Source organism: Chlorocebus sabaeus, chromosome 6, assembly GCF_047675955.1.
Source record: "Chlorocebus sabaeus isolate Y175 chromosome 6, mChlSab1.0.hap1, whole genome shotgun sequence".
Taxonomy (NCBI): domain Eukaryota; kingdom Metazoa; phylum Chordata; class Mammalia; order Primates; family Cercopithecidae; genus Chlorocebus; species Chlorocebus sabaeus.
The window spans coordinates 39,437,075-39,581,253 of NC_132909.1; the positions used below are offsets into that span (position 1 = coordinate 39,437,075).

Genomic DNA, 144,179 nt, shown 5'->3' on the forward strand with positions numbered 1-144,179 from the left:
TAAAATAGGTAATGGTCAGAATGATTTTCATGGCCTTGTATAATTCTCACGCTAAGACAGGACAGTGCATAAAAACTCACAGTTACCTAAATCACCATTCTAAGAGGAAACAGGAAAATGTGGCACCATTGCAAGTTCTCTTTCTCCCCCTAGGACCACTGCACAACGCTAGAAGTGATGTCTGCCTCCTATGATAGAGTGAGCACCTCTCTGATGGGGCTGGGCATGGCATGGGGCTGCACATCAGCACGGAGGTCTGGGCTCCCTTTGTACTGGCAAAACGCCCGAGCTTCACTTGGATTCAGGGACCATCCCTAACCTGTCACCATGTGGGAGGTACCACATGGAAGACACAGAGATATAGAAAATACAGTCTCCACCCTCAGGATTTCTAGCTAATCTGAGCTTCTTCTAGTTACTCAATGCTCCTCCTTTTTCTTGTTTACTTCTAAACTTTGCACATGCTGTGGCCTCGCCTGAAATGCTCTCTTTGTTGCCCTGTTACTAGGACTGCTGTGTACAGCTGTGGAAATGTCATGCTGCATAATTCTAGGCCTATTTACATAAATGTATATGATGCCCTCAGAAATGTGCAGTGTACAACTTATACAACTGCACAGCATGGCTCCAACTGCCACCTCCACCCCATCTGGGTGTAGCTCATACTCATCTCAGTTTTCAGCTTGGTCATTACATTCCCTTTCCTTCTGACCATCTTCCTATCTTCCTTCTCTCCCTCTTTCTTCCTGTCTCTCATGTTTATTGACCACCTACTTTGTGCCAGAACCTGTGCTAGGAGCTGGGTATACATCTGTAACAAAACAGAGTCTCTGCTCTTGTGAAACATTTATATTGTTCTTCCTCCAGGAAGCCTTCCCTGACTGCACCGTAATTGTATCAGGTGCCTGTTGACTGACCAATGAACAACTCTCACCTGGGGACCTTGGGCCCTAGAATATAGGGCCTCTGGTGTGAAGGAAATCTGAGGGTAGGAGGGGCTGCAGAAGACTGAGCTGGAGCTCCATTCCTTCGTTTTCTGTCCTCAGGAGTGCCCTGGGGCATTTATGAAGCTCATTAGTAAAGCAGCAATTAATGTGGGACCCAGAGCATGGCTTCTTCCTGCCAGGGAGACCACAAAGTTCCAGAACATCCCAGGGAGGAATGGGGCACAACCCAGGCCTGCCTCCTGGGGCTGCAAAACAATCCCTGATGAGTCCTCTCCAGCGGACGGTGCAGTCACCTGCAAGGAGGCAGCTGAGCTGAAGGTGTTCTCCAGGAGGCTTAAAATTGCCGGGCTCCTTCCACAAATGCCTTCCCAACACTGTTTAGGGTGGTGAATGCCAGGAAACTAATGAATCTGAGCTTAGTGAATTAATTGTTGATGAAATAATGTAAATAGTGTGCTTCCTGTTTGTCAGTTTCTACAGAAATTAATCAACCCCACTTGGCAGCAAACAGGATTGAGTTTTAAACTTAATTTACGAATTTGGCGAAACTATCTATGGGAAGTCTTGCCTGGAGGACCTTCCATGGCTGCTTCATGTCCCAACAGGCCTTGCCTTTCATAGAAGACATGATTGCTTTAAGAGAGTCCCAACCAGAGAAAGGGACGATGGAGGAGGAAAGAGGGGAAGGTAGGACTGAACACAGGCTTTGATTGTGAGGCTCCAGCCAGACCCATGCTTCCTCCTGCCTTCCTGCCTCAACCCTCCCCGGTGGACCCCTCACCAGATGAAGGTCTGTTAGCTGAGCTGGGGGATGATGGCTCAGAGCAACGGGGCTGACTTTCAGGCAAGGCCTGAATTTGGTTTTAATTATGCTGTGCTGTGTGCATGAACTAAAATTGCAGGATGATGTGAAAGAAAAATACATCTAATAAGAAGTGTATTTTTTGGACTTTTTTTTAGTTCAATGTGATTTTATTTAAATATGTGTATAGCTGAAGGAGGGATGTGATCTTTTTGTTAAATGAAACCAATTTTCACAGTATATATTTGGCCATTTTAGCTTTGTAGTGAATAATAACAGAAAACGAAGTCTCTGTTCAAGATCCTCACCCCAGCACTCAGCCAGGTGCCTGGCAAGATGACACATTTCCTGGTCTGAGGCTCACAGCCAATCCTCTCACCCAAGTGGAACACCAATTCTCCTCCAGGCATACGCGCGCGGACACACACACACACACACACACACACACACACACATCTTATTTTCCCTACTCTACACAGGGGCCTGAGAATCCTTAATTTTAAAGTTGGGCAAAACATGAAAGGATTCGTTAACTTATTGTCTGCAACATATCCAACTACCTTTTAACTCTTAACAACTGCAAGTATAAAATACTTGAAATTTACAAGATGCTCCATTTAATGGAACAACTCAAATGCTAAAAAATTAGATCAAGTAACATGCTTTAATATTTTTAAATGTTATTTAAAATTTATTGAGACAAGACAGCAGCACATTCTTGGTATTATAAACTCCTACTGATGACTGCTACTGGATGGACAAAAACATTTAAAACAGAGAAGAAACCATACTGGATACAACAATGTCTGCAGGGAAAGTCACGTTTTATATTTTGTTAACTGAAATTAAACCTGACAAAAAACCAAAGATCTACAAACCGACACCCATGTCATTTTAAATGATGAGGTAGATTGTTTCCTATGCAGTAAAGTGAAGATAACAAAAAAAAAATTCCATACAACTTCCAAATCCTCTTTAAAAAAAAGTTTGAGTTATAGTCACTTTCCCAAACAAGACATTCATAAACTATAAGGTGGAGAGCTCATACTCAGGCAGGTTCTGTACTTGATGTGCTACTTGGAGATTCAATAATCAGTCTTGGGTCAACCAACTCTCTCCAAAATACAGTGATCTTGCTCTCCTGTGTCACAGTGTACTCCACTACCTCGGTTCCATTTTCATTGTGATAAACCAAATCAAATTTCCCAGGTTCTCTCAAGGCAGGTAAGGATGAAAGAATTTGTATATCTACTTGATAGGTCTCTGGATTGTGAGTTAATATTCTTCCTTCCTTGTAATTGAGACATCAGGAGGGTAACTGGATGTTAGTTCCAAAAGCTTAAATGCAATCTTTTCTCCAACTTGAGGGGCAGCTGCTAACAGTGGTAACAGACTACAGTCCTTCTTGTGTGTCTCTACCAGATTCTGGATAATAGTAGATGAATTTGTTACTATGTCATTTAATTGCTGTCACTTCTGGTTGCCAGTGCTTCTATTTACAACACAGAAAACAGGATGCCCTCATCCTCAACCTCTCCCCAGCATGCCCGTCCCTTAGCTCTCTTCCAAGAAAAAAGGTTCTCTCCTCTACCCCATCCTCTTCCTAACCTAGTGGGGAGAGACACACTGGGAGAAGGACCAGGAGCCTGTCCACCACCATTTGAGCCAGAAGGCTTCCATCCAGGAGCACCTGCAGTCTGTGATGACAGCCCTGGGACTGGACAACCTCTTCCTGCAAAAAGGCCTACTGTCTTTAAGAAATCCACAGCACACTCTGGGGTGCTTGATGACATCAAGCATTGGTCATCTGACTCTGAACTAGAGTCTGAACTAGAAGATGTTATTCCAGAGGTCTTGCCCTTGCTGGGGGTATGGCTAAAGCCAGGGTCTTTTTGTTTGTTTGTTTGTTTGTTTTTGAGACGGAGTCTCCCTCTGTCACCCAGGTTGGAGTGCAGTGGCGCTATCTCGGCTCACTGCAACCTCCGCCTCCCAGGCTCACGCCATTCTCCTGCCTCAGCCTCCTGAGCAGCTGGGACTACAGGCGCCCGCCAACACGCCTGGCTAATTTTTTTTTGTATTTTTAGTAGAGACGGGGTTTCACCGTGTTCGCCAGGATGGTCTCGGTCTCCTGACCTCATGATCCACCCGCCTCGGCCTCCCAAAGCGCTGGGATTACAGGCGTGAGCCACTACGCCCGGCCTAATGCCAGGTTTTATACCAGTTTGTCTGCAGTTGTATTTTTGGTAGAGGGTCCTTCTTTTGATAACTCAGTTGGTAATTTCTCGGAGGAATTTCTGGCCTCCAAAGTGACTTTGCTGGGACCATCACTATAGATTCATCACAAGACTCAGACTCCGAGGGGGAACTGGGACTCTCTTTTGGGCAAATGCTTACAATACCTTTCCTTTTGGCTTTAACAAGGCTGTTTCTAGCAGAACTTTTAGAAGAACTACATCTCTGATTGGCCCAGTCTTTTACTGCCTGTATTTTAGGAGACTTGGGATTCTTGGCCTTTTTTTTATATTCACATTTCTCCTTTTTCTTTGGGGATTTTCTTTTGGTCTCTTCGTTATCATCACCCACGGTGCCACAGGTTGTTTTCTTTTTTCCTTCTTCTTCTTCTTTCTTTCTTTATTTTTTTTGCTGACAGTCTGATCTGTGACAGCTTCTGGTTCCAGATCCAAGACCTTCTCATTATTGTTATTGTTCTCTTGCCTCTTCCAATGCTTCTTTGAATATTTGTAATCTGGTTCAGTTTCTTCATCCTCCTCTAACTGAAATGTCCCTTCTTTGCTTTTGTAAGAGATAAATTAGTGTCCCATTACTGATGACTGCAGGATTCTCAGCGGCTCCTCTCTCTTCTAATTTAACTCTGAGGCAGTCGTTGTCTCTCACCAGGCGCGCGCTCTCGGTGGCGAGCAGGAGGCCCCCCCTCCAGGTAGAGGCTTAGGAGGGCCCCAGAACTGAAGCGGAAGCGCTGGTGGATGAGACTAATGAGATCTGTGATGACTCGGCATCTGTCCAAGTCGAGCAGAAGCCAGAAGGCCGTACAGTGCGGGGTAACTGTCAGTGGATAATCAGATTGAAACCGTAGCCTAACGATCTCAGAAGCTGCCATCTTGCTTGGTGCTCAGCAGAAGTCGAGAGATATTTTGGACTATTTTTAAATTGAGTTTGGGGGCCGGGGGGCATCTTCTTGAGTCTGGAGAGACTAATGTGAGGAATCGGCTCCTATGGGGCATGAATTAGAGCATTGATCCTATATGCCCCTGAGTGGAACCCAGAACAGCTGCTGGCTCTCGCGAGTGAGCAGTAAGCCCTTGTCACCATGCAGGTCAGGCTCTCTGATTGGAGCTAGTATGTTCAGGAATCCCAATCAGACATCCCTGCTGGGCAGTCAAAAAGCCTGTGTAGGCCGGGTGCGGTGGCTCATGCCTGTAATCCCAGCACTTTGGGAGGCTGAGGCGGGTGGATTGCCTGAGGTCAGGGGTTCAAGACCAGCCTGGCCAACGTGGTGAAACCCCATCTCTACTGAAAATATAAAAATTAGCCAGGCGTGGTGGCAGGTGCCTGTAATCCCAGCTACTCAGGGGGGCCGAGGCAGGAGAATTGCTTGAACCCAGGAGGCGGAGGTTACAGTGAGTTGAGATTGTGCCATCACACTCCAGCTTGGGGAACAAGAATGAGACTTTGTCTCAAAAAAAAAAAAAAAAAAAAAAAATCCTGTGTAGACCACCACTAAGCAGTGACTCCAACCTCTCCAGTCTTGGCTTATGTGACAGAGTGTGTGAATGCCTGTCTGTGTGGTGTACATGCTTTTTTTACAGCCCCTCAGTCTAGGCCGACCCCACTCCACTCGTCGGCACATTCTCAGGCCTCCCTGGAGGCCACTGGGGAACTGTCCAACCTCCTCCCCACCCCAGTGAGTCATGAGTGACCTCCACTCTCATCCCCACTTGGGAAATTTTCTAAATTGCCTCCTCTCTCAGCTCTCATCACACATTAGTTTTTCTTCCTTCTCAAAGCTTCTCTGAAAGCAGTTTTCACCTCCTGTCTCATTTTCCTTTTCCTGACCAGCATTGGTATGTTCTGTGCCCCCAGCCCCAACTCCAAGAGGATTGTCCAGCCCAACTGTGGTCTGTGGCGGGGGCCGGGGTTCAGCCCTGATGTCCTGCCCCATCCCCCTGGCTCCCCACCCAGTTTGGGGGCCCCCTGATCCCCCTCTCCACTGTTCCTCCCCCAGGGCACTAAGGCACAGTACCTGGCAGCCAAGGCCCTAAAGAAGCAGTCGTGGCGATTCCACACCAAGTTCATGATGTGGAGCCAGAGGCACGAGGAGCCCAAGACCATCACTGACCAGTTCGAGCAGATGAGGGCCCCGCCCCCTCTCTTCCCGCTGCTAGGGTTGGGGTAGAGTCCCCAGGCTCCAGGCAGCCCCTGCTGGCCTCTGCGCCCTCGCCTCCACCTTTCAGCCGGTGCACTCCCTCAGCCTGACCATGTTCTCCTCCCTCGGGCTGTCTGCTCAGCCTGGAACACTGCCCTCTCATCCTCCACTTGGCCAGCTCCTAGGCCTCCTGTGGGTCTTAGTGCAAATGTCCCTTCCTCAAAGACACCTTCCTGGCGCCACCCAGCCTGGTGTCTCCCCCTTGCAGTGCTGGGCACACTCGCTTGGGTGTGGGATTTTCCCGGGATGTCTCCCTGTACCAGGCTGTGGGCTCTGCTGCCCAGGGACCCTGATGGTCCCCCTTTCACCTCCAGGTCCCAGCACCCAGCAGGGCAGGGGTTCAGTGGGGAAGCTATTTTTTTTTAATGGGCTTCTCAAGTTGTAATACTGGAAAATTCCTGCTTCTTGCAAACACTCTGGAGCCAGCCTACCTGGGTTTGAGCCCAGTCTAGCTGGGTGACTCTGGGCAAGTCACTCGAACCTCTGTGTCTCAATTTCCTTATCTGTAAAAATGGGGGGAAGAAGACCTACCTAATGCAGTTGTTATGAAGATTAAATGAGTTAATAACGTGTAAGTACTTAATGGTGACTGCTACGTAGTCAGTGTCATGGATTTTTTTTTTTTTTTTCCAAATTACTTTCAGTTGGTGTGTTCTACAGTGACTTTTTTTTCCCACCAAATACTTCCCTGAAGCCCAGCCCCTTCACGGGGATGAAGTATTACAAGGTCCTTGTCCTCAGAGAACTCAGTCCCCTCTCCTAGTTCTCCCAGGTTGCCATCTTTGAAGCATTTAAGACATTCATTCAGAACCTAGCTCCTCTCCCACTGTGTCCTCAGACATTAACTACAGACTTCCTGTCCTTTCCTGGTTTGGCCCAAAACCATCCTCCAAGTCAGTACATTTCAGGCCATCCAGCCATTCAGAAATTCCCACACCACTGCCGTCACCAACAAAATGTCCCTGCAGAGTGCTTGGATTTAGACTCTGAGTCTGTTCCATTCTGTAGAACAAGGGTGACAGCACCCGCTGCCTGGAGGTCTTTGTGAAGATTAAATGCTAGGCTGTGCATCCTGTACTCACACGTGAGAGGTGCTCAAAAGCCGCAGCCCTCGAGAAAACGAAGGCTGTGCACTCACACCTGGGGCTGGGGCTGGGGCTGGGGCCCCACTCCGGCAGCTGGCTTCGGTGGAACCTCCGTTTCCTCCTCGCTGAAGTGGCATGATAACATTTCCTACCCAAGAAGAACCTTGTGAGGGTGGAATGAGAGTGTGCGTGCAGGGCAGTTGGCCTGGTGCCTGACACACCTACAGCCCTAAGAATTGTCCCCTTTGTCGGTCCGGCCCAGATCCCAGACCACCTCCTCGTCCACTCGCTGACCGCCTTCTCCCCCGGCCAGGGCACCTACATCTACTTTGACTACGAGAAGTGGGACCAGCGGAAGAAGGAAGGTTTCACCTTTGAGTACCGCTCCCTGGAGGACCGCGACCTCCAGTGACACCGGCCCCTCCCTCTACCCACCCCCTTCCCCCGCATGCTGATCCCCCTGCCCAGGTGAGGGCCCTGCCCTGGAAGACTGGAGGGAGGCCCCAGGCCACGGGGCATCCCCCTCTCCCAGGAAGCAGGGAGGGGGCCGGGAGGTTTTCCTCTCAGCCCCACCCTGGGGGCCTGGGGGCGAGGGCTGCCTCCTCCTTCCCTCCCCAGTGAGGGACATTTTTTGGTAAACCTATTTTCATTTTGGAAAATATTTGTGAATAAATAGTTTTACATGACGGCTGGCAGCAGCGGCCTCTCCTGTAGCCCCTCAGGAGTCGATGAGCAAAGTGAGGGTCCTGCTGGCGGGGGCGCCGGGCCAGCTGGGGGTTGAACTGGGAGTTGTACCGCCGCCTCCGGTTATCTGTCTCTTCTTCCGGCTGACCCTCCTGTAGTGCCCGGCCTTGGACCCGGGCCAGCAGGGCCTCTGCCCGAGCCCTCTCAGCCGCTTCCCTCCGAAGACGTTCAGCTCGAAGCTGGTCCAGGGATGGAGGCCTGTGGGGAGAGGAGTGAGGTCAGAAAGCTGGTAGCTCCTAGGAGGCCATTCCCCCAACCTCTCTCATAGAGGGAGCTGCCGCCTGGAAGCCCTGCTGCATCCAGTACGCCCCAGCCTCAGCTCTCAGGCCTTCTGGAAGAAGCCACTTGGTGCTGGGACACCATGGGCACATCTCTGGCCTTCCCTTCTGTGGACTTTCGTCCTCCCCAGTCTTTAAAATCTGATGCTCCTCCAGGTCAAGAAAGCACAATGAGCAGCCCCCTGGCCCTCTCTGGGCCTCAGTTTCCCTTTCTAGAGAAAAGAGTACAGGCAGTGCACCCCCTCTAGACCAGGGGTACAGCATCCTGGAGGCAAGCCTGCTTCTACTGTCTTAACCCAGCAGCTCTCAAACTGTTTGGTCTCAGGACCCCTTTATACTCTTTAAAACTGAGGACCCTAAGAGCTTTTGTTTAAATAGATTCTATCTGTTAACATACTGCAAATCAGAAGTGAAAACTAAGAAAGTTTGGACACAAGCATCTGTGCCATTAGCCATCAGAACGAGGGTGTCTTCTCATCACACAGCCTCTGGAAACCTGCACTATGTGCCTGAGAATGCGAGTGAAAAAGGCCAACAGTGTTAGGAAAATAGGCTTGATACCACAGCACCCCGGGAAAGGGTGGCAGGACCCCTAGGGCTTCCTGGACCACATGCTCAGAACCACTTCACCCAGCCAGCCCTTCACCGAGTCCCTGGCTGTCCTGACCAGAGACCCTGCAGTGCCCATGCTGGGCTGCTGCCAAGCCCTGAAAGTCTGGGCCCTGGTCTGCTGAGGAGGGGGTCTTCCTTCTTACTCTTCGGGTCGTTGCTTCTCAGACCCCTCCTTCTTTTCCTTTCTGCTGCAATTGCCTTCACCGCTGTGCTGTCTCTTCTTCCCCAGATGCTTCTGCATCTCCCGCAGAGGGTCCAGACGGCTCTTGATCTTCTCATCTGGGGCTGGGCCAGGCGGGGGACCCCCTCGCTCTGGGGGTAGCTGGTACCAAGGGGGTTGAGTCTGTGCCTCCGCTGCACTCTGGCCCAGGTATGTCAGGATGCCCAGAGCTTTCTCTTGCCTCTCCTGAGGGGGCCAGGAAATACAAGAGATGAGATATAATCTTTCAAGGTGTCAGGTGTGTCTCCCTGACATAGGAATCTAAGCAAACAGGTACCTAAGGTTTGTCATGAACCAGTTGTACCAGGTGCTGGGGATGGAAGACACCAACAGAGGCCAAGTTCCCCCTGGGGGGACAGTGGCAGGTACAGTAACAGCAGGGGAAGGAGGGGACAAGTGAAGCCACTTGAGTGTTCAAAGGCAGGCATCTTTGCAGAGAGACTTGAAGAGAAACCTGAAGGGATCAAGCAAAGCAGAGGAGCCATGGGTGGGGTCAGCAAGTCCAGAGACAGCAGGTGAGTGACAAGAGCTCATGTACCTGTGTTTTTTGAGATGCAGTCTCGCTCTGTTGTCCAGGCTCGAGTGCAGTGGCACCATCTCAGCTCACTGCAACCTCTTCCTCCCAGGTTCAAGCAATCCTCCTGCCTCAGCCCCCCTAGTAGCTGGGATTACAGGCACGCACCACCATGCCCGGCTAATTTTTGTATTTTTAATAGAGATGGGGTTTTGCTATGTTTGGCCAGGCTGGTCTTGAACTCCTGACCTCAGGTGATCCATCCACCTTGGCCTCGCAGTGTTCTGGGATTACTGGTGTGAGCCACCGTGCACGACCACTGACGTACTTTTTACGCTTGATCTTAGCCAAAAGGCAACAGGGGACTGATTCGCTTTTTTTTTTTTTTTTTTTTTTTGAGATGGGCTCTCGTTCTGTCACCCAGGCTAGAGTGCAGTGGCGCAATCTCAGCTCACTGCAACTTCCACCTCCCGGGTCAAGCGATTCTCCTGCTTCAGCCTCCAGGTAGCTGGGATTACAGGCGTGCACCACCACACTTGGCTTATTTTTTTGTATTTTTAGAGATACCATGTTGACCAGGCTGGTCTTGAACTGCTGACCTCATGTGATCCACCTGCCTCAGCCTCCCAAAGTGCTGGGATTACAGGCATGAGCCACAGCTGGCTGATTTACATTTTTAAAAGCCCATCAGGTTTCAGACCCCTCCAGTTTGGAGAACTGAGCAGTTTGTCTAGCAGCTGGGGACCTCTAGCATCTACCTCCAAGCCCTGTGGGTGCCCAGATGGCAACACTTCTTAAATGTCATGCTTTGGTATGGTTCTAAATTCTGTGTGTTCATTCTCGTTTGACCTTGATCACAAGCAGTGGCTAAAGTGCCCTCTCCCCGCAACTCGATTCATGGCTCCTCTAATGAAGTGGGTGAGGCCAGCTTACTTTCTCCTGTCGCTTTTCTTCCTCATACTCTTAATTGCCTCTGATCACTCCTTTCCCTTCCTCCAGCAGCTCCCGAAACAGGTTCACAGGGCCAGAACTTGGGGCTCCCGCCTCTGCTGCTTCAAGCTCAGGCAGTGAGTTCTGATGTCTGGCTTTCTTTCATAGGAATTCTGTATGGGCCTGGGGAGAAAGTTATAGGCAGGGCATTCAGAACCTAGAGGTAATTCAAGAACTGTGAGTCTGGTGCCCACCACAGAAAATGGCAGTCCAGGGTGCTGGGTTTATAAAAAAGGGAGCACTAGACGCCTAAAAGAGACACCTGTCCTAGCTGGGGGTGAGGGTAGGCAGATGAGGCAACGCCTGGGTTTTGTAAACTGCCTTTCAAATAGTAAACCACAGGTCATCAAGGATGGCTGGGAGGAGGTCCCTGGCCTAAACCAAAGGGGTTCCTAACCTCAAATGAGACAATTAAAACAGCCATAAAGGTAGACCAAACTGCATTAGGCCAGACGATCTGAATTCTAGCCATGGCTCCAAGTCACTACCCCAAGTCGACTGCTGAAGCCCTGTCCCCCGCCTTCAGGACGCGGATTTCAAACAGTGCTCAGCAGCCTATTGAGATTCTAAAAACCCAGACTACCTCCCATCCACTGTGGAGGATCAGACTAGCTAAGGAACTGAAAGTTGGGTGTACACCAAACAGATTTAAGGAGCCATACAGAAAGCCCGTGTTTGTGTGTATGTGTCTAGGGAGCGGTGCAGGAAAGGGCTCGCCTGATGGCGTGGAGCCTGGCTGTCCCCTTCTCCTTAAATGTGCCTTCCCCTCACTGAAGCCATCTCACTTCGTGCAATGGCGATGACAGTGCCCCTCTAAGAAGGAACAGTGCCTATTGGGGATTCCACAAGTCAGGCGCTCTGCATGTAGTTAGCACACAATAGGTGCTCAATAAATAGGCTGTGCAGGCAAACTAAAAAGTGATCCGAATTTCCTTGAACTGTCCAAGCGTTCATGTATTCATTAAACGTTTTTAAGCTTCTCTTTTGTGCTAGACACTGTTCCAGCCATGTGAAATACATCAGTGGGGGGAAACTAAGACGAAGGCGAGATCAAGGGAGGTTTCGTGGAAGTGGGCACAAGGTTTGCAGGGCAACGTCCTCGAAAACGGGATTGGTGCCTGGTCCCGAATTTCACACGGGGCACACTGAGCCTGCGCAACGCCTCCGCTTTCGGCCCCCAACCGCGGCGCGTGCGTGCTGGGCTCCAGAGGGCCACCCGGGCCGGCCTCCGAGCTTGCCTCTTGCTGAGCGAGCAGCACCCTCCGCTCACGCTCCTTCTCCTCCTCCTGGACCTGGGCCTCGTCCGCACGCGGGCGACATGTCCTTGTTCTGGACGTGCCAGCTCTTCTTGGGCAAGATATTCATGGCGTCGTAGCTGTCCAGGGACTGGCACACCCGCCTCTTTGCACTTCCGATAGGCTAGAGGATGCCCCCCTTCCTCTTGTCCCTTCTTCGACCACAGATTGGTTCCGAATTAGTTGGTACGACCACCTGGCCTGTAACGACAGGTGATTGGCTGAGACGTCCTTTTCACAGGGAATGTCAGGCGTTCGGCTCGTGGTGTCCCCTAGCAACCGCCTCTTATCACAGATCTGAACCAATCATAAGTTGGCCCGCCCCTGATGCCACCAGATGCGGCCGTGGATTGGTCGACATGACAGTCAAGTCTCCTTGCGGAAGAGCGCTGCACTCCGACAAACATGCCCATACATTTGATTGGCTCCTGCCCTGCGGTAGCCCTGCCTCCACCTTCAGGACACAGATTTCAAAGCGCGCTCAGCAACCTGGGCTGTATTTATTGATACAAGAAAGATCACCCAAGAGTCAGGGACGTGGCGGCGAGGGGTCCTGGGAATCTCCAGATACCAAAGCCGGAAGGGCGTGGAGTCTTCTCCAGTTCTCCTAGTTTACAGATGTTGTGATCTAGGCTTACAATGGGCCTGGGGTCTGAAAGTGGGACGTGAGTTGCGGGGGTCAAAGAGCCGGTTTGGTGGAGGTCAGCGCCACAGCGCGCCGTGCCAGGAAGACTTTATTCTGCGCCTCCTGGGGCAAAGAGAGGTGGAGGTGTGACAGCCCTCTTCCCCAACCCCTTTGCGTGTTCCCCAGGGGCCCTCTCAGGGACCCGCCTGGCTCACCGTCTCTCTCTGACGTTTGAGCTCAGAGATGAGGCGTCCGTAGGAGTTAGCCCGAGCCACAGTGTACGCCATCAGGATGCTAGAGGAAACAGGAACGGAAGCCACTCCTGACACGCTCTTCGAAGACAGGGATGTGGACCCCTAAGCCCCTCCTCGACCAGGCCCAAGGAGTTCAGTCTCCCAGCACCTCCGCCTTCAGATCCAGGAGTCCTAAATCCTGCCCACCTCCTCCTTCGGACCCAGCAGTCCAGGAGCCTAGGCCTCCTCCCTCAGACTCAGTACATTGCCTGCTCCCACTCCCAAGCCTTTCCTCTCTTGGACGCAGGTGGTGGTCCCCAGATCACACGCACTGAAACCCAGACCCAGAAGTCTGACCCACCTCACCTGGAGATCAGCAGAAGGGGCGCAGCAAACGCCTGGGTCCCCAGGAAGAAGAGGAAGTTCTGGGTGGTCTCAGGGAGGCTGGAAATAGTCTCAGGGATCTGGGCCCAGATGGACGACTGCTCCCGGAATGGACCACACAGCTTAGAAGGCAGGATCCTGAAGTCAAGACAGGCTGGGCTCACGTAGAGCCAGGAGTCTGAACACTGACTGTGGGGAGAGGGAGGGAGAGAGGCGGGAACCTCTCGCACTTACAGGAAGATGCTGTAAAGCAGGGGAACGCTGGAGATGGCCAGACCCAGGAGAAGAACCAAGGGGAAAAAGAAATTCGCCGTGGAGGCCCAGAAGGTGCGGACAGCCGGAGAACAGGTGGAGAAAAGGGTAAGCTGGTGGGGGCAAGGCACGGAGAAAGGGGATCTGAAACACAAGAGTATGTGCCTCTTTTTTTTTTTTTTTTTTTTGAGACAGTGTCGCTCTGCCGCCCCAGGCGGGAGTGCAGTGGTGCTCACTGCCGCCTCCCCTCCCGGGTTCAAGCTATTCTCGTGTCTCAGCCTCCCAAGTAGCTGGGATTACAGGTGTGCACCACCACTCCCGGGTAATTTGTTTCGCTGTTGTTTTTTGTTTTCTGTTTTTGAGACGGAGTCTCACTCTGTCGCCCAGGCTGGAGTACAGTGGCGCGATCTAGGCTCACTGCGACCTTCACCTCCCTGGTTCAAGCAATTCCCCTGCCTCAGCCTCCCAAGTAGCTGGGATTACAGGCGCTCGCCACCAAGCCCGGCTAAATTTTTTTTTGTATTTTTAGTAGAGACGGGGTTTTGCCATGTTAGCCAGGCTGGTCTCAAACTCCTGACCTCAGGTGATAAACCCGCCTCAGTCTCCCAAAGTACTGGGATTACAGGCGTGAGCCGCCGCGCCCGGCCTACTTGCCTCTCCTTTTTCCCGAACCAGGAGTCTGAGCCCCTTCCTCATCTAGGACCCCATAGTCTAAGTCCCCGGATCCTCAGACATAGAAGTCAGAATGCCCTAGACTCCTCCTTCTCTCAGATCCAGGAGTCTGTCCTCCAACCCCCTCCTTTCTTAGGACCTAGTGATCCAGGCCCCCAGGATCTTCCTTGCCCAGGACCCAGGAATGCGGACCCCAATACCTCCTGCCTCAGACCCAAGAGTCCCCCCCTACCCCTTACCTTCTTCAGGTAGAAAAGCAGCAGGAACTTGACCATGTTAAGCAGGGGCAGCAAAGGGCAGAAAAAACTCCCCACCCAGACCACCGTCTGCGCGTAGATGAGCCCCAGCACCTCGTCGGGCACCTGGAACTCCTGGGTCTGCGCCAGACGACCCACCGCCCCAGGACAGAGGCCACAGAGGAGCCTGAAGGGCGGGGCGGGGCCGGGCCCGAGTCAGGGGCGCGGCGACTTGGAGTTTCCCCGCCCCACCGCCCTGCCCGCCAATAGGAAGCAAGCGTATCTAGGAGGGGCGGGACTTTCAAGACTCCACATGGAGAAGGTGTGTCCAGAGTACTAGGCTGAACCCAGGTGTCGCGGCGGTAGGGGCGGGGCCCCAGGGAAGTAACCCACTAAAACAAGGGCGGGGAGTGGGGGAGATCTGCGGACCTAGGGCAAGCAAAGGGAGCCGGCAGAGGCGGGAACAGTAAAAAGGTGCGCGGTGAAAAGAACAGCGCGATGGGGCAGGGCCTGGTCCTAGAGGGGCGGGGCCACAGCGAGGGGCGGGGCTCTCACTTTCTAGGAAACTGGATGAGCAGCGCGACTGCCAAGGCAGTCAGCAGATCAAAGAGCAGAAGTTTGTACATTTCCTGGCCCAGGACAGTCTCCCAGCACTGAAGAAGGAAGAAATAGGTCAGAAAGACCTCAGGACCCGAGCACCTGGAGGACCACGCGTCCGAGTCTCCACATCGCAAGCCTATGAGACCCTATCAATATTTTCTCTGGGGGTCTTCCTTTTTCAAACATTCATACCCATGGGAGAGTGTTCCAGCATCCCGAGCTCCCCTCTCCACCCAAACCAAGAGTCTGGACCCACCCAGCTCCAACTTTCCTTCAGGGACCCAGGAGTCCCAGGCAGACCCCATGCCGTTCTCACCAGAAGTTCTTTGTAATTGCAGCCACAGGTTTTGCAGTCCTTAGCCTCGGAGTCGCCCCAACAAGTGATCTATTTCCAGAGAGAGAAGAGCAGTACCAGCAGGGAGGCCAGGCGAAGAAACACGGTCCTGGCGGGGGGAAGGCAGAGAATGGGCCCTGATCCGGTACTCACCACTTGGCAGTCCCCTTCTCAGTGGAACGCGCTCGCATTCAAGCCCTCTCACAGATGAAGAAGCTGAGGCCCAGCGACAGAGTCAGGATTTCTTTCTTTCTTTCTTTCTTTCTTTCTTTCTTTCTTTCTTTCTTTCTTTCTTTCTTTTCTTTTCTTTTCTTTTCTTTTCTTTTCTTTTTTTTTGTTTTTGACACAAGGTCTCACTTGTCCTACAGACTGGAGTGCAGTGGCGCGATCTCAGCTCACTGCATCCTCTACCTCCCAGACTCAAGCGATTCTCCTGCCTCAGCCTCCCGAGTAGCTGGGACTACAGAAGCCACGATTGCCGGGCTAACTTTTGTATTTTTACTAGAGACAGTGTTTCACCATGTTTGTCAGGCTGGTGTCAAACTCCTGATCTCAGCCTCGGCCTCTCAAAGTGCTGGGATTACAGGTGTGAGCCACCGCGCCTGGCCAGCGGAGTCAGGATTTGAATCCCTGGATCCGATATCAGCAGGATTTCCGTGTCTTACTTGTCAGTACCAACATCCCTCTGACTGCCCCGACCCTCCATCATTCCCAGTCATCCCCATGAGGCTGGAACCTGAGCTGGATAAAAACGATCTGGCGACTTCTAGTGTAGCCTTCCAGTGGAGCAATGAGCTTGAACACGGGCGGCAGCACAAAGTTGACCCCAGCGATGAAGAAGGACGGAAGGTAATTCACCCCAAACTTCAGCAGTGGCAACTCCTGAACAAGGGGTGGCTCCTGGGAGAGGGAGTGGACCATGAGTAGAGGCTTGGGGTCCTGGAGGAGCCAAGCTTAAGGTCCTCCCCCAGATCTGTTCTTTGTTGTTTGTTTTTGTTTTGTTTGTTTCTTTGTTTGTTTTGAGATAGAGTCTGGCTCTGTCGCCCAGGCTGGAGTGCAGTGGTGCGATCTTGGCTCACTGCAACCTCCGCCTCCCGGGTTCAAGTGATTCTTCTGCCTCAGTCTCCTGAGTAGCTGGGATTACAGGTGTGCACCACCACGCCCGTCTAATTTTTGTATTTTTAGTAGAGACGGATTTTCGTCATGTTGGTCAGGCTGGTCTCGAACTCCTGACCTCATGATCCCCCCACCTCAGCCTCCCAAAGTGCTGGGATTAGAGGCGTGAGCTACCGCGCCCAGTCTCTCTTCTTCCTTTAAAACCCCGAAGTCCAGGGTCCAAACATACCCTCTCCCATACTTCCTGTGTAAGACCTCTGGCATCCCAAACTTCCATTCCCTCCCTCCATCGTTGGAAATATAGGTTCCAGGACCCCCTGGCTTCCTCTTCCAAGACCCTCCGCACCTGCAGCGCCACGATGCTCTCTGTAGCTCAGTAGACGCCATAGAAGGCTCCCCCAAGGAGTGCGATCACCAGCAGGTTGAGCAGCACCTGCACCAACCAAACCCTGGCTTCCTGGCCCAGAGTCCGCACAGCAGCCTGGCGCCGCACCAGTCACCTCCAGCTCCACCTGAAGGCAGGAGATGCCACCTTGGACTCCATTTCCCAAGGCGCTGGCCTCTGGTTTCCCCAGGCCTGGCTCTCCAGAGATCCTCCTCAACGTGAACTGATGCAGCCGTCTCCCCACCAGCCAACAACCTCTGCAGTCCCAGTTCCACCCGCTCCGGGGCGCTCTAAGAAACCAGTGGCCTTTTACAGCCCCGTCCCTCCGCGGCCGGATCCAGTAATCCAAGCCCCCATCCCTGCGCGGCCAATCTCAGCACGCCGGGCCCCGCCCCTGAAGCTCCGCCCAACACCCCCAAGATCCGCCCCTGGTCAGCCCTGCCCATCAGAGGCTCCGCCCCCAGGAGGCCCTGCGCTTAATGCCTGGCCTGAAGTTCCAGTTCATCTATATCAAGACGCCCCGCTGGCCGCTCCCATCACTTAACTTTGAACCAAATTGCCTTAAAGCCCCGCCCGCTTCTTGTGCTTGCTTTTTTTGGTAGAGAGGGAGCCTCCCTATGTTGCCCAGGCTGGTCTTGAACTCCTAGACTCAAGCGATCCACCTGCCTCGGTCTCCCAAAGTGCTGGGGTTACAAGCATGAGCCACCGATCCCAGCCTTGGCGCATCCTTTTCCTACACCCTTGGATCTCGGGTAGCCCTATCGCGGCCTCCTCTCAACCCTCTCATTCCCCAGGACCTGCCTTTCTCGGAGAACGAGCTGCCTAGCGTCTCTCCGGAGGCCCCATCACCGGGTTAGGCCCCGTGCGTTATGTCAGCCCAGTCCAGTCTGGTCCCTACCCCGTTACAGACCCCGCCCCCTAGTCGCACCTAGTCCCCATCACCAAGTTAGTCCCTGTGCCTTATCTCAGCCCAGTCCGGTCTGGTCCCTACCCCGTTGCATAACCCGCCCCCTAATCGCACCTGTAATTCGTACAAGATGATGCCCTGGCGCAGCCGCACGTGGACGTCCCCGCAGAGGCCGAAGTCCCAGGCAGAGAACACCCGGTGGCTGTAGCTCGTCAGATCCCCGGACTCCACCAGCAGTGTCTGCTTCAGCCCGGACACCGAGCTGAGAGGGGAGACGGGATGTGAAAGGACAGCCAGGAACGGGGGTTATGGGGGGATCCCTCATATTGGGACCAATGGGGGAGACGAACCCTAAGGCCTTGGGTACTAGCGGAGCTGCCATCAGATGGGGAAAGAGTCAAAGAGGCGGAGACACCTACAGCCATTGAAGGCAAAGTCCAAGGGAGATTCAGAGACAGACCTGGGGCACAGGCACCCCACAGAGAGAGGCAGAAACCTAGGAGACAGGGACAGAGCCCCAGAGCGAAGCGGGCAGAAACCCAGAGTGAAAGGGACAGAGGCCCTGAGAAAGGCAGAGATGTGGAGGAGGGACAGAGGTCCCAGAGGGAGATTCGGAAAAAGGGAGACAAAGACAGTGACAAAGGAGAAACTAAATCTACAAAAGATGGGGGTCAAAGACCCATAAGAAGTACAGGCACCCAGAGAAGGGGGCTGGGCGGGAAGACCCGAGAAGAAGACAGAGACCCAGAGAAGATGGCAGGTAAAGACTCAAGAGACAGGGCACACCAGGCGCCATGGCTCACGCCTGTAATCCCAGCACTTTGGGAGGCCGAGACGGGCGGATCACAAGGTCAGGAGATCGAGACCATCCTGGTTAACAGGGTGAAACCCTGTCTCTACTAAAAATAAAAAAAATTAGTCGGTTGAGGTGGTGGGCGCCTGTAGTCCCAGCTACTCCGGAGTCTGAGGCAGGAGAATGGCGTGAACCCGGGAGGCAGAGCTTGCAGCAAGCCGAGATCTCACCCCTGCACTCCAGCCTGGGCGACAGAGCGAGACTCTATCTCCCAAAAAAAAAAAAAATTGAGACTTCTTCCTAGCATAACCTGCCAGGGCCTACCTGATCTGACCCTTCCCTACTTCTCGAAGCCTAAATCTTTGTCTTTTTTTTTTTTTTTTTTTTTTTTTTCACACGGTCTTGCTCTGTTGTTCAGGCTGGAGTGCAGTGGTGCGATCTTGGCTCACTGCAACTTCTGCCTCCCAGGTTCAACTGATTCTCCTGCCTCAGCTTCCCAAGTAGCTGGGACCACAGGCATATGCCGCCATGCTCAGCTACTTTTCATATTTTTAATAGAGATGGGGTTTCATCATGTTGGCCAGGCTGGTCTCAAACTCCTGACCTCAGGTGATCCGCCCGCCTCAGCCTCTCAAAAAGCTGAAATTACAGGCATGAGCCACCGCGACTGGCCCTGCCCCTTCTTCTCATACGGGCCTTTTATTTCTCAGAACACCTCAAACCTCTTTCCTACCACATGGCCTTTGCACTTGCAGCTCCCTCTGCCTGGAATGCTGGTGGCTTGGCTGTTCACCTGCCTGGCTCCTTCTCTTCTTTCTCTTCATCTGCAGGTCCCTTACTCCAAATAGAAAGGCTTTTACCACTCCATCTAATGAGGGTCCCTACCCATTATTCTGTATCACAGGGGTTGGCAAACAAGACTTCATGGGCCAAATCTGGGCCAACCACTGCTTTTGTAAATAAAGTTTTATTGGAACACAGCCACACCCACTCATTTATGTACTGTGTGTGGCTGCTTTTGCACTACAGTGGCAGAGTTTGGTTGAGTCCCAGACTGCAAGGCCTTCAAAGATGAAAATATTTACTTCCTGGCCCTTCACAGAAAAAGTTTGCTGATTTTTGCTCTCTATCCTCACATCCCATTCGTTTTCTCTATAGTATTGCTCCCAAACTCAAATAATTGATTTGCTTGTTTATTTTATTACTATTATTATTATTGAGACGGAGTTTGCTCTTGTTGCCCAGGCTGGAGTGCAATGGCCCGATCTCAGCTCACTGCAACCTCCACCTCCTGAGTTCAAGCAATTTTTCTGCCTCAGCCTCCTGAGTAGCTGGGATTACAGGCATGCACCACCATGCCTGGCTAATTTTGTATTTTTAGTAGAGATGGAGTTTCTCCATGTTTGTCAGGCGGTCTCAAACTCTCAACCTCAGGTGATCCACATGCCTCGTCCTCCCAAAGTGCTGACATTACAGGCGTGAGCCACTGGGCCCAGCCTGCTTGTCTATTTAACAGTCTGTCCCACAGTGTATCTCCCCTACTAAATGGTAAGCTGTACATATGTTTGGGGACTCCCAAATGGTTCTCCATGTCCTAGTACAGTGCCTGGGCTAAGGAGACACTACACTGCAATATATATATATTTTGAAGAGTAAAATTGAGCCAGGCGCGGTGGCTCATGCCTGTAATCCCAGCACTTTTGGAGGCCGAGGCGGGCAGATCACCTGAAGTTGGGAGTTCGAGTCCACCCTGACCAACATGGAGAAACCCCATCTCTACTAAAAATACAAAATTAGCTGGGTGTGGTGGCACAGGCCTGTAATCCCAGCTGCTTGGGAGGCTGAGGCAGGAGAATTGCTTGAACCTAGGAGGCGGAGGTTGTGGTGAGCTGGAGATCGCACCATTGCACTCCAGCCTGGGCAACAAGAGCGAAACTCCTTCTCAGAAAAAAAAAAAAAAAAAAAGAGTAAAATTGACTGGGCACGGTGGTTCACGCCTCTAATCCCAGCACTTTGGGAGGCCAAGGTGGGTGGATCACTTGAAATCAGGAGTTCGAGACCAGCCTGACCAACATGGTGAAACCCCATCTTTGCTAACAATACAAAATTAGCCAGGTGTGGTGTCACACGCCTGCAATCTCAGCTACTTGGGGGGTTGAGGCAGGAAAATGGCTTAACCCGGGAGGCAGAGGTGTTAGTGAGCTGAGATCGCACCACTGCACTCCAGCCTGGATAACAGACTGAGACTCCGTCTCAAAAAAAAAAAAAAAGTTGACTTTTGGCCAGGCACATTGGCTCATGCCTGTAATTCCAGCACCTTGGGAGGCTGAGATGAGCAGATCTCTTGAGTCCAGGAGTTTGGGCACCGCCTGGGCAACATAGCAAGACCCTGCCTCTATAACATTAAAAAAAAAAATTTAGCAGGGCATGATGGTGTATCCCTGTGGTCCTAGCTGCTCCAGAGGCTGAGGTGGGAGGATCAGTTGAGTTCCAGAGGCCCAGACTTCAGGTGAGCTATGATTGCACCACTGCACTCTACCCGGGTGACAGAGTGAGACCCTGTCTCAAAACATAAAACAGGGTGGGCACAGTGGCTCACACCTGTAATCCCAGCACTTTGGGAGGCCGAGGCAGGTGTATCACCTGAAGTCAGGAGTTTGAGACCAGCCTGATCAACATGGCAAAACCCTGTCTCTACTAAAAATACAAAAAAATTAGCTGGGCGTGGTGGCAGGAACCTGTAAACCCAGCTACTTGGGAAGCCAAGGCAGTAGAATCGCTTGAACCCGGGAGGTGTAGGTTGCAGTGAGCCAAGACCATGCACTCCAGCCTGGGCGACAGAGTAAGACTCTGTCTCAAAAAGAAACAAACAAAAACAAATGAAAAAAAAATCCCAAAACTGTTATTTATTTTATTTTATTTTATTTTATTATTTTATTTTATTTCGAGACAGAGCTTTGCTCTGTCGCCCAGGCTGGAGTGCAGTAGCCTGATCTCGGCTCACTGCAAGCTCTGCCTCCTGGGTTCACACCATTCTCCTGGCTCAGCCTCTGGAGTAGCCGGGACTACAGGCGCCCGCCACCACACCCGACTAATTTTTTGTATTTTTAGTAGAGACGGGGTTTCACCGTGTTAACCAGGATGGTCTGGATCTCCTGACCTCGTGATCCGCCGGCCTCGGTCTCCCAAAGTGTTGGGATTACAGGCGTGACCCACCGCGTCCGCCCGGCACAAAACCTTGATTTTAACTCACACGGAAGAAAGGGTTACACGGCAAGACTGAGGATTCTTGCGGAGGGAGTTTCTGCCACCACCACTTGCTTGCCTACCCCAACCCGTCCCGTCACGGGGTCAGGGGTGCAGGTGCCACTGACCGATGCAGGATGAGCAAGAGGCAGATGAGGCCAACTGCAAAGGCCCAGCACAGGTAGGTGACCGCCAGGGTGGGCGGGGCGGGTAGAAGCCATAGAAGAGAGGGGACCATTCCAGGTAACCCTGTGGGGGAAGGCGGCGCGGGGGCCACTGTGGGAGGAGGCGGGGCTCCTGGAGCTGCACAGTCAGGGTCTGGGGTCAGGGTTTGATGTTCGTGTCATTGAAGGCACTGGGCTCACAGGTGGGCGGGGGAAACTCCCAGGGCCCCAGCCACCTACTTCTCCTGAGAGCAAGTTGAAGAGCTGCGTGGCAAAGGTGACCAGGCCCTGGGAGTGGGGGTTATAGGAGCCACAGGGCGAGGAGGTGTTGGAGCCGGGAGGGCCTGGGGGAGCGCCTCCCAGCCAGGTGGGCAGCAGCATCATGCAGGCCATAAGCACAGAGGCCAGCACGTTGAGGAGGAGTAGGAAGCGCAGCAGGGAGAAGTAGGACTCCGTGCCGGCGCCAAACTGGCCTGCAGGGGGCAGCAGAGAGAGGCTCAGGTTCCTTCCCGGGAGCAGGACCAGCTCCTCCCATCCCGGCACTAGGGGCCCAGCCGTGCCTTGCTTTCTTTCTATTATTATTATTATTACTATTATTATTATTATTATCATCATCATCATCATCATTATCATTATTGTTGTTATTATTATTTTTGAGACGGAGTCTCTCTTTGCCGCCCAGGCGGGAGTGCAGTGGCACGATCTCGGCTCACTGCAACCTTCGCCTCCTGGGTTCAAGCAATTCACCTATCTCAGCCTCCCGAGTAGCTGGGATTACAGGCACGCGCCACCATGCTCAGTTAGTTTTTGTATTTTTAGTAGAGACGGGGTTTCACCATATTGGTCAGGCTGGTCTTGAACTCCTGATCTCAGGTGATCCACCCACCTCGGTCTCTCAAACTGTTGGGATTACAGGCGTGAGCCACCGCGCCCGGCCCAGCCGTGCCTTTCTTAGACCCAAGAGTCCAGGCCCCCAGCTCCTTCTCCCTCAGACCCAGATCCCAGTCCCTTCTCCCTCAGATCCAGATCCCAGCCCCTCCTCCCTCAGATCCGGGAGTCCAGACCCCAGCCCCTCCTCCCTCAGACCCCAAAATCCAGGCCCAAGCCCCTCCTCCCTCACACCCAGGTGTCCAGGCCCTGACCCCAGGACATCACCTGAACCCCACCGCACCCCCGATCCTCTTTGTGTCCATGACCAGGGCTGCAGGCTTCGCAAACCTTCCTTTGTTTTCTCCTTGGACCTCTGAAGTAGCCGCGCCCATTGGTCCCTCCTAGTTCCAGAGCCATAGACCACCTGGTCCCTGGCATTTCTTTGCCTGGGAGGGAAACAGGCAGAAAATGAGGGGTTTTGAAGCCCCAGACTGGAAACCATCCAAATGTAGAAACAACCCAAAAGTAGAACGGAGAAGTAAATTGTGGCCTATACATAAGATAGAATACTCTGTGGCAATAAAAAAGAAACCAATTGGGTGCGGTGGCTCACGCCTGTAATCCCAGCACTTTGGGAGGCCAAGGTGGGTGGATCATCTGAGGTCAGAGGTTCGAGACTAGCCTGACCAACATGGTGAAATCCTGCCTCTACTAAAAATACAAAAAAAAAAAAAAAATTAGTTGGGCCTAGTGGTGGGCGCCTATAATCCCAGCTCCTCGGGAGACTGAGGCAGGAGAATCACTTGAACCTGGGAGACAGAGGTTGCAGTGAGCTGAGATGGCACCATTGCACTTCAGCCTGGGTGACAGAGTGAGATTCCTTCTCAGAAAAAAGAAAGAAAGAAGGAAACCTAATGCTAGGCAGAAGAAAACAGCACCGAAGACTGAAGACTGCATGATTCTATTTGTTCAAAGTTGCAGAGCACAGAGCTGGCAAAGCTATACAGAAAAGCGGGAGGCTGGAGTGGGAGAATTGCTTGAGCCCAGGTGTCAGAGGCTGCAGTGAGCTGAGGTCACACCACTGCACTCCAGCCTGGGCATCACAGCGAGACTCTGTCTCAAAAAAAAAAAAAAAAAAAAAAAAAAGATTGGCGGAGAAGGTTACCATCTCCTCGTGAGGAGAAAGGGGGTGTCAGGGGAGGGACGCACAGGGTGCTGTCATGCTGTGTCGCTTTCCCTAGCTGGAGTTTATCTGGGCTCTCACTTTATATATACAATCGTCCCTCAGTATCCATGGGGGTTGGTTCAAGGACTCCCCAAGGATACCGAAATCTGTAGATGCCCAAATTCGGTATATAAAATGGCATAGTATTTGCATACAGGCTACACATATCCTCCTGTGGTTTTTTTAAATTTTATTTTATTTTTTATCTGATTTTTCAGAGACAGCGTCTCGTTTTGTTGTCCAGGCTGGAGTGCAGTGGTGCAATCATAGCTCAATGCAGCGTCAAATTTCCAGGCTCCAGCCTCAAAATTCCAGGCTCCACACCTGTGCTGGGGCTACAGGTGTGGGCCACTACACCCAGCCCTCCAATGCACTTTAAATCACCTCTAGATTACTTACAATACTTCATACAAGGTAAATGTTATATAGATAGCTGTTCTTTTAATTTGTATTTTTTTTTGTTATATTGTTACTTTATTACTTTTTTTCTTTTTTTCTTTTTTTTTTTTTTTTTTTTTGAGACAGAGTCTTGCTCTGTCACCCAGGCTGGAGTGCAGTGGCGCGATCTCAGCTTACTGCAAGCTCCGCTTCCCGGGTTCACGCCATTCTCCTGCTTCAGCCTCCCGAGTAGCTGGGACTACAGGCGCTCGCCACCATGCCCAGCTAACTTTTTTGTATTTTTTAGTAGAGATGGGGTTTCACTGTGTTAGCCAGGATGGTCTCGACTCCTGACCTTGCGATCCACCCGTCTCGGCCTCCCAAAGTGCTGGGATTACAGGCATGAGCCACCGCACCCGGCCTGATTTTTACTTTTAAAAGATACAGATGGAGTCTCGATATGTTGTACAGGCTGGAGTATAGTGGTTATATTCACAGGCACGATCCCGCCACTGATCAGCAGGGGAGTGGTGATATATTGTTGTTTTTTATTGTTTTTTCCACATATATACTATATATATATATATTTATATTTGAGATGGAGTCCCACTCTATCACCTAGGCTAGAGTGCAATGGCACGATCTTGGCTCACTGCAACCTGTATCTCCGTAGTTCAAGCAATTCTCCTGCCTCAGCCTCCCGAGTGGCTGGGATTACAGGCACATGCCACCACACCCAGCTAATTTTTGTATTTTTAGTAGAGTTGGGGTTTCGCCATGTTGGCCAGGCTGGTCTCGAACTCCTGACCTCAGGTGATCCACTCGCCTCGGTCTCCCAAAGTGCTGGGATTACAGGTGTGAGCCACCGCGCCGGGCCCACAATCATTTTTGAAGGAGGGCACCTGCATTTTCATTGTTCACCGGGCCCTGCGAATTGTACTGTGAGAATGGGAAAAGAAAGAAGTTAAAGAGAGGGAGGATTCGAAGAGGAGGCAAAGATGAAGGAAGGCATAAAGCAGAGAGAAATAAATATTAAGAGATTTTGGACACACACAGAGAAAAACTGAGAGGCAGAGACAGGATTGGAGGAGACCAGGGAGACGGCGAATCCCAGAGACAGAGAAGAGATCCCAGAGCCACAGAATGGCAGCACTCACCTGGAGTCCGAAGGAGAGATAAAGACAGGGGAAAAAAGAAACCAAGAGAGGCAGCTCTGAGCGAAGCAGAGAGAGGCCCCAGAAGCCAGGAGCGGCAGAGGACAGAGGGAGGAGACCGAGTCCAAGGTATGGGAGAAGGGCCCGGTCCAAGCTGTGCGGGTCCCAGCTGGAGGTGGGGCCTCACCTGTGTGCCCGTCTGGCCTGCACGGGCCAGGGCAGTTCCCGGGAAGGGTGAGGGTCCTGCAACTCCATCTGGGTGACTTCTGTGAAGGCCTTTCTGCTCCTTTCTCCAGCCTCCTCCTCCTCCTCCGGCAACCCCCAAGGCAGCGCCCCAGGGCCTCGGTACCGAAGGGTGGCAGCACTGGGCAGCTCGTTCAGCACAGAGGACAGCGATGGGCCTGGGGAGGGGCAGGGGGCTGGGAAGATCCAGGAGTCTGGGCCCAAATTCCTCCTCCCTCAGACCAGGAAACCAGGCCTCAGTCCCCTCTTCCCTCAGACCCAGGAGTCCAGGCCCCCAGCCCCTCCTCCCTCAGACCCAGGAGTCCAGGCCCTCAGCCCCTCCTCCCTCAGACCCAGGAGTCCAGGCCCCCAGCTCCTCCTCCCTCAGACCAGGAAACCAGGTCCCCAGCCCCTCCTCCCTCAGACCAGGAAACCAGGTCCCCAGCCCCTCCTCCCTCAGGCCCAGGAGTCCAGGTGCCAGTCTCTACTTTCCCTGGACCCAGGAGTCCAGGCCCCCAGCCCCTCCTCCCTCAGACCAGGAAACCAGGTCCCCAGCCCCTCCTCCCTCAGGCCCAGGAGTCCAGGTGCCAGTCTCTACTTTCCCTGGACCCAGGGGCCCACAGTCGTCAACTCCATCCCCAGGCGCGGACCCCTCCTACTCCAGGGCAGAGGAGTCCAGTCCTCAACTTCCTTTCCCTTCTAGCTCAGAAGTGTGGGAACCCAGCCTCTCCTATTCCCAAAACACCCAAACTCCCAGCCCTTAGCCCTCCCCTCCTTCCAGACTAGCCTGGTTCTCTAGGCTTCTCCTCCTCAGACCCCGGAGTTTCAGCCTTCAGTTTCTTTCTCACCCATAATGTCAGGAAGTGGAACCTTCTCTTTAGCTCTCAGACTCAGGAGGCCAGGCCTCCCCTTTCCTCCAGCAGGACTCCCACCTAGCCTGAAGGTCGGATGGATCTGAGCTTCTCCTGGCATCCCTACCTCCTCTGGTCTCCTGGGGGGCCGGCCACCCCCTGGAGGAGCCCCAGGCTTCTGATTCCAAGGTTGGGTTTTTTTCCATGGCCCCAGGCTGGGCTGTTTCTAGTGGCCACCAGGCAAACACTGCCCCAGGTAAGGGAGGGGCCAGGGGCAGGTGTGTACCTGGCCAGTAGGTGGCCCAGAGGGAGTAAGGTACACTTCCTGTAGTTTCTCAGGGCCGCTGATGTGAAAGGTCTCCTGGGAGCTGAAGTCCCTCTGGTGCCCCAGGCCTGACAGTTTGGTTCCTGGGCTGGGCAGCTGTACCTCACCCCGGGACTTCGTGGCCTAAGTCCTTCCTGCCGTTTATCACCCAGATGCCTGCACGGACACAATGCCTTTGTGCAACACTTTATTGGGAAAGATTTACACATGGTGACCTGCCATAGGCCAAGGGATGAGAAGAGGGTGCCAGGAGCGTTGGGGCCCTGAGGTGGCTCAGATGGAAGCTATGGGACGGCCGTCCCCAGGCCCACACATCTGCACCTCAGTTTCCCCTTTGTGAAATGGGAAGCTTATGCTTCCTTCCAAGTCTGCAATATGGGTGCAATGAGCTAAAAGTGGAGCGAAAGACACAAGGAAGAGGCTTCCCACTCCCAGGACCTGCCCCCAAGCTCTGACCCCACATTGTGGATGCAAAGAAAGGGAACTTGTCCAAAACCCACTGCCCAGGGACCCCTTCCATTCTGGGGAAGTGCAGTGCTCTCTGGATACCCAGAAGCTGGAGCAGGGGCCCATGAGACTCTTCTCTGGACAAAACTTTGATTTTGTAGGAGTGGAGGTGGTCCCTGGGCTGAGGGCAGGGAGGACACCCCCAGGCCTGCTTCAGTTGCAGGCAGAGTATTTAGCTGGGGAAAAGGAAATTCTCTCCAGGACCCTCTCCAAGGTAAGGACTCTTTCTGGGGAGGAGACAGCGGCCTGGTTCACGGAATTCCCGGGACCAGCTGGCAGAGGGCGCATCAGGGAGCTTACTCCTCCCGGAGCTTCTCCGGGGCAAGGCTGGTGGGCTGGGATGCTGCCTTCCGCCGGCTGGGGCTGTCCCCACCCAAAGCCAGCCCCAGCCCCAGGGCTGCCAGGGCCAGGAAGTGGATACAGAAGTAGATGGAGGCCCAGTACCAAAGTGTGTCGGCCAAGGACAGCAGCACGAAGCCCATGCACATGTAGTCATAGGCACGCATCTTCAGGAACCAGTGCACCCAGTCCCAGGCCTTCTGGCCCACTGGGCTTAGCTGCCCCCGCAAGGCTGACTCCAGCCGGCCCTCAGCAGCCAGGCACAGAGGGATGGTCAGGAAGCTCAGGTAGTAGCCCGGGTGGAGGCCCTACCAGTAGGCGCTCAGCAGCATGGTCCAGGCACTCCTGAGGAGGAGGCTGGGAGTCAGGACCTGTGAGTCCAGGTCCCCAGTGCCCACTGACTCCAGATCCAGGAGTCCGGGGCTCCAGCCTCTCCTCCCTCAGACCCAGGAGTCCAGGCCCCTAGCCCCTCCTCCCTCAGACCAGGAGTCCAGGCCCTACCCCTTCCTTCCTCAGACCCAGGAGTCCAGGCCCCTGCCCCTTCTCCCTCAGACCCAGGAGTCCAGACCCCACCTCCCTCTTCCCTCAGATCCAGGAGACCAGGCCCCAGGCCCTCCCTGCTCAGAACCATGCCCCTAGCTCCGGAAGGGGGAGGAGGCTATAGGTCTCCTTCAGGGATCCAGGAGCTCGCAGCCTCCCATACACACTCACAGTCCTATGAAGACCCTCTCCTCCTTTAAAGATTTAACATTTTTATGTTCCACTGCCCTTCCTCTCCCAGGACCAACAAGTCTAATTCTTCAGCCCAATGGGTTTTTGTTTTGTTTTGTTTTGTTTTTTTGAGACAGAGTCTCGCTCTGTCACCCAGGCTGGAGTGCAGTGGCCCGATCTCGGCTCACTGCAAGCTCTGCCTCCCAGGTTCAAGCGATTCTCATGCCTCAGCCTCCCAAGTAGCTGGGATTACAGGCAAGCACAACCAAACCCAGCTAATTTTTGTATTTTTTTGTTGTTGTTCAGACTGAGTCTCGCTCTGTCACCCAGGCTGGAGTACAGTGGCGCAATCTCGGCTCACTGCAACCTCCACCTCCTGGGTTCAAGTGATTCTCCTGCCTCAGCCTCCCGAGCAGCTGGGACTACGGGTGTGTGCCACCACACCAGGCTAATTTTTTTCCCCATGTTGGCCAGGATGGTCTCAATCTCTTGACCTTGTGATCCACCTGCCTCGGCCTCCCAAAGTGCTGGAATTACAGGCGTGAGCCACCGTGCCCGGCCATTTTTGTATTTTTAGTGGAGATGGGGTTTCACCACATTGGCCAGGATGGTCTTGATCTCCTCACCTTGTGATCCATCCGCCTTGGCCTCCCAAAGTGTGGGATTACAGGGGTGGGCCATTGCACCCAGCCTTTTTTTTTTTCCTTGTAGAGATGGAGTCTTGCTGTGTTGTCCAGGCTGGTCTCGAACTCCCAAGCTTAAGTGATCCTCTCACCTTGGCCTCCCAAAATACTGGAATTACATTGCACCTGGCCAAGTCCTGTTTTCTTGAGAAGGGAGGACCACTGGTTTTCTGGTTCTTCAAGAGTGTGGAGGCAGGGGGCAACGGCTGGCGCCTGTAATTGCAGCACTTTGGGAGGCTGAAGTGGGAGGGCTGCTTGACGCCAGGAGTTCAAGACCAGCCTGGGCAACATAGTGAAACTCCATCTCTATTTAAAAAAAGAAAAAAGGGCCAGGCGCGGTGGCTCACACCTGTAATCCCAGCTATCTGGGAGGCCGAGGTGGGCAGATCATGATGTCAGGAGATCGAGACTATCCTGGCTAACACGATGAAACCCCGTCTCTACTAAAAATACAAAAGATTAGCTGGGCATGGTAGTGTGTGCCTGTAATCCCAGCTACTCAGGAGGCTGAGGCAGGAGAATCACTTGAAACTGGGAGGTGGAGGTTGCAGTGAGCTGAGATCGCACCACTGCACTCCAACCTGGGTGACAGAGTGAGACTCAGTCTTAAAAAAAAAAAGGGCAGGAGTTCGATTCGAGACCAGCCTGGCCAACATGGTGAAATCCTGTCGCTACTAAGAATACAAAAATTAGCCTGATGTGGTGGCAGGCGCCTGTAATCTCTGCTACTTGGGAGCCTAAGGCAGAGGAGAATCACTTGAACCCGGGAGGCAGAGGTTGCAGTGAACTGAGATTGTGCCACTGCACACCAACCTGGGCAACGAGAGTGAAACTCCACCTCAAAAAAAAAAAAAAAAAAGAAAAGAAAAGAAACCAGGAGCCCCCAGCCTCCCATTCCTCTATACAGCCCAGGTCCCCTCTTCCTTCAGGAACTCAGGATTTTGGAAGCCTGTCCCCCTTCCTCCCTCAGGGCCCCAGGAGTCTCTACTCCTTTCTTTTTAGGGGCCCAGTTCATCCCCTCCCACCCAGAATCCCTCCCGTCCTTTCCCTCAGGACCCAGGATTCGGAGTCCCAGTCTCTTCTTCCTTCAGGGATTCAAGAATATAATTCCTGCCTCTTGAAGACTCAGAAATCTCCAGCCTCGGTCGCCTCCTCTTTTGGGACCCAGAGTTTTGGTCCCCTCTCCTCATATACCCGTAACTTTCATTCCCTAACCCTTGAAGACCTACAGAGTCAGCCTCTCACCCCACCTTTATCAACGACAGAGAAATCGCTGTCCATCTCACTCCCCATCTGTGTATCTATCAGTGAGCTTTGCCACAGACGGTGACCTGAGGGAGGTCTTTCCTGTCGTGGTCACTGACTTGTCCCTCAGACACATCTGAGTGCTAGAAGCACAAAAGTAACCCAATGATTAAAAAAAAAAAAAACCTCTGGCCGGTGCAGTGGCTCACACCTGTAATCCCAGCACTTTGGGAGGCCGAGGCAGGTGGATCACCCGAGGTCAGGAATTCAAGACCAGCCTGGTCAATATGGCAAAACCTGGTCTCTACTAAAAATACAAAGATTAGCCTGGCATGGTAGCACGTGCCTGTAATCTCAGGTACTAGGGGGGCTGAGGCAAGAGGATCGCTTGAATCCGGGAGGGGGAGGTTACAGTGAGCCGAGATCATGCCACTTCACTTCAGCTGTAAAATAAACAAAAAGGATGAATCCTGTGCATTTTAAGGTGTTTAGGAGCATCCCTGGCCTCTACCCATTACATCCCACTAGCACCTTGCAGTTAAAACAAAATGTCTCCAGGGATTGCCATGTGTCTCCTGGGGGTGCAGCAGCAGCACAACTGCCCCCAGTTGAGAAGCACTTGTGTAAACACTGGGGTGCTCTAGGCTTTGACCTGGCCTCAGCCCCAGAGCTTTAAGTATCATCTATATACCTGGCCAGATGCAGTGGCTCACACTTGTAATCCCAGCACTTTGGGAGGCTGAGATGGGAGGACTGCTTGGGGCAGGAGTTTGAGAACAGCCTGGTTAACACAGCAAGACCTCATCTCTCTATATTTTTTAAAAAGTAAAAAAAATAATAATAATAATTAAAAAATTTTGGCCAGGCATGATGATTCACGCCTGTAATCCCAGCACTTTGGGAGGCCGAGGCAGGTGGATCACTTGAGGCCAAGAGTTCGAGACTAGCCTGGCCAACATGGCGAAACCCTGCGTCTACTCTTGGCATGAGAATCACTTGAACCCAGGAGATGGAGGTTGCAGTGAGATGAGATCACACCACTGCACTTCACCCTGGGTGACAGAGCATCGAAAAAATAATAACAATAAATAATAATAATAAAAATTTGTAAAGGTATAATTTACACCTGATGCCACTCAAGCGTCCCCTTTTAAGAGCAACTTTTCCCTTAAGCGTCAGAATCACATAATTACCTGTCCAATAACCTCACTGGAAATCTAATAGTCACCTCAAAGTCAATCAGATTAAAACCCAAGCCCTGTTTCCTCATCCTTCTTACTCCCAAAACTTACTCCTGCTGGGTCTTCCCCTTCCACGTTTAATTTAATTTAATTGATTAATTAATTTTTGCTTTTTTACTTTTTTATTTTTTTGAGATAGAGTCTTTTCTGTTGCCCAGGCTGGAGTGCAGTGGCGCAATCTCGGCTCCCTGCAAGCTCCGCCTCCCGGGTTCATGCTGTTCTCCTGCCTCAGCCCCCCGAGTAGCTGGGACTACAGGCGCCCGCCACCACGTCCGGCTAATTTTTTGTATTTTTAGTAGAGACAGGGTTTCACCATGTTAGCCAGGATGGTCTTGATCTCCTGACCTTGTGATCCGCCCACCTCTGCCTCCCAAAGTGCTGGGATTACAGACGTGAGCCACCGTGCCCGGCCTGTTTTATTTTATTTTGAGATGAAGTTTTGCTCTGTTGCCCAGGTGACCTCGGCTCACTGCAACCTCTGCCTCTTGGGTTCAAGTGATTCTCTTGCCTCAGCCTCCCGAGTAACTGGGATTACAGGCACCTGCCACCAAGCCCGGCTAATTTTCTGTATTTTTAGTAGAGAAGGGGTTTCACCATATTGCCCAGGCTGGTCTTCACCATATTGCCCTGACCTCAAAGTGATCCACCTGCCTGGGCCTCCCAAACTGCTGGGATTACAGGTGTGAGCCACCGCACCTGGCTATGAGTTTCTACTTCTTTTTCTTTTTTTTCAGACGGAGTCTCGCTCTGTTGCCCAGGCTGGAGTGCAGTGGCGAGATTCCAGCTCCCTGCAACCTCCACCTCCTGGGTTCAAGCCATTCTCCTGCCTCAGCCTCCCGAGTAGCTGGGACTACAGGTGCACACCACCACGCCCAGGTAATTTTTTGTACTTTTAGTAGAGATGTGGTTGCACCATGTTAACAAAGATGGTCTCAATCTCCTGACCTCGTGATCCACCCGCCTCGGCTTCCCAAAGTGTTGAGATTACAGGCATGAACCACCACGCCCTGCCTTTTTCTTTTGAGACAAAGTCTCGCTCTGTCGCTCAGGGTGGAGTGCAGTGGCATGATCTCGGGTCATTGCAACCTCTGCCTCCTGGGTTCAAGCGATTCTCCTGCCTCAGCCTCCCAAGTAGCTGGGATTACAGGTGCGCACCACACGTCTGGCTAATTTTTGCATTTTTAGTAGAGACAGGGTTTCACCATGTTGGTTAGGCTGGTCTTGAACTCCTGACCTCATGATCCACCCACTTGAGCCTCCCAAAGTGCTGGGATTCCAGGCACGAGCTGCGGTGCCTGGCCTGAGTTTCTGCTTCTAAAGGCTGCACAGATAACAATATCAAGCACAGAGTCTCCACTCAAGAAATACTGGAAAAATGAAAAACAATAAAAACGAATACATAGCACGCACTTATCTGTCAGGCCTCACATTAAATACATTTCACATTTTATCACATTTAGTCCTTCTATCTACCTATGAAACCAGTAATAAATAGCATTAACTCCATTTAACACTTGAGGCAACTAAGAGGTCAACTAACTTCAAGGTTTCTCCATAACCTGGATGGCCAAGATTCCAGGAAGGCTGGCTGTTGAGTCCAGAGGACTCAGTACCTTGCTTCTGTCAAGTGAGGCTGACTTTACAGAAGTAGAAACTGAGGTCCAGAGAGGGGGAATGGTTTTACACCAGCATGCTGCCACTAATCAGAGGCAGGGCAAAACCAGGCTAAACAAACTACAACTCCCATGAGACTCCGGGGCAGAAGCCCAGCCAGGGAAGCTGCAGGCTACCCTGGGGCTTGCTGGGTGATGTAGTTCTGCAGTGTCACCTGAGGCTGGTGGGACTCACTCACCGCAGGACATAGGAACCGGCAGGTGCGCTCTTGTAGATATACTGCGCCAGCCACCACTACACCGTCATGTTCCAGTACCGCATGCCATCGCGCACCTGCACACAGAAATCTGTGCCGTAGCAGTCGATGTTGCGGATGGTCTCATAGTCATACTCCAGGGAAGCCACCTTCTCCGGACTGGGGGGTGGAGGATGAGGGTGGGGGACAGACATGTAGCTCAGCCAGGTCCCCTCCCGACGCCTGCTAGTGTCCCAGCCCTGGATGCTAAGGAAGGGATCCTGGCCAGGCAATGGCCCTCTGGCTGTCAGACTTGCTAGGGCAACAAGGGAGGGTGGCCCAGAGGGTGCCTGTAGGGGAGGACGATGGGTGGGTCGGGTGGTACAGTTCACTGACAATGGGCTTCTTCTTCTTTTGGTACCTAATGGGGCCTGCCACAGCCATGAAAAGCCTTGAAGGGCTATGGTTGCTAAGCTATGAGTCCTTTAAGCAACCAAGCTCAGTATATTCAGAGAAGCCTCCAAGGATGGTCCCTTCTAAATCGTCGGACACTGCAGTTGCTAGGGAAGTTGTGATTATCATCCCTCACAACAAGGTGCTTCATGGTTGCTAGGGAGATGTTCCAGGCACCAGTGGGGTCCCCATGATCTTTGTTGCTAAGGAAAAGGCATTCCTTAGCAACAAGGCCTAGGATGTTTAGAAAGGCTTTTAGAAAGGGGCTTTTTCCTGGTCGCAGTGATTGTTGGAGAAGTGTCACCTCTAACAATACAGTGGTTCCCTCGTCACTCGTGCCAACAGCCCCAGCAGTGGGAAACGTTGGCCCATATGAAGCCTTGGTGGCCTCTGATGATGGGAGGGGAGCCATCCTTTAGGGGTGGGGACCGAGCAGATTTAGAAAAACCTTCAATTCCTGCTTGGATTCACTGGGGGGACATCGTCTCTCTAGCAGCTGGAGGTCAGAGCATGGTTATTAGGACAGTGGTAATAAATTCACGTGGGGGTGTCACTACCCCCACAAAAGAATGGCAATTGATGACGACTAGGGGACAACCCTAGCAGGGAGCAGTTCATCATTTACATTGACAGGCTGTTCCCCCAGCTGCAGTCCAAGCCCCTGGGGGAAGGCTGACTGCACCTGCGAGGAACACAAGGGCAGTCTACTCCTGGTTGCCGGGGGTGCCATTTCCCCAGCAACACGGGGGCAATACTTCCTCAGCCACGAGAGAGTCCACAGCTATGGCTGTGCTACTTGCCTAGCAATACCGGTGCTGGGGGGTGGGGGATGGAGCCTCTCTGGCAACAAGGGTCAACCTATAGTTACCAGGGGGAGGTTTGACTTCCTTAGCAACAGTGTAACCGTAGTTGGTAGGAATGGCATGCCCTCTGCTGGGGAACAGCACTGGTCAGGGATTGGAAATTGCCATTTCCTTGCAAACAGAGGGCAGCTGAGGGCTGCTATGTGAGGATATCCCACGGGATGGAGCAGTGCTAGCTCCTAGCAACAAAGGTGCAGTGCAGGGGGAGCCATATCTGCAGCAACAGAGCAAAACTTCTGGCAAAAAGGAGGTGAACTACTGTTGCTAGGGATCCTGCTTCCCTAGCAAATGGCAGTGTTCCGTTGCTAGGGAACCGTTTCCCTAGCAACAGAGGGTGACCCACCACTACCAAAGGATGGCATCCCCAGCAAGCAGGAACAACCTGGTTCTGGGGGGTGACACTTCCGTGGCCACAGAGGGGTGGCACAGGGTTGCTAAGTTACCACCTTTTCCTAGCGACAGGGGGCAGTTCACCATACTGCGGGGTGACAAGCGCTAGCAACAAGGGGCATCTGTCAGTACCAGCGGTCTTTTCCCTACCGATAGGGGCTGGCAGGCCGTGGTTGCCAAAGGGGCGACACTCAGCTAACAAAAAGATGGTGGCCCTGGCCCCTTGCTCCCCACTCTCCTCCCTGCTAGGGGCAGAGCCAGCCCTTGGAGGTGGGGGCTGCTGGGTCTTGGGAAGCCTCCCTCGCGCCGCCTGACCTGCTGGAGGGTGGACATTGGAGGGTGGGGCCGCCCCTGGCCCGGGCTTTGGTGGCCACGGGGTAGGCCCCGAAGCCGTCAGCAATCCAGGCCACGTAGAAGCGCATGCGGAAGGCGAAGAAGACGGGCATCATGTAGAAGAGGCGGGCGGCCAGCGGGCGGGCAGCGGGCCGGCGTAGAAGGCGTCCTCGCGCACGGCCTCCAGCGGGAAGAGGTGGGAGGAGAGCAGGAACAGCAGGCCGAAGAGCGGGGCCGGCCAGGCTCGGCGCAGCAGGGGCCGCAGGCTGGGCATGGCCCCCGGGAAGGGCTGCTCCAGTCAGTCCAGGTAGGTGCGGTAGCGGAAGAACAAGCCTGTGGGGCAGGGAGGGAGGGCCGCCGTCAGACAGGCAGGTGGGCAGAGCTCAAGTCTGCAGGAGGAGGAGAGGGAGCTTGGAGGGAAGAGGGGAAGAGGGAGAGAGAGGGGCAGAGACTGGGCGCCGGGGAGACCACAAGGGTAGGGACAGAGACCCAGGGAAATGGGGATAAGGAAGGAGAGACGGGGGGGTGGGGGGGGGACAAGAAACTCAGAGAGATAGAGACAGTGACAGAAAATTAGAAAGAGGGGCCGGCGCGGTGGCTCACACCTGGAATCCCAGCACTTTGGGAGGCCTAGCTGGGAGGACTGCTTGAGCCCAAGAGTTCGAGACCAGCCTGGGCAAAACGGCAAGACCCCATCACTACAAAAAAAAATTAGCCAGGTGTGGTGGAGGGCACCTGTAATCCCAGCTACTGGGAGGGCTGAGGTGGGAGGATCGTTTGAGCCCAGGCTGCAGTGAGCAGTGACTGTGCTACTGCGTTGCAGCCAGGGAGGGAAGGAAGGAAGGAAGGAGGGAAGGAGGGAAGGAGGGAGGGAGGGAGGAAGGAAAGAAACTAGGAGATAGCTGTGGAACTTTAGCTACAACATGATGGTGATCTGGCCTAGGGAGGAAGCAGTGTGATTCACAGAAGGGACCCGGGTTAAAATTTTTGTATGTTCACAAAAGACCATATGTTTAGGTCAATGTAGCATGGGAAGTTAAAAATAAAAATAAAAAAAGAAATTAAAAAAAAAAAAACAAATTAAAATAAATAAGACCACATGTGTGATTCCATTTATAAGTACAATGTCCGGAACAGGCAAATCTTTACAAATAGAAAGTCAATTACTGGTTTCCAGGGATGGATGGAGGTTTGGGGGATGATGGATATGGGGTTTCTTTGCAGGGTATGAAATTGTTCTGAAAATAACTACACAGTGGTCATGTTTGCACAACTCTGTGGATATACTAAAAATCAGGGAGTTGTATGTTGGTTTTTCTTTTCTTTTCTTTTTTTTTTTTCAGGAAATCAAAGCCAAGAGTTGTATGTTTTAAGTGGATGAATATGTGAATTAGAGTTCCCTAAAGCTGTTATTGGAAAAAAAAACTTTGATGAGGTAAACATTAATGAAAAATCTTTTTTTTTAAATTTCACACACATATATATACACATGCACACACACACACACACACACACATATATATATATATATATGTACACACACACATTTTTTTGAGACGGAGTCTCGCTCTGTCATCCAGGCTGGAGTGCAGTGGTGCAATATTGGCTCACTGCAAGCTCTGCCTCCCAGGTTCACGCCATTCTCCTGCCTCAGCCTCCTGGGTAGCTGGGACTACAGGTGCCCGCTACCACGCCCAGCTAATTTTTTGTATTTTTAGTAGAGACAGGATTTCACTGTGTTAGCCAGGATGGTCTCGATCTCCTGACCTTGTAATCCACCAACCTCGGCCTCCCAAAGTGCTGGGATTACAGACCACCACGCCTGGCCGACATACATATATATTTTTTGAGACGGAGTCTTGCTCTGTTGTCCAGGCTGGAGTGCAGTGGTGCAATCTCGGCTCACTGCAACCTCCACCTCTGGGGTTCAAGCGATTCTCCCATCTCAGCCTCCCAAGTAGCTGGGATTACAGGGGCACACCACCATGCCCGGCTAATTTCTGTATTTTTAGTAGAGACGGGGTTTCACCATGTTAGCTAGGCTGGTCTCAAACTCCTGACCTCAGGAGATCTGCCCGTCTTGGCCTCCCAAAGTGCTGGGATTACAGGCGTGAGTCACTGCGCCCAGCCCTTTTAATTTTATATTTATTTATTTTTTAAAATAAAGGGACGGGATCTTGCTACATTGGCCAAGTGGATCTTGAACTCTTGGCCTCAAGCAATCCTCTGGCCTCAGCCTCCCACAGTGCTGAGATTATAGGCGTCCGTCCCCACGCCCAGATGAAAAATATTTCCTTAAACTGAAAGTGGACCCTAAGCTGTGAATATTTGTTATCTGCGCAGCAAAAACCTCAGGTTAACATAGATCTTTACCTCCTTTCTCTCTTCTCTGTGCTCCCGATAAGCTACAGGAGAAGAGAAGAGCAAGGAATCACTTAGGCTGAGAACAGCCAGCTTCTACCCCGAAGCAGCTCTGGTCCAGCGGAGGCGTGAGACGTAGACCCAGACACATGCTCACCCTCACAGCAGCAGATGCTAGGATGGAGGTTGCCCTGGGCAGGGCAGGAACACAGAACAGGCACTCAGGGCGGCGGAGAGACAGAGCTGTTGGGCAGGCCCACTCACCTGTCATGATTCCCACATAGCAGTAACTGTAGCTGAGCGTCTCCATCAAGGAGGGCACGTCAGGCAGCAGCCTCAGGGTGGGCCCCTTGTTGAAACCCGAGGTCATTTCCTTCCTCTGGGCCAGGTGCAGGTCCTGGACTTCACTGGCCAGACTCACCAGCTGGGCGGAAGGGGGTGAGCAAGGGGCCAGGTCAGACTTTGGGCCCTTCCCCACACCCATCTCCCTTGTGCTGCTGCCCTCTGCAGCCAAGGGGTGCTGCATGCTCGCAGCTCTGCATATCTAGGTTGTGTGTAAGGCCTGTAGCTGGGCAGTGTTCCCCAGGGATCAGTCCCAGGCCCTCCTCCCCGCCTTCCCTGTTCTGTCCTTACCTGCTCTCAGGCAGTCACAGTGGTTTCGATACTATCCACACACTGATGATGCTCAAACGCTACCCCAGCCCCAGACCTATCCATCAAGTGGCTTATTGGCATTTAGACTCGGATGTCTCCAGGCACCCCCAAAACGCGCTGGAAACAGAAGACGATGTTACCCGCCCCACAAAGTAGATCCTCTTCTAGTGTCTCCCCTCAAACAATAGGCCACCAAATTGTTCAAGCCCAAAACCTCCCTCACTTCCTCACTCCCCAAATCCAATCTCTTTTTTTTTTTTTGAGACAAGTTTTGCTCTGTCACCCAGGCTGGAGTAGAGTGGCACGATGTCGGCTCACTGCAACCTCCGCCTCCTGGGGACTCAAGCAATTCTCATGCCTCAGCTGGCCAGGCTGGTCTCGAACTTCTGGCCTCAAGTAATCTGCCTGCCTTGAAATCCCTTAAGTTTGACTCTGTTGCCTCTTTTCATCTCCACTACTGAGCTGAATATGTTGTACTCTCCACCCTTTCCCACCAGTCCCAAGGTCCACCCTATATCAATAGATCTCGTTCTTCCAGCTTGTGGCTGGGTTGTCCATAGAAATCCCTGGCTGGAGTCGGACAAAGCCAGGAGAGGGAGGGCAGGGCTTTTATTCCCTTGTGAGATGGCCTTGGGCTGGCCATCACCCTTGATAGATCATTTCAAGGTGGGTAACTCTACTCACCCTTTAAAAAAAATAATGTTGCCCCGGCGTGGTGGCTCGCGCCTGTAATCCCAGCACTTTGGGAGGTGGGCGGATCACCTGAGGTTGGGAGTTTGAGACCAGCCTGACCAACAAGGAGAAACCCCGTCTCTACTAAAAATACAAAAAATTAGCCGGGCATGGTGATGCATGCCTGTAATTCCAGCTACTCAGGAAGCCGAGGCAGAATTGCTTGAAGCCAGGAGGTGGAGGTTGTGGTGAGCCAAGATCGTGCTATTGCACTCCAGCCTGGGCAACAAGAGCGAAACTCCATGTCGAAAAAAAAAAAAAATAGGGCCTGGTGTGATGTGGTGGCTCACGCCTGTAATCCCAGCACTTTGGTTGGCCTAGGCAGGCAGATCACTTGATGTCAGGGGTTTGAGACCAGCCCAACCAAGATAGTGAGACCCTATCTCTACTAAAAATATAAAAATTAGCCAGGTGTAATGGTGGGCGCCTGTAGTCCCAGCTACTCGAGAGGCTGAAGCGGGAGAATCGCTGGAACCTGGGAGGCAGAGGTTGCAGTGACATCACACCACTGCACTCCAGCCTAGGTGACAAAGCAAGATTCTGTCTTAAAAAAAAAAAAAAAAATTTTTTTTTTTTGTAGAGACAGTCTCACTATATTGCCCAGGCTGGTCTTAAACTCCTGGCCTCCAGCAATCCTCCCACTATGACCTCCCAAAGCGCTGGGATTATACAAGTATGAGTCACTGCACCAGCCCTACACAACCCTTTTTCCATTGAGGTACCACAACCTGACCCACTTCCCCTGGGCCTTGAGTTGGGAACGGCTCCTGCTGCTGGTCTGGGGTTCAGGCACCACCCCTTTTTTTTTGAGGCAGTCTTGCTCTGTCACCCAGGATGGAGTGTAGTGGCACTATCTTGGCTCACTGCAAGCTCCGCCTCCCGGGTTCACCCATTCTGCTGCCTCAGCCTCCCCAGTAGCTGGGATTACAGGCGCCCGCCACCACGCCCGGCTAACTTTTTGTATTTTTAGTAGAGACGTTTCACCATGTTAGCCAGGATGGTCTCGATCTCCCAACCTCGTGATCCGCCCACCTCGGCCTCCCAAAGTGCTGGGATTACAGGCGTGAGCCACCCCACCCAGCCGGCACCATCCCTTTTCGCTCCTCTACATCCTGCCCACACGGTGGCCACTCCTTCAATCATCCTAAATGCGCATTTCCTGCTGCAGCTCAGACCTACCCACAGCCAACAGCCTATATCAAGGCACCACAGTCTGTCGCCTGGACTTGGATAAAGGGATCCTTTTTATTTGGATCCCTTTATATAGGATAAAGGAGGATCCCTTTATCCGAGTCCATTCCATCTTGCCCTGTTCCACTTCAATTCTCCTTCAGCATCCAGAATGAGTATTTTTTTATTTTTATTTTTTGAGACGGAGTCTCGCCTGGGGAGGCCCAGACGGGAGTGCGATGGTGGGATCTTGGCTCACTGCAACCTCCACCTTCCAGGTTCAAGCAATTCTCCTGCCTTAACCTCCCAAGTAGCTGGGATTACAGGTGTGAGCCACCACACTGGCTCATTTTTGTATTTTTAGTAGAGATGGAGTTTTACCATGTTGGCCAGACTGGTCTCAAACTCCTGACCTCAGGTAATCCACCCGCATCAGCCTCCCAAAGTGCTGGGATTAAAGGCGTGAGCCACCGCACCTGGCCTAGAACGAGTATTTCTATTTATTTATTTTTGAGACGGAGTTTTGCTCTTGTCGCCCAGGCTGGAGTGCAATGGCGCAATCTCAGCTCACCACAACCTCTGCCTCCTGGGTTCAAGCAATTCTCCTGCCTCAGCTTCCCGAGTAGCTGGGATTACAGGCGTGTGCCACCACGCCCGGCTAATTTTTTGTATTTTTAGTAGAGACAGGGTTTCTCCATTTTGGTCAGGCTGGTCTCAAACTCCCCACCTCAGGTGATCCGCCTGCCTCAGCCTCCCAAAGTGCTGGGATTACAGGCGTAAGCCACAGTGCCCGGCCAGAACAAGTATTTTTAAACATTAGAAACTGGTCACATTGCCTCTTCTGGCAGCAAACCAAAAATCCCCTCTTCCAGCAGATCTCAGTCCTCCATGGGAAGAAGTCCAAAGTCCTCACGGTCGCCAGCCAGACCTAGCATGGTGTCAGCCCTGCTGCCCATTCCCTTTTGCTCTTCCCAGAAAGCGGATGTGGCTGGTGCAGCAGGTGAACCCATCCTGCTCCCCTCCACACACGTCATCCCTACGGCCTGAAATGCTCCTCCTCTAACTCCTCTCTCATCCAACCTACTCCTGCCACTGCTGAGCTCCCGTGGGGCACGCTGAATGCTGTGGAGGCCGCTCCCTACCTAGCATGACCGCTGTGTTCACAGATAAGCCTCCAGTAGGAAACTGTGACTCTGGGTCTGGGGTGGGCCCTGGGAGTCTGTTTTCACCCATCTTCCCAGGTGACCAGGAGCCAGACCTGGATGCCCTAGTTTTGTGCCCTTCAACAAGTACCTTCTCCCCAGAGCTGGTTTTTCTCCTTTGCAAAATAGCTAGCTACAGAGATTCAAGGACAGCATGTTGGTAAACCACCCAACTGGGCCTCTGGCTCACAGCAAGCACCCAATGGCACCTACTGTTACCCCACATGGGTTATTTCCTCACCCCAGGAGGAGCTGGGAGGTGAAGACCTGCCCAACAGCATGTGAATGGGGAACCCTATGCCCAGGGCAGCAGTGTGGTGGCGGCCCACCTCCAGGGTGTGCAGGAGGTAAAATCCGGGAGCGGCTGGAGGGGGAGGTAAAGTGGGGAGGTGAAGGGGCCACAGGGAGGCTGCAGGGGAGTGGCAAGCCCCGAGTCTGATCTTCAGCATCAGTAGCAGCTGGACGGCGTTGGTGAAGGGCGTGGGAGTGGGCAGGCCCAGCAGGCTGAGGGCTCGGAAGAACAGGAGATAGGAGAAGGTCCAGGCCAGAGCCAGGGCGTGGCAGGAGCTGGGCAAAAGCAGGAGGTGCATTGTGTTGGGCACAGAAGTCTCAGCCTTGGCCACCCACTCCCCGAGTCCAGCCACCAGTCCTCCCGCAACTCTCCCCATTCATTCAGAGACAAAAACACAGAAGGGCAGAGAGAGAGGACTGGAGGGTGGATGTAGGGATGGAATGAGTATGATTGAAATGGGGAGAAGAGGCTCAGCCACACAGAAACACACAGCAACAGAGAAGAATGAGGTTCAGAGAAGCTTCAGGTGAAGACCCTGCAATCCTCCGCTTTTTCTTTATTTCCAAGGTCAAGGGCTCAAGAAGAGTGGGGTGGATATGAATGAATATGAACAGTGGCAGGGCCAGCAGACACACCACCCACGTATCTCCATGACATGGGTGTAGTGGACTGGGACAAACACACAGGGACCAGATGCAGAAGGCGGGGGAGGAAGAAAAGCAGATGAAGAGGCTGGATACGGTGGCTCACGCCCGTAATTCCAGCACTTTGGGAGGCTGAGGCAGGCAGATCACAAGGTCAGGAGTTCGAAACCAGCCTGACCAACATGGAGAAACCCCATCTCTACTAAAAATACAAAATTAGCCAGGCATGGTGGTACATGCCTGTAATCCCAGCTACTCGGGAGGCTGGGGCAAGAGAATCGCTTGAACCCGGGAGGTGGAGGTTGCAGTGAGCTGAGATCGCACCATTGAACTCCAGCCTGGGCAATAAGAGCGAAACTCCATCTCAAAAAAGAAAGAAAGAAAAAAAACCATGAAACAGAGAAAGGAGCTGATCAACAAGAGACAGCCAGACAGCCAGAGATGAGGCTGAAGCTGAGAAAGACTCAAAGAGGAAACAGGTTACTTCCTCCTCTGCCCTCCTCTCCCTCTCCTCCCTTCACCAAATTCTCACCAGGGCTGGGCCTGAGTGAGGACCTAGGTCCCAAGGATGATGATCAGAGAATGCAAAGTGTGGGGGCCACAGGTGAACAGGGTGAGCCCCAGGCCCACAGCAGCTGCCTCCCATCTCTTCAGCCCAGGACCTGCAGGGGGAAGGGACAGCATAAGCCTGGAACCTTCCAGAGGGTCTCCCCCTTTATTTTCCACTGCGGAGGGAGCCTGACTCACCGGCTTTCTTAAAGAGGAAGCCGATGGGGATGGAGATAAGAAGAACCACTAGATACGTCCATTCTTCAGGCGACATGGTCTGGGGGAGGGGCAGAGATTCACAGTGAGAACCCAGGAATCCAGGCCCCCTGCCTCCTCCCTCTTCGAGGATCCAGGAACCCAGCCCTCTAGACCCCAGTTTTTGAGGATGATGGAGTCCGAGACTCAGCTCCTTTCCTTTGAGAACCTAGGAACCCGGACTCCAACCCCTTCCTCCTTGGAGACAGGAATCCACCCCCAGCCCCTCTCCTATGAGCGCACAGGCCTCCAGCTCTTCTCTCCTTTGAGAACCCAGGAAAGCGTGGGGATCTCCCAGCACCCCGGCGCCTCCTTTGCGAAGGCAGAAATCAAAGTTACTCCCCGCACCCATACTGGGGACCCAGATTTGAAGACGCCCCTCTTTTAAAAACCCAGAAACAGCACCCCTCCCAGACCCTTCCTCTTCCACAGCCCAGGAATCTAGACCTCTGAGACCCCTCTTCCAGCGAGGATCCAGGAACCCAGATCCCCTCTTTGGATCCCCCATCCCCCGGCCCTTGTGAAACCAGATATCCGGACCCCCCAGCCCTTCTCCTTCGCGAGCACCCAGAGGAGCCCAGGCCTCCAGCCTCCACCTCCTTCGGTGCTCCAGACCCCTCTCCTACGGAGAACCCGGGGATCGGACACCCTTCCCTCCCCAGGCCCAGGCCCAGCCCCAACCCGTCCCGCGCACCGCGTGGGTCAGATCCAATCCCCGGCAGATCCACAGGCGGTTGCGCCAGCCCGGAGCTCTAACGCGCCTCGGGGCCGCCCCGCACCCACCAGCCTGCAGAGACACTGCCGCCGTGTAACCCCTCGCCTTGCCACTGGGCGCCGCCACCCCGGCCCACCTGAGCTGCTCGCCGGGCAGGAGGCGGCCGATTAGTCCCAGCCCGCGGGCAGCTGCAGCTCCGGCCATGCCTCCCCAGCCCAGCGCGCCCCCGCGCCGACTGCTCCTTCTGGGCGCCCGCTGGGCCGCGCGGATCGGGGCGGGGATGAGACCATGGTCAGGGTCCCGGGCGGGCAGGGAAGGAGCCCCAGAGCAGGCGACCGGAGCTCGAGTCAGCAACGGGCCAGGAGATCAAGACCATCCTGGCCTATATGTTGAAATCCCGTCTCTACTACAAATACAAAAATTAGCTGGGCTTGGTGGCACGTGCCTATAATCGAGCTACTCAGGAGGCTGAGGCAGGAGAATCACTTGAACCTGGAGACGGAGGTTACAGTGAGCCAAGATGACTCCACTGCAATCCAGCCTGGCAACAAAGTGAGACTCTATCTCAAAAAAAATAAAAAAGGAGAATGTAGAAATGATGCTGGGGAAGTAAATACGTTTCATCTCACAAACACAAACAATCCATGAATTGTGATGCCTGGGACTCAGGTTGCGAAGCCTTTAAGGCCATATTGCGGTTCAACTGTAAAGTCCTCAAGATCAACTGGTAATTTCTGCCATGGACGCAGGAAGGGACAATGGGGATGACACATGCAGTATAGTAGTCATGGGGAAAAAAACAAGAATTAAGAATGATGAACGTTTACTTTTAGGGTGAAAGATGCAGTGCTGATTCCTTTTATTTGTTTTTATTTTTTATTTTTTTGGGTCAGGGTCTCACTCTATTGCCCAGGCTGGAGTGCAATGGCGTGATCTTGGCTCACTGAAGCTTCTGCCTCCCAGGTTCAAGCCATTCTCCTGCCTCAGCCTCCCAAGTAGCTGGGATTACAAGTGTGCACAACCACACCCAGATAATTTTTGTATTTTTACTAGAGACAATATTTTACCATGTTAGTCAAGCTGGCCTCAAACTCCTGGCCTCAGGTGATCCACCTGCCTCTGCCTCCCAAAGTGCTGGGATTACAGGCGTGAGCCACCATGCCCAGCCTGATTCCTTTTAAATTTTGCTCCATAAAGAACAAATAAATAATATTCTGATATCATAACTCAAGAGTTCAGAACTGTAACTGAGAGTAATCAATGACTTCTCTGTGCTCCACATCTAAGGTAATGATGTAATGCTGAGATCTCAGTTCTTGAAACAGTCACATGCAATTTGAGAACGCTGATCTGAGTTCATATTTAACTTCAGTTCTCTTAATAAAAAGGTATTCAGAAGTTCTCATTAACTGGCTGATGAAAATGTTCATGGTTCTCTGTGCCAATTTAAACAATAAATATTTATTTTTACTGAGTCCAAATTGCAAAAGAAAGAAAAAAATGCAGTGCGCGGGGACCCAGCTCGGCGCAGAACGCGCTGGCCATTGGGCGACTTGGTAGCGGCCCCGGGCCCTGGCCACCCTCCTCAACGCTGCATCCCTGAAAGGTTATAATGAGGAGGAAAGACTGTTTTCCTGCTCAGCGGATTTGTCCTCCCTCTCTCCTTACTGGTTAGGAGGTAGAACACGAGCCCAGATCCGGGGCAGCAGTTCACACTCCATTACAAAACTCTACACAGCTTCCGAGCTAGCAACAGCACACATTGGGGGAACGTTGGAGGGACTTTCTTCTCCTTTTGTGGGTGGTAATGTTAGTCGTTGTGGAGAGAGAGAGAAGGGTGAATAAAAAGTGTAACTATTTGGTAGGTTGAAAAACCTGTTTGGGATTTTCATTAATAAAAAGTTGAACCCTCATTCTTGTTTGTGAGTTTAGATTTAAGTTTAGCCCTTTCAAAGTCAATGGAAACAGTTTTCCTGTTAGGTAAGAAAGCTGAAAATAGTGAGACACTTCTGTCTGGACGAAACAAAAATGATCTCTGCAAAGGCAAGATTGCCAGTGCATCCCCATATATTTGAGAGTTTTTTCCTTTTTTAGAAATGTAGTGGTCTCTGAACCTATGCACAATGATGCTGAAGTATATTTAATAGAAGTGGAAGGTGAGAAAAAGTGAATTGCAAAAAGAAGAATGTGATTTTGCTTTCATTTTTTTACACCCATGAAAAGCATTCTGTAGATTTGATGCTTTTTCAAGTAGGCAGGTATCGTTTCTAAACTATATTTTAATCAGGGAGTCTGTTAGAGACCAAAGTCTTGGCTAAAATCTCTTTGGAAACACACACAAAAGAACGCTTAGTTCTGTGCTGCCTTCAAGAGTCCCAGAACTTCTGCAGGAATGGGTATGAATTCCTTCAAAAAGAACTTGTGCTCCATTTCAGGTAAACGAAGCTGCACTGTCTTATCAGTCTGAAAAATATTTCTGGCCGAGCACGGTGGCTCTAGCCTGTAATCCCAGCACTTTGGGAAGCTGAGGTGGGCGGATCATGAGGTCAGGAAATCAAGACCATCTTGAGTAACACGGTGAAACCCCGTCTCTACTAAAAAATGAAGAAGAAGAAAAGAAGAAGGAGAAGGAGAAGGAGGAGACCCAGGGGGCGGAGCTTGCAGTGAGCGGAGTTTGCGCCACTGCACTCCAGCCTGGATGAGAGAGAGTCTGTCTCAAAAACAAAAAAAAAAAAAAAAAAAAAAAGAAAAGAAAAGAAAAGAAGGAAAACTGCTAAAATGGCTGTATATTAGGATATCTTGTTTTAAAAGGATTTGCTGGATGTATGAAACTTTTAAGAAATGAAATGCTACTGTTGCTTATGGATATATGGACTATCATTCTCTGGGGTTTTCTACATGCCGCTCTATTTCTCATCAGAAATTCAGACTCTAAGCCCTTAGTGTGGCAAACACGTGTTTGTTATGTGATGGTAAACATTCATCTCACTAAGTTGGTAAAGGTGGTACATTCATACCTAACTTGTTACACCATCCAAGTGATTGTTTGATGAATGGGTTTTCTATTTTATGTTACTTCAGGCAGACTCCGGAGGTCTTAATTGCATCTGACACAAGTACAGCATGTTAAAGAAGAAAAAAAACAAACTTCACCTTATTAGTCCTGCATTAGATCAAAAGCTGTTTATTGGCTACCTGGTGTATGCCAGAACTGTACAACATAGGTGTCCTGGTAATAAATGTAGTTGCCATCCGGGCATGGTAGCTCACACCTGTAATCCCAGCATTTTAGGAGACTGAGGCGAGCAAATCCGCTGAGGCCAGTCCATGTCATCACCAGCCCCAGGTATGCCTGACCATTGAGGTCCAGGAAGTTAACTGTCTCCTGGACACTGGTGTGGCCTTCTCAGTCTTACTCTCCTGTTCTGGACAACTGTCCTCCAGATCTGTCGCTATCCAAGGGGTCATAGGACAGGCAGTCACTAGATACTTCTCCCAGCCACTAAGTTGTGACTGGGGAACTTTACTCTTTTCACACACCTTTCTAATTATGCCTGAAAGACCCACTCGTTTGTGAGAGAGAGACATCCTAGCAAAAGCAGGAGCCACGATACACTAGAATTAGAATGAAAAAGGATAAATATATATACAAACTCTAAGTATGTTTACCTAGACCTCCATGCCCCCACAGCAATATGGAGAGAAAGGGAATTCCTAACTTCCGAGGGAACACCTATCAAACATCAGGAAGCCATTAGGCCCCAAAATTCTCCTTACCTCTGAGCCTACATCCTCCGATCCCTGCCTAAAGATAATTTTATAGGGAAGGGGATTTGCTTGTGTCTCTCTAAGTGACAATCAGATGCCTATGTGGGTGCCCACCAAGCATCTGAAGATCTATCGTGAACCACAGCATCTAGTGGACCCACCTGTACAGTGCGAATTGAAGGTTTGAAAAGCCTCCATTTGCTTTCTCTATACCTTCTGTTAATCAGAAAAGGTCTGTTTCTCATTATCAGTGGCCTCCCGGCTACAACGACAAAAGTTTTTGCTTCTGTTTCAGTAGACTTACTAAAGTAGGGGTGAGGGTATGCTTTTGCTTTTGCAGGAGATGAACAAACCATGTGGACGCCCTCAAGATGTGTATGACCATTGAATGGGAGACTGGAGGGACACATGGATCCCAACCATGGACCGGATTTCCCCAATATGAGCCATGAAACAATTGAATCTGAATGTGAAGATGGAATGAGGACCGACTGGAGTCATGATGATTAATGGACCAATGCTTTCTGACTCAGCTCCTCTCTGCCTTGAATACAAGAAATGCCGATAGTTAGGCAGGAATATCATCACCCCTATACAGCACGAAGAAGTTACAGAAGATGGACCTTCATCCTTCTGCAACGCCTAGGATTAAGGGTCCTCTTGTAAAAGGGAAAGGGGAGATTTATAGGAAGCATTCAAACCAGAGCGACTCCAGTTTGGATAAGGGCTAAGAAAAATAAAGCTGGATCACCAACCATCAATTAAGGGCTGCAAAAACCTGCAATCACCTTGCTCAATTAAAGGTGGCCACCTTTTATGCTGGTAATGATAGCTAGTAATAATGATAGTAATAATAATACCTTCTTTTACAAAAACAGAAGGGGAGCATGTTGGGAAAAAGCTGAGTGTTGGGAGGGAAGCTGAGGCAGGGCTTGCATAATGTCCTCTGGAATGTGTCTAGACTTGCTGGCTCCTTCTGGCCTTCCTAGGCTCCTATTCCCATTATCTCAAGTAGCAGAACATATTCTATATAAATATTAAACCGTCGCAGCTATAGATCATGTACCTGATCTTTTGACCTCCACATTCTCACCACCTATTTCTTTGATGGATTAGCAATAAACACCATGGGCTAAACAGAGCTCAGGGCCTTCGCAGCCTCCACGATAGCGATGGCCCCCTGGTGTCCCACTTTTTTCTGTTTTTTTCTCAATCCTTTGACTCAGCCAAACTTTGTCACCCCCAAGATGTAGTGTTGGGTCTGATCACCCCAACATAAAGTTTGGCCTTTTTGTATGGGAGAGGAATGGAGGATACCAGGAAGAAGGTGACCCGTGGAAGTGACATTTGAGCTAGTGTCTGAAGAATAGGTGACAGGAGGAAAAAGAATGCTTCAGAGAACAGCGTGGATGTTGGTGCCTCAGTGAGATTGGAATGCTGGAATAAGCATTGTATATGAACAGGGAATGTTTCCTACTCTTTAAAGAGTTATGTATGTGTTTTCCATGATTTTAGCTATTTCTCTACTTGTAATGTGTTTTAGTTGGTTAAAAATTATGGCACAGATGAAGCAAGAAAAGTACTTATGTAACTGAGAAACCAATGTTATATTTTTAACTATGAAAATAATTAAATGCCTTTCTCTTATTCTTTTCCTTCTTTTCTTTTATTGATACTAAAAGGCAAAGATTTCTTGTAGATAACCTGAGCTTTTGAATGGTTTTCAGATGAGAGGTACAGCTACGTGTTAAGAGTGTTGAAGTTTGTGTTTGATCTAGGGATGCTTTATCTATTTGACCTGTAAGCATAGGATTCATGAGAAGATACTTCAGGTAGGAACCAAGCTAGGACTGTCACGATGGCTTAAGCACATCAGAACAGTTCTGATGCTACTTAGAAGGATTAAAACTCCTTCTGTAGCCAGATTTTTCAACTCATTTCGTAGCTGAAACCCCATAAAGAACATGAGTGGTCTTGTGACACCCTTCATGTCTTAGAGATATATCAATATTTTGCTTCACCAGTAATCTGTGAAAATAAAGTTTATTTAGTAAACAGAAGTTGCTGTTTATTTACTGTATGCTAGGATATTCACTAGATATGTCAGTGCCCAAGAAAAAGATTTATTTTACTCCTTTCACAAAGAGTGAAACTTATTCCCACAGAGTATGTGTCTAGTCAGTATTTAAATACTACTGATGACAGACTTACTCCCTACCCCTAGGTAGTTCTTGGGTTTCTACTATATTCACTTTTTTTCATAGCAAAGTATTTTTGAAACAAAACAGACAGTGATGTGTTTTCTGCTGAGTTGGTGCACACTAGAAGCTGTAAGGCAGTATGCTGTTCTGTGCTTTATGCACCTCAGGGAGATAGAGTGCAGTCTGACCCCCAGAGAGTTCCATCAGGGCATGCTTCGACTTCTCAGTGAGTGGCCATCTCCTACTTTGAGATTTCTGCTCCTGAGAAAAAAATACCTGTCTCATTTGGCTGCACAGTCATCTTCTTCTGTGTGAGTTGGGCCACCATCTTCTAAGACAATCTCACATGAAAATCTTACTGGGATGCTCATTTTGGGTAACGCCTGTCTCTGATGTCATCCATATGGGTCACCAAAATCTCAGGTGAGCCACACTGTTCTCCAAAGATGGTTCTCGTGTACAGTATCAATTCTGACAGATGTAACCTGAACATCTCTTTGGGCCCCAGGTAGCACTGGTTTCTCTGTTTTGGGGAGATCATAACTTTTCATCTCTTGCTTGGAAGCATAGATATTTCTGTATCACCACAACCATAAATATCATTAGACAGACACCACACTTTATTCCATTGTTGTATGGGATAAGATAAACTGAATAGAAAGAAATAAAACTTTAAAAAGCCCTCCCTACTCCTCACTTTTTAAAATTGAAATAGCTTGGTGGGGGGTGCAAGCAAGATGGCCGAATAGGAAGAGCTCCAGCCTCCAGCTCCCAGCGCAAGCAACACAGAAGACGGGTGATTTCTGCATTTTCAACTGAGGTACTGGGTTCATCTCACTGGGGAGCGCAGGACAATCAGTGCTGGTCAGCTGCTGCAGCCCGACCAGCCAGAGCTGAAGCAGGGCGAGGCATCGCCTCACCTGGGAAACGCAAGGGGGAAGGGAATCCCTTTTCCTAGCCAGGGGAACTGAGACACACAACACCTGGAAAATCGGGTAACTCCCACCCTAATACTGAGCTTTACCAAGAGTCTTAGCTAACGGCACAGCAGGAGATTATATCCCACACCTGGCCAGGAGGGTCCCACACCCACAGAGCCTCCCTCATTGCTAGCACAGTAGTCTGAGATATAATTGCAAGCCAGCAGCGAGGCTGGAGGAGGTGTGCCCGCCATTGCTGAGACTTAAGTAGGTAATCAAAGCCTCCGGGAAGCTCGAACTGGGTGGAGCCCACCACAGCTCAAGGAGGCCTGCCTGTCTCTGTAGACTCCACCTCTGGGGACAGGGCATAGCAAAAAAAAAAAAAAAAAGGCAGCAGAAACCTCTGCAGATGATAATGACCCTGTCTGACAGCTTTGAAGAGAGCAGTGGATCTCCCAACATGGAGGTTGAGATCTGAGAACGGACAGTCTGCCTGCTCAAGTGGGTCCCTGACCCATGAGTAGCCTAAATGGGGGACATCCCCCACTAGGTGCAGACCAACACTTCACACCTCACACGGCGGGGTACACCCCTGAGACAAAGCTTCCAGAGCAAGAATCAGACAGCAGCACTCGCTGTTCAGCAATATTCTATCTTCTGCAGCCTCCGCAGCTGATACCCAGGCAAACAGGGTCTGGAATGGACCTCAAGCAATCTCCAACAGACCTACAGCTGAGGGTCCTGACTCTTAGAAGGAAAACTAACAAACAGAAAGGACACCCATACCAAAACCCCATCAGTACGTCACCATCATCAAAGACCAGAGGCAGATAAAACCACAAAGATGGGGAAAAAGCAGGGCAGAAAAGCTGGAAATTCAAAAAATAAGAGCGCATCTCCCCCTCCAAAGGAATGCAGCTCATCACCAGCAACAGATCAAAGCTGGACGGATAATGACTTTGACAAGTTGAGAGAAGAAGGCTTCAGTCAATCAAACTTCTCAGAGCTAAAGGAGGAACTACACACCCAGCGCAAAGACACTAAAACTCTTGAAAAAAGAATGGAAGAATGGATAACTAGAATAATCAATGCAGAGAAGGCCATAAACAAACTGACAGAGATAAAAACTATGACACGAGAAATACGTGCAAATGCACAAGCTTCAGTAACTGACTTGATCAACTGGAAGAAAGAGTATCAATGATTGAAGATCAAATGAATGAAATGAAGCGAGAAGAGAAGTCTAGAGAAAAAAAAGGAAAAAGAAATGAACAAAGCGTCCAAGAAATATGGAATTATGTGAAAAGGCCAAATCTATGTCTGATTGGTGTGCCTGAAAGTGATGGGAAAATGGAACCAAGTTGGAAAACACTCTTTAGGATATCATCAGGGAGAACTTCCCCAACCCAGTAAGGCAGGCCAACATTCAAATTCAGGAAATACAAAGAATGCCACAAAAATATTACTCAAGAAGAGCAACTCCAAGACACATAATTGTCAGATTCACCAAAGTTGAAATGAAGGAAAAAATGTTAAGGGCAGCCAGAGAGAAATGTCGGGTTACCCACAAAGGGAAGCCCATCAGACTAACAGCAGATCTCTTGGCAGAAACTCTACAAGCCAGAAGAGAGTGGGGGCCAATATTCAACATTCTTAAAGAAAAGAATTTCAACCCAGAATTTCATATCCAGCCAAACTAAGTTTCATCAGTGAAGGAGAAATAAAATCCTTTACAGACAAGCAAATGCTTAGAGATTTTGTCACCACCAGGCCTGCCCTACAAGAGATCCTGAAGAAAGCACTAAACATGGAAAGGAACAACCGGTACCAGCCATGGCAAAAACATGCCAAAATGTAAAGACCATTGATGCTAGGAAGAAATTGCATCAACTAACGAGCAAATAACCAGCTAATATGAAAATGACAGGATCAAGTTCACACATAACAATATTAACCTTAAATGTAAATGGACTAAATGCTCCAATTAAAAGACACAGACTGGCAAATTGGATAAAGAGTCAAAACACATCAGTTTGCTGTATTCAGGAGACCCATCTCACGTGCAGAGACACACATAGGCTCAAAATAAAGGGATAGAGGAAGATCTACCAAGCAAATGGAGAACAAAAAAAAAGCAGGGGTTGCAAGCCTAGTCTCTGATAAAACAGACTTTAAACCATCAAAGATCAAAAGAGACAAAGAAGGCCATTACATAATGGTAAAGGGATCAATTCAACAGGAAGAGCTAACTATCCTAAATATATATGCACCCAATACAGGAGCACCCACATTCATAAAGCAAGTCCTTAGAGACTTACAAAGAGACTTAGACTCCCATACAATAATAATGGGAGACTTCAACACCCCACTGTCAACATAAGCAGATCAATGAGAGAGAAAGTTAACAAGGATATCCAGAAATTGAACTCAACTGCAGCAAGCAGACCTAATAGACATCTATAGAACTCTCCACCCCAAATCAACAGAATATACATTCTTCTCATCACCACATCACACTTATTCCAAAATTGACCACATAGTTGGAAGTAAAGCACTCCTCAGCAAATGTACAAGAACAGAAATTATAACAAACTGTCTCTCAGACCACAGTGCAATCAAACTAGAACTCAGGACTAAGAAAATCAATCAAAACCGCTCAACTGCATGGAAACTGAACAAACCGCTCCTGAATGACTACTGGGTACATCACGAAATGAAGGCAGAAATAAAGATGTTCTTTGAAACCAATGAGAACAAAGATACAACATACCAGAATCTCTGGGACACATTTAAGGCAGTGTGTAGAGGGAAATTTATAGCACTAAATGCCCACAAGAGAAAGCAGGAACGATCTAAAATTAACACCCTAACATCACAATTGAAAGAACCAGAGAAGCAAGAGCAAACACATCCAAAAGCTAGCAGAAGGCAAGAAATAACTAAGATCAGAGCAGAACTGAAGGAGATAGAGACACAAAAAACCCTCCAAAAAATCAATGAATCCAGGAGTTAGTTTTTTGAAAAGATCAACAAAATTGACAGACCGCTAGCAAGACTAATAAAGAAGAAAAGAGAGAAGAATCAAATAGATGCAATAAAAAATGATAAAGGGGATATCACCACCGATCCCACAGAAATACAAACTACCATCAGAGAATACTATAAACACTTCTATGCAAATAAACTAGAAAATCTAGAAGAAATGGATACTTTCCTGGACACTTACACTCTTCCAAGACTAAACCAGGAAGAAGTTGAATCCCTGAATAGACCAATAGCAGGCTCTGAAATTGAGGCAATAATTAATAGCCTACCAACCAAAAAAAGTCCAGGACCAGATGGATTCACAGCTGAATTCTACCAGAGGTACAAGGAGGAGCTGGTACCATTCCTTCTGAAACTATTCCAATCAATAGAAAAAGAAGGAATCCTCCCTAACTCATTTTATGATGCCAACATCATTCTGATACCAAAGCCTGGCAGAGACACAACTAAAAAAGAATTTTAGACCAATATCCCTGATGAACATCGATGCAAAAATCCTCAATAAAATACTGGCAACCCGGATTCAGAAGCACATCAAAAAGCTTATCCACCATGATCAAGTAGGCTTCATCCCTGGGATGCAAGGCTGGATCAACATATGCAAATCAATAAACGTAACCCAGCATATAAACAGAACCAAAGACAAAAACCACATGATTATCTCGATAGATGCAGAAAAGGCCTTTGACAAAATTCAACAGCCCTTCATGCTAAACACTCTCAATAAATTCGGTATTGATGGAACGTATCTCAAAATAATAAGAGCTATTTATGACAAACCCACAGCCAATATCATACTGAATAGGCAAAAACTGGAAGCATTTTCTTTGAAAACTTGCACAAGACAGGGATGCCCTCTCTCACCACTCCTATTCAACATAGTGTTGGAAGTTCTGGCTAGGGCAATCAGGCAAGAGAAAGAAATAAAGGGTATTCAGTTAGAAAAAGAAGTCAAATTGTCCCTGTTTGCAGATGACATGATTGTATGTTTAGAAAACCCCACTATCTCAGCCCAAAATCTCCTTAAGCTGATAAGCAACTTTGGCAGTCTCAGGATACAAAATTAATGTGCAAAAATCACAAGCATTCTTATACACCAGTAACAAACAGAGAGCCAAATCATGAATGAACTCTAATTCACAATTGCTTCAAAGAGAATAAAATACCTAGGAATCCAACTTACAAGGGATGTAAAGGACCTCTTCAAGTAGAACTACAAACCACTGCTCAGTGAAATAAAAGAGGACACAAACAAATGGAAGAACATACCATGCTCATGGATAGGAAGAATCAATATTGTGAAAATGGCCATACTGCCCAAGGTAATTTATAGATTCAATGCCATCCCCATTAAGCTACCAATGACTTTATTCACAGAATTGGAAAAAACTACTTTAAAGTTCATATGGAACCAAAAAAGAGCCCACATCTCCAAGACAATCCTAAGTCAAAAGAACAAAGCTGGAGGCATCATGCTACCTGACTTCAAACTATACTACAAGGCTACAGTAACCAAAACAGCATGGTACTGGTACCAAAACAGACATATAGACCAATGGAACAGAACAGAGCCCTCAGAAATAATACCACACATCTACAACCATTTGATCTTTGACAAACCTGACAAAAACAAGAAATGGGGAAAGAATTCCCTATTTAATAAATGGTGCTGGGAAAACTGGCTAGCCATATGTAAAAAGCTGAAACTGGATCCCTTCCTTACACCTTATACAAAAATTAATTCAAGATGGATTAGAGACTTAAATGTTAGACCTAATACCATAAAAACCCTAGAAGAAAACCTAGGCAATACCATTCAGGACATAGGCATGGGCAAGGACTTCATGTCTAAAACACCAAAAGCAACGGCAACAAAAGCCATAATTGACAAATGGGATCTAATTAAACTAAAGAGCTTCAGCACAGCAAAAGAAACTACTATCAGAGTGAACAGGCAACCTACAGAATGGGAGAAAATTTTTTCAATCTACTTATCTGACAAAGGGCTAATATTCAGAACCTACAAAGAACTCAAACAAATTTACAAGAAAAAAACAAACAACCCCATCAAAAAGTGGGCAAAGGGTGTGAACAGACACTTCTCAAAAGAAGATATTTATACAGCCAACAGACCCATGAAAAAAATGCTCATTATCACCAGCCATCGGAGAAATGTAAATCAAAACCACAATGAGATTCCATCTCACACCAGTTAGAATGGCAATCATTAAAAAGTCAGGTAACAACAGATGCTGGAGAGGATGTGGAGAAATAGGAACACTTTTACACTGTTAGTGGGACTGTAAACTAGTTCAATCATTGTGGAAGACAGTGTGGCAATTCCTCAAGGATCTAGAACTAGAAATACCATTTGACCCAGAAATACCATATACCCAGTCATCCCATTACTGAGTATATGCCCAAAGGATTATAAATCATGCTGCTATATACACCATGGAATGCTATGCAGCCATAAAAAGGGATGAGTTTGTGTCCTTTGTAGGGACATGGATGCAGCTGGAAACCATTATTCTCAGCAAACTATCGCAAGAAGAGAAAACCAAACACCGCATGTTCTCACTCATAGGTGGGAATTGAACAATGAGATCACTTGGACACAGAAAGGGGAACATCACACACTGATGCCTATTGTGGGGAGGGGGTGGGGGGGATAGCATTAGGAGATATACCTAATGTAAATGACGAGTTAACGGGTGCAGCACACCAACATGGCACATATATACATATGTAACAAAACTGCACATTGTGCACATGTACCCTAGAACTTAAGGTATAACAAAAATGAATCAATCAATCAATCAATCATGCTGCTATAAATACACATGCACACATATGTTTATTGCGGCACTATTCACAATTACAAAGACTTGGAACCAACCCAAATGTCCATCAATGACAGACCGGATTAAGAAAATGTGGCAAATATACACCATGGAATACTATGCAGCCATAAAAAAGGATTAGTTCTTGTCCTTTGTAGGGACATGAATGCAGCTGGAAGCCATCATTCTCATCAAACTATCACAAGAACAGAAAACCAAACACCACATGTTCTCACTCATAGGTGGGAATTGAACAATGAGATCACTTGGATACAGGAAGGGGAATATCACACACCGGGGCCTATTGTGGGGAACGGGGAGGGGGGAAGGATAGCATTAGGAGATATACCTAATGTAAATGATGAGTTAATGGGTGCAGCACACCAACATGGCACAAGTATACATATGTAACAAACCTGCAGGATATACCCTAGAACATAAAGTATAATTTAAAAAAAAAAAGTTACCAAGACTACAAAAAAAAAAAAAACAAACAAAAAAAAACCTTGCCCAGGGTCAAGTGCCATACCCTCTTGGAGGTATCATTTCTTTGTTGTTTTGTTTTTTAAGCAGGAGAAGCCATATGTACTGGAGGACAGTGATAGGAAGACCTTCTGTCTCCTTTGAGCATGTTTGAGATGGGGTCACCAGTGTGTCTAGTTTTCTTTATGAGGGTGCCTAAGCAAGTTATGAAATTGGCAGGTCTTGCATTGTGATAGGCACTTGAGTGTCTGTTTCCTGTTTCTTCCAATCTGGGGATAAGAAATATTTTGAAACTAGTAATAAATAGAGAATTGAAGTCACGCATGCTACCAGCTCATTTTTAACTGACTTATCTTCTGTATTTACTACTAGTATTATTATTATCATTGTTATTTTTCTCATGACTTTGGGAAAGTTTCAGCAAAACAATAGTGGAAAGAAATCTGGATTAGTACACCAGCATTGTGGCTCCTTTCTTGCCTCGTCTATTGAAGATCACTATCAGCAAGCTTGCATTGGGAACCATTTCTTGACACCTACACCTGGTACCAGGCTCTAGAACTGCAAAGATGGACATAATATGATTCCAGTTCTAAAATTCACCAGTGCTTCACAACCAGCAAGAACAAGTGGAGAACTGGCCAGTGAGAAGTTGCAGTGGAGAGTAAAGGTGATACTCACAAATGTGCAGGTTTTCCATGTGGAGGAGAATAATGTGGGAAAAGAAAAATGTACATCTAGGCAAAAAAAGCAGTTTAAGTACAGGACTTGAAGTATAAAAATATGAGGCTTATTTGAGGACAGGGTAGGACAAGAAGTGCAGTTTGACAAGAGAATATACTTTGGGAGAGTTGTGTAGATTTGGGATGATAAGAGATGTTGGCCTTAGAAACATGGATGAGGGCTCAGCTTTGTAGGCTGTTACGAACCACTGAATGTTTTAGAGCAGGGCTGCAATGTGAGCAGCTCTGTGTTTCACAGAGAACACTGCAACATTTTAGAAAGTTTACGCTTGAAAAAATACAATGTGTTCAGCAAAGTGCAGGGCAAACTTGGAATTTGGTACCCTCTTGATAGAATACATTTTCCCTTTTTAAAAAGAGACTTTTCACCCCAGAATGCATGGGCTGCTTTCTTACACATGGCTAAATAATGTTAGAAAGATGAGAACATTTATTTTCCCCAAATCAAATTAAATTAGAAAATGTTTAAACTTTCCTAATTGTGTATTACTAATTGGTACATATTTAAAGTAAGAGTAGACATCTTTAGAAGGGAGGAACTCCTTTTCTGTCAAAAACATTGAAGATAGACACTGGGAGCTGAATGAAGATAAATGTAAAATAATTTTTGACAAATGATTACTATAATGGGGATACCAAAAGCTTATATAAATCAGTAAAAAGTCAAATAATTTAATAGCAAAATAAGCAGAAGGCATGACTAGGCAATTCAAAAAGTAGTACACTAAATATATATAATAACAAGCTACCTAATAGTTACTAAAATTCATATCAAAATAATGAGATGCTGCCGAGCACAGTGGCTCATGCCTGTAGTCCCAGTACTTTGGGAGGCCAAGGTGGGTGGATTACCTGAGGTCAGGAGTTTGAGACCAGCCTGGCCAATATGATGAAAACCTGTCTTTACTACAAATACAAAAATTGGCCGGGCATGGTGGCACACACCTATAATCCCAGCAACTCGGGACGCTGAGACAGGAGAATTGCTTAAGCCCAGGAAGACAGAGGTTTCACTGAGCCGAGATCATGCCACTGCACTCCAGCCTGGCCAACAGAGCAAGACTCTGTCTCAAAAATAAATAAATAAATAATAATGAGATGCCATTTTTTCATATACCAAAGTGGAAAATATTTTTAAAAATAATATATTCCTTTAAACTATTAATAAATAGTAAGTATAGGGAAACAAGAGCTTTCCTAACACTGTTACTGGAAGTATAATTTCATGTCATATTCATATGTGGCAGTTCTTGCACTGTGCATCAGTGGCCTTTAAAATGTGCTATATTTTGCCAGGCGTGGTGGCTCATGCCTGCAATCCCAGCATTTTGGGAGGTCAAGTTGGGCGGATTATAAGGTCAGGAGATCCAGATCATCCTGGCTAACATGATGAAACCCTGTCTCTACTAAAAATACAAAACATTGGTTGTGGTGGAAACACAGAAAAGCAAGGTTCATGACACTTTCAAAGGAATACGATAATTCTCCAATACTCTAAGAAAAAAAATCATTGAAATGACTTTAAAAGACTTTAAAAAGGCTTCAAAATATAGATTTTAAAGAAGTTCAAAGAGAAGCAAAAGAAATCTAAAACCAATACAAAAATAAATAAATAAATTTATAGTATGAATGGGAAATGTGCCAAGGAGACAAATATCTTTTGAAAGAAACCAAAACAAAATTATGGAACTGAAATATTCACTGAAGGAAAAAGAAAATACATTCAATGATTCAATAACAGACTGAAAAGGCATAAAAAGAATTTTCAGACTTTTAAATGGATCTTTTAAAATAATCTACTTAGACAAAACTAAGGAGAAAAGAATTTTAAAAAATGAACAAAGACTTTGAGATGTTTCCGACTACATAAAGTGACTAAACATAAAAATTATCAGTGTTTCTGAGAGAGACAAAAATCAAAAGGTTTAGAAAATCTATTTAAGAAAATAAATGATGAAAACTTTCCAAGTCTAGCAATAGAGTTAGACATACATATACAGGAAGCTCAGCAATCACCAGCAAAATACATTGCAAAACAGACTTCATCATGGCACATGATAATCAGAATTTCTAGAGTCAAAGTGAAATAAGTAATTCTAAAATCAGCAAAAGAAAAGCATCCAGTCATTTATAAATAAAACCACATCAAACTAAAGGCAGACTTCTCAACAGAAACTTTACTGACCAGAAGATAATGGAATGGCACTGTTAGAGTGTTGAAAGAAATGAAAAGTGCCAGCCAAAAATTTTGCATCAAGCTAAATTAACTTTCACAAATGAAGAAGAAATAGTCTTACCCTGAAAAATAAATGCTGGGGAAACTAATTACCACTAGACTGGGCCTATAAAAGATGTTCAAGGGATTTCTTTCTCTCTCTTTTTTTTTTTTTTTTTTTTTGAGACAGAGTTTTGCTCTTATTACACAGGCTGGAGTGCAATGGCACGATATCAGCTCACTGCAACCTCTGTCTTCTGGGTTCAAGTGATTCTCCTGCCTCAGCCCCCCAAGTAGCTGGAACTACAGGCATTCGCCACCTCACCCAGCTAATTTTTGTATTTTTAGTAGAGACGGGGTTTTATCATGTTGGCTAGACTTGTCTCAAACTCCTGACCTCAGGTGATCCACCCACCTCAGTCTTCCAAAGTGCTGAGATTACAGGCATGAGCCATTGTGCCAGGCCGGTATTTCTAATAGAAAAACAAAAGATTGGCCGGGTGCGGTGGCTCAAGCCTGTAATCCCAGCACTTTGGGAGGCCGAGACGGGTGGATCACGAGGTCAGGAGATCGAGACCAGCCTGGCTAACACGGTAAAACCCCGTCTCTACCAAAAAAATACAAAAAACCAGCCGGGCGAGGTGGCTGGCGCCTGTAGTCCCAGCTACTCGGGAGCCTGAGGCAGGAGAATGGCGTAAACCCGGGAGGTGGAGCTTGCAGTGAGCTGAGATCCGGCCACTCTACTCCAGCCTGGGTGATAGAGTGAGACTCCGTCTCAAAAAAAAAAAAAAAAAAAAAAGAAAAACAAAAGATTGATATTCACCATCATTAAAACATACGAAAGTATAAAATTAACAGGTCTTATAAAACAAAAGAGAAAAAGAAATAAATCAAATCACAACATGACAGAATTTTATTAAACCAGACACATGAAAAAAAGAAAACAAAATAATTATCATTATGACACTAACAAAACCTACATATTATATTAATATTAACCTTGGCCGGGTGAGGTGGCTCATGCCTTTTGGAGGCCAAGGTGGGTGGATTACCTGAGATCAGGAGTTCGAGGCCAGGCTGGCCAACATTGTGAAACCCCCATCGCTAGTAAAAATACAAAAAATTAGCTGGGCATGGTGGTGGGTACCTGTAATCACAGCTACTCAATAGGCTGAGACAGGAGAATCGCTTGAACTTGGGAGGCAGAGCTTCTTGAAGTGAGCCAAGATCACGCCATTGCACTCCAACCTGAACAAAAAGAATGAGACTCCATCTCAAAAAAAAGAAAAAGAAAATAAAAGAAAAAATTAACCTTGAATATAAATTAAATCCTTCATGGAAATGTATAGATTTGTGATATGAATAAGAAAAAATGGTCCAACTCTATGTTGCCTACAAGAATCTCACCTTACTTGTAAGACACATATAGATTAAAAATAAAGGAAGGAAGATATTAACACAAACAGAAACCAAAAGCAAACAGGAGTATCTATATGTATAGCAAATAAAACACTTTAAATAAAAAGTGGCAACAGAAAGGATAAAGGTAATCATCCAAGAATAAAGAAATCATTTCAGCAAAAAGATATAATAATTCTAAATATCTATGCACCCAACATCAAAGCACCCAGATTTTAAAAAGAAATATTATTAAACCTATAGAAAGAGACAGTAACAAAATGATAGTGGAGAAATTCAACATTCTACTCACAGCATTAGAGAGACCGTTGAGATAGGAAATTGGCAAATCAACAAAGTACCCCCATAAATCACTATTATATCAACTACCTACTTAGATCACAGTAGAATAAAACTACAAATCAATATTTCAAGATAAATTTCAGAAACTATAAATTTACAAAGAATTTAAACAACATACTCCTAAACAGTCACTGTGTAAATGAAGTAATTAAAATGGCCGGCCAGGGGTGGTGGCTCACAACGGTAATCCCAGGACTTTGGGAGGCTGAGGGAGGTGGATCACCTGAGGTCAGGAGTTTGAGACTAGCCTGGGCAACATGACAAACCCCATCTCTACAAAAAATATATTTAAAAAAAGCTAGATGTGGTGGTGCACACCTATAGTCCTAGCTACTCGGGAGGCTGAAATAAAAAGATCACTTGGGCCTGGAAGGCAGAGGTTGCAGTGAGCCAAGATTGTGCCACTACACTCCAGCCTAGGTGACACAGTAAAACCCATGTCAAAAAGAAAATTAAAATGAAAATTAAAAAATTGTCGGAAAAAGATGGAAATAGAAACACAATATAATAAAACCTGTGAGATACAGCAAATATAGCACAAAGACAGCAGTTTATAGCCTAAATGCCTGCATCAAAAAAGTAGACACCTTACATGTTAAAGACCTGACATAACACTTCAAGGAACTAGAAAATTAATAAGAAACCAAATTCCAACTTACAAGAAAAAAAATAAAAATCAGAACAGAACCAAATGAAATAAAGACCAAAAACAATAAAAATTATCAACAGCATAGTTAATGTTTCAAAAAGACAAAATTGATAAATTGCTAGCTAGATTAACCAAAAACAGAAGAGAGATCTAAATAAACAATCAGAAGTGAAATAACAGACATTTCAATGGATACAACAGTAAGACAAACCAATAATGAGTAGCATGATTGAGGCAGTAATAAAAAAAAGTCTTGAAAAAGAAAAGCCTGGGAGTAGATAAATGCACAGCCAAATTCTACCAAATGTACTAAGAATAATAATCCTCCTGAAACTCTTCCCAAATATTCAGGATAATGAAATTCTTTCTAAGTCACTCTGAGGTCAGTATCACCTTGATACCAAAATTATTCAGGAACACAAAAACAAAAAAACTATTATTATGTTATTAATATAAAAAACAGATAAATGGGATTCAAACTAAAATGTTTATACAGGAAGAAAAATAATCAACAGGGTAAATAGGCAACCTACAGAATAAAAGAACATATTTGCAAACTATGTGCCAACATGGAACTAATATTCAGAATTTACAAATAATTCAAACAACTCAAAAATATCATAATAAACAAACGATTCCATTGAAAATGGGTAAATAACATTACTAAGAATGAAGAAATACAAATAGCCAACATGCATATGAAAAAAAAATGCTCAATCTCAACTAAAAATAGAACTACCATTTGATTCAGAGATCTCATTATTGGGTATCTACCCAAAGAAAAATCTTTTATTATATGAAAATGATATCTGGACCAGGCACAGTGGCTCATGCCTGTAATCCCAGCACTTTGGGAGGCCGAGGCAAGAGGATCACGAGGTCAGGAGATCGAGACCATCGTGGCCAACACGGTGAAACCCCATCTCTACTAAAAATACAAAACATTAGCCAGGTGTGGTGGCAGGGGTCTGTAGTCCCAGCTACTCGGGAGGCTGAGGCAGGAGAATGGCGTGAACCTGGGAGGCGGAGCTTGCAGCGAGCCGAGATCGAGCCCCTGCACTCCAGTCTGGGCGACAGAGCAAGACTCCAACTCAAAAAAAAAAAAAAAACAAAAAACTATATTTCATGTTTACTGCAGCATGCTCACAATAGCAAACCATATATACAAGAAAATTTTAATATTAAAAATATATAGGAGATTCAAAGTAAAGGCAAGTATAATTATTATAATCCACCTGAAAAATAGTAAAAAGACTGAAAAAATATTTTGTCAACAAATATATACAAATGACCAATAGATATATAAAACAGTGCTCACTATCACCTACCAACAGGCAACTGTAAATGAAAACAATGATGAGCTATCACTTCAAATCTGTCAGGATTGCTAATATCAAAATGAAAAAATAGAGAAATAACAAGAAACATCTGTCATTAATGTTCCTGAGATTTCCGAAACAAATCTTAATATCACCACTGCTCTCACACATTTCAGACATGAAGGGAAAACTTATGAAATAATCTTATATGCAGCTCCTCAAAAATACTCGAGATATTCTTATATTCCCCCAAAGCAATGGAACAATAGGAATAACATGTGATACCTTATAAGCCATAAAGAGGACTTTAGCTCTCACAACACCCTCAAAGGAAAAATCACTAAATAGGAAGTAGAGTCCTTAGAGAATTTAAGGATATGGGACAAAAGATGCTCCTATTTGACAGCTAGAGAAAAAGAAAAAAAAAAAATGACTTTCTAGGAAACACCTCCATTGAAGCAGAGCATCCTAATATGACATTTTAAGGTCTGGAATTCTTTGACCTTTGTACCTCTTGTCTGTGTTATCTGCTTCATTCATGCTTAGCTATCTGAGTATTTGACTACTGTCTCATGTCTCTTCACATTCCAGGGCTCTTTTATTTGCTCAAGGCAGGAGATCAGATCAGGGTTAGGGACATCAAGGCCTGTTTTGTTAGAAAAAAAGTAATATGACTCTCTGGGATTCTCCAGTTACCAACCTAGTACTCTGTTCAGTAGAGAGGAGAGACTAGTATGAAGGATTCTAGAAATTTAATTCCAAAATACTATTTTCTGACAGAATCTTTAGAATATTTAGGTTAAAATTTAGGTTACATTTCTGGATCCTTAGCTCTACTATTCAATATTATTGAATTTAAAATTGGTGATGAATACTGGATTTTAATACTTGAGGAACAATATGCCACTGAATTTCTAGAATTATCATTAGAGTGAAAGATACAGTATCGTTCAAGAAGGGGGAAGGTTCCTCTTAAGATAAAACATCTTGAAAATTTTCTTCTCTGTTCCAATAAACTTCAAGCTTTCCTTAAATGTATTGATCTAAAAATAATTTACGCAGAGCAAAAACTCCCAAAATCATTCTACAGAGGGAGAAAATAGAAGCCTTAAGGTATATCAGGAAATCTGGGGAAAATTTATTCTCACCTAGAGAGACCAGGTTTCTGTAGTTCTCTAACACTGCATCTCTATACAAATTTCACTGAGCAGGATTCAGACATACCCACTCCTCCTGAGAGAATTCTATGGCCACAGCCTTGAAAGTTAACATTTTCTAAAAACCCACAAACACCCACACATAATTATCAAGTGGCCATGGGCAGAATTGTTAATTTTACTCTAGGTGTTTGAGAGTTAAGAGAACTGGCTCTGTTTTACATGAGACTGAAATTATCCAGGAAAATATTATTTAACAGAGAAAGGTTCTCTAATGTATTCCATCATTCTGAGGAAAGAGAAGAAAATAAGATCCACAAAACCAGGGTAGGTATTATAGTTTTCTGATGATACAGCATAAAATTTATGGCATAAACACAAGCATATACAGTTTTGAGTGCCATATTTACATTATACAGAGTAAGTTGTGTACAGTTCTCATATGGAGAAGTCACAGGAAGTTAGGAGGTACCTCTCAAATTTTTCATGTATACATCAATAAACTGGAGATTTTTAAAAAATATGTATTCTAACTCAAGAGATCTGGGATGAGACCTGAGTTACTGCATTGCTAACAAACTCACCAATGATGTCAATGATTCTAGCTTAAGGAAAATACTTTGTAAAACATCTAGTAAGTGATTGAACCTGGGTTTTATTCTAGTGTATATGACCAGTAAAAAAAAAAAGATGACAGCCTTCATTTTTCAAAGCAAGGCATAAACAAAGAGAAACTATTAAGAAAAGAAATGTAAGAAAAATAGATATGCTGTGTTCAAGAATAGGCCAAGGTAAACATCTGGTTCAGCATGACTCTGTGTTTGGAGTGCAGGTGCATAATTCTGCTCATTATGTAACCTGGTTGGGTAAGCTCATACTTGGCTCTGAGCCGCTATTAAGTGTTAGGAGTACACAGAAAGGTGGACAGGAGAGAGAGAGAGAGTAAAACTGCTGACCCTGTACACAGGGCTCATGACCAGGCTTGTGCCCTTTATTCTTTTGACAGAGAATAAAGCCATGTCAAAACTCCCCACCATTCCTTGTTTTTCCAGCAACCCACTACTCACCCACCTACTCCTGTTAGACCTCATCTTGAACTGGAACCTGACACTTGGTGTAACAGGAGAACTTTCAGATTAAATCTGATTGTTTATTTATGTTAGTCAGAAAGTCTCTCCAAAGTAACTGTGAATACTACAGTTTTTATAAAGTAACTTTATAGTGAAGAAATCCTGGCTGGGAGTGGTGACTCACACCTGTAATGCCTGCACATTGGTAGGCCAAGGCAGGGGGATCATAATGTCAGAAGTTCAAGACCAGCCTGGCCAACATGGTGAAACCCTATCTTTACTAAAAATACAATAATTAGCTGGGCATGGTGTCTCATGCCTGTAATCCCAGCTATTCAGGAGGTTGAAGTAGGGGAATCACGTGAACCTAGGAGGCAAAGGTTGCAGTGAACTGAGATTGTGCCATTGCACTCCAGCTCTGGGTGAAAGAACAAGACTCCATCTTGGGGAGGGGGGAAAAAATCTTTCAGAAAACACATTAACCAAGTGAATAAAAGTAATGGGACAGATTGGCATCACATGCTGATACATATAGGATGATGCAACATGACTTTGGTGAGATTACTGGTCAAAAAACAAATTATAATCTGAATCTGATCATGAAAAAAATGTTTCATGTAAAGTTCAAGCCACATCTGTTGCCCATGTTTTGTAATTTCTAGTAGTGTATCTAAATACTCTCTCTTTAGCATTCTAGAAGGCGAATTTATTTGAATTCATTCCCTAACGTATCTTTCTAAATTATTCCAGGCTATTAATTCCATTCTTTTTAAGTGTGCATTTAAAAATTATGTTCTTCACAGAGCTGATGGAGCATTCAGGTGGAACATAAATGGTGCACTTTTCTCCCTCACTGATATCTGAGGACCCAGCACCATCCCCAATAAGAATGTTTTATATCCCCACCTGCCCAGGCTTATCTGTCAACATAGGGAATACTTTCAATTATTTCAGCATATAAATTCAAGGTATTAGTTGTGATATGTAAGAAACCTGGATGGAGAGAATAAATATAAGGCTCTGCTATATAGGGTGAATTATTTTAAAGAGGTCCTTTCACTGTCATGAGAAGGGAAAAGGCAGTTGAAATAATCTTAGGCAAAAGCATCAGAAGTAGAAATGTAAATGATTGCAATTCTAAACACATGACATTCTAAAAGAAAATGTGGACACAGTTTTTACCTTGGACATGCTTATGTGAGAATCAACCATTTTCCCTCTCTTCTCTGATTCCTTCTCAGGAAAGATTATCTGAACAAATCACCCCCTTTATCTTGAGAATGTGTCTTTAAAGGCATCAGGGCAGACCCTTTGAAGGAAGCAGACTGTTCCTGCAGGACCCTGGAGACACTCCAGATACTGTGAGTGCCCCAACTGCAGAAGTGAGAAAGGGAGTCCCTCCTCTCCCGAACACATACCCCCACTGGAGAAGCTGAAAGTCTGTTTGTGGGATAATTTCCTGACTACCTGGAGCTGCGTCAAATTAGAGCACCAAGCTGAGTGAAATACAGGGGTTCAGCAGGCAGCAGGGAGGCCCTGGGGGCTCGCTAAATCCCCAAGCAGCCCATTCCTGCCTGGCACCACAGGGATCCATCAGGACGGAGGACAGAGGAGCAAGGGGTAAAACTCCAAGTGGAGAAAGACTTCCTTAGCTGAACTTTGTAACAATTTGAATGGGGCAAGAAGCCTTCTTGTCAGAACTGAGAGAAAGGCATGAATCTGGCTTGCAGACTTCACAGGTGGGGAAGAAGTAAAGCCCTTTTTTTTCCGCAGCTGGAAGGCATAAAGCCTTGGGCAATTTTCAAGCCCAACTAGCCTTCCACCTGGAAACAGACTTGGGGTTGCTGTGGGGTGCACAGTGGGAATGAGACTGGCCCTATGGTTTGCAATGGGGGCTGAGTGAGGCCTGTGACTACCTGCTTTCCCCCATTTCCTTGACACCCTGCGTGACTCAGCAGAGACAGCTATAATCCTCTTAGGTATACAACTCCAGTGACCTGGGATTCTCACCTGCATCCCCTATACCAGCCACAGCAAGACCTGCCCAAGGAGAGTCTGAATTCAGACAGGCCTAGTGCCCCCTGCACCCAATGATCCTTCCCTATCCACCCTGGTAGTGGAAGACAGAGGACATATAATGTTGGGAGTCCTAAGGCCCCACCCATCACCAGTCCCTCTGCACACTACTACAGCTGATGCTTTCTGGGAAGCGTTACCTCCTGGCAGGAGGCCCACTAGCAAGCAAATAAATAAATAAAGCATTAAACCACCAAAGCTAAGGACTCCCACAGAGTCCATTGCACCCTTCACCACCTCCACTGGAACAGGCACTGGTATCCATGGCTGAGAGATCTATAGTCCATTTAAATCACAAGACTCTGTGCAGACAACCCCAAGTATCAGCCTGGAGCAGGGAAGACTCACTGGGTGGCTAGACCCAGAAGACACACAACCAATCACTGCAGCTCAGCTCACAGGAAACCATATCCACAGAAAAAAGGGAACACCTTGTGGGTCAAAAAAAATCTAAACTGCTTTCAGCCCTAGACCTTCCCTCTGACAGAGCCTACCCAAATGAGAAGGAACAGAAAAGCAAATGACAAAACGACGTTCATCAACACCCCCCTAAAAAATCACACTAGTTCACCAGCAATGGAAACAAACCAAGAAGAAATCCCTGATTTATCCAAAAAAAGAATTCAGGAGGTTAGTTATTAAGCTAATCAGGGAGGGATGAGAGAAAAGTGAAGGCCAACGCAAGGAAATTCAAAAAATCATACAAGAAGTGAAGGGCAAAATATTCAATGAAATAGATAGCTTAAAAACAAACAAACAAACAAAAAACAAAAAACAAAAAATTCACGAAACATTGGACACACTTTTAGAAATGTGAAATGATCTGGCAAGTCTCACCAATACAAATTAACAAGTAGAAGAAGAAATTCTGAGCTCAAAGACAAGGTATTTGAATTAACCCAATCCAACAAAGACAAAGAAAACAGAATAAGAAAATATAAGCAAAGCCTCCAGGAAGTCTGGAATTATGTTAAATGACCACACCTAAGAATATTTGGTGTTCCCGAGGAAGAAAACATTCTAAAAGCTTGGAAAACATATTTGAGGGAATAATCAAGTAAAACTTCTCTGACCTTGCTAGGGACCTAGACATACAAATATAAGAAGCACAAAGAACAGCTGGGAAATTAATAGCAAAAAGATCTTCAACTTAGCACATTGTGATCAGGTTATCCGAAGTTAAGACAAAAAAATCTTCAGAGCTGTGAGAGAGAACCAGGTAACCTATAAAAGAAAACCTATCAGATTAACAGCAGATTTCTCAGCAGAAACCTTATAAGTTAGAAGGGATTGGGGCCCCAACTACAGCTTCCTCAAACAAAACAATTATCAGTCAAGAATTTTCCATCCCATGAAACTAAGCATCATATATAAGGAAAGATACAGTCATTTTCAGACAAACAAATATTGAGATAGTTCACCATTACCAAGCCCCTAACAGAAAATCTGCTAAGAGAAACTCTAGTTCATAAAACAAATCCTGGAAACATATCAACAGAATCTCTTTACAGCATAAATCAAACAGGATTTATAAAACAGAAATACAAGATAAAAAACAAAAGTGACAAACAAAAAAAAGGCCAGGTGCAGTGGTCCACACCTATAATCTCAGCACTTTTGGGGGCTATGGCGGGCGGATCACAAGGTCAGGAGTTCAGGACCAGCCTGGCCAATATGGTGAATCCCCATCTCTACTAAGTACAAAAAAATTAGCCGTGCGTGGTTGCGGGCACCTCTACTCCCAGCTACTTGGGAGCCTGAAGCAGACGAATCGCTTGAACCTGGGAGGCGGAGGTTGCAGTGAACCAAGATGGCGCCACTGCACTCCAGCCTGGGTGACAGAGTGAGATTCCATTTCCACAAAACAAAACAAAACACCAAAGTATGCAGGCAACAAAGAGCATAATGAACGCAGTGGTACCTCACATTTCATACTAACATTGAATGTAAATGGCCTAAATGCTCCACTTAAAACAGAACTGCAGAATGGATAAGAACTAACTAACCAACTATCTGCTATCTTCAGGAGACTCACCTAACACGTAAGGACTCACATAAACTTAAAGGGGTGGAAAAAGGCGCCTCATGCAAATGGACACCAAAAACAAGCAGGGGTAGCTATTCTTATATAAGACAAAACAAACTTTAAAGTAACAGTGGTTAAAAGAGATAAAGAGGGGCATTATATAATGGTAAATGGCTGGTCCAACAGGAAAACATCACAACCCTAAACATATATCCACCTAATACTAGAGGGCCCAAATTTATAAAACAATTGATAACAGATCTAAGAAATGAGATAGACAGCAACAACGTAATAGTGGGGAACTTCAACTCCACTGACAGCACTAGACAGGCCATCAAGACAGAAAGTCAACAAAGAAACAGTGGATTTAAACTATACCCTGGAAAAAAATGGACTTAACATACACAAAACATTTCATTCAACAACTACAGAACACAATTCTACTCAACAGTGTATGGAACTTTCTCCAAGACAGACCATATGATAGGTTATAAAATGAGCCTCAACCATTTAAGAAAATTGAAATTATATACAAGCACTCTCAGACCACAGTAGAATAAAACTGGAAATCAACTCCCAAAGGAAACTTCAAACCCACATAAATATACGGAAATTAAATAACCTGCTCCTGAATAAGCACTGGGGCAAAAACCAAATCAATATGAAAATTAAGGCCGGGCGCGGTGGCTCAAGCCTGTAATCCCAGCACTTTGGGAGGCCGAGACGGGTGGATCACGAGGTCAGGAGATCGAGACCATCCTGGCTAATACGGCAAAACCCCGTCTCTACTAAAAATACAAAAAACTAGCTGGGTGAGTTGGCGGGCGCCTGTAATCCCAGCTACTCAGGAGGCTGAGGCAGGAGAATGGCGTGAACCCAGGAGGCGGAGCTTGCAGTGAGCTGAGATCCGGCCACTGCACTCCAGCCTGGGCGACAGAGCGAGACTCCGTCTCAAAAAAAAAAAAAAAAAAAAAAAAAAAGAAAATTAAGAAATTCTTCAAACAGAATGACAATAATGACACAACCTATCAAAACCTCTGGGACACAGCTAAGGTGGTGCTAAGAGGAAAGTTCATAGCCCTAAATACTTACATTAAAAAGTCTGAAAGAGCACAAACAGACAATCTTAGGTCACACCGCAAGAAACTAGAGAAACAAGAACAAACCAAACCCAAACCCAGAAGAAAAAACAGAAAATAACCAAGATCAGAGCAGAACTAAATGAAATTGAAACAAAAAATACAAAAGATAAATGAAACAAAAAGCTGCTTCTTTGAAAATATAAATAAAATTGATAGACCATTAGCAAGATTAACCAAGAAAAGAGAGAAAATCCAAATAACCTCACTGAGAAATGAAACAGGAGATATTATAACTGACACCACTGAAATACAAAAAAATCATTCAAGACTACTATGAACACCTCTACACACATAAATTAGAAACCCTAGAAGAGAAGAATAAATTCTTGTAAAAATACAACCCTCTTAGCTTAAATCAGGAAGAACTAGATACCCTGAACAGACCAATAACAAGCAGTGAGATTAAAGTAGTAATTTAAAAAATTACCAATAAAAAGTCCAGGACCAGATGGATTCAAAGCAGAATTCTACCAGACATTCAAAGAATTGGTACCAATCTTCTTGACACTATTCCACCAGATAGAGAAATAAGGAACCCTCCCTAATTCATTCTATTAAGTCAGCATCACCCTAGTACCAAAATCAGGAAAAGACACAACTACGAAAGAAAACTGCAGGCCAATATCCTTGATAAACATTGATGCTAAAATCCTTTAAAAAATACTAGCTAACCGAATCCAACAACATGTCAAAAAGATAATCCACCATGATAAAGTGGGTTTCATAGCAGGAATGCAGGGATGGTCTGACACACACAAGTCAACAAATGTGATACACCACAAAAATAGAATTGAAAACAAAAATAGCATGATCATCTCAATAGACACAGAAAAAGCATTCGACAAAATCCAGCATCCCTTTGTAAGTAAAACTCTCAGCTTGGTCTGGCGCACGGTGGCTCATGCCTGTAATCCCAGCACTTTGGGAGGCGGAGGCAGGCAGATCACCTGACATCAGGAGTTCAAGACCAGCCTGACCAATATGATGAAACCTTGTCTCTACTAAAAGTACAAAAATTAGCCGAGCATGATGACATGTGCCTGTAATCTCAGCTACTTGGGAGGCTGAGACAGAATCGTTTGAACCCAGGAGGCAGAGGTTGTGGTGAGCCGAGATCGTGCCATTGCACTCCAGCCTGGGCAACAAGAGTAAAACTCTGTCAAAACAAACAAAACCTCTCAGGAAAGTTCGCATACAAAGAACAGCTTAAGGTAATAAAAGCTATCTACAACAAACCCACAGCCAACATAATACTGAATGAGGAAAAGTTGAAAGCATTCTCTCTGAGAATGGAAACAAGACTAGGATGCCCACTCTCACCAACATAGTACTGGACGTCCTCTCCAACATAGTCCTGGACATCCTCCAGAGTTATCAGACCAGAAAAAGAAATAAAGGGCATCCAAGTCAGTAAACAGGAAGTCAAACTGTCCCTGGTTGCTGATGATACGATCATTTACCACGAAAAGCCTAAGGACTCCTCCAGAACGCTCCTACAACTGATAAAAGAATTCAGCAGGCAAGATGGCTGAATAAGAACAGCTCCACTCTCCAACTCCCAGCGCGAGCGACACAGAAGACCGGTGATTTCTGCATTTTCAACTGAGCCTCTGCTGCTGACACCCAGGCAAACAGGGTCTGGAGTGGACCTCAAGCAATCTCCAACAGACCTACAGCTGAGGGTCCTGACTGTTAGAAGGAAAACTATCAAACAGGAAGGACACCTACACCAAAACCCCATCAGTACATCACCATCATTATCAAAGACCAGAGGCAGATAAAACCACAAAGATGGGGAAAAAGCAGGGCAGAAAAGCTGGAAATTCAAAAAATAAGAGCACATCTCCCCCGGCAAAGGAGCGCAGCTCATCGCCAGCAACAGATCAAAGCTTGACGGAGAATGACTTTGACGAGATGAGAGAAGAAGGCTTCAGTCCATCAAATTTCTCAGAGCTAAAGGAGGAATTACGTACTCAGTGCAAAGAAACTAAAAATCTTGAAAAAAAAGTGGAAGAATTGATGGCTAGAGTAATTAATGCAGAGAAGGTTATAAACGAAATGAAAGAGATGAAAACCATGACACGAGAAATACATGACAAATGCACAAGCTTCAGTAACCGACTCGATCAACTGGAAGAAAGAGTATCAGCGATTGAGGATCAAATGAACGAAATGAAGCGAGAAGAGAAATCTAAAGAAAAAAGAAGAAAAAGAAATGAACAAAGCCTGCAAGAAGTATGGGATTATGTAAAAAGACCAAATCTACATCTGATTGGGGTGCCTGAAAGTGATGGGAAAATGGAACCAAGTTGGAAAATACTCTTCAGGATATCATCCAGGAGAACTTCCCCAACCTAGTAGGGCAGGCCAACATTCAAATCCATGAAATACAGAGAACGCCACAAAGATACTCCTCGAGAAGAGCAACTCCAAGACACATAATTGCCAGATTCACCAAAGTTGAGATGAAGGAAAAAATCTTAAGGGCAGCCAGAGAGAAAGGTCAGGTTACCCACAAAGGGAAGCCCATCAGACTAACAGCAGATCTCTCGGCAGAAACTCTACAAGTCAGAAGAGATTGGGGGCCAATATTCAACATTCTTAAAGAAAAGAATTTTAAACCCAGAATTTCATATCCAGCCAAACTAAGTTTCATAAGTGAAGGAGAAATAAAATCCTTTACAGATAAGCAAATGCTTAGAGATTTTGTCACCACTAGGCCTGCCTTACAAGAGACCCTGAAGGAAGCACTAAACATGGAAACGAACAACCGGTACCAGCCATTGCAAAAACATGCCAAAATGTAAAGACCATCGAGGCTAGGAAGAAACTGCATCAACTAACGAGCAAAATAACCAGTTAATCTCATAATAGCAGGATCAAGTTCACACATAACAATATTAACCTTAAATGTAAATGGATTAAATGCTCCAATTAAAAGACACAGACTGGCAAACTGGATAAAGAGTCAAGACCCATCAGTCTGCTGTATTCAGGAGACCCATCTCACATGCAGAGACATACATAGGCTCAAAATAAAGGGATGGAGGAAGATTTACCAAGCAAATGGAGAACAAAAAAAAGCAGGGGTTGCAATACTAGTCTCTGATAAAACAGACTTTAAACCATCAAAGATCAAAAGAGACAAAGAAGGCCATTACATAATGGTAAAAGGATCAATTCAACAGGAAGAGCTAACTATCCTAAATATATATGCACCCAATACAGGAGCACCCACATTCATAAAGCAAGTCCTTAGAGACTTACAAAGAGACTTAGACTCCCATACAATAATAATGGGAGACTTCAACACTCCACTGTCAACGTTAGACAGATCAACGAGACAGAAAGTTAACAAGGATATCCAGGTATTGAACTCATCTCTGCAGCAAGCAGACCTAATAGACATCTATAGAACTCTCCACCCCAAATCAACAGAATATACATTCTTCTCAGCACCACATCACACTTATTCCAAAATAGACCACATAATTGGAAGTAAAGCACTCCTCAGCAAATGTACAAGAACAGAAATTATAACAAACTGTCTCTCAGACCACAGTGCAATCAAACTAGAATTCAGGACTAAGAAACTCAATCAAAACCGCTCAACTACATGGAAACTGAACAACCTGCTCCTGAATGACTACTGGGTACATAACAAAATGAAGGCAGAAATAAAGATGTTCTTTGAAACCAATGAGACCAAAGATACAACATACCAGAATCTCTGGGACACATTTAAAGCAGTGTGTAGAGGGAAATTTATAGCACTAAATGCCCACAAGAGAAAGCAGGAAAGATCTAAAATTGACATTCTAACATCACAATTAAAAGAACTAGAGAAGCAAGAGCAAACGCATTCAAAAGCTAGCAGAAGGCAAGAAATAACTAAGATCAGAGCAGAACTGAAGGAGATAGAGACACAAAAAACCCTCCAAAAAATCAATGAATCCAGGAGTTGGTTTTTTGAAAAGATCAACAAAATTGACAGACCACTAGCAAGACTAATAAAGAAGAAAAGAGAGAAGAATCAAATAGACGCAATAAAAAATGATAAAGGAGATATCACCACAGACCCCACAGAAATACAAACTACCATCAGAGAATACTATAAACACTTCTATGCAAATAAACTAGAAAATCTAGAAGAAATGGATACTTTCCTGGACACTTACACTCTTCCAAGACTAAACCAGGAAGAAGTTGAATCCCTAAATAGACCAATAGCAGGCTCTGAAATTGAGGCAATAATTAATAGCCTACCAACCAAAAAAAGTCCAGGACCAGATGGATTCACAGCTGAATTCTACCAGAGGTACAAGGAGGAGCTGGTACCATTCCTTCTGAAACTATTCCAATCAATAGAAAAAGAGGGAATCCTCCCTAACTCATTTTATGAGGCCAACATCATCCTGATACCAAAGCCTGGCAGAGACACAACAAAAAAAGAGAATTTTAGACCAATATCCCTGATGAACATCGATGCAAAAATCCTCAATAAAATACTGGCAACCCGGATTCAGAAGCACATCAAAAAGCTTATCCACCATGATCAAGTGGGCTTCATCCCTGGGATGCAAGGCTGGTTCAACATTCACAAATCAATAAACGTAATCCAGCATATAAACAGAACCAAAGACAAGAACCACATGATTATCTCAATAGATGCAGAAAAGGCCTTTGACAAAATTCAACAGCCCTTCATGCTAAAAACGCTCAATAAATTCGGTATTGATGGAACGTACCTCAAAATAATAAGAGCTATTTATGACAAACCCACAGCCAATATCATGCTGAATGGGCAAAAACTGGAAAAATTCCCTTTGAAAACTGGCACAAGACAGGGATGCCCTCTCTCACCACTCCTATTCAACATAGTGTTGGAAGTTCCGGCTAGGACAATCAGGCAAGAGAAAGAAATCAAGGGGATTCAGTTAGGAAAAGAAGAAGTCAAATTGTCCCTCTTTGCAGATGACATGATTGTATATTTAGAAAATCCCATTGTCTCAGCCCAAAATCTCCTTAAGCTGATAAGCAACTTCAGCAAAGTCTCAGGATACAAAATTAATGTGCAAAAATCACAATCATTCTTATACACCAGTAACAGACAAACAAAGAGCCAAATTATGAATGAACTTCCATTCACAACTGCTTCAAAGAGAATAAAATACCTAGGAATCTAACTTACAAGGGATGTAAAGGACCTCTTCAAGGAGAACTACAAACCACTGCTCAGTGAAATAAAAGAGGACACAAACAAATGGAAGAACATACCATGCTCATGGATAGGAAGAATCAATATCGTGAAAATGGCCATACTGCCCAAGGTTATTTATAGATTCAATGCCATCCCCATCAAGCTACCAACAAGTTTCTTCACAGAATTGGAAAAAACTGCTTTAAAGTTCATATGGAACCAAAAAAGAGCCCGCATCTCCAAGACAATCCTAAGTCAAAAGAACAAAGTTGGAGGCATCACGCTACCTGACTTCAAACTATAGTACAAGGCTACAGTAACCAAAACAGCATGGTACTAGTACCAAAACAGAGATATAGACCAATGGAACAGAACAGAGTCCTCAGAAATAATACCACACATCTACAGCCATCTGATCTTTGACAAACCTGAGAGAATAGGATTCCCTATTTAATAAATGGTGCTGGGAAAATTGGCTAGCCATAAGTAGAAAGCTGAAACTGGATCCTAACCTTACTCCTTATACGAAAATTAATTCAAGATGGATTAGAGACTTAAATGTTAGACCTAATACCATAAAAACCCTAGAGGAAAACCTAGGTAGTACCATTCAGGACATAGGCATGGGCAAAGACTTCATGTCTAAAACACCAAAAGCAACGGCAGCAAAAGACAAAATTGACAAATGGGATCTCATTAAACTAAAGAGCTTCTGCACAGCGAAAGAAACTACTATCAGAGTGAACAGGCAACCTACAGAATGGGAGAAAATTTTTTCAATCTACTCATCTGACAAAGGGCTAATATCCAGAACCTACAAAGAACTCAAACAAATTTACAAGAAAAAAACAAACAACCCCATCAAAAAGTAGGCAAAGGATATGAACAGACATTTCTCAAAAGAAGATATTCATACAGCCAACAGACACATGAAAACATGCTCATCATCACTGGCCATCAGAGAAATGCAAATCAAAACCACAATGAGATACCATCTCACACCAGTTAGAATGGCAATCATTAAAAAGTCAGGAAACAATAGGTGCTGGAGAGGATGTGGAGAAATAGGAACACTTTTACACTGTTGGTGGGATTGTAAACTAGTTCAACCATTATGGAAAACCGTATGGTGATTCCTCAAGGATCTAGAACTAGATGTACCATATGACCCAGCCATCCCATTACTGGATATATACCCAAAGGATTATAAATCATGCTGCTATAAAGACACATGCACACATATGTTTATTGCGGCACTATTCACAATAGCAAAGACTTGGAATCAACCCAAATGTCCATCAGTGACAGACTGGATTAAGAAAATATGGCACATATACACCATGGAATACTATGCAGTCATAAAAAAGGATGAGTTTGTGTCCTTTGTAGGGACATGGATGCAGCTGGAAACCATCATTCTTAGCAAACTATCACAAGAACAGAAAACCAAACACCGCATGTTCTCACTCACAGGTGGGAACTGAACAATGAGATCACTTGGACTCGGGAAGGGGAACATCACACACTGGGGCCTATCATGGGGAGAGGGGAGGGGGGAGGGATTGCACTGGGAGTTATACCTGATGTAAATGACGAGTTGATGGGTGCTGACGAGTTGACGGGTGCAGCACAGCAACATGGTACAAGTGTACATATGTAACAAACCTGCACGTTATGCACATGTACCCTAGAACTTAAAGTATAATAATAATAATAAATAAATTTTTTTAAAAAAAGAATTCAGCAAAGTTTCTGGATACAAGATTAATGTACACAAATCAGTAGCTCTTTTGTTCTTTTATTCACTAACAGAAACCAAATGGAGAATTAAATCAAGAACTCCCCTTTTACAATAGCTGAAAAAAAAGAAAAAGAAAAACTTAGGAATATACCTAATGAAGGAGTCAAAAGACCTCTAAAAGGAAAACTAAAAAACACTACTGAAAGAAATCATAGATGACATCAACAAATGGAAACACATTCCATGCTCAAGGATGGGTAGAATCAATATTGTGAAAATGATCATACTGCCGAAAGCAATCTACAAATTCAGCACAACTCCCATCAAAATACTACTGTCATTCTTCACAGAGTTAGAAAAAACAATTCTAAAATTCATATGGAACCAAAAAAGGGCCCACAGAGCCAAAGAAAAACTAAGCAAAAAACAAATCTGGAGGCACCACACTACCTGAATTCAAACTATACTACAAAATCATAGTGTCCAAAACAGCATGGTATTGGTATAAAAATAGACACACACACCAATGGAACAGAGAACCCAGAAATAAAGTGAAATAATTACAGCCAAGCAATCTTCAAAAAAGTAAAAATACATAAAGTGGGGAAAAGACAGCCATTTCAACAAATGGTGTTGGGATAATTGGCTAGCCACATGTAGGAAAATAAAACCAGATCCTCATCTCTCACCTTATATAGAAAAAAAAATCAACACAAGATGGATTAAGGACTTAAACCTAAGACCTGAAACTATAAAAATTCTGGAAGATAATAATGGAAAAACCCTTCTAGACATTAGCTAGGCAAAAATTTCATGACCAAAAACCCAAAAGCAAATGCAGTATAAACAAAGATAAACAGCTGGGACTTAATTAAATAAAGAGCTTTTGCATGGCAAAAGGAACAGTAAACAGTGTAAACAGGCAACTCACAGAGTGGGAGAAAATCTTCACAATCTATACATCTGACAAAGGACTAATATACAGAATCTACAAGGAACTCAAACAAATCAGTAAGAAAAAAAAATCAAAACCTGTGCTAAAGATAATTCTCAAAAGAAGATATACAAATGGAAAACAAACATATGAAAAAATGCTCAACATCACTATTGATCAGGGAAATAAAAATCAAAACCACAATGCAAAACCACCTTATTCCTGCAAGAATGGTCATAATCAAAAGATCAAAAGACTGTAGATGTTGGCGTGGATGCGGTGATTAGGGAACACTTTGTAAAAAGTAAAGTAGAGGTTCCTCTTCAAAGTTTCTTCCCCCCATCTAATTAGGAATAAATGGTAACTTTTCTTAGAAGCAAAATTTATTCAAAGACCTGTACTTCTAAATATTTGCCCTGGCATGCTTATAGTGGTCCACGCAAGCATTAGGTCATAGCCTGCTCCTCTTCCTTATTTAAAAGTGGTTTTACCTTTCTCAGCATTCCACAAGTTACTCACTCCTTTCTTTGTTCTCCTTTACCTTTGCCTCTTTTAAAAAGTTCTAAGTTGCTAGCTAATCAGGACAAATACAGAATGTGAGGTCCCATTCTAGCCAACGGAAACCGGACACAACAGTAGGGTGGAAGCGTCATGTTATAAATGACCCTGTCTCCTTTGTTCGTTGTACTCTCATGGCAAAACTGCTGGCGAGTGTGCACTTTCTGCAGGAAGTAAAAATGGCATTATTAAACAAATTAAATTTATGTTCAAGTGCTATTTCTTTATGCCACTAAGGAATAAATATTTCAAACAACTTCTACACTGCTGGTGGGAATGTAAACTAGTACAGCTGCAATGAAAAACAGTGTGGATATTCCTTAAAGAACTAAAAGTAGAACTACATTTGATCCAGCAATCCCACTACTGGGTATCTATCCAGAGAAAAACTAGTCATTATTTGAAAAAGATACTTGCACATGCATGTTTCTAGCAGCAATTCACAACTAAAAAAATCACAGAACCAACTGAAATGCCCAGCAATCAATGAGTGGACACACACACACACACACACCAGACTACTACTCAGCCACAAAAAGGAATGAATTAACAGCATTTGCAATGACCTGGATGAGACTGGAGACTGTAATTCTAAGTGAAGTAACTCAGGAATGGAAAACCAAACATCATATGTTCTCACTGATATGTGGGAGATAAGCTATGGGGACACAAAAGCATAAGAATTATACAATGAACTTTGGGGACTTTGGGGAAAGAGTGGTGGGGGGAGATAAAAGACAACTTATATGGTGGAGTGTATCCTGCTCAGATGATGGTTGCACCAGGATCTCACAGGTCACCACTTAAGAACTTATTCATCTAACCAAATACCACATGTACCCCAATAACTTAAGGAACAGCAAAATTAAATATATATATATTCTTATAATTACAGACCAGCTCATATAATACTTCTAAAACTATTACACAGGTCAGGCATAGCGGCTCACGCCTGTAATCCCAGGACTTTCAGAGGCCAAGGTGGGTGGATCACCTAAGGTCAGGAGTTGAAGACCAGCCTGACCAACATGGTGAAACCTCATCTGTACTAAAAATACAAAAATTAGCTGGGCATGGTGGCGGGCACCTGTAATCCCAGCTACTTGGGAGGCTGAGGCAGGAGAATTGCTTGAACGTAAAAGGCAGAGATTACAGTGAGCTGAGATCGCACCATTGAACTTCAGCCTTGGTGACAGAGCAAGACTCTGTCTCAAAAATAAATAGATAAACAAACAAGCAAACAAGTAACAAAAAAAAACAAAGTTGTGGGTCTAACATGAGTACCAGTCAAGTTAAAACATAGAATTTGCATGGGAAGATTCTGAATCATAAGCCCAAAGACTGTACAGTAATAAATTCAAGACGAAGCAAATAGCATGAATTTGGTTTCAGCATTTTTGAAAATTTTTGTTTTCTAGTAAATTAGACACCTTATTAAAATAATTTATTTTGTTCCAATATTGCTTTTTGCTGCTAAAAACTTTCAAACCTGTACTCAGGCAAACATACTTACTCCATAATTTATTTACACCTAAGGTTTATCTTTAACAGATGTATATATATTTAATTTTATGTAAATCAATTCTAAGAGTCCATATGTCCTTGCGGGCAGAGGCCACATGTTCAAAGAAAAATATATTAAAATTTTTTTAAATATTTATTCAGAACTCAGAAATGTATGGATTTTACATGTTTTACATGTTTTATTATGACCATAAAAATGACCCTGTAGTCAGTAACAATTGTAAATTTAAAAATAACTAAAACAGTAGAATTGAATTGCTTGTAATAAAAAAGAATACATGCTAGAGGTAATGGATATCTCATTTCCTCTAATGTGATTATTATATAGAGTATGCTTGCATCAAAATATACCATAAATGGCATACATATATACACATATTATGTATCCACAAAAATTAAGAAAAATAAATTTAAATCTGAAAATAAGAATAAAAATTTAACCTATAGGAACAATATTCTTTAACTTATTGGCAATTTAAAGTCACTGGCAAAAAAGATTGCTAGAGATGATAGTCCATTATCTTACAGTGTATTGTTATCATCTTTTACCTACACCCTTGGGTAAGGTGGAACAGGTTAATGTTAGTGGCATAAGAACACTTCATTGAATTCACAATAGTATTTAACATGTTAAAAATGTTGAATTCAAAAGCTAAGTTCACACATAATTTATAATTTAAAAATATACTGCATATTATTCCATAGTACAATAAAATAACATATAACTTAATTTTAACTAAAATTAAGAATGTTTTTCATTCATAATGAACACCTACCTCATGCATCACTCAATATTATAAGTTAACTACAAAGAGCCTCTCTACTTAAATTTTCATCATGCATCTTACATTTTAATGTCTTTCTTTTCATAGAAAAGATCATAAATAATGCCTAATAAAAAAGAATCTCATATATTTTATGCAGCAACAATTAGTCACATGCTTTCACATGTGAATACACTAGGAATGATGAAACAGCATGAAGTAATTTAAGAGTTTAACACATTATTCACTTTTAAAAAAATCTGTTTTTTTTTTAAAAAGTACTTTGAATGTAAAGTTATATACAAATGATGTTTACACAAATTTTGGTTTGTATTATTTTCTATACTCAGCACTCTGATTTAGTGTAATGTCTAATGTTTGAGCACCCTAGATATTTCTACTGTGAATTGTTCCCTGATATACATATAGACTTAATTTTAGATTATCTTTCATATTTAATGCATCTACAGAAATATATTTTAGATGAACACCTCGGTGGTTTATAATTTGTAGTTTTTGAAAAAATGTTTTTCCAAATTCATTACACTTGCAGGGTTTTCTTCAATATAAACTCCCTGATGTTCAACAAAGTTTTAACAACTGCCTGAGGGTTTTTCTCTCGTACAAAATGTGTACAATAAGATCTGTGATGCAAGTAAAGATATTACAATCCTCTTCATATTTGTAATGCTTTTTCAAAATAAATACTCTTCTATACTTTAAAGACATATTTTCTGATCTTCTGAGAGTAGATTTTAATGTTTTTATTTAGTATGAACTCTATGATTTTGAGTAAGATGTGGGCAGGCATTAATGGCTTTTTTACTTTGCCTATATTTGTACATTTGTTCTCAAGTATAAATGCTTTCCTGTACAATAAGGTGTGAGCATTGGTTTGAAGCTTGGCCACATTGTTCACACTGGTAGTTTTCTCCAGTATGAATTACCTTACTTACAATCAAGTGTGACAATCATTTAAAGGCTTTGTCACATTCTTCACATTTCTAGGATTTTTCAGCAGAATGATTTTCTTTAAAGTTTGAGGTATTGTCAAAAGCATCAGCACCTCTCTCAGGTTTGTAGTTTCTCTCCAGTATGAATAATCTTGTATCTACTAAGAATTGAGGACTTTTATAGGCTTTGGCACATTATTCATACTTGTAATATTTCTCTCCAATATGAGTTATCCTATCTGTGGTGAGGTGTGAGGGCTGGTTAACAGCTTTGCCACATTTTCCCCATTTGTAGGGTTGCTCTCCAGTATGAATTCTCCTATGTTTAGTTAGAGTTGAGGACCAGAAAAAGGCTTTGCCACATTCTTCACATTTGTAGGGTTTTACTCCAGTATGAATTACCTTATGTTTAGTAAAAGTTGAAGACCGGCTAAAAGATTTGCCACATTCTTCACATTTGTAGGGTTTCTCTCCAGTATGAATTCTCTTATGGTTAGTAAGGATTGAAGACTGCTTAAAGGCTTTGCCACATTTCTCACATTGGTAGGGTTTCTCTTCAGTATGAATTATCTTATGTTTAGTAAGAGTTGAGGACCAGTTAAAGGCTTTGCCACATTCTTCACATTTGTAGGGTTTCTCTCCAGTATGAATTATCTTATGCGTAGTAAGGGTTGAGGATTGGCTAAAAGCTTTGCCACATTCTTCACATTTGTAGGGTTTCTCTCCAGTGTGCATCCTCTTATGTCTAGTTAGGGTTGAGGACCATATAAATGTCTTGCCACATTCTTCACATTTGTAGGGTTTCTCTCTAGTATGAATTCTCTTATGTTTAGTTAGGGTTGAGGACCAGATAAAAGCTTTGCCACATTCTTCACACTTGTAAGGTTTCTCTCCAGTATGAATTATCTTATGTGTAGTAAGATTTGAAGATCGATTAAAACCTTTGCCACATTCTTCACATTTGTAGAGTTTCTCTCCAACATGAATTATTTTATGTGTAGTAAGAGTTGAGAGTTGCTTAAAAGCTTTGCCACATTCTAAACATTTGTAGCGTTTCTCTCCTGTATGAATTATCTTATGTGTAGTAAGAGTTGAGGATTGGCTAAAAGCTTTGCCACATTCTTCACATTTGTAGGGTTTCTCTCCAGTGTGCATCCTCTTATGTCTAGTTAGGGTTGAGGACCATATAAATGCTTTGCCACATTCTTCACAGTTGTAGGGTTTCTTTCTAGTATGAATTCTCTTATGTTCAGTAAGGGTTGAGGACCAGATAAATGTTTTGCCACATTCTTCACACTTGTAAGGTTTCTCTCCAGTATGAATTATCTTATGTGTAGTAAGATTTGAGGGTCGATTAAAAGCTTCACCACATTCTTCACATTTGTAGAGTTTCTCTCCAGCATGAATTATTTCATGTGTAGTAAGGGTTGAGAGTTGCTTAGAAGCTTTGCCATACTCTTCACATTTGTAGGGTTTCTCTTCAGTATAAATTTTCCTATGATTAGTAAGGGTTGAGGACCAATTAAAGGTTTTTCCATTTTCTTTACATTTGTAGGACATCTCTCTATGATAAATGCTTTTGTGTTGGGTTTTATGTGAAAGCATGCAAAATGGTTTGACACATTTTTTACCTTTGGAAGATTTCTTTTCAGTATGTCTTATCTTATGTCTGTTTGAATTTAAAAATTTAAATAAGACTTTCAAATATTTATCACTTTGAAATACTTTGCTCTGGGCAGTTGTGAAACACTGGTTATGTCCATTATAACCTTCTTTGTTCACCTTACACTCATCCACACTTTTATAGCCTTTTCTTAACTGTAAATTCTCAGGTCCATATTTTTCATATCTTCTCAGTATTACTTTTTGAAAAGAATCATCCATGCCCTGCTCTGGCCAAAGGTCTTGAGCAAAACGAGGACATATACCTGAAAAAATAAATAAATAAATAAATTACTCCGTTTACTAGACTCAGATGAATATAGTTTTAAAATCTTACCTATAAAATTATACGAACTACATAAACAAAATGGCACTGCAAAATACCACAGGCCCTAATTCTTTCATAGACATAAATGTAACAAAAACATACAGACCAAAACACATCTGTGGAAAAGTTATAAATGAGTCAAGTGTGTGCAGTGTCCCAGGTGAGCACAATGCAAAAGAAACACGTGGAAGAAAAAGAAAAGTCTGTTAAATTTACTCAACACATCTTTTCCTGGTTCCCACTATAACATAGTGCCTTTACAACTAAATTGCCAACTCTTGGTTTCTGTTTTAAAAGAAAGGTAAAATACTGGCACATTCATTGTCATTTCTGGCTTTTAGTGGTTTTTCCTGACACTAGTTTCTGTCTCTCATGACATAAAGTACTGAAAGAAATGGTGGTATATTTTGGAATGAGAGTTTGAGTCTGCTGAGACCAAAGAAAAATGTTACATACAGCAGCAGACAGACTGCAGTGCCACAGAAATGGAACAGGTGTAGCAAGTGATGACTGACTCTACAAAGTAACGTGAGTAAACTCTCTTAACTAAACAATAAACACAAAATTTCAGACAACACATATCCTAAGAACATGTTTAAGGAACTCTCATAATCAACAGGCAAGAAAATTGTTTTCAGAATATGCCAGGACAAAGCTACATTATAAAGATTTTGACAAGAAGCTTTTTTTAATGTCCAAATCTCAATCAAAGATTATAATATATATAAAATAGGACAATACAATACCACCAAAAAATCATAAAATTTTCTGAAACCATAAAAAAGATGTATACATTAATTTTAATATTTGGTAATAAACTGATTAAAATAGGAACAGAGACAACTATGGAAAATTAGAAAAATGAAGATGAGAATAAAAAATATTTAAGATATCAAAAAACAGAAATTGTGGAGATAAAATATACACCAAAAAAACTGACAGATCCTAAAAGTAAAAAAAAAAAAAAAAAAAAAAAAAAAAAAAAAAAAAAAAAAAAGATGTAAAAATAAAAAAGCTCAACAAACTAGAATAACAAAAAGATATTTATTACAAACACATACATAAGCACAATTTCAAAAGTCACAGACAAAAAGATTATCTTTGAAGCTGCAAGATAAAACTGATGTTTCAGGTCAGGCACGGTGGCTCACACCTGTAATCCAGGCACTTTGGGAGGCTGAGGTGGGCTGATCACCTGAGGTCAGGAGTTTGAGACCAACCTGACCAACATGGCGAAACCCCATCTCTACTAAAACTACAAAAATTAGCCAGGCGTGGTGGTGCATGCCTGTAATCCCAGCTACTTAGGAAGCTGAGGCTGGAGAACCACTTGAACCCGGTAAGTGGAGACTGCAGTGAGCTCACGTCGCACCACTACACTCTAGCCTGGCTGAGGGATACAGTGAGACTCTGTCTCCACAAAAAAAAAAGAAAAGAAAAGAAGTGATGTGCCATTTACAAACATACTCTTATGAGATAATCAGTGAACTGTTAACAAAAATTTTGCAGGCCATAAGGGAACTGTGTGATGTAGTCATGAAAAAAATTGTGAAAAAAAAAATAGCTTCAATTAATTGAGAATAATACCATCAGTGAATCTGTCCTGCCAAATAAAAAAAGTAAACACCTTCCAAAGTAACCAAATTCTAAAAATGTATATTGGAAGTGCATATGCCCTACAGATAAAAGGTGCTGAAAACAGTTCATTCTACTGAAAATAACATGATTTAAATAAAAAAAAAAACCAGAATAATATAAAAATACATGATTTTCTGGGAAGAAATATGCAAATACACAAAAGTAGAATTTCTTAGCATTACCCTAGTGGTGCAGAAAACATTTTTAATTATTCTCTGAAATTTTAAGGATAAAAGCATACAAATCATCATAAATATTCATTAATGAATATACAATATAAAAAGATACCATTAACAACATCAATGACAAATTTGAGGGAAAGTGTAATAAGAACAAATTTTTGTATACAACTTAAGTTTATTTACCAGATTAAAATATGTTGTTGTATCTTTTAAAGGTTATATGTAATACCCCAAGGTACCACAAAAATATTTGTATAAATACACAAAACAAGTGAAAGCCTATCAATATAAATATCAAAAAGACACAAAGAAAGATGGAAAGAGAATAAAAGACAAAGACGCAAGAATCAAATAAAATACTTAATAAAGTAACAATCTTTCTATTTCAGAAAATTATTTAAATATATATAAAATTAACTTTTAAATTGAGACATACTTTCAATAAATAGTTTTATTAAAATATTTTAAAGACCGAGACTCATCTTGCCTTTCTACAAGAGTCAGTTGAAATCTAATGATAAAAAAAGACTGCAAGAGGTAGGAAGAAAGTAGACATTCCATGAAAATATTAATCAAATGAGAGCAGAAACAGTCAAAATAATCTTACACAAGCTACATCTTAAGTGAAAAATTATAATATTTTATAAAATATACTTGAAATGGAAACTCCAAAGAAACAAAGAAGGACATCAAAAATTAATAGATTTATTCACTGGGAACCTATGAAAAATTTGTGTGTGTGTGTGTGTGTGTGCGCATGTGTGTGTGTCTCACATTAGGGATCCAAATATATAGAGCAAATATTGACAGAATGGAAGAAACACACAGAAAGCAATATAATTATAGCAAGATATTTTAATGCCACACTTACTGTAATAAAAATAAAACAAGAAAGAATGTTAATAAGCGAACAGACTACTTAAAGGCAGTATAAAACAATTATTCCAGAGTTATGGAGAACACTCCTCAACAACATCAGAATACACACCCTTCTCAATAGCTCATACATTTTCCTTGATAAACCACATCTTAAGCCAAAAAGGAAGTCTTACCAAATTTTTTAAAAGTAAACTTCTATGAACTACTTTCTATGAGTAAAATGGAGTATGAGTATCCAACAATAAGAGAGAAAAACTGAAAAATTTACAAATATATAGAAATTAAACAACACACCCTTGAGTGTGCTTTTTTACAAAGGTTGAAATAGTTAATATTGTGAAAAGGTCCATCCTGCTCAATGCAATCCACAGACTTAACGCAATGTTTTTCAAATTTCTCACTGCACTTTTGAAGAAACAGGAACAGCAACCCCAAAAGTATACAGAATCGCAAGAGACAATAAAGTACCCAACAATCTTCAAAAAATAAAAGGAACAATGCTGCAGGCATTAAAGTTCTTGATTAAAACACACTACAAAGCTACAGAATTAAAACAATTTGGTATAAGTATAAAGGTGAAAAAGTAGACTAATAAAATAGACTGCAGCACATATATAAACGTTCACATACATGGTCATATAAGGAGTCATTTTCATACTCATAATTATTGCAGCATTGTTACTGCAAGCCAATAGGTAAAAGCAATGCAAATTTCTTTCGCCAAATCATTTAGTAGACATAATTAGAAATATAAAGATTCTGAAATATTACTCAGTCTTCAAAAAGCAGGAAATATTGTACCAAGTGTAAAGATAAATGTTGATGGCATTATGCAAAATGAAATGAGCCAGCCACAAAAAGACAGATTGTATAAGATACACGAACGAGTTACACTCTTAGAAACAAAGAACAGAGTGGTGTTCACAAACTGCCATAAAACAGAAAAAATTGGGGCCAGGCGTGTTGGCTCACACCTGTAATCCGAGCACTTTGAGAGACCCAAGTGGGCGGATCACCTAAAGTCAGAAGTTTAAAACGAGCCTGGCCAACACGGTGAAACCCCATCTCTAATAAAAATACAAAAATTAGCCAGGCATGATGGTGGTCACCTGTAATCTGAGCTACTCAGGAGGCTGAGGAGCGAGAATCACTTGAACCTGGGAGGTGGAGGTTGCAGCAAGCTGAGATGGCGCCACTGCACTTCAGCCTGGGTGACAGAGCAAGACTCCACCTCAAAAAAGAAAAAAAAAAAAAGAAACAATTGGTAATCAATATGTATTAAGATTTAGCTTTGCAAGATAAAAACATTTTAGCAATGTGTTGCATGGCAATGTCAAGATAATTAATATGACTAAACTGAATATTTAAAAATATTTTGTGCTAAATTTTGTTATTTTTTTGACAAGTAAACAATAATACCCAAAAGAGATACACAGTTATGATAGTTATAAATTATATTCAAATTCAAGTGTTTCTCCCAACAAAAATCATATAGATTTATAAATAGGATGTTGAAATTACAAGAATTTTATGAGTACTCATCTACACAAGATTAGAAAACCATTCACAACAAACCTAAACGACAAATATACAAGTAATTAAAACAACAACAACAACAACAAGGGCAGCCAGGTGTGGTGGCTCATGCCTGTAATCACTTTGGGAGGTTGAAAAGGGAGGATCAAGAGGTCAAGAGTTTGAGACCAGTCTGGCCAACGTGGTAAACTGTCTCTACTAAAAATATAAAAATTAGCCAGGCGTGGTGGTGGGCACCCGTAATTCCAGCTACTCGGGAGGCTGAGGCAGGAAAATCACTTGAACCTGGAAGGCAGAGGTTGCAGTAAGCCGAGATCATGCCACCGCACTCCAGCCTGGTCAACAAGAGCAAAACTCTGTCTCGGAAAAAAACAAAAAACAAAACAACAACAACAACAACAAAAAACACGGATAACATTTACACAGGCAAACAAACATAGAAATAATTCCACTGGAAAAAGACATATGGCTGATTCCTATTTGATTTTTCTTCACATTGTCTTAAATTGTACAAAGTTAAATATTGTCATGCACAATTATGATACATACTACAAAATCAAAACACAAATAACAGATGTGTGGTGGCATACACTAGAATATATAACACAAAAATAAAAAATTGCAAAACAAAATTAAAACATGGAATGTAAAACTTAATTAGATACCATCAAGTAGATCAATATATTCATTAAGGGAATCTTAGAAGAAGAATATGGGAAAAAAATAATACAGTGGTTACTTGAAGATAAAGGGTGAGAACTTCCCAAATTTTGATGTAATAAAAGAAAAAAATTGTAACCAAGAATATTTGATTTAAATTTATTTCCCTTTAAGAATAAGATGAAAATTTAAAATTTCCAAAATAAAAAGTGAGGGAGGTCATCACCACTAGCACAGTTCTACAAAAAAAATGCTACATGGTGGCCAGACACGGTGGCTTATACCTGTAATTCTACAGTTCTAGGAGGCCAAAGCTGTCACAACACTAAAGACCAGGAGATTCAGATCAGCCTGAGTAATACAGCAGAGACTCTGCATGCCGGGCGCGGTGGCTCACGCCTGTAATCCCAGCACTTTGGGAGGCCGAGGCGGGAGGATCACAAGGTCAGGAGATCGAGACCATCCTGGCCAACACAGTGAAACCCCGTTTCTACTAAAAATACAAAAAATTAGCCAGGCGTGGTGGTGGGCACCTGTAGTCCCAGCTACTCCAGAGGCTGAGGCAGGAGAATGGTGTGAACCCGGGAGGCGGAGGTTGCAGTGAGCCGAGATCGCGCCACTGCACTCCAGCCTGGGTGACAGAGTCAGACTCCGTCTCAAAAAAAAAAAAAAAAAAAAAAGAAAAAAGAAATGGGCCGGGCGCGGTGGCTCACACCTGTAATCCCAGCACTTTGGGAGGCCGAGGCAGGTGGACCACAAGGTCAGGAGATCGAGACCATCCTGGCTAACATGGTGAAACCCTGTTTCTACTAAAAATACAAAATAAAAACAAAAGTAGCTGGGCGTAGTGGGGGGCGCCTGTAGTCCCAGCTACTCGGGAGGCAGGAGAAAGGCGTGAACCCAGGAGGCGGAGCTTGCAGTGAGCGGAGAATGCGCCACTGCACTCCAGCCTGGGCAACATAGGGAGACTCTGTCTCAACAACAACAACAACGACAAAAAAGAAGGTAAAATGAGTCAATTTTGTTTAAAAATAAAATAATACTGGACAGCATCATAAAACCATACATAAAAATAAAGCTCTATTAAATGTAAACATACAAATGTATAAATCTTTACTATCATAATGATGACGCATAAAACCCTTAAGAGCTCTTCTGTAGAATATTTAAAACAATAAAAACCTGCATAAATGTTAATACACAAAATAAATCTTAATATTAATAAACTGAAAAATATAGAAGTATAATTTTTATATTCAATTGAAGTTGTCATGAGATTAAAATAGATTGTTTTAATTTTTAGATGTTTTACGTGAACTCCATTTTTAACATGATATGGTTTAGCCGTGTCCCAACCCAAGACTTATCTTTAATTCCCATATGTTGTGGGAGGGACGTGGTGGCAGGTAATTGAATCATGGGGGCAGATCTTTTCTGTGCTGTTCTCATGATAGTGAATAAGTCTCATGAAATCTGAAGGCTTTATAAGGCAGTTTTCCTGCACAAGCTCTCTTTCTTTTGTCTGCCACCATGTGGGACATGCCTTTCACTTTCCACCATGATTGTGATGACTCCTCAGTCACACGAAACTGTAAGACCAATAAACCTCTTTCTTTTGTAAATTGCCCAGTCTGAGGTATGTCTTTATCAGCAGCATGAAAACAGACTAATACACAAGATGATTATGAAGATAATATTTCTAGAAACTATGCAAAACAAAATTTAAAAAATAATTCAAGCTTGTCACTACACAATTAAAAGGCAATAAAACAGTAAATAAGGAAAAACATACCACTCAAACACATAAAACAATAGCAATAAAACTACTAATTTCATTTTAAGAAATAATTTTAAATATAAATTAATTAAATTACTTAATAAAAAGAAATGTAATATCAGGACTTTGGGAGATTAAGATGGGCTGATCACTGGATCTCAGAAGTTTGAGACCAGTCTCAGCAATGTGGCAAAACCCTGTCTCAACCAAATACAAAAAAACTGGCAGGGCATGATGCTACATACTTATAACCCAGCTACCTGAGAGGCTGAAATCAGAGAATTTTCTGAGTTTGGGAGGTTGAGACTGCAGTGAGCCATGATCACAACACTGCAAACCAGCCTGGTTGAGAGAGTGCAACCCTATCTCAAGAACAAACAAATAAGGCTGGGCGTCATGGCTGATGCCTGTACTCCCAGCACTTTGGGAGGCTGAGGCAGGTAGATCACCTGAGGAGTTCGAGACCAGCCTGGCCAATATGGTGAAACACTGTCTCTACTAAAAACACAAAAATTCACCAGGCATGGTCGCACACACATGTGGTCCCAGCTGCTCGGGAGGCTGAGACAGGAGAATCACTTGAACCTAGGAGGCAGATGTTGCAGTGAGCCGAGATTGTGTCACTGCACTCTAGTGTGGGCAACAGAGTGAGGTTTCGTCTCGAAACAAATTTAAAAAATTTAAAAAATTAAAGTTTGATTATTTCCTTAAACGATATGTGGAAAAATCTTTTAATTAGACATAAGAAGATAACGTTTTTTGTTTTTTGAGTCAGAATCTCACTCTGTTGCCCAGGTTGGATGGAGTGCAGTGGCATGGTCTCTCCTCACTCCAACCTCCGTCTCCTGGATTTAAGTTATTCTCCTGGCTTAGCCTCCCGAGTAGCTGGGATTACAGGCACCCACCACCATGCCTGGCTAATTTTTTGTATTTTTAGTAGAAACAGGGTTTCACCATATTGGCCAGGCTGGTCTCAAACTCCTGACCTCATGATCCACCTCCCTCAGCCTCCCAAAGCACTAGGATTACAGGTGTGAGGCGCCGCTCCAGGCCGCATAACTTCTTCATCATTTAACATATATAGGGGAAACACATGACAATAATCTTGGCGCCACTTTCTTAGTTACAACATTAAATGCATAAGCAACAAATAAAAAAACAGAAAAATCTACACTACACTTCAAAATTTCTGCACATCTAAGTAAACATTTAATAGAGGAATAGGACCTCATAGAAAATGGGTGAAAATATTTACAAATCACATGTGATAGGAGTCAATATTCAAAAAATATAAACAACTTTTAAAACTAAACAATAAATTTGAATGAATTTATTTAGAAATAGGCAAATAATTGAAATACATTTTCATCAAAAAATACAAATAAAAAAATTTGAAAGGACACACAAAATTTCTCATTTCTAGAGAAATGCATAAAAATCACAATGAAAAAAAAATTCCCTCACACCCATTTAAATGGCCACTATCAATTTTTTAAAAACACCAAATCTGTTGATGATGCAATAAAACCCTTGGCCAGGCAAGGTGGCTCACGCCTGTAGTCCCAGCACTTCAGGAGGCTGATGCGGGCAGATTTCAAGGTCAGGAGTTCAAGACCAGCCTGACCAACATGGTGAAACCCAATCTCTACTAAAAATACAAAAATTGGCTAGATGTGGTGGCACGTGCCTGTAATCCCAGCTACTCAGGAGGCTGAGGCAGGAGAATTGCTTGAACCGGGGAGGTGGAGGTTGCAGTGAGTCAAGATCGTGCCACAAAACTCCAGCCTGGGTGACAAAGGGAGACTCCGTCTCAAAAAAAAAAAAAAAGAAATCCATGTGAATTTTTGGTACAAAACTAGGACGCATATATTATTTTATAACGTTATAAATGTACTTCAAATAAAAATAAAACTATTATCAATAAGAATCTATATCTAAAATATGCAACAAAAGACCCTGAAGACATGTTTGATACAACGGAATATTATTCAGCCTTAAAAAAAAATCTTGTCACATTTAAAGATACACTTTGAGAATATTATGTCCACTGAAATAAACCAGTTACGAAATAATGGATGTTATGATTTTACTTATATGAAATATATAAAATAGTCACACTCATAAAAACAGAAAGTGGAAGGGTGTTTTTCAAGGACTCGAGAGAACATAAAACAAGTAAATGTTATTTAATGGATATTGAGTTTTAGTTTTAGAAGACATAAAATTTCTAGAAGTCTTTTGCATAACAAAGTGAATATAGTTAACATGCCTGAAATATATAGCTTTTTGTTGTTGTTGTTGTTGTTGTTGTTGTTGTTTTTTGAAACAGGGTCTCAATCTGTAACCCAAGATTGAATGCAATGGCACAATTATGGCTCACTGCAGCCTCACAATCCCAGGTTCAAGTAATCCTGCCCCTCAATCTCTAAAGTAGCTGGGACTTGGCCGGGCGCAGTGGCTCAAGCCTGTAATCCCAGCACTTTGGGAGGCTGAGACGGGTGTATCACGAGGTCAGGAGATCAAGACCATCCTGGCTAACACGGTGAAACCCCATCTCCACTAAAAAATACAAGAAAACTAGCCAGGCGACGTGGCAGGCGCCTGTAGTCCCAGCTACTCGGGAGGCTGAGGCAGGAGAATGGCATAAACCCAGGAGACCGAGCTTGCAGTAAGCTGAGATCCGGCCACTGCATTCCAGCCTGGGTGGCAGAGCGAGACTCTATCTCAAAAAAAAAAAAAAAAAAAAAAAAAGTAGCTGGGACCACAGGTGTACACCACCATGCCTGGCTATTTTTTAGAAAAAAAAAAAAAATGTTTGTGGAGAGGGTGTCTCCATATTTTGCCAAGGTTTGTCTCAAACTTTTAGGCTCAAGCAATCCTCCTGTCCTGGCCTCTCAAAATCCTGGCTTTAAAGATGTGAGCCACCACCATGCCTGACCCTGACATGTACATTTAAATAGATTTAAGAAGGTAAATTATATGTTAAGTGTTTTTACAACAAATTTTTTTTTTAACTGGAAAAAATACAATATACATCTTTTTAAAAATTACCTTCAAGTCACGAAAGTGTTTTTCTCACACAAAATAAATACATATTTATCATTAAACACATGGTGAAAATAAGACTATTTCCAAGGCTACTCACTTAGACAAGATAAAACCAACACTGAAAATGAGCTAAGAGGCTGGGCACGGTGGCTCATGCCAGTAATCCCAGCACTTTGGGAGGCGACAGCAAGCTGATCACCTGAGGTCAGGAGTTCGAGACCAGCCTGATCAACATGACAAACCCCATCTCTACTAAAAATAAATAAATAAATAAATATAAAATTAGCTGGGGATGTTGGCACATGCCTGTAATCCCAGCTACTCAGAAGACTGAGGCTGGAAAATCACTTGAACCTGAGAGGCAGAGGTTGCAGTGAGCCAAGATCATGCACTGCACTCTAGCCTTGGCAACAAGAGCAAAACTCTGTCTGAAAACAAAAAGAAAAGAAAAAGAAAATGAGCTAAGAAAGAATATATACAATATATACAAGTAAACTATAACCAAATTTGGGTCATATTTGTAGCTATAAACACACACATATAATCTGACTGTGACAGACATATGGCTCATTTATCTTTTAATTAAACCAAACACTGACTTAAAGTATACAAACAGAATTGTAAATTGTCTAAATTTATAATGCATGAAATCAATAGACAAAATAAACTGATATTAAGAAACTTGCACTAAAAAAAACACTAATATAGAACTGTAAGACAATAATGAAAGGAATGTTTACTCATAAAATCTAGTTGGCAACAATAATGTACATTAACATAATTTGTCTAGATAACTGCAATGTTTGACTGTAACTGTGCATTCAGGGAAGGCAGGCGTTTTAAATTACTGGCATCTGTTATGTGGCAATAAAATTTTAGAGAAAATGCAGTAAAATCGTAAATAGGAGATGCTAATGAGAAACTTTTAATAGACAAGCATTTAACAGATAAGTCAATTTTTATGTTTTAAATATGTTATTTTACACAAAAAACTACTGTAATCCAAGTTTAGAAGCAAAGAATAGTCTTACATTGCTAAATTATGTATATATGTAGCAGAATATGGTTAGAGCCTCACATATAAAACAAATATTGGGGGAATAAATTATGTTATTATTTAGATATAGGCTGATAAAAGTGGTTGAAATTTCTATAATTCCTTTTCTTTTGAGACAGAGTCTCCGCTCTGTCTCCCAGGCTAGAGTGCAGTGGCACCATCTTGGCTCACCGCAACCTCCACCTCCCAAGTTCAAGTGATTCTCCTGCCTCAGCTTCGCTAGTAGCTGGGACTACAGGCGCGTGCTGCCACGCCCAGCTAATTTTTCGTATTTTTAGTAGGGATGGGGTTTCATAGTGTTAGCCAGGATGGTCTCAATCTCCTGACCTCGTGATCCACCCGCCTCAGTCTCCCAAAGTGCTGGGATTACAGGCATGAGCCACTGTACCCAGCTCTATAATTCCTTTTTGCCTGCCTGCATACTAATTATCTAATTTAATTCAGGCACAACATATATATTCTAGTATATCGCCCTAAATGTCTGAATCTAAAATTACAGACAAATTTGAAGTAGAAAATAGTAAAAATTTATATGGAGAGTGACATTAATAAGATAAAAAATTAAAGGTGCCCTATTTGCTTATTCTCCAACAGCAAGAAAATTTGTCAGCCATTGCTGACAAAAATGCCTTTATGAGAGAACCAGGCATCATGGTTCACACCTGTAATGACAGCTACATGGTACATAAGTTGGAGAATTGCTTTCAGTCAAAATATTAAGACCTGCCTGGGTTATGTCACAAGACCCCAGCTCAAAAATAAGTGCCTTTAAAAGAACTCTGAGATCCAGGAAAGGAGTTGTGAAACTCTGCTGAAGCACAAGATTGAAGGTAATCCTTTTTAGAAGGCAGGCCCTCATTCAGGTGGCAAACTACAGAACTACTGTTTCTGGCGACAGACAAGAAATTGTTCCACTGAACTTGGTTCCCCTGAGAATTTTAAACTTAACTCTGTAAATGTCCCAAACTCTTCCCAGTCACAGTGTGGGGGAGGTCCTGCCTTTCCAGAGGCCTGGAGAAAGATACCCATTTATAGCCAGGCTGGCAGGCCTGCAGACCTTGACCTTTACTGTGGTCCCTGGAGCAGTTCCATGACTCAATTCCAGCTCCCTGAGCCATCGTTCATGGCCAGTTTTGCCCATGTAGAAACCCAAAGCTACCTGGGAAAATCCGCTCTTGTACTTGTCATCCACATCCTGATATAAAACCCACCATACGCAGGCCTGACTGCAGAAACTTGCCCTTGGGTCTGCCCTGCAGAGCAAAGTCCTGAAGGATATTCACACTGTCCAAAAATTAAATGAGAATTACAACTATCCAAGCTCCTTTTAACAACACATCTAAAGGTGGACCCTTGTGCAAACTCAGCAGCCTTAAGGCCAAGCTACAACCCCTCTTTACTACAAACCCAGAGGGCATATTATCACTCTGCGGGCCCAACAAAAATACATTTTTACTTTCTGAAACCAGTTTATAAAAACTTGAAGAGGTGTTTGCTCCTTCAAAAAATTTTATTTTTTTTTGAGACGGAGTCTCGCTCTGTTGCCCAGGCTGGAGTACAGTGGCGCGATCTCAGCTCACTGTAAGCTCTGCCTCCCAGTTTCACGCCATTCGCCCGCGTCAGTCTCCCGAGTAGCTGGGGCTACAGGCGCCCGCCCAGGTAATTTTTTGTATTTTTAGTAGAGACGGGGTTTCACAGTGTTAGCCAGGATGGTCTTGATCTCCTGACCTCGTGATCCACCCGCCTCGGCCTCCCAAAGTGCTGGGATTACAGGCGTGAGCCACTGTGCCCGGCTGCTCCTTCAAATTTAGACACTAATGCAAAACTAGCTTCTATTTTAACACAGCACTCGAAGTATATGGAAGACAAAATAGTCAAAAGAAAAATTTAAAGTCATTGAAATTGAAGACCAATAAGTAAAATGTTGCTGTTTGTAGATCATGTAATCATATATATAGATATAAATGTAGTATATTAAAACCTGTTTAAACTAATGAATATACTCAGTTAATTAGCAAAATATAAAATTAATATACAAGTAAAAGTTATGGTTCCATACACTTAAAACAAACTATCTGATAAAATAGAGGAAAAAAAAATCTTACATACAATAGCAATGAAATAATCAATTTTAGAACAAATTTAAACAAGGAGTTCATAAATCTTTTAAGTGAAAGATATATCAATGAACAAAATTAGAGAGGACACAAATAAATTTTAAAATATTTTATTTCTATTGAAAGAATAAGTATTGTGAAACTGCCATATTATCCAAAGTGACCTGTACATTCAATAAACTCCCTATCAAAATTCCAGCGTTTTTCTTCACAGTAATAAAAAATACAATCCTAAAATATACATGAAACTGCTAACTTTGAATAGCCAAAGCAATCTTGAGGAAAAAGAAGGAAGCAGAAGGATATCCTACTTTATAATTTCAAATTTCAAGACTACAGTAATGAAAACCGGGATGAAATGTGCAGGAAAAAAAAAAACAACAATAGAACAGAAACTACTACTGTCACACATTTCAGACGTGATGCAAAAAGAGAACTTAAAAAACAGTTTAACAGAGTATCTCAAAATTATGGAGATATCTGTCTGTCCACAAAACAAGCAAAAAGAAGTCAGATTGTACACTCTTTTGTATGCCATGAACAGTACTTTGGCTGTCAGGCTGTCACTGTAAACTTGAAGGAGGATCATTGAAGGGAAAGTAGAATTCTTAGATTTTACAGGCATAAGCAGAAGATGCCCCTATGTGAGAGTATAATTTAAAAAAAATTTTTTTTAGGCTTCCCAGAAACTGTTTCCTTTGGAACACAGCTTCCCAAATTAAAGAGTGGCTTTCTTCTTGACTTTGGACCTCTCAACCATGTCATCTGTTGTATTCATTCTCACCTACCTGGGGACTCATCCACCATTTCATGTCGCGTCATATTCCAGGGCTCTTTTCCTTGCTCCAGACAGGTGATCAGGTCTGGCTTAGAGACGGCAATACCTGTTTTATTAAAAATAACTAACATGAATCTTGCTCATATTCTCCAATTACCAACTTAGTAATGTGCTCAGTAAAGAGGATATAATAGAATATTCTAACAACTTTATTCCAATATACTAATTTATAAAAGAGATTTTTAAATATTCAGAAAATATTTTAATTTTTTAGGTTCTTAATTTCACTGCCTGGTACTACTGAATCAAATTTGGTGATGCCAATTAGATTTTAAGGTATAACAATATTTCATGCCACCAAACTTCTGAAATTAGCCTTAATCTAAAGTGCAGGACACAGATCAGCTCAGGAATGTGGAAAGTTCAGGTCAAGATGAAATATCTTGAAAAAATTCTTTTCTCAAGACAAATCCCCAGTATTTTCTTGAAAACAGAAATCTGAAAGCATAAATTACCAGAAAACATTCTACAGAAGAGAAATGAAAGCTTTAGCTTATATTAGGAATTGTGTATTAAAGTTATCCTCACCCAGGAAGGCCAGGTTTCTGTAGTTCTCTAACATCACATTTCTATATAAATTCTGCTGTGCAATGTCCAGGTGTTGCCACTCCTCCAGAGAGAATTCTATGGCCACATCCCTAAATGTCAACAGTCCCTGGAAAACACACACAAACACATATATTTACAAAGTGGCTATGGGCAGAATTTTTCATGTGATTCAAGGTAAAATTAGAGTAAACAGAACTGATTCTGACTCATAAGAGTGATTGAAATTATCCAATAAAATAATTGTCAACACATAAACATTTTCTAATGTATTCTCTAACTCTGAGAAAAGACAGTGGAAAAATATTCACAACATCAGTGTATATATGATAATTGGATGATAAAATGTAAAATTGAAGGCATAAACACTAACATACATTTTTGAGTGCTATATTAACATAATACAGAATGAGTTGTGTATATTTTTCAGAGGAAAAAGACATACTTCTTTATATTTTTCAGACAAAAGACATCTTGAATTAGAAGGTTCACTCAAATTTTAATGTGTACAATAAACTGGACATCTTGTTAATGCAGATTTTTTGTTTTAGGAGATCTGAAATAAAGTCTGAGTTACTGAATCTCTGCCAAGCTCACCAGTAATGCCAATGTTTTGGCCCCAAAAGACTATTTTGTCAAACATCCAGTAAGTGGAAGAGCTGTGTTTTTTTGTTTTTTTTTTTCAGTTTTTCTAGCCTGTAAACAAAGATGAGAGCTTTCATTTACCAAAGAAAAATAAATGCAAAGAAAATCTAAAAAAACAACAACAAAAAAAGGGGCAGTCAGATTAAATGTGATGGTTTATGCACATCAGTTCCATAAAGATGCTTAATGATGAAGAGAAAAATAACTTTATAGTGAAAAAAAATCTGTAAGAGAGCTTATTGAGTTATTAACATCAACATCAACTGCACTAGGACAAGTTTTTATAGTGTGCTGATGCACCCAGAAGGACATGGCATTACTACTGAGATATTGTCCCCACTAAAGTAAATTATAGTCTGAATTTAACCATAAAAAAAATCAGTTTTATGGAAAGTTCAAGATACAGATATCTTTCATGTTCTGCAATTTTTAATAGTGATTTTAAGTAGTCTTTCTATGGCACCCTAATAAGGAGTTATCTCTTGATAATTTTTTCAGAACTTTCTGGGTAATAAATGCCATCCTGTTTAAATGAGCATTTTCTTAATTGTGTAATGCATATAGATAATAAAGAACACAGATAGCACCTCAACATTACACGTTCTACATCTTTACTAAGAACCCCAGGGTTTCCCCATAGAAATATTGAGTATCCACACCTCTCCATGTTCAGCAGCCACAAGGAGAACATTTTTAATATTGCACACCACAAATTCATGGTGAGAATTCTGCATGGCATATAAGAAGCCATGATGTAGAGAAGGCTCTGGTATATAGAAAAATTTTTCAGACACCCTTGACTATCATAAACATTTTTAAAAGTAGTTAAGATAAACTCATTAGGGAGAAAAAACACAGGTATAGAAGTGAAGATTTGCAAGTACTAAATGCATGGCATTCCAAAAAGCAGAGTAGACACAGCTCTCGATCTAAGACACGTTTAGCTGAAGAAAAGTCACTTTTTCTCTTTCTCCTCCTCCTTTAGAATTCTTTCTCAGATGAGATTTTCTGGACTAATTACACCTGCATCTTAAGAATATGCCTTTAAAATTCTGAGCACCACATGTTCACCTGTTACCACCACACTCAAAGTCAGAAGGCCCAAGACAGAAAAACTCTACCCGTTTCTGTCCTTTATAACAATAAAGATTCAGGAACAACGAGCTGCTCCACAGAGATAAAAACTTAAGTTTCTCTTTTTTATGTCCCCAGGTGCTCTCCCCTGTTACAAACACTGGCAATTTCTGCTACAGTAATAGAAATATTGAATCCCAGCACTTTGGGAGGCCAAGGCAGGTGGACACCTGAGGTCAGGAGTTCGAGACCAGCCTGGCCAACAGGGGGAAACCCCATCTCTATCAAAAATACAAAAATTAGCTGGGCATGGTGGCAGGCACCTGTAATCCCAGCTACTCGGGAGGCTGAGGCAGGAGAATTGCTTGAACCCGGGAGGCGGAGGTTGCAGTGAGCCGAGATCGTGCCATTCATAAAACTCCAGCCTGGGTAAGAGAGCGAGACTCCATCTCAAAAAAAGAAAAAAAAAGGGCAAGAAATATTGGCCACAGTGTCCTGTCCTTATCAAACCCAAACAGAATAGATTCCTGGACCATTCTTTAGTGCAAAGGTGGAACTTAACTCTGATGAATGTATCTTGAACTCCACGTACTTGATTCTGGCACCTGAGAGTCACATGAGGCACTTAATTAAAACAAATAGATGCTTTCACCCAGAACAGAAACTGTGAAAAGGGTACAAGTAAAGAGACTTCTGTGAACTGGTCATGAGATTCTAATTAGAAGCCTGAGCTTATAACCACTTACCTAAGCATTGTCACTCTAGCTTTAATGAGCTTATAAATCACTTAGTAAACATGGCCCCACTCTATGTAATATGATTCTGCAGGTTTGGAAATGGACCATAAATGGGTGTTCTAAACAAGTCTTCTGTCAATGCTGGTGTCACTCTCTCTGGGTTCATTATTAGCATTAGTTAGAAAAATGAGGCACAGCACAGAGCTCCTTACACTCAGCAGTTTTGTAACAACACAAATACTTCTGATGCAAATGAAGACAACCATTCTCTATCTTAAAGTATCATATTATTTTCTGGCTCTTTAAAGTTTACAGAGAAAACAGAAAGCAGCAACCTCTGAGTAAGTCTGCATTTGGAAAACAACATGTGCACATGTCCTAATGCAATGTTTATTAAGCAGGTACTATGTGATCAATAGGATGTTACAAAGCACTGTGATAGCACATTATTTGATTCTAATAACACTCTGTGAGTTGATACTAAGTGTCCAATAAGTCCAAGGATTTAGAATAAAGACCCAGCATTTTTATTTCCTCTTCTGTTTATCTTTCATTGATTTTTTTTAAATGCACAGAATAAAATCTAAATGCAGACAGTTGAGAAGGATACAAATAGAGTTTAATGAAATGTAGATGAATTTTTACTGTGTTTGTATTTGCTATTTTGTGACTTGTGAATCAACTACTATATCTGCAGGAACAGAAAACAAGCTGCTAAATGGAATGCCTCTGTAAACACTGGTTTTAATATAAAATTAATAAATTAAGACCCTATAATATATGTTATATTTTCCATTTATCTGCCACTGGGTTTCAGAAAATTGTAAGCACCAACTCTAAAAAGGCAACAGGATTCATCAGCCAAAACTCTGATCTCTTCTAGTTAGTTGTGTGAGGCAAGACTCCAGGGTAGGGAAAGACCTAAATAAGGCCTTCAAAAAGGGTGAATCTGAACAGGGCTGGGGGAGGGTGTAGAGCTGATGTAAAATGCTGTTCTTTATGCCACTGGGGAGTATTTTTATTTCTGTTTCTTTTTTTAAGCTTACCTAAAAGAAAAAAAAAACAAAACTTAAATCTCAGAGTTTGTGTAATTTTATCTTTTTTAGCCCCACTGCCCTGTCAATTTTTTATCACATACTAATAAGCAATTTAAACAAATCCCTTAAGGTTTTCTAGAATAATTTTTAGAAGATAAGTATTCTTAGCAAGGCAAAAAAAAAAAAAACTTTATTAATATATGTTCAGGTATAGACATCAGAAGTCACAATATAAAGAAAATGGCCCAAATAAAGCCCATATTTTTGCACACATCTATTTATTGTACCCACCATATGATGCATAATTAAATCATTTATCCAGTTGCTAGTCTAGACTAAAAGTTCCTGCATAGTAGGGACCATGACTGCTTTATCTATTTTTCTAATGACTATATGAAATGGAAGCAATTAGTTTATCTGTTTGAGTCTGCAGACCTCCTCCTTGTTTTTCACCCAAGTATCAGGGAACTGGAGAAACTCTCATCTGGGTACCAACCAAACACATCTCTTGTATGAGGGGAGGAACAATCACAGGATGATTCATTTCGTTTATACTAAGACAGAAGCAAAATTAACCACTCTTGTCAGCCTGACACAATTCTGTTCTGGAGATTCTCAAATGTCTCAAAGATGCCTAGGTGATTGTGAGACCATTTCCAGTGACTCTGGGCTGACGGTTCAATAATAAGCCAGCAGGAGAGACTCAGGCTGATTCTAAATAGAAAATGGAAGTACCCTGGTGGAACTCCAGAACCTGGATCACCTGTCCTGATTAGCTAGCATTTGGGTATGTAGAAGTGCAAGAATACTCTAGTGTCACATTCTCCAGGTAGGTATAGTTGTGCTCAGGGATCTGGCTACTTTGTGGCCTTGATCTCTCACTCCTAAGATGCTTGTTTACACTTAGAGATTCTGCCATCAGATTCTATTTACACCTGGAGCCTCTCACATAACTAGCAGGTGAACACACAAGATGTGAAAAGGTCAAAGAGCCACACTCTCAAAGAAGGGATCTAAAATGTCTATGTTGACATCTCACAATGCAGAAAATGCCTCCTGTTGGTTTTCTGTACATTCTCAATCTAAAGTCGGACCCTGTTTCGTAAAAAAAGAAACAGAAATAAAGAGGCAGAGCCCAGACCTTATTTGCAGATTCTAAATAAAATAAACATCACTCTGCATTTTTGGCTGTTACGGAAAGTGGAATACAATCAAAAGATCTACTCATAGATGCTGCTCTTGAAAATTCTAAGTAATATTTTACCTTAAAAAAGGCTGATACAGGTTGGGTCCCATGGCTTATGCCTGTAATTCCAGTACTTTGGGAGGCCGAGGCAGGTGGATCCCCTGAGGTCGAAGATCATCTGAGGTCAGGAGTTTGAGACCAGCCTGACCAACATGGAGAAACCCCATCTCTACTAAAAATACAAAATTAGCTGGGGAAGGTGGCCCATGCCTGTAATCCCAGCTACTTGGGAGGCAGAGGTAGGAGAACCATTTGAACTCGGGAGGCAGAGGTTGCGGTGAGCCAAGATCAAGCTATTGCACTCCAGCCTGGGCAACTAGAGCAAAACTCTGTCTAAAAAAAAAAAAAAAGCTGACACAACATGACTATAAGTAGACAGTTTATTTGGGCCAAGTTTAAGTATTGTAACTTGAGAAGAAATATTCAAGATGCCTGGAATTTACACTTTGATTAGCAGCAGTTACAAGTGGATTTGCGAAGGCAAAAAAAAAAAAAAGAGACAGACATACAAACTTGTTTGTCAAAAATTCTTGTTTAAATAAATAACTTTAATTATTGATTGACTGTACACTAAGGGTAAGGGTATACAATATAGTGTCCAGTGTGTCATTATTAATTTAACTTATACCTACTTGTGGCAATAGTGAACAGTTTCAAGAGATGAACATATAGTTGAAGGAAGGGAGAAAGATGTAATTGTGCTCTTATTTTAATGTCTCTCTGAGTTTCGTAAGTAAAAATAGTTGCATTCTCGAACAAAAGTTTTGGATTTTTTTTTTTCCAAATTTCAAGACCTAGATTTAGAATTTAGAGCGCAGACTTAGGTCCCAGATGGGTGGAGTAGCAGCAGTTGTTACCTGCAATTGTGAGCATTTTAGCGAGAGAAGGAAAAGAGAAGTGGAAATTCTCAGGTCTCCGTAACAACTCAATGCACACTGTTACTATGATTAGGTTTCTGGGCTCCATGGTCTCTGAATCAGGTTCAGTTCTGAAGATACAAGAGTCATTGAATGAAGTAAAATGATTAATATCTGCTCTATAAAGTTTGCAGAAATCTGGTCTAGCCACCCTAGATACCAAATAGGCAGAGACACAATTCTGCCTGCATATTTAGGTGGCAGCATGCACTTTACAGCATAATTGTGAGTTGACTGGAAGACTACGAGGGAAAGTCCCCTCTACAGTAAAGCTTGGTTGGCACCTTATGTGTTTATGTCTGGTAATTCCAGACAGTGTTTGGAAAATATAATTTTAAAAAAATTATCTTTAGCCCCAGAGAAACCATAATCATATAACAGAAAGAAAACTTTCATTACACAATTAAATCTGAATGTCACATATATTAGTCAGTCTACTTAAGAGATTGAAAAGACAGAAAGACAGTTACCATAATTAGTTCACAAGCAGAAGATTTTACAGCACCATGTCATACATAGTTCATCCTAAATTCACCTGGTCACTGGGGAGGCCATCCATGTATGCTAATTGGTTATATTCAATGACAAAATAAGCTTTTCACATCTTCATGACAGAAGGCAGTTTTGCAACTGCAAGCCAGGTAACTGTTTAAGGTAGACTTTCAATCTTCTACAATAGTGATTGAATAGGGTGCTATCCTTTTGGCTACTTGCATTTTAAATCAGTGGCTCTCTACTCCCTGAGGACTGGGCTAGAGCACTCTTGCTTCCTCTCTTCTGGTAGCCAGTGTCCTCTTTTGTTTCCTACCATCTGCCACTGACGTACAGCCCACAGCACAGGGCTCACAGCTGGTAGCTCACATCTTAGGTGAATGCCAATTGTCACAGCAGCACTTCAGTGTCACATCAAAGAGTGAAGCCTGGCTGGGCACGGTGGCTCATGCCTGTTATCCTAGCACTTTGGGAGGCCAAGGCTGGTGGATTATGAGGTCAGGAGTTCAAGACCAGCCTGGCCAACACAGTGAAACCCCATCTCTACCAAAAAACAAAACAAAAAAAAAAAAACAGCTGGGCGTGCTGGTGGGCACCTGTAATTTCAGCTGCTTGGAGGCTGAGGCAGAAGAATCGCTTGAACCCAGGAGGCAGAGGTTGCAGGAAGCTGAGATCATGTCACTGCACTCCAGCTTGGGAGACAGGGCAAGACTCTGTCTCAAAAAAAACAAAAAAGAGTGAAGCCTGAGCTGCAGAAGGAGAGCCTACAGGCCTCTTGGGTAGAACTGCACCTTCACAATATGGTAATGAGAGCATTATTTAAGCCACAGTTTCTATTTATAATGGTTACATGGAAAAAATACTGCTGGATTTCCAGCATGCATCCAGATAAAGATAGCTCCAAGAGTTCTCACTGTGATAGCCCATGTCTTTCAGAGATATTATGGGATACTAATAGGGATTCTAAAACAGACATACAAAGCATTCGAAAGAAAAACAGCTCTCACTCCAAGAAAGATTATACTGAGAAAAAAGGAAGTTAAAAGCCTCTTTAAAAAAAACCTGAGATTAGATATAAGATTGATCAAGTCAGCCAGAAAATACTCCTCTAAAAAGAATTTCTCTCTAAATATCCAGAGTGCATAGCTACTCTCAGCATGAGTAATATGAGTATTACGAAGAAAGGGGGCATATTATCAGTGGAATTTTAAGTTTTTATTCATCTCTGCTGCTCTCATCTAGCCACTGAAGGCAGAATCTATATTGAAATATATTTGACAACTTCCACCAGTACTTTTGATAAAAAATTAAAATCTGACTGTGATAGTACAATGGAATATATGTGAGCCTGCAACATAGCTTACTAGAGAGTTATTACAGTTTTTGGGTGGCCACATCACTTGCCTTTATTTGTCCTGTAATAGCAGCATTCCAATTTGTGAAATGAAAGACACTAACATTATGCTTACTTATAATTATTCCTATTGGTTAAATTAATAAGCCTATCAGACTAACATCTACTGTAACAATTTGGTAGTAAATTTTCTTTGGATATTAAACATAAATATGTAAGTATGAATAATTTTAACGTACTCCTCATAATGTATGTGGAATCTTTCAAATTTTTCTGTAACTATAATTCAGTTCAAAAACTACATTTCAAAAGTATGAATCACAACACTACAATAGCTATTTAAGGAATTCATTTAAAGTAAATATTATGGCTTTATTCATATTATTGTAGAAAATACTAGTGAATGTATATGAATGAGGCTGTCTACAAACACTGCACATAACTAAACTAATTGTACTGAAGTAATAAATAGAAACCAAGGTATGACAACAGACTCCACTGTTCAGTTTATAAACTGAACTTTTGTTTGTTTGCTTGTTTTTTTTATTTTATTTCTGAGACAGAGTTTTGCTTTTGCTGCCCAGGCTGGAGTGCAATGATATGATCTCAGCTTACCACAACCTCTGCCTCCCAGGTTCAAGCAACTATCCTGCCTCAGCCTCCCGAATACCTGGGATTACAGGCATGTGCCACCCTGCCCTGCTAATTTTGTATTTTTAGTAGAGATGGGGTTTCTCCATGTTGGCCAGGCTGGTCTCCAACTCCCAACCTCAGGTGATCTGCCCACCTCAACCTCCCAAAATCCTGGGATTACAGGCATGAGCCACCATGTCCGGCCATAAACTAAACTCTTTTTGCTTTTGTAGTATAAATACTTCAGCCTGCAAACAATCACCATGGATAATCAGGTTTCTGTCAAACAACTTATTCAGTATCTTTTAATCTTTATAATTCAATTATGTATTGCTAAATTTTATCTATTTTTATGCTCAGCTTTTGTGTGCTCTTGGAATGAGCTTTAATCTGAACAAATCTGTGTCAACTTTAAAAGATTAAAAATCATAAGAATAATCTTTTGCCAAAGTAAAAACAAAGCAATTAATCTCAGGTCCCAGATAAAGACAATCCTGAGACAAAAAATATGACAAAAGGTTTATTTTGCTGTTAATATGACTTACATATATTTCCAAAAAACAGGGATAAAAATCTACACATAATCTAAATGTTTTGAGCATTAAATGCTATAAATTTCCCTTTAATGCCAACTTAGCTATATTGTAGAGATTCTGATGTGTTTTTTTTTTTTTTTTTTTTTGAGATGGAGTTTTACTCTTATTGCCCAGGCCAAATGCAATGGCACAGTCTTAACTCACTGCAACCTCCGCCTCTCGGGTTCAAACATTCTCCTACCTCAGCCTTTCAAGTAGCTGGGATTACAGGCATGTGTCACCATCAAAATAAAATAAAAAAAACAAGCAAACAAACAAAAGTTCAGTTTATAAACTGAACAGTGGAGTCTGTTGTCATACCTTGGTTTCTATTTATTACTTCAGTACAATTAGTTTAGTTATGTGCAGTGTTTGTAGACAGCCTCATTCATATACATTCACTAGTATTTTCTACAATAATATGAATAAAGCCATAATATTTACTTTAAATGAATTCCTTAAATAGCTATTGTAGTGTTGTGATTCATACTTTTGAAATGTAGTTTTTGAACTGAATTATAGTTACAGAAAAATTTGAAAGATTCCACATACATTATGAGGAGTATGTTAAAATTATTCATACTTACATATTTATGTTTAATATCCAAAGAAAATTTACTACCAAATTGTTACAGTAGATGTTAGTCTGATAGGCTTATTAATTTAACCAATAGGGATAATTATAAGTAAGCATAATGTTAGTGTCTTTCATTTCACAAATTGGAATGCTGCTATTACAGGACAAATAAAGGCAAGTGATGTGGCCACCCAAAAACTGTAATAACTCTCTAGTAAGCTATGTTGCAGGCTCACATATATTCCATTGTACTATCACAGTCAGATTTTAATTTTTTATCAAAAGTACTGGTGGAAGTTGTCAAATATATTTCAATACAGATTCTCTTATTTTAATATAGATTAAGCCTCTTATTTCTAATTTATATTTGTTTTACAACAGACAGGTCTCTAAACATGTCCTTGAACTCTTGGACATCTGAATTTTGCACACTGTGTGCACACGTAAGAATGATTATGGGAGAAAAAGCAGAAGACAGAAAGGTGTTATATGAAATTCATGGGTTCACATGAATAAAGCAAGTTCTTAGAGACCTATGAAGAATTTCAGATTCTGACACAATAATAGTGGGATACTACAACATCCCACAGGCACTAATAGATAACTGAAGAAGACAATTAACAAAACATTAGGATCTAAACTCCACACTTGACCAAATAGTCCTAATAGACATATACAGAAGTCTTCATCTAAAAATAGCATAACATACATTGTTCTCATCATCATGTGGCACATACTCAAAAACTGACCACACAATCAGAAATAGAATAATCCTCAGCAAATTCAAAAATCTCAAAATTATACAAACCCAAACACACAGACCACAGCTGAACAGAAATATAGTTCAATAAAAATAAAACAACTGATACAATTACATAAAAATTAAACAACCTGCACTTGAATAACTTTTTGGTAAATAATGACATTAAGGCAGAAACCAAGAAGTTCTTTTAAACAAATAAGAACCAAAAAACAGGCCAAGCACGGTGTCTCATACCTGTAATCCCAGCACTTTGGGAAGCTGAGGCAAGCAGATCACATGAGGTTAGCAGTTCGACACCAGCCTGGCCAACATGGTGAAATCCTGTCTCTACTAAAATTACAAATATCAGGCAGGCATGGTGACACATGCCTGTAATCCCAACTACTTGAAAGGCTGAGGTAGGAGAATGCTTGAACCCGAGAGGCGGAGGTTGCAGTGAGTTAAAACTGTGCCATTGCATTTGGCCTGGGCAACAAGAGTAAAACTCCATCTCAAAAAAAAGAACCAAAAAACACATCAGAATCTCTGCAATATAGCTAAGATGGCGTTAAAGGGAAATTTATAGCATTTAATGCTCAAATCAAAAAGTTAGAAAGATCTTCATTTTACAACCTGATATCATCAATAAAAGAATGAAAGAAGCAAGAGCAAATCAATCCCTAAGGTAGCAGCAGACAAGAAATAACCAAAATCAGATCTAAACTGAGATTTAGACATAAAACTTCACAAAATATTTAAAAATCCCAGAATTAAATCTATGAAAAAAATAAATAAACCACTAACTAGATTAATGCAGGAAGAAGGGATGACCCAAATAAACACAATTAGAAATAACAAGAGACATTACCACTGACCCACAAAAATCTCTTGAAGTCTACTATGAACACCTCTGTGCACACAAACAAGACAATCTAGAAAAAATGAAAAAAGTATTGAACAAATACATCCTTCCAAGAATGAACAAAAAAGAAATGAAACCCCTAAATAGATGAATAAGAAGCTCAAAAATTGAATTAGTAATAAATAGCCTACCAACCAAATAAAGCCAAGGACCAGACAGATTCACAGCTGAATTCTATCAAATGTACAAAAAAGTGCTGATATTATTTCTACAGAAACGATTTTAAGCAATTAAGAAAAAGTAACTTCTTTCCAACTCATTATATAAAAACAGCATTATTCTGATACCAAAACCTGGCAGAGATAAAACAAAAACAAAAAAAAATTCAGGCCAATATCTTTGAACATTGAGGCAAAAATCTTCAACAAAACACTGACAAACCAAATCCGGCAGCATATCAAAAAGCTAACCCAGTATGATCAAGTAGAATTTATTCTGGGAATGCAAGGTTGGTTCAACATACACAAATCAATAAATGTGATTCATCACATAAACAAAACTAGACAGAAACCACAAGATTACAATATATAATAGCAACAGATGCAGAAAAAGCTTTTGATAAAATTTAACATCTTTCATGTTAAAAACCTTCAACAACCTAGCCATTGAAGGTACATACTTTAAAATAATAAGTTATCTATGACAAACCATCAGCAAACATACTGAATGGACAAAAACCTGAAAGTGGACAGGTGCAGTAGCTCATGCCTATAATTTCAGCAATTTGGGAGGCCAAGGCAGGTGGATCACCTGAGGTCAGGATTCCAAGATCAACCTGGCTAACATGGCAAAACCCTGTCTCCGCTAAAAATACAAAAATTAGCCAAGTATGATGGCAGGTGCCTGTAATCCCAGCTACTCGAGAGGCTGAGCAAAGAGAATCACTTGAACCCAGAAGGTTGAGGCTGCAGAGGGCCAAGATTGTGCCACTGCACTCCAGCCTGGGAGACAAAGTGAGACTCTATCTCAAAAAGAAAAACAAACAAACAAGCAAACAAAGCATTCCTCTTTGAAAACTGGCACAAGGCAAAGACGCCTTCTCTCAACAGTACTATTCAACATAAAATTGAAAGTACTGGTTATAGTAATTAGGCAAAACATAAAAATAAAAGGCATTTGGCCAGGCACGGTGGCTCACGCCTGTAATCCCAGCATTTTGGCAGGCCAAGGCAGGCAGCTCACGAGGTCAGAAATTCAACACCAGCCTGGCCAACATGATGAAACCTCACCTCTACTAAAAATACAAAAATTAACCAGGCACAGTGGCGGACGCCTATAATCCCACCTACTCGGGAGGCTGAGGCAGGAGACTCGCTTGAACCTGGGAGGTGGAATTTGCGGTGAGCCAAGACTGTGCCACTACACTCCAGCCTGGGTGACAGAGCGAGACTCCATCTCACAAAAATAAAAATAAAAATAAATAAAAGGCACTTAAACAGGAAGAGAGGAAGTCAAACAATCCCTATTTGCAGACAACATAATTCTCCATCTGGAAAACCATATAGTCTTAGCAAAAAAGCTCTTTAACTTGGCAGAAAAGCTCTTTCTTGGCAGAAAAACAACTTCAGTATCATTTCAGGATACAAAATAAGTGTACAAACATTAGTAGTGTTCCTGTAAATCAACAACATCCAAGCCAAATACGAATCATAAACAATCCCTTCACAACTGCTGCAAAAAGAAAAAAATATCTACAAATACCAGGAAAGTGAAAGATCTCTATAAGAATTGCAAAACAATGCTTAAAGAAGTCAGAAAAGGCACAAATGGAAAACAACTTTATGCTCATAAACAGAAAAGATCAATATCCTAAAAATGATCATAATGTCCCCCAAAATATTTACAGATTTAATGCTATTCTAATCAAATGACCAAAATATTTTTAACAGAACTTTAAAAAAAAAAAACTATTGTAAAATTCATATAAAACCAAAACAGTCAAATAGCCAAGGTAATTATGAGCAAAAACAGCAAAGCTGAAGGCATTACACTACTACAGAGCTACAGTAAACAAAGCAACATGGAACTGGTACAAAAACAAACTCATAGACCAATGTAACAGAATAGACAGTCCAGAAATAATGTCACACACCTACAACCATCTGATCTTCAACAAAGGTGACAATAGAAATGTGGAAACAATTCCCTATAAAATAACTGGTGGTGGAATAACTAGCTAACATTATGTAGAAGACTGAAACTGGACCCCTTTATTACACCATATACAAAAATCAACTCAAGATTAATTAAAGACTGAAATTTTTATTTTAATATTATAAAAAACCCTGGAAGATAACTTAGGAAATACCATTCTAGACATAGAATCTAGTAGAGATTTCATGATGAAGCTACCAAAAGCAACTGCAAAAAAAGCAAAAATTGACAAATTGGACCTAATTAAACTAAACAGCTTCTTTACAGCAAAGGAAACTATCAACACAGTAAAGAGACAACCTACAGAATAACAGGAAATATTTTCAAACTATGCTTCTAACAAAGGTCTAGTATCCAGAATCCATAAGGAACTTAAACAAGTTTACAAGAAAAAAAAGACCTCACTAAAAAGCAGACAAAAAAACATGAAAAAGATGCTTCTCAAAAGAAGACAAACATGTGGCTAACACACATATAATAAAATGCTTATCAATAATTATTGGAGAAATGCAAAGAAAAACCATGAGATACCATCTCATGCCAGTGAGAACGGCTATTAAGCCACAAAATAGATTATGTCAAGGTTGCAGAGAAAAGGGAATACTTATACACTGCTGTTAAAAGGGTACATTGCGGTGGCTCAAGCCTATAATCCCAGCACTTTGGGAGGCCGAGACGGGCGGATCACAAGGTCAGGAGATCGAGACTATCCTGGCTAACACAGTGGAACTCCGTCTCTAATAAAAAAATACAAAAAAAAAAAAAAACAAACTAGCCGGGCAAGGTGGCGGGCGCCTGTAGTCCCAGCTACTCGGGAGGCTGAGGCAGGAGAACGGTGTAAACCTGGGAGACGGAGCTTGCAGTGAGCCGAGATCCGGCCACTGCACTCCAGCCTGGGCAACACAGCGAGACTCCATCTCAAAAGAAAAAAAAGGGTACATTGATTCAACCACTGTAAAAAGCAGTGTGGCAATTTCTCACAGAACTAAAAACAGAATTACCATTTTATCAAGCAACCTCATAATTGGGTATATACCCAAAGAAATATAAATTATTCTGTCATAAAGACACATGCACAAGGGTGTTCACTGCAGCACTATTCACAGTAGCAAAGACATGGAATCAACTTGAATGTCTATCAATGGTAGACCGAATAAAGAAAATATGGTATGATCAGGCACAATGGCTCACGCCTGTAATCGCAGCACTCTGAGAGGCCAAGACAGGTGGATTGCCTGAGCTCAGGAGTTTAAGACCACCCTGAGCAACATGGAAAAATCCCATCTCTAAAACACTACAAAAACAAAAATTACCTATGCATGGTGCTGTATGCCTGTAGCCCCAGCTACTTGGAAGGCCGAGGTACAAGAGGATTGCTTGGCCCAGCGTGATGGCTCACACCTGTAATCCCAGCACTTTGGGAGGCCGAGGCGACGGATCACCTGAGGTCAGGAGTTCAAGACCAGCCTGGCCAACATGGTGAAACCCCGTCTCTACTAAAAATACAAAAATTAGCCAGGCATGGTGGTGGGCGCCTGTAATCCCAGCTACTGGAGAAGTTGAGGCAGGAGAACTGCTTGAACCCAGGAGGCATAGGTTGACATGAGCCGAGATCACCCATTGCACTCCACCTTGGGCGACAAGACCAAAACTCGATTTAAAAAAAAAAAAAAAATTAATCACATAGGAACACTTCTAGGAGGTACCAAGTTTCATCACATAAAATGTAGCATTAAACTCAAAAATCAAAATAACAGGATATTGGGCTGGGCGCAGTGGCTCACACCTGTAATCCCAGCACTTTGGGAGGCTGAGATGGGCAGATCACTCGAGGTCAGGAGTTCGAGACCAGCCTGGGCAACACGGTGAAACCCCATCTCTACAGAAAATACAAAAACTAGCCAGGTGTGGTGACACATGCCTGTAGTCTCAGCTACTCAGGAGGCAAAGGCAGGAGAATCACTTGAACTGGGAACTGCAGGTTGCAGTGAGCTAAGATGCACCATTGTACTCCAGCCTGGGTGTTGCAGTGCGACTGTTTATCTCAAAAACAATCAAACACACAAAAAAACAGGATATAGAACAAAGATACTCACTATCAAAAATTTACCCTGCTAAAAAAAGGAATTGAAGTTTTCAGGAATCTATGTAACTCATCAATTATCTACCACATTGTTTTATGGAAACGCATTCATTGTCTACAGCTGAAATTGAAGAGAGATTTTTTTTTTTCTTTTTTTCCTTGGTAGCTACCAGTCTAAAAGCTAGATGGAATTCTGTTTGAAATCACTCAGCCACAGGCCAAGCATGGTGGTTCATTCCTGTAATCCCAGCACTTTGGGAGGCCGAGGTGGGCGGATCACCTGAGGTCAGGAGTTTGAGACCAGCCTAACATGGTGAAACCATCTCTACTAAAAATACAAAAATTAGCCAGGTATGGTGGTGTGTGCCTGAAATCCCAGCTACCAAGGAGGCTGAGGCAGGAGAATCGCTTGAACCCGGGAGGCAGAGGTTGCAGTGAGCCGAGATGGCACCATTGTACTCTAGCCTAGGCGACAGAGTGAGATTCTGTCTCAAAAAAAAAAAAAAAAAAAAAATCACTCAGCCATAAAAAAAAATGCCCGAGAAACTTGCTAAACTTACTCTGAGAAAGAAAAAGAGAAATGAAAATTTTCAACAAATAAAATATATTATTAGATATTAATGTTTTTGAAACTCACCTCTTTTATGCCCTTTGTAAATATTTTCTTACCTTTCAAGCTCTACTAATAAAACGCAATATACAGTTAAAAAACTGAGGTGAGCTGGGCACAGTGGCTCAGGCCTGTAATCTCAGCACTTTGGAAGGCCTGGGCAGGGGAGTCACTTAAGGCCAGAAGTTTGAGAACAGCCTGGCTAACATCGTGAAACTCCATCTCTACTAAAACTACAGAAATGAGCTGAGTGTGGTGGCGCACACCTGTAGTCCCAGCTATTTGGGAGGCCGAGGCATGAGAATCACCTGAACTCAAGAGCTGGAGGTTGCAGCGGGCCGAGATGGCACCACTGTACTCCAGCCTGGGTGACAGAGGGAAACTCTGTCTCAAAAAAAACAAAAACAAACCTTCGGTCAAAATAAGTGAAAAAACCTTTTCAAGACACAGATATGTCTTAATCATGTGTCAAGTCAGGCAACCCAAATACTTGAGAGACTGTCCCACTCCATCCTACTCACTAAAGTGCTCAATAACCCCCTCTCAGGAGACTCTGAACTATGCTCCATTGAGTGCCTCAGGCGCATTTTATTCCTCAAGTTTTTACACCATCTCACTGGGGTCAGTTTTTTGGGGTTTGTTTTTGTTTTCGAGGAGTCTCACTCTGTCGCTCAGGCTGGAGTGCAGTGGCGCGATATCCGCTCACTGCAACCTCCACCTCCAAGGTTCAAGTGACTCTGCCTTGGCCTCCTGAGTAGCTGTGATTACAGCTTGTACCACTACACCCAGCTATTTACTTTTTTTTTTTTTTTTTTGTATTTTTAGTAGAGATGGGGTTTCACCATGTTGACCAGCTGGTCTTGAACTCCTGACTTCATGATCCGCCCTCCTTGGCCTCCCAAAGTGCCAGGATTACAGGCCTGAGCCACCGCACCTCGCCCTGGTTTTGTTTTGTTTTGTTTCTCGAATTTTTTTTACTATTTTTCTGCCCTCTAAAGGAAACCAGGAGTTAGAAATTATTTGTTTTCTCTTCAATACTAGTATCTGATTGGCTGACCAGCAATGTGTCTTTAAGAAATGAAAGCTGGGCCGGGCGCGGTGGCTCAAGCCTGTAATCCCAGCACTTTGGGAGGCCGAGACGGGCGGATCACGAGGTCAGGAGATCGAGACCATCCTGGCTAACACGGTGAAACCCCGTCTCTACTAAAAAAATACAAAAAACCTAGCCGGGCGAGGTGGCGGGCGCCTGTAGTCCCAGCTACTCGGGAGGCTGAGGCAGGAGAATGGCGTGAACCCGGGAGGCGGAGCTTGCAGTGAGCAGAGATCCGGCCACTGCACTCCAGCCTGGGCGACAGAGCGAGACTCCGTCTCAAAAAAAAAAAAAAAAAAAGAAATGAAAGCTGGGTTGGGTGAAGACAATATTAATGTCTCAAAAAATTAGCTTTAAAAAAAAAAAAAAAGTGCACCAGGAAATGCCTCTTAGACTCAGGGCATCCACCTGCACACTTGGGAAGCTACACTCAATACCTCAGATTTTCCTATGAGAGTATATGACCCAAAGCTGATATTTACTAGACACTCTAGCAGACACAGCCACGGTAGGTATCTTAGTTTATCCCAATACAGTTCTGAAACCCTGGTCCAAGAAAACCGAACGATGACTAAAGACACATCACACTATAGTTTCCAAAAGGAAAACTTCACCCAAAAACATTCTGATAAGATATCTGTGTCTAGGGAAAATAGAAGAAAAAAACACAGAGATATTTTACAATACAGTGTCAAGAGATTATTCTTTGCTTTCTTCTCATAAGAAATATTTACAAAAAGAAAACAAATCTTTTTAAATGTGCCATCAAATGCTGTCAAAAAATGATTAATTAATTGACCAGGCGAGGTGGCTCACGTCTGTAATAGCAGCTCTTTGGGAGGCCGAGGCAGGAGTATCGCTTGAGGCTAGGAGTTTGAAACCATCCTGGCCAACACAGTGAAGCCCGGTCTCTACCAAAAATACAAAAATTAGCCAGGTATAGGGGCGGGCGCCTGTAATTCCAGCTACTTGGGAGACTGAGACAAGAGAATCGTTTGATCCCATAAGGCAGAGGTTGCAGAGAGCCTAGATCGCACCACTGCACTCCATCTGAGGCGACAGAGCAAGCCTGTCTCAAAAATTAAAAAAAAAAAAAAAAATTAAAATAGGTATCAAAACGTACATTAAAGGACAAATAGATGATAAAGTGAATTAGGGAGGGGAAACTGGCATTTGGGAATATCAGACGAAACGGGAAATTTAGTATTTTCCTGCAAGCCAGAGTTAGGCTGGAGGAATAGGGGATGAGGGGTGAACTTGAAGCCCTGCTTGGGACACATGTGAAAATTTCAGAAAAAAATCAGTCCCCTATGGAATGTGAAAATAATTAAGTGGCAGGCAATTAGATTGAGGTGACTCTAGTCCCCGGATTTCTACTTCTAAAAATAAAAATCTAAACTCAAGAGCATTTTTTGGTATATTACTACATTAGCGGAAACAAAATTCAGGCTTAACCAAGAATAAGCTGCCAATTGAGCTCTGATTACATTACCAGGCTATTTCTACCTTGAATGTAAAAATCAAGAAAATAGGCTGGGCACGGTGGCTCACTCCTGTAATCCTAGCACTTTCGGAGGCCGAGGTGGGTGGATCACCTGGGGTCAGGAGTTGGAGACCAGCCTGGCCAACATGGTGAAACCCCGTCTCTACTAAAAATAAAAAAATTGTGGTGGCGGGCGCCTGTAATCCCAGCTACTAGGGAGGCTGAGGCAGGAGAATCGCTTGAACCCAAGAGGCGGAGGTTGCGGTGAGTCGAGATCACACCACTGCACTCCAGCCTGGGCAAAAGAGTGAGACTGTCTCCAAAAAAAAAAAAAAAGCTAGATAACTGTACCTAGCCAATTATTGAATTTGGTTTCTTTATCATGAACCTTATAACAATCTCTTCTTCAAGCCCCTTCCATGGACCACAAATTACAAACCACAGCTGGGTGCTGTACAATTTTTTCAATTATTCTTTTATTAAATTACTTAGTATTTTTGCAGTGACGCCCATAAATTTTTAATGGGAAAAAAGAGGGCCTGGGAACCCCACAGACCAAAGCTCTTCCCGTTCATGAACACGCAACCCGAGTCAGGATTCTACCCTGACGACCATCCCTGGGTCCCTGCACAATTTGGGAGAGACGCGGGACTGCGGGTCACTGCGCAGGGAAGAGACAGGACGCCTGGGGATTTGGCTGTCAGCGTAGCCGCCATCTTATTTCTGCAGGAGACTGAGGCCGAGCTGGGCAAGGAGAACTCCGGGCGCAGATTGTGGAGCTGACTGCGGGGAGGCCTGCGTCCCGCCACAACCGCTTCCCACCAGTTCCAACCAGCCCCCTCCCCTCTCTCGGGATGTCAGACTGGAATTCTTACCATTTCTAGGCTTCTAGGGGGTCCCGGCATCTTAGCTGTGGATCTCCAATACCCGCTGGTAACAGCGCCACAAACGCGGGGCCTCTAGGAGCAGAGGATACAGATCAGTGAAAACAGACCTGCAGCTCCAGCGGCAGCAAGAGACAAAGGCCCCGCCATATCCCGGAAGCCGCCCTGTCCGCTCCAGCTGTGTGCCTGATTGGACAGTTCCCAGCCCAACGTCCCTGATTGGATAACGTTTAAGGCCCCGCCTAGTCAGACCCTGAGTGATAGAAGAAGTGATCACACGCTGGACTGAAGAGTGACAGCTTAAGCTGCAGCCTTATCAGGCAGGGCTTCCTCCCTGAGCTGAGCCAGGCCCACCCCAGAGCATGCGAAAATTCTATATCCGTTTTGCTCTCTCTCTTTTTCAACGTATTCAAAATGTGAACAAACATATTTTATATATATTAATAATACATAAAATTTTTGTTCAAGAGAAAATCAACTTTTACTTTAGTAATAATGTATTATCAGTACAAAAAGCTAATTTAATAAACCGTTATAAGTAAATCCATCAGCTGGGCGCGGTGACTCACGCCTGTAATCCCAGCACTTTCGATGGCCCAGGCGGGCAGATCACCTGAGGTCAGGAGTTCAAGACCAGTCTGACTAACATGGTGAACCCTCATCTCCACTAAAAATACAAAGTTAGCTAGGTGTAGTGGCATGTACCTGTAATCCCAGCTTCTCGGGAGGCTGAGGCAGGAGAACTGCTTGAACCCAGGAGGTAGTGGCTGCAGTGAGTGTAGATCGCGTCATTACACTCCAGCCTGGACAACAAGAGTGAAATTCTGTCTCAAAAAAAATAAAAGTAAAAAAAAAAATAGCTGGGTATGGTGGCGCGTGCCTGTAATCCCAGCTTCTCAGGAGGCTGAGGCAGCAGAATTCCTTGAACCCTGGGGGCTGAGGTTGCAGTGAGTCAAGATCTTGCTACCGCACCCTAGCCTGGGCGACACAGCGAAACTTTGTCTCAAAAATAGTAATAATAATAATAACAAAAATAAAGTCCATCGAATTTGTCTTTTTGACCATTCTAGATTTTTATACATATTTTATGATCTCTTATCATTTTTTATTTTTTATTTTTTGTCTAGACAAAGTCTAGCTCTGTCGCCCAAGCTGGAGTGCAGTGGCGCCATCTCGACTCACTGCAACCTCTGCCTCCTGGGTTCAAGCGATTCTCCTGCCTCAGCTTCCCAAGTAGCTGGGATTACAGGCATGCATCACCAAACTCGGCTAATTTTTTGTATTTTTAGTAGAGACGGGGTTTCACTGTGTTGCCAAGCAGGTCACGAACTCTTGGCCTCAGGTAATCCACCCGCCTCAGCCTCCCAAATTACTGGGATTACAGGCGTGAGCCATCGTGCCCGGCCATTTTTTAAGTTTTTATATTTTATTTTAATTTACATTATTTTTATGTTTTCAATTTGAAACAACCCCTAAGTAATTTCAAAGTAGACAAAATGTTTCTAACTTTCTTCATCAAAAGCATATTTTGCTTTTGTTTATATACTCTCTTTTTTTATTTCCGGGAGAGAGGCCTGTTCTTTCACCTAGGCTGAAGTGCAGAGGCGCAATCTTGACTCACTGCAACCTCCGCCTCCCAGGTTCAAGCGAATCTCCAGCCTCAGCCTCTGAAGTAGCTGGGACTACAGGGGTAAGCCATCAGGCCCGGTTTATTTCCATATTTTAAGTAGAGACTGGAATTTGCCTTGTTGCTCAGGCTGGTCTGGAACTCCTAAACTCGAAATGATCCGTCTGCCCTGGCCTCCCAAAATGTTGGGATTACAGATGTGAGCCACTGCACCTGACCTTTGTTTATACACTCTCTACGAAAAATTGGTTTTCTTACACCTAGAAATCTTAGTTTTATATATATAAATTACATTAACCCTTAACAAACTAATTTTTAATGAAATCCCTAGAAAGTAATTTTGAACTGTTTTGTATCAATATTTGTAGATAAAAAACATTTTATGTTTTTTAATGTTTATTCAAATTTTCTGTTAAGTAACAGATCTAAATATAGTTAGCTTTTCTATATCATGTTTTAAAAAAATTGTGGGCTGGGTGCAGTGGCTTACACCTGTATTCCCAGCATTTTGGGAGGCCGAGGTGGGTGGATCACGAGGTCAGGAGTTCGAGACCAGCCTGGCCAATATGGTGAAACCCCATCTCCACTAATAAATACAAAAATTAGCTGGGCATGGTGGCGTGCACCTGTAGTCCCAGCTACTCGGAGGCTGAGGCAGGAGAATCGCTTGAACCTGACAGGCGGTGGTTGCAGTGAGTCAAGATCAGATCACTGCACTCCAGCCTGGGTGACAGAGTGAGGCTCTGTCTCCAAAAAAAGAGAAAAGACTGTGGTCACTCATGATGGTTCATGCTTATAATCCCAGCACTTTGGGAGGCCAAGAAATGAAGACTGCTTAAGCCCAGGAATTCGAGATCAGGCTGGGCAACATGGCAAAAACATGTATCTAAAAAATTACAAAAGTTAACTGAGCATGGTGGCCTGCACCTTTAGTACCAGCTATTCAGGAGGCTGAGGGAGGAGGATTGACTGAACCAAGGAGGTTGAGGCTGCAATGAGCCCTGATCAAGCCATTGCACTCTATTCTGGGTGACAGAGTGAGACCCCTTCTGAAAAATAAAAAATAAACGAAAAACAGCCAAAGCACAGAAAGTTAAACTTACGGGATTTGGGGTTATTTTGTTTTTGTTTATTATTATTATTATTTCCAAAGTTTCTAAGGTACAGATGATGTTTGGTTACATGGATAAGTTCTTTTGTAGTGATTTCTAACATTTAGGTGCACTCATCTCCCAAGCAGTGTGCACCGTACCCAATATGTAGTCTTTTATCCCTCACTCCTCTCTCACCCTTGCCACTGAGTACCCAGAGTCCATTTATATAATTCTTATGCCATTGCATTGTCATAGCTTAGTTCCCACTTATAAATGAGAACATACAATGTTTGGTTTTTTATTTCTTAGTTAATTCACTTAGAATAATGGTCTTCAACTCCATCGAGGTTGCTGCAAATACTATTATTTTATTCCTAGTTATGACTGAGTAGCATTCATTGGTGTGTATATATGTATGTATATATACACACATATATGTGTGTGGCATATGCCACATTTTCTTTTTCCACTTATTAGTTGATGGGCATTAATTAGGCTGCTTCCATTCTTTTGCAATTGCAAATTGTGCTGCTATAAACATGCATGTGCAAGTGTCTTACTCATATAATGACTTCTTTTTCTCCGTGTAGATACCCAGTAGTGGTATTGCTGAATCAAACGGTAGTTCTACTTTTAGTGTTTTAATCAATCTCCATACTGTTTTCCATAGTGGTTGTACTAGTATACATTCCCACCAGCAGTGTAAAAGTATTCCCTTTTCACCGCAGCCATGACAACATGTATTATTTTTTGATGTTTTAATTATGGTTATTTTTGCAGGAATAAGGTGGTATCACATTGTGGTTTTGATTTGCATTTTCCTGATCATTAATCATTAGTAATGTTGAGCATTTTTATCAATGTTTTTTGGCCATTTGTATATCTTCTTTTGAGAGTTAATTAAGTCTCATCTGTCTTTGTTTCATGTTGCATGTGTTTTTGGGTTCTTGGTCATGTACGCTTTGCCAAAGCCAATGTCTAGAAGAGTTTTTCCAGTATTATCTTCTACAATTTTTATAGTTTCAGGTCTTAACGTTTTTGATCCATCTTGAGTTGATTTTTGTTTTGCTTAGTCTTACTTTATCTATGCAGGTTCTTTTTTGTTTCATATGAATTTTAGATGTTCTTAGTTATGTGAGGAAATTATGATGTTACCTTCGTGGGAATTGTATTGAATTTGTAGCTCGCTTTTGGTAATATCATCATTTTTACAATACTAACCGTACCCCTCTATAAGCATGGGATGTGTTTTTATTTGTTTGTGTCATCTATTATACCTTTCAGCAATGTTTTATAGTTTTTCTTGTAAAGATCTTTCATGGCCCTCGTTAGGGATAATCCTAATTATTATTACTATTTTTTTTGCAGCTGCTTTAAAAGAGGCTGAGTTCTTGATTTAAATATCAGTTTGGGCCGGGCGCGGTGGCTCAAGCCTGTAATCCCAGCACTTTGGGAGGCCGAGACGGGCGGATCACGAGGTCAGGAGATCGAGACCATCCTGGCTAACCTGGTGAAACCCCGTCTCTACTAAAAAAATACAAAAAACTAGCTGGGCGAGGTGGCGGGCGCCTGTAGTCCCAGCTACTTGGGAGGCTGAGGCAGGAGAATGGCGTGAACCTGGGAGGCGGAGCTTGCAGTGAGCTGAGATCCGGCCACTGCACTCCAGCCTGGGCGACAGAGCGAGACTCCGTCTCAAAAAAAAAAAAAAAAAAAAAAAAAATATCAGTTTGGTTGCTGTTGGTGTATATCAATGCCACTAATATGTGCACATTAATTTTGTATCCTAAAACTTTATTGATTTATCAGATCTAGATGCTTTTTGATGAGTATTTAGGGTTTCCTAATTAGATAAGTGTAACATCAGTGAACAGTGGCAATTTGACTACCTCTTTACCAACTTGGAGGCTCTTTATTTCTTTTCTCTAGTTGCTCTGGCTAGGACTTTCAGTACTATGTTGAATAGAAGTGATGAAAGTGGGCACTATTGTCTTGTTCCAGTTCTCAGAGGAAATGTTTCCAACTTTTTCCTGTTCAGTTTAATGTTGGCTGTGGGTTTGTCACAGATGGTTTTAAAAAAAATTGAAGAGACTGATTCTGAGCCATATATGCGTGGCAATGGCCTATGACACAACTGTCAGGAGGTTCTGAGAACATGTGCCCAGGGTGGTCGGGGTGGAACTTACTTTTATATATTTTGGAATGAGACATCAATCAAATACTTTTTTGAGATGGAGTCTCGCTTTGTTGCCCAGACTGGAGTGCAGTGGCGTGATCTGGTCTCACTGCAACCTCCGCTTCCCAGGTTCAAGAGATTCTTCTACCTCAGCCTCCCAAGTAGCTGGGACTACAGGTGCATGCCACCATGCCCGGCTAATTTTTTTGTATTTTTAGTAGAGACGGAGTTTCACAGTGTTAGCCAGGATGGTCTCAATCTCCTGACCTCATGATCTGCACGCCTTGGCCTCCCAAAGTGCTGGCATTACAGGCGTGAGCCACTGTGCCTGGCCAATCACATACATTTTAAAAATGCACTGGTGGGCAGGTGCAGTGGTCTGAGCAACAGACCAACACTCTGTCTCAAAAATAAATAAATAAATAAATAAATAAATAAATAAATAAATAAATAGGTTTGATTCAGAATGGTTGGACAACTCAAGCAGGGGGCTCCCAGGTAAATTTAAATATTTTCTGGTTGACAATTGGTGGAATTTATCTGAAGACTTGGGATCAACAAAAGGGAATTTTTAGGTTAAGGTAAGGAATTATAGAGACCGAGTTTTACTGTGCAGAGAAATCTCTCAGATAGCTGACTTCAGAGACAGAACAGGTTGTAAAATGTTTCTTATCAGACCTAAAAGGGTGGTTGGCTCTTAGTTGACTATCTCCTGGATCTGCACAGGAAGAAAGGAAAACAAAGGGGGAAGGAGATTTTCTACAGAATGTGAGTTTTTCCCACAAGAGACTTTGTGGGGCAATTTCCAGATATGGCAAGGAAATCTATTTTGGGTTTAAATACTTTTTTCTTGTCTCATAATGTTATGAGGGAGTTAGACTGAAAAGTAAGTCATGACATATAGGGTCAAATAAACTGCATCTGATGAGAATTTATGGTTTGTAGGGCATGACTCCCTATATCCCCTAGGTACAAATTTGGGCAAGATAAAAAATCAGAGGTCAGTTCTCAGTCCTCCTCTTGGCCAAAAAGCATTCCACAGAATGCATATGCAAGCTAACAGCAGCAGGTCCCATGGTACTAGGAAGGGTTCTTCCCAGAGTTGTCTGATCTGGTCATTAGGTGAGCTCCCACAATGCTAGGAAGCCTCATTTCTAGAGTAGTCTGGTTGGTGGTAGTTTTAAATATTAGCAATTTGGATAATGCTATGAGGACATAGTCTGACCTGATGTAACAGTCAATTGTTTAAAGGGTGAGATGGAGTCAGGCCTAGGTTTAGTCTAAAATAAAAAATCTTGGATAAAATCTATTTTCTGAGCTGTCATGATGCAGGTCTTTAATTGTGCCTTTCCTTCTGCTGCATCCAGCATAACATCTTCAAAAAATACATAAAAATATAGCAAGGATTAGGCACCCAAAAGGTTATACGTAGAGTCAGAGGGCAGTAAACAGCCTCTGACTGTTTACTAACCAGCCAAAAAACCACTGTATGCATCATCATACTTTTTGATCAGACTCACAATGTGTTTATCCTCCTTATAAAGGGTTATTTGGACCTTGTGATAAATCTTACTTGAGAATTGTGGGACCAACATTAAATTAGAATTTAATAAATTTAACTTTTTTCCAGCCAATTTATCTCCATAGGTATAGCATCCTGAGGAGGGCATAAATTCAACGCAAGAAATGTCTGGTCCTCAGTGTCTGAATTGTTATAGACTTGTTAACAGTAGACAAATCTATTTTTCCTCCGATTTTTGTATTGCACCATATACTGGTATTTGGGAGAGAAAAGGTTTTGTCACAGGAGAAGTCATATAATTCTACAGTGTCAGTTTTCCCATGGCAGGATTCCCTATGGCTGAGGGCCTTAACAGTCAAAAGACTTAAAGCCAATTAATTGTCCCAGGCTAGATAGGAATGGATGTGGACAGGAATTTGTTGTTTTTCTCTTTTTTTTTTTTTTCCATGAGATGGAGTCTTGCTCTGTCGCCAGACTGGAGTGCAGTGGCGTGGTCTTGGCTCACTGCAACCTCCACCTCCCGGATTCAAGCAATTCTCCTGCCTCAGCCCCCTGAGTAGCTGGGACTACAAGTGAATGCCAGCACATCCGGCTAATTTTTTGTTTTTTTTTTGTTTGTTTGTTTGTTTTTTTGCTTAGTATAGACGGGGTTTCACCGTGTTAGTCAGGATGGTCTCGATCTCCTGACCTCATGATCTGCCCGCCTCGGCCTCCCAGAGTGCTGGGATTACAGGCAAGAGCCACCGCATCTGGCCCAGTTTTTGTTAAGGACTTAAAGGAATTAGCTATATGAAACATAAGCATTGTTCTGAAAAATTAAATAAACAATTTTGAATGATTTCAATAATTAATTAATTTACTATTGAGGAACACATTTACCACAGTTATAGTGTTTCTACATATGAGGAGATGTGCTCTGCGGCAAGGGTTTGTGATAAAGAATTAATTTTCTTAATTACTATATTTCACGAGACTCTATATTATCTTTTTTTTTTTTTTTTTGAGACAGAGTTTCACTCTTGTTGCCCAGGCTGGAGTGCAATGGCACAATCTCGGTTCACTGCAACCTCTGCCTCCAAGGTTCAAGTGATTCTCATGCCTCAGCCTCCAGAGTAGCTGGGACTACAGGTGCACAGAACCACACCCAGCTAATTTTTGTATTTTTAGTAGAGACGGGGTTTCACCATGTTAGCCAGGCTGGTCTCGAACTCCTGACCTCAGGTGATCCACCCGCCTTGGTCTCCCAATGTGCAGGGATTACAGGTGTGAGCCACCCACCAGAATTATTTCTTTTAGTAGTTTAGAAATCTCAATTGCCTTTTCAGATTGGTTAGGAAAAGCCTCAATCCAAACAGCAAAGGTGTCAATGAATGCCTAATAAATATTTAAACCCTTTACATGGGGGCATCTGTTATAGTCTATTTGCCAGTCTTCACCAGGGTACGTTCCTCTATGCTGAACAGGCATAGAGGAACTAAAGGAGGAGCTAAACATTGGTCATTTGGGTTGTTCCAGGCATATAGTTCACAGGCCTGAGTGACCTGGTCTACTCTTTTAAGTAATTCTTTTCCTATAAAAAGCCAAGATATTAATTTAAACAGGGAATTTATTCCCAAATGAATAGAGTCATGCAAATGTTTAACTATTTTTTTATTGATTAGCACCTCATATCAGGTTTATCGGAGTGTCTAGCAAAATGCCTGCTATTTCAATAAGAGTTCCCTGTCATCCACTGGTGTCTTTTAGCTTATAGAACTCCTTGTACTTGGTGTGGGCTTAGACCTCAGGGTGTTGTTCTAAAGCCAGTTTATTGGCCTTATCTACCAAAAGAGAAGTTGCCACAACTTCCCTGAGGCATCCAGGCATGATAAGAAAGTTGTGTAAGAAAACCAAAGTCACTGAAAAACAGCTTAGAGATTAGGTAAAATGGTATCTATGGGCTTATCAATCTATCCCCGTGACCAGTTTTGGGGTGACAGAGACCCATTATAATGGGTCAAAACAGAGTAAGCAGTCCAGAAGAAAGTTAATATTCTTTTTTTTTCTTTTTTTTGAGATGGAGTCTCACTCTGTCACCCAGGCTGGAGTGCAGTGGTGTGACCTCAGCTCATTGCAACCTCCGCCTCCCGGGTTCATGTGATTCTCTTGCCTCAGCCTCCTGAGTAGCTGGAATTACAGGCATGTGCCGCCACACCCAGTTAATTTTGTATTTTTAGTAGAGATGGGGGTTTCTCCATGTTGGTCAGGTTGGTCTCGAACTCCTGACCTCAGGTGATCCACCCACCCGCCTCGGGCTCCCAAAGTACTGGGATTACAGACATGAGGCAATGCACCCAGCCTCTTTTTTTTTTTTTTTTTTTTTTGAGACGGAGTCTCTGTTTCCCAGAATGGAGTGCAGTAGCATGATCTCAGCTCACTGCAACCTCCACCTCTCAGGTTCAAGCAATTTCTGGATAATTTTTTGTATTTTTAGTAGAGATAGGGTTTCACCATGTTGACCAGGTAGTCATGAACTCCTGACCTCAAGTCATCCACCCACCTCGGCCTCCCAAAGTGCTAGGATTACAGGTGTAAGCCACCACGCCTGGTGAAACTTCATATTCTTACCTGCCATGGCAAAGGTTACCGAGGCTTTTCCAGATATATGGCTAGTTGTCTGATGGAAACAGTGGTGGAAGGTCTCAGGTCCCGACACTCTTGGGTGCTTGCCTGGCTGTTTTACCCATCATTAGTTCAGGTGCTGATGGCTCTCTTCAGAACACTGGACAAACCCTCTTCCAATGGTCAGTTTTCTTACAGTGTACACCCTGATTTATGCCCAAGGCACAGTGACTCTGATGCCCAAGTTTGGGCTTCCCACTTTTCAGCTTCCCTTGTTCAAGCCAAGACCCAGGAGGGCAACTCCATTTGGGAGGTTAGCTTAAGGTTGCAACCAAGAGCTGCAACTTATGGGAGGTTCTTCTTCCTCTTTCTGCTTCCTCCGCTTTGTCCCTGTTATTAAAAACTAAAAATGCCATATCCAAAGCTGTTCCAGAGAAGTTTGGGAACCCATAGCTGCTTTTAGTAGTTTTCTATAGATATTAGGGGCAGACTGGGTTATAAAATGTACTCCCAGAAGGGTTTATCTTTTCCTTGAGGCAAGACCAGTGTTAGTATATTTCCTGACTGCCTCAACTAAAGGCTATTAAAACAAAGTTGGATTGTCATCTTTGCCCTGAGAAACTTCCTTAACCTTTTCATTGTTAATGGGTTTTTTCATACATTTCTTCATCTGTTTCAACAAACAAGTGACCATATGACCTCTTCTTCCAAGTCCTCACACCCCCTTTGATAGTTCCACTCTAGATCTTGATCTGGAACTGCTATACCTCCTGTCTGATATATATTATGGTTCAGGTTATGAGCCAATACCTCATCTGCATGAGTCCTAGCTGTCCCCAAAATGCATTGTTTTTCTTCCACTGTACAACACAGAGACAACAAAATATACAGATCCTGCCATGTTAAACTGTAGGTCAGAGTTAACTTCTCAAGCTCACCCATGAATTTTCCTGGATCTTCAGAGAAATGACCAAACTTGTCTTATTATAGAGCCAAACCAGACAGAGAAAAGGGGACACATCCTCTCACAGGCCTTCTTCCCCATTTGCAACCTCTGTAAATGATCAAAGATTTCCCCTTGGAAGTTGATAGGCAGCTCCACTACAAGTAGTACTCACAGGGCTAAGTTCTTCAGGGACTGGTGGGTGTAGAGTAGGACTAGATGGGTAAGGAGGAGGGACAAATGGTTCTCAATAGAACTTTCAGGTGTACTAGTGGGAAAAAGGACCAACACATCTGAACCTTCAGACCTGAGAGAAAGAAGTTCTGCTTCACCCAAAATGCCCACTGAACCAAATGGCAGGGGGCTTGTCATAAAGGATCATCTTGTGTGTCCAATTCTTTTTCTTCTATTTCTCTCATGAAATAAGGACATGCCTGCCGCAGGGTTTCATTCTGACTGAGCAGCAAAAATACTCGAACATACGGTATTTTATCCCATTTTCCCTACCACTTACAGAACAAATTGAGTTGAAGTATAAATACCCATTAGAGGCAATTTTTCTTGTATCTTTCTGAAACTGCTTGCTGTTTTTCCATGCATACCATCCTTAAGAAAGGGCATGCTCTTAACCCAATCTGTAATCTCTGTTTCTGAGGTTTTAGTAACCTGATGTTTCTCTTTTGTCGTAGACAGCCCTGAAGATGAGTTTTCATCCCAGAGAACAGAAAGGTCAAGATGTGCTTGAAAAAGCGGATGGGGAGCATTGGGTCAGGAAAGACCAGGCTGTCTAAGCATTCAGAGACACCTATGTAACTGTCCTTGCAATTAGGAGCCAGGCCCCAAAAAGCTTCTCACTGCCTGTGTCTTTGACCTAGGCTCAGGCAGAAGAGAAAAGTCACATAACCTAGGCCCTTCACCTGGTTATATATCACAGTCACCCCAGTGGGAAGCACCCAGGCACAGGGAAAAAATTATGTCAGTGCTGAGACAAGTGATCTGTCACAATCCCCACTGTTGACAGGTCTCAGAGACAAAAAATAGTCATATCATCTTGTTTAGTAGGCCAAGGACATTCACTATGTTTCCTGTGGACAGGGAACAGGCAGAAATATTACATCACCTGTGTGTTGTGCCTAGGGATTAGTCACTCCCCCTTCTGTGGTCAGGGCCCAGGCAGGAGCAAAGAGTAACATCATATAGGTACTTGGCCCAGATATGTTACAATGTCTCCTAGGGAAAAGCCTATGTAAAAGTCCAGAGTAGGGGGCCTTCTCTTTTGACTTTGAAGCTCCCCTCCCTCTGTCTCTGTACAGGGGAGCTTCTTCCTTCTGTCTTCTCCCTTCCTTCTTGCCTATTAAACTCTCCACTCCTTAAAACCAAGAAGAAAAAAAAAAGTGGAGAGTAACATCAAATAGATGATGGGTTCAGAAATACGGCAAAAATGGCCCCTGTAGTCAGGATATAGGTAGGAGATTCATATTACCTGGGTGTTGGACCCAGCAATATGTTATAATAGCCCATGTGGGCAGGGCATAGAAAGGACAAACACATTACCTGGGTGCAGGTACCAGTGATATGTCACAATGTCCTCTGTGGCAGGAACAAGACAAGAGTATAGGGTCACATCATCTACATACTGGTTCCAACAATATGTCCCAATCCTATCTGTGTGCTAGGCCCAGGCAGGAGTCAGATCCCTCAGGTTTTGAGCAGAGATGTGTGTCACAATCACACATGCAGAAAGGCTCAGGAATAACATGAATAATTCCTCACATATTCCCTTTATAGGTATGAGAGGCAAGACCATTTGGAAGCTGGGTCTAAGTGCACAAATCACAATCTCAATATGGATGAATTCATGAAAAAGAGCCTCAATCTCTCCTTCAGACTGTCTTCTCAGTAAAATCATGCCTCACAGATGTGCTGAATCTTGATCTGAGTCAGCAGCCCAGCTGTGGACCAGATCCACATATGGGAGTCCATTTTGCAACTTTCCACTGCCTCCAGGGGTGAGATTCAGAACTTCAGAAGTAGATTGTGTTCTTCTAAAAGGATGACATATTTACTGTTGACTGGGTGTGAAAACCAGTATCACAATGTCACCTGTGTGCTGGACCATGTAAGGGCATTCAATGCATTACCTGAGGACTTTATGCAATATGCATGTGAGTCACAATTCACTCTAAGACATTTGTGATGGTATGGACCCTTGAAAGTACGTGTTGCTCTGATCCCAGAAATGAGAGTCAACATCTCTTCAATTGGCTGATCCATATAGGAGAGTCCTCATCTGCCTATGAGCTACATTTAGAAGTGAGTCATCATTTGTAGCTTTAGAAATGAGCCATTCCTGGCTGGATGTCTGCATATCACAGTCACAATTCCAACTGTGGACTGCATCTGCATATGAGATTTAGGACCTCACCAGTGGGTTCTATGTTGAGGTTACAATTATAATGAGTGGCAGAATGTTCTTTTTTTCTTTTTCTTTTTTCTTTTTTGAGACAAAGTCTCACTCTGCTGCCCAGGATGGAGTGTAGTGGCATGATCTCAGCTCACTGCAACCTCCGCCTCCTGGGTTCAAGTGATTCTCCTCCCTCAGCCTCCTGAGTAGCTGGGACTACAGGTGAGTCCACCACACCTGGCTAATTTTTTGTATTTTTAGTAGAGATGGGGTTTTACCATGTTAATCAGGATGCTCTCAATCTCGTAACCTCGTGATCCACCCACCTCATGCTGAGATTACAGGCACAAGCCGGCCTCCCAAAGTGCTGAGATTACAGGTGTGAGCCACCACGCCTGGCAGGATATTCCTTTTTTTTTTTTTTTTGAGATGGAGTCTCACTCTGTCACCAAGGCTGAATGGCAGTGGTATGATCTCAGCTCACTGCAACCTCCGCCTCCTGGATTCAAGCAATTCTCCTGCCTCAGCCTCCAGAGTAGCTGGGATTACAGGCACCTGCCACCACGCCTGGTGAGTTTTGTATTTTTAGTAGAGATGGGGTTTCACCATGTTGGCCAGGCTGGTCTTGAACTCCTGATCTCGTGATCCACCCGTCTCAGCCTCCCAAAGTGCTGGGATTACAGGCTTGAGCCACCGTGCCTGGCCAGGATATTCTTTTAAGAAACACAATCTTGGGCTGGGAGCAGTGGCTCACGCCTGTAATCCCAGCACTTTGGGAGGCCAAGGCGGGTGGATCACCTGAGGTCAGGAGTTCAAGACCAGCTTGGCCAACATGGTGAAAACCCATCTGTACTAAAAATACAAAAATTAGCTGGGCTTGGTGGCATGTACCTGTAGTCTCAGTTACTCGGGAAGCTGAGGTAGGAGAATCACTTGAACTCAGGAGACAGAGGTTATAGTGAGCTGAGATCATGCCACTGCACTTTAGCCTGGGTGACAAAGTGAGACTCCATCTCCAAAAAAGAAAAGAAACACAATATCATCAGTGTTTTTGTCCCTTGATGCCACTCTATGTGCCATCCGAGGGCTTTATACAATATTTGAGAGAGTGGTAATTCTCTATGACCTTGGCAAAAAGAAGAGACTAAGGATTTTTTTGTTTTCCTAAGCCTAGCTAGGAGAGAGTATAACTCTTTTATTGCCTAGTTCAAGGTATAAGAATCATCATAGCAATTGCAAGTTGAAGCAAGATGTATGTCCCAATGACACCGGTGGGTAGGAAGTGAACAGAACAGTGACATCACCTGGGTCTCGTCTAAAGGTATGTCACAATCTTTCTTGAAGGCAAGGACCAGACAGGAGAGTCATATCACATCACCTAGCTTCTTGGCAGGGGATGGATTAAAATCTAATCCTATAAGATGGCTGCAGGTAGACTGGGTGCAGTGGCTCATGCCAGTAATCCCAGCACTTTGGGAGGCCAAGGCAAGTGTATCACCTGAGGTCAGGAGTTAGAAACCAGCCTGACCATCATGGTAAAACCCCGCCTCTACTAAAAATACAAGTATTAGACCAGTGTGGTAATACATGGCTGTAATCCCAGCTACTTGGGAGGCTAAGGCAGAAGAACTGCTTGAACCCAGGAGGTGGAGGTTGCAGTGAGCCAAGATCACATCACTGTACTCTAACCTGGGCAACAGAGTGAGACTCTGCCTTAAAAAAAAAAAAAAAAAAAAAAAAGACGAGATGGGTACAGGCCACAAGTCACATCACCTGGGTGCTGGTCCCAGTGATACGTTACAATGGTCTCTTTAAGCAACACCCTGAGAGGATAGACACACACCGGGTGGCTGATCCCAGTGATATGTCACAATCTTTTATTTGTGCATGGTGCATGTAGGTGAGGAGAGTCACATTTCTTAGGTGATGGATGCCAAAATATGTCACAAGGCCATCTGTGGGGAGGGCCCAGGCAGAAGTCTCTCAACCCCTACAGATGCAGTGATATGTAACAATATGTAAAATATGAAAGGTTCAGCCAAAAGATGAGATACATCATCTAGGTGCTGGGCCCAGTGATACATCACAATTCCCTTGTGGCAAGGTACAGGCTGAGGAAGAGTCATATCACTACCTAGGGGATAAATAAAAAGTTATTTCATCATACTCTTGTGGCCAGGGCTTATGTGGAAGACTTACATTACCTGGGTGGCAGACCCAGCTATATGTCACAATGCAAAATGTTTGCAGGGCCCAGACAAGAGAAAAGAGTTCCATTATGTAGGTGCCGTGCCCAGTGACATATCACAATCCCTTTTTGGTAAGAGTCCAAGCTGTGGAGGAAGTTTCGCATCACCTAAATGCTGTATTCAGCAACATGTCACAATTCCCTCTGAGAGGACAAGCCAGGAAGAAAAGTCACATCACCTAGGTAAAAGACCCAGAAATATTTTATAATGCTATCTTTTTGTAGGACTCAGGAAGAAAACAGGAGTCAGATAACGTAGGAGCTGGACCCAGCTATATGGCACAATCACTACAGTAGGCAAGGCCTTGGCATGAGAGGAGAGTCACATCAGATAGGTGCTGGGCCCAGCGATATGTAATGTTTCCTACTGTGCACAGGTCCAGAAAGATAAAAAGAGTCCTATCATTTAAGCGACTGACCCAGAGATATGTCACAGTGACGATTTGGGCAGGAACCAAGCAGAATCACATCCCTTGTGTGCTGGGCCCAGCAATAAGTCACTCTCGCTTCTGTTAGTGTGACCCAGGCCCAAAGATATATTATAATCTAACCATGGACAAAGTGAAGATGAGAGAGGAGAGTCACATAAAATAGCTCACGGGCAGAAAACTCACACCATCTAGGTTTAGGGATCAGCAATATGTCACAATGTTTTACATGGGCAAGTCCAAGAAAAAAACATATCCCTTTGGTGCTTAGTTCAGTAATATTTCACAATCTTTCCTGCAAGAAAAAAACTAAGAAATTAAAAAAAAAAATTAGCTATATGCTGTGAAAGGTCACAATACTTCCTGGGAGCAGAGACCAGGTAACACAAGAGAGTCACATCACCTGCAGGATTGCTGCAAAGACATTTTTTTTTTTTTTTTTTTTTTTTGGAAATGGAGTCTCACTCTGTTGCCCAGGATGGAGTGCAGTGGCATGATCTCGGCTCACTGCAATCTCCACCTCCTGGGCTCAAGCAATTCTCCTGCCTCAGCCTCTTGAGTAGCTGGGACTACAGGCACCCATTACCACACCTGGCTGATTTTTGGTTTTGTTTGTTTGTTTGTTTTTAGTAGAGACAGGTTTTCACCATATTGACCAGGCTGGTCTCAAACTCCTGACTTTGTGATCTGCCACCTTGGCCTCCCAAAGTGCTGGGATTACAGACATGAGCCACCGTGCCTAGCCACAAAGACATTTCAAAATGCCTCCTGTAGGCAAAGCCCAGGCATAAAAGTTACATCACCTGAGTGTTAAACCCAGCAATATATCACAATGGCCCAAGTGGGCGAATCACAGGCAGAAGTGTCACAAATTGTCGGTGCAGGGTCCAGCAATATGTCACAATATCCCCTGAAGGCAAAGACCTAAAAGAAGAGTCACATAAGTTAGGTGCTGGATGTAGCAATATGCTACAATTTCCCTGTAAGCAGGGACCAACAGAAGAAGAGAGTCACATCCTCTGGATGCTGGGCCCAGTAATGTGTCAACCATCTTTCCTGTAATAAAGACCCAGGCAGAAGAAACACATCATCTGGTTGCTGACCACAGCAATACGCCACAACTTTCTGTATAGGCAGGTGTAGGCAGAAGAGAAGAGTCACATCTCCTGGATGAGGAATGCAGAGACATGTCACAATGCCCCTTGTAGGAAGGGCCTAGGTAGGAGACTCCCATCCCTTAGGTGTTGAGTTCAGCAATACGTCACAATACCCAAATATGTGGAGCCTGAAAAAAAGAGGAAAGTCGCATCACCTAGATGTGAGGCCAGTGATGTGTCACAATTTCTCTGTGAGCAGAGATCAGGCAGGAGAAGAGAGTAACATTACCATGGTGATGGGCATTGAGTTATGTCACAAGGTCCCCTGTAGGAAGGCCCAGAAAAAAAGTTACATCCATCACCCAGGTGTTGAACCCAACAATATTTAACAATGTCTAATGTGATATATTGAGCCACAATATGGCACAACATGTAAGGCACACGGGAGAGTCACATAACATGGGTGCAGGATTTAGCAATAATTGACAATACCCAACATTTGTGGGATTTCCCCCCCCCCACAAAAAAAAAAAAAAAGAGGAGAGCCAAATCACCAAGCTGCTGGATTCAGTGATAAATCACAATCTTACCTTTGGACTGAGACCAGGCAGCAAAATCAAATCACGCGGGTGCTGAACGTAGGCATACGTAACAGTCACACCCACAGGAAGGTCCAGTAATGAATTCACAATCCCGCACAGGTCCCAGTTATAGGCATGAGAGTCACCACATTTCCTATGTTGGGTCTAAGTATGGTAGTGACAATCTCACCAATAAACTGGATGGGAGCCTGAGACCCTTCATTCCTCCTGTAAACTCTGTTTACTCTGGCACTAAGCCCAGGTAGAATTTTCATGGAGTCAGACAGAATTCTCATCTGCCAATGAACTGGGTTTAGAAATAAGTCATCATTCCAACTCTGGCTGGCTGTTCACATATGATAGTCACAATTTCAACTGCTGACTGTGTGTGTGTGAAATTCAGGGCCTTACCAGTGGGCTCTGTCTATGTGTGAGAGTGACAATCCTAACAATTGGTGGGGTGTGCACATGAGAACCACAATCTCATCTGTGTGCTGAATGCTGAAATGATACTCTCTGTACCACAAGAGATTTATTTTTTAAATCTAATGTGTGTTTTTTTTTTTTTTTTTTTTTTTGAGTCCGAGCTTTGCTCTTGTTGCCCAGGTTGGAGCGCAATGGCACGATCTTGGCTCAATGCAGCCTCTGCCTCCCAGGTTCAAGCGATTCTTCAGCCTCAGCCTCCCAAGTAGCTGGGATTACAGGCATGTGCCACCATGCCTGGCTAATTTTTTGTATTTAGTAGAGATGGGGTTTCACCATGTTGGTCAGAGTGGTGTCGAACTCCTGACCTCAGGTGATCCACCCGCCTCAGCCTCCCAAAGTGCTGAGCCACTATGGGAGGCATGAGCCACCATGCCCAGCAAGAGATTTATATAGTATGCAAGAAAGTGGTAATTTCCTATGACTTTGTACAAAAAAGGAGACCTAGGATCTTAATCATTACCCAAGGCCTACCTATAAAAGACAGCATCTCTCCTATTGGATGGTTTGAGATATAAGACTCACCATTGCACCTGTGAGCTAGGCCAAAATATAATTTACAATCCTACCTACGAATAGGCAGAGAGGAGAAGAGTCACATCACCTGGGTTTTTGGCCAGAAATACATCACAATCTTTACTGAGGGCAGGAACCAGATAGGACTGTCATATCACTTTAATACTCAGCCAGGAATACGTTACAACCTTCTCCTGAAAGCAGGATACAAGCAGCAGAGTCACATCTCCTGGATGCTGAGTCCAGCAATAGGTAACAATGCTTTCTATGGTCAAGGCCTATGCAGGAGAGACACATCACCCTGTACCTGGGCCTAGTGATAATTCACAAGTTTTCCTGTGGGCAGAATGCAGGCAAAAATGGAGTAACTCCTAGGTGATTGATGCAGAGATATGTCACAAGGCCCTCTGAAGACAGGGCCCAGACAGAAGCCTCCCATTTTATAGATTTTGGGCCTACTAATATGCCCTAACATGCAAATATAGGGCTTAGAAAAAAAAAAAAAGGAGTCACATAACCTGAGTGTAGACCTTAGCAATATGTCACAATGCACTCTGTGGGTAGCGCCAAAAAAATAAGACATCACCTGGGTGGAATGTCCAGCCATACGTCACAATGCCACCTGTGGGCAGCGCCAAGGCTGGAAGAGAGTCACATCTTTGAGGTGCAGAATCAAGAGATATGTCACAATCTCATCTCTGGGCTGGGCCAAGGCAGGAGAGTCAAATCACTACAATGCTTAGCAGACATAATCGCACCTGAAGGAAATTCCAGGAATGAGATTAGAAATTTCATACATGTCCACATTCTAGATGAGAGTCAACACTTTCTGTATGTTGGGTCTGAGTACATGAGTAAAAATCTCAAGAGCTGACAGACTTTTTGCAAGAGAGCCACAACTTCTTCTGCAGACTTATCCTTTCAGTGCAGTCACTGCCTCATGTGTATGCTGAAGTTTGGTCTGAGAGTCACCAGCCCACCTGTGAACCAGATCCACATATGAGAGTCAATTCTCCAACTTTCAACAGCCTCCACGTGTGAGATTCAGAACCTCAACAGTGGGATATGTTTATGTGGGAGAATGACAATCTTTATTGTTGCCTGGATGTGCATTCAAGAACACTATCTCACCTGTGTGCTGTGCACTCTTATGACACTCTCCATGTCACCTGAGGGCTTTATACAATATGCAAGAGTGGTGATCCTCTGTAACCTTCATACAAGAAGGAAATCCAGAATCTTTTCTGTGGTTCTAAGCCCAGAGTCAACATCTCTCTAATTGGCTGAGTCCAGATAAGAGAATTCTCACCTTCCTGTGAGCTGGGTTTAGAAATGAGTCATCACCAGCTGGGTGCAGTGGCTAACGCCAGTAATCCCAACACTTTGGGAGGCCAAGGCAGGTGGATCACCTGAGATCATCAGTTTGTGACCAGCCTGACCAACATGGTGAAACCCCCGTCTCTACTAAAAATACAAAAAATTAGCTAGGCATGGTGGCAGGTGCCTGTAATCCCAGTTACTCAGGAGGCTAAGGCAGGAGAATTGCTTGAACCCAAAAGGCAGAGGTTGCAGTGAGCCGAGATCACGCCATTGCACTCCAGCCTGGGCAACAAGAGCAAAACTCCGTCTCAATAAAAATAATAATAATAATAAAGAGAGTCACCTGGTGCAGTGGCTCATACCAGTGATCCCAACACTTTGGAAGGCCAAGGTGGGTGGACCACCTGAGGTTGGGAGTTCAAGACCAGCCTGACCAACATGGAGAAACCTCATCTCTACGAAAAATACAAACTTAGCCAGGTGTGGTGGCATATGCCTGTAATCCTAGCTACTTGGGAGGCTGAAGCAAAAAAATCACTTGAACCCAGGAGGCGAGGGTTGCAGTGAGCCGATATGGTGCCATTGCACTCCATGCTTGGGCAACAGGAGTGAGACTCTGTCTCAAAGAAAAAAAAAAAAAGAAAAAGAAAAAGTCACTATCTTAGCTGTGGCCATATGTTCACATATGACAGTCAGAGTTGCAACTGTGGAGTGTGTTGATGTGAGATTCAGGATCTCACCAGAGGGTTCTGTCCATGTGTGATGATGACAATTCTTCTAAACTTTGGTGGTGTATTCATAGGACAAACACTATCTCATCTGCATGGTAGACCCTGTTATGACATTCTCCAACACACTAGGGCTTTACATATGTGAGGGAGTTTTAATTCTCTATGACTTTTGTACAGAAAGAAGAGCTAGGATCTTCTTTGTTTTCCTAACCGTAACTATAAGCAACATCATCTCTCCTACTGGCTTCCTCGAGCTATGAAAATCATCATTACATCTGTGTGCTTGGCCAGGTTATGTCACAATTCCACCTGTGGGTGGAGAACAAGCACAAGAGTCACATCAACTGTGTGCTGAGCCAGGGTTATGTCACAATGTTCCCTGAGAGCATGCACCAGCCAGGAGAGTCACATCACAGGGTCCTCAACCAGAGATGTTACAATCCTCTCCTGAAAGCAGGGCACAGGAAGAAGAGTACGATCACCTGGGTGCTGGGATCAGCTAAATGTGCCACAAGGCTCACTGTGGGCAAAGCGTAGAAAGGATAGACAAAACACCTGGTTGCTGGGCCCAGCAATATATCACTATCTTCTCTAAGGGAAGAATGCAGGTAGAAGTAGAGGGTTTCATCTCCCAGGTGATGGATAAAAAAAAAAATATATTCCAAGGTCCTCTGTGGGAGGGGCTCAGGCAGAAGCCTTCCAACCCCTAGGTGTTTGTTTCAGTAATATGTCACAATAACCAAAATACGCAGGTCTCAGGCAAGTGAAAATCATATCACCTAGGTGCTAAGTCCAGCGATCTGTCACAAACTTTTCTTTTGGCAGTACTCAAGTGGAACAGAAAAGTCAAATCGCCAAGATAATGAATGAAAAGATGTGTTAGAACAGTTCTGTGTGAGAGCCCATGCAGGAAAGTCACATCACCATGTTGTTGGATCCAGAGACATGTTGAAATACATGATGCTGGCCAGGTGCGGTGGCTCACACCAGTAATCCCAGCACTTTAGGAGGCTGAGGTGGGTGGATCACCTGAGGTTGGGAGTCCAAGACCAGCCTGACCAACATGGAGAAACCCCATCTCTACTACAAATACAAAAATTAGCCGGGCTTGGTGGCACATCTCTGTAATCCCAGATACTCGGGAGGCTGAGGCAGAATTGCTTGAACCTGGGAGATGAAGGTTGCGGTGAGCTGAGATTGTGCCATTGCACTCCAGCCTGGGCAACAAGAGCGAAACTCCATCTCAAAAACCAACCAACCAACAAAAAAAAACACACAAAAAAAGATGCATGTAGGTCTCAGGCACAAGAGGAGAGTAACATCACTTAGGTGCTGGATGCACCTAAATGCACATCACAATTTCTTCTTAAGCACACCCCAAGAAGTAGCAGAGACTCCTACCACCTAGGTTCTTGGTCTAGCAGTATTTCACAATACCCCTGAGGGGAGGACATAGGTAAAAAAGTCACATTACCTAGGTGAGAAGCCTAGAGATACATCACAATGTCCTTTGTGAGTAGGGCTTATAAAGAAGAGGAGAGACACAGCCTAGATACTGGGCTCAGCTTTATGTTCCAGTCATCCCAGTGGAAAGAAGCCAAGAATGAGGAAGAGTCACATCACATAGGAACTACATCACGTGGCATATCACAATTCCCGCTGTGAACAAACCCCAGAAGAAAAAAGGCACATCATCTAGGCGGGAGGCCCAAACATATATCACAGTGACTCCTGTGTGCAGGGACCAGGCAGAAAAATTACATCGCTATTTTGCTTGCCCCAGCAATAAGTCACTCTCTATTCTGTTGGCATGGCCCAGGCAGAAGAAGAATGTCACATCACGTAGGTAAAAAGGGCATTTACCTCAGTTTTGCCCATAGGAGAGATTGCAATGGGTCAAGAAATACGTCATAATGTTCCCTGTGGTCAGGCTTCAGGAAGAGGACTCACATCTTCTTAGTGCTGAGCCCAGCCATATGTCTCAATGCCTTCTAAGGGCAGAGCCAAAGCAAAAAATAGTAACAACACCTTAGTGTTAGGCACAGTCATATGTCATAATCTCTTTTGTGAGCAGAACCTAAAAAAAAGTATCACATCAGCTAGGAGCTGGGCCCAACAATATGTCCCAATATCCCCTGTGATTAGGGAAGAGCCAGAAAAAGTAAGTCACATTTCCAGGATGATTGGTGAAGACATATATTACAATCCCCTCTGTAGACAGGTCCAGGATGAAGTGTTACATCACCTAGATGTTGGACTCAGCAATGTTACAAAGGCCTATGTGTTTAGCGTACAAGCAAAAGATTAACATAACATAGGCCCAGCAATATGTCACAATACATCTGTGGGCAGCACCAAGACAGAAGAGTCGACTCACATCACCTGGGTGCAACAACCAGTAATATGTCACAATGACCACTGTGGGCTGTATCAAGGAAGAATAGAATCATAGTACCAAGGGTCTGGGCCCGGTGATATGGCACTGTGAGCTGAGACCAGGATAAAAAGACAAATAACTCAGATGCTGGGCTAAGATGTATGTCACATGACACTTGTAGAAAGGTCTTGTGATGATATTAACAATTACACTCATGTCCTGAGTCAAAGGATGAGAGTCAATACCTCCTGCATGTTGGATCTAAGTACAGGGGTCACAATCTCAATGGTGGACTGGATCTGTGCATAAGAGCCTCAATTTCTTTTGCAAATGATGTGCCTTAGTCTGGGCATGGTGGCTCATACCTGTAATCCCAGCACTTTGGGAGGTCAAGGTAAGCAGATCACTTGAGGTCAGGAGTTCAAGACCAGCCTGACCAACATGATGAAACCCCAGCTCTACTAAAAATACAAAAAATTAACTGGCACAGTGATGGGCACCCATAATCCCAGCTACTCAGAAGGCTGAGGCACGAGAATCACTTGAACCCAGAAAGCAGAGTTTGTAGTGAGCCAAGATCGCACCACTGCTCTCCAGCCTGGGTAACAAGAGCAAAACTCCATCTCAAAATAAATAAATGATGCTCCTTAGTGAAGTTGCAGTCACAAAGGTGTGCTGAATTTTGGTTAATAAGTCACTAACCCAACTGTGGACAAAATCCACAAATGAGAGTCAATTTTCCAACATTGAACTGCCTCCAAAAATGCGATTCAGAACCTCAAAAGAAGAGTGTAAGTGGATGAGTCTTTGGTACTGACTGGGTGTGAATATAAATTTCACAATCTCACCTGTGTGTTTGTCCCTGTCAGAGCACTCTCTTGTGGACTGTATATGGTGTGCATGAGAGTTGCAACCTGCTCTGAGAACTTTGTGCTGCTTTGGACCCATGATCTAATGTGACCCTAAGTCTAGGTATGAGAGTCAACATCTCTCCAATTGGCTGGGTCCAGAGAGGAGAGTCCTCATCCACCTATAAGCTGGGTTTAGAAATGAGTCACCATCTCAAGTGTGGCCACATGTTCACATATGATAGTCACAATTTTATCTGTAGACTACATCTGCATCCACTAACAATTATGACCTCATCAGTGGGCTTTTACCATGTGTGAGGATGACAATCCTAAAAATTGGCAGGGAGTGCTTACATGAAACATGATCTAACCTGTTTGCTGGGTCCTATGATGACATGCTCTGTACCATCCGAGTGCTTTATACAATATACAAGAGAGTGGTAATTCTCTATAACCTTCATACAGAGAGCAGACCGAGATTTTACTCCTTTTTCTTTTTTTTTTTTCTTTTTTTGCGAGATGGAGTTTCGCTTTTGTTGCCCAGGCTGGAGTGCAATGGCGTGATCTCAGTTCACCACAACCTCCGCCTCCTGGGTCCAAGCGATTCTCCTGCCTCAGCCTCCTAAGTAGCTGGGATTACAGGCATGTGCCACCATGCCTGGCTAATTTTTTGTATTTTTAGTAGAGACAGGGTTTTTCCATATTGGTCAGGCTGGTCTTGAACTCCCAACCTCAGGCGATCCGCCCACCCTGGCCTCCCAACGTGCTGGGATTACAGGTGTGAGCCACCACACCCAGCCAGGAATTTTACTCCTTTTTCTAAGCCTAGCTGTGAGAGACAGTATCTCCTCTATTGGCTGGTATGAGGTATTAGAGTCATCATCAAACCTGTGAGCTGGGCCAAGATATATGTCACCAAACAACTTGTTGGCACAAACCACTCAGGAGAGTGACACCACCTGGATGCTGGGCAAATGATATGTAATTTTTTTTTCCCTGAGGGTTGTGAAAAGGCAGGACAGTCACATCATCTGGGTTTTCACCCAGTGGCATGTTACAATTTTCTCCTGAAAGTTATGCACATGCAGGAGAGACACATCACCGGGTGGCTGGGCGCTGCAGTGTGTCACAATCATTCTTGTGGGCAGAGTGCAGGCAGAAAAGGCATCACATCTTTTATGTAATGGATGCAGATATATGTCACAAGAACCCCTGTGGACAGGGCTGAGGTGGGAGCCTCCCATTTTTTAGCTGTTTGGCTCAGTAAAATGTCACAATAACCAAAATATGCGGTTGTCAGACAGAAGAGTCACATCAATGAAGTTCTGGTTTGAGTGATATGTCACAATCTTTCCTTTTGACAGGTATCAGAGAGGAGTCACATCACTTAGGTGATGAACAAAAACAAAATGTCCCAATAACCCCCTGCTCATGGTACATGTGAGAGAGTTGAATCACCCATGTGTTGAATCCAGTGACATGTCAAAATGTATAATTTATGCAGGGCCCAGGCAGGAGAAGACAGTATCTTCACCTAGGTGTCAGGCCCAGTGATACATCACAATACCTTCTGTGACAGAGTCCAAGCAGTAGAGAAGAGTCACATTACCTAGGTGCTGAGCCAAAAACTATGTCACAAAAATCACTGAGGGGAGGGCCCAGGCAGGAGTCAAATTACCTAAATGAGGGGCTCAGGGATATGTTGCAATGACCTCTGTGGGTAGGACTCAGGAGAAACAGGACAGTCACATAATTTAGGTGCCAAGTAAAGCTATATGACACAATCACCCAAACTGATAGGCCCAGGCAAAAGAAGGGAGTCATATCACATAGGTGTTGGGCCAAATAATGTGTCACAATTCTCATTATGGACTGTTCCCAGGAAGAATAGGAGAGTCACATCATCTAGATGATGAACCTAGAGATGTCACAATAAGCCATGCAGGCTGGGATCATGCAGAAGAATGGAATCATTTGTGGGTTGATCCTAGTATAAGTCACTCTCTTTTTTGTGGGCATGGACCAGGCAGGAGAGTCATAACATCTAGGTGCTGGGCCCAGAGATAGGTCACAATCTCTACTATTAGCAAAGCCCAGGTAAGAAGGTAGAATCACATCAAATAGTTGATGGGCCAAGAGATATGTCACAACGCCCCCAGTAGGTAGGGTTTAGGCAGGAGACAAATTACATTGGTGCTGGGCACTGCAGTGTGTCACAATGTCTTTTAAGGGCAGGGCCAGGCAAAATAATTTTGCTGATGGGCCTAGTGATGTGTCAGTTTTTTTGTGGGCAAAATCTACGAAGAAGAGGCAAGTCACACCAGCTCGGTGCTGAAACCAGCAATAGATAGCATTATCCCTGTCCTGGTGAACAAGGACCAGGCAGGTGAAAAGATTCACATCATCTCGGTGACTGGCACAAAGGTATGTAACAATATCCCTGGAAGGCAGTGGCCTGGCAGGAAAGTTACATCACC

General features: G+C 43.8%; 2 protein-coding genes and 4 pseudogenes across 4 annotated transcripts; all 6 read right to left on the reverse strand.

Annotated features, from left to right (window-relative positions):
- Positions 1-2,194: 2,194 nt before the first annotated feature.
- On the reverse strand, positions 2,195-3,928 carry LOC140708549 (coilin pseudogene; annotated as a pseudogene).
- LOC103247641 (coilin pseudogene) lies at positions 3,928-5,383 on the reverse strand (annotated as a pseudogene).
- On the reverse strand, positions 5,384-12,001 carry LOC140711882 (leukocyte receptor cluster member 1-like; annotated as a pseudogene).
- A 510-nt stretch (positions 12,002-12,511) lies between these two features.
- On the reverse strand, positions 12,512-13,400 carry LOC140711774 (voltage-gated chloride channel TMC4-like; the record flags this gene model as incomplete). Its single annotated transcript, XM_073015747.1, has 3 exons — positions 12,512-12,679; positions 12,772-12,850; positions 13,156-13,400. Coding segments are annotated over 3 exons (393 nt in total), but the record flags the coding sequence as incomplete, so codon positions are not given.
- Positions 13,401-27,538: 14,138 nt separating this feature from the next.
- LOC103247501 (lysophospholipid acyltransferase 7-like) lies at positions 27,539-46,119 on the reverse strand (annotated as a pseudogene).
- Positions 46,120-61,155: 15,036 nt separating this feature from the next.
- LOC140711883 (zinc finger protein 254-like) lies at positions 61,156-120,648 on the reverse strand. Of its 3 annotated transcripts, XM_073016696.1 has the most exons (6): positions 119,412-120,648; positions 118,698-118,781; positions 99,434-99,560; positions 98,856-98,951; positions 83,586-85,111; positions 61,156-61,557 (listed from the first exon to the last, which is right to left on the reverse strand). In XM_073016696.1, the coding sequence occupies exons 1-6, from the start codon at positions 119,496-119,498 to the stop codon at positions 61,414-61,416; spliced, it is 2,064 nt and encodes a 687-aa protein (XP_072872797.1). In that variant the 5' UTR covers positions 119,499-120,648; the 3' UTR covers positions 61,156-61,413. The 3 variants fall into 3 exon arrangements, with proteins under 3 accessions (XP_072872797.1, XP_072872796.1, XP_072872798.1); XM_073016695.1 differs by lacking the exon at positions 61,156-61,557 and having other exon boundaries at positions 78,521-85,111; positions 119,412-120,647; XM_073016697.1 differs by lacking the exons at positions 61,156-61,557; positions 83,586-85,111 and adding an exon at positions 89,113-93,654 and having other exon boundaries at positions 119,412-120,645.
- Between the last annotated feature and the right edge of the window lie 23,531 nt (positions 120,649-144,179).

Excerpts from the sequence above, each read along its gene's own strand:
- LOC140711883 (XM_073016695.1), bottom strand. The coding sequence starts at position 119,498 with ATGACGCGATCTACACTCACTGCAGCCACTACCTCCTGGGTTCAAGCA. Across the intron at positions 118,782-119,411 it reads CCGAGAAGCTGGGATTACAG|AGGCCCCGCGTTTGTGGCGC; the intron begins GTACATGCCACT and ends CTCTGCTCCTAG. Across the intron at positions 98,952-99,433 it reads CAGAAACCTGGCCTTCCTGG|GTATTGCCGTCTCTAAGCCA; the intron begins GTGAGGATAACT and ends TTAATAAAACAG.